The 144,179-nt window shown below is 42.4% G+C and overlaps 1 protein-coding gene across 6 annotated transcripts; it reads right to left on the bottom strand.

Annotated features, from left to right (window-relative positions):
* Positions 1-67,946: 67,946 nt before the first annotated feature.
* Positions 67,947-131,174, bottom strand: MAP7D1 (MAP7 domain containing 1). 6 transcript variants are annotated; one of them, XM_075264506.1, is made up of 19 exons: positions 130,757-131,174; positions 127,025-127,063; positions 93,903-94,313; positions 90,939-91,007; positions 88,912-89,075; positions 87,243-87,357; positions 86,650-86,760; positions 81,093-81,215; positions 80,868-81,007; positions 80,527-80,660; positions 80,141-80,448; positions 79,839-80,061; positions 77,677-77,869; positions 74,308-74,412; positions 72,930-72,974; positions 72,081-72,144; positions 71,425-71,524; positions 69,897-70,114; positions 67,947-68,457 (listed from the first exon to the last, which is right to left on the bottom strand). In XM_075264506.1, the coding sequence occupies exons 1-19, from the start codon at positions 130,785-130,787 to the stop codon at positions 68,447-68,449; spliced, it is 2,604 nt and encodes an 867-aa protein (XP_075120607.1). In that variant the 5' UTR covers positions 130,788-131,174; the 3' UTR covers positions 67,947-68,446. The 6 variants fall into 6 exon arrangements, with proteins under 6 accessions (XP_075120607.1, XP_075120608.1, XP_075120609.1 ...); XM_075264507.1 differs by having other exon boundaries at positions 79,839-80,052; XM_075264508.1 differs by having other exon boundaries at positions 81,111-81,215.
* Between the last annotated feature and the right edge of the window lie 13,005 nt (positions 131,175-144,179).

Raw genomic sequence — 144,179 nt, 5'->3', positions numbered from 1 at the left:
GGACAGGTGAGTATAAGTATTTTTATCCACCTTGCCTGGGCTGGCATTTATAGTGATTGGGGAACCAGGCTTTCCAAGACCACTATCATGGTGGTTGTCTCTCAGAACAGTGATTCCCCCGTTCACTTACAGTAGCAGTCCATCTATGGTATCTAACTTCTTGGCTGAAGTAGAGAACTACCCAGAACTATAAAGGACTGTGTATTGGCACTTAAAGGGATTCTATCACTAAAACACATTTTTTTCTAGTTACCACGTCGGAATAGCCTTTAAAAAGGCTATTCGTCTCTTACCTGTGGAAGTGCTCTCCGCCGCACCGTTCGTTCAAAATACCGGTTTGTACCGGTATGCTAATTAGTTCTCTCACAGCGATGGGGGCGTCCTCATCGCAGGAGCAGTGATGGGGGCGTCCCCATTGCAGCTCGAAAACTGACCGCAGCGCCGCCTCTCTGGTCTTCGGTGTCCTCCCCTTGCTTCTTCAGCGTACTGTCGGACGCCTGCGCAGTATGCTCTGTTCGGCGAAGATTGCCGAACGTACTGCGCATGCGCGAAATTGCGGTCCCAGCCATAGTGCGGGCACCGCACTTTCGCGCATGCGCAGTACGTTCGGCAATCTTCGCCGAACAGAGAGCATACTGCGCAGGCGTCCGACAGACGCTGAAGAGGCAAGGGGAGGATACAGAGGACCAGAGAGGCGGCGCTGTGGTCGGTTTTCGAGCTGCAATGGGGACGCCCCCATCGCTGCTCCTGCGATGGGGACACCCCCATCGCTGCGAGAGAACTAATTAGCATTTGCAAACCGGTATTTTGAACGAACGGCGCGGCGGAGAGCACTTCCACAGGTAAGAGACGAATAGCCTTTTTAAAGGCTATTCCGACGTGGTAACTAGAAAAAAAAAGTGTTTTAGTGGTAGAATCCCTTTAATTCTTTATAATACACTACAATGTCCTAAAAATGGCAATGATCGATTTATTGTTTACAGTCTCATCAATGAAACTCCCTTTGAAGTGTTCTACAATTACATATTACTTAATATATTACACAAACTAAATACTTCCCCTCTTAAGAGTCATTACAAGACTGTCACTAAATAACTGAACAACAGTAGCACACACTTGTAGTGTGGAAGATGTAATAGGAGTCAGAACAAGCAACTAATATAAAGTGATTCATTTTTAACATGTCAAGATGCTGAGTTCTGGGAGAGGCAATACAAGTATTTGTGAGACAGCTGCACTAGTAGGAATAAAAGTAAAATGTGATCTTAAGTAAGGAAATATTGCACCCACCTGCTAGAGTTTAATCACCAATGTTAAAGATCAGTGCGCTTGTCAGTTACCATGGGGTGAGATAACAAACTGAAACATTATTTTCTTGACCTCTTACCAGCAATATATCGTAGAGATGGGTTATCAGCATCAGAAAACGCACTTAAAATAGAGCTGAAAGATGTCATCAAAATATCTGGGCAACGTGACAGCTGGACACTGGTTTGGGCCTGACAGTTGAGACAGGCTTATTGCAGTTCTCCAATGTCTGTGAAGAGAAAATAAGAGTAGTGGCAGTCATATTACTTGGCTATATTCCCTAAAGGTCTGCCGCCATCAGTAGCATGGAGACAGATCCTAAAATAAGATGTGCGGTATATTATTGCCTCAGTCAGGCAAAGGATGTTAAAAATGATCCTATCAGAAAATGATACTTTGACTGAGACATCATGGAAATATCTATCATCACCATTTACTATAAAATCTCAGTAGAGTCTGTAAAATGGTCCAGGTTCAATTTTGCTAACATTTTACACCATTAAGCAACTACTGAGAATAGAGACTGCGAAGGATAGCATCCAACAATGGCACCTTTAATTTAAAAAAAAAAAAAGTGTGTACAATGTAACTGGATAGTTCTGTACGTGTACTGTATACAATTAATGGGTGGATCTGTATCTGTACTGTATACAATTAATGGGTGGATCTGTACCTGTACTGTATACAATTAATGGGTGGATCTGTACCTGTACTGTATACAATTAATGGGTGGATCTGTACCTGTACTGTATACAATTAATGGGTGGATCTGTACCTGTACTGTATACAATTAATGGGTGGATTTGTATCTGTACTGTATACAATTAATGGGTGGATCTTCACTTGTACTGTATAGAATTAATGGGTGGATCTGTATCTGTATTGTGTACAATTAATGGGTGGATCTGTATCTGTACTGTATACAAATAATGGGTGGATCTGTACCTGTATTGTACACAGGGGTGAGCCTGCTCCTTTCGCCGCCCGAGGCTAACTGCAGAAAGCCGCCTCCCCCCCCCCCGCCGGGAGGAGGGGGGGGGGGTCGTGGGCGTGGCCGAGTGAAGGGGCGGGGCTTAGCCCCGTTCGCCTGCAGAGAGTAGGCCCGGAGTCTGCCTGCGTTCACCACGGCGCATGCGCGAAATTGCGGTGCCCGCACTATGGCTGGGACCGCAATTTCGCGCATGCGCAGTACGTTCGGCAATCTTCGCCGAACAGAGCATACTGCGCAGGCGTCCGACAGTACGCTGAAGAAGGAAGGGGAGGACACCGAAGACCAGAGAGGCGGCGCTGCGGTCAGTTTTCGAGCTGCGATGGGGACGCCCCCATCGCTGCAAGAGAACTAATTAGCATACCGGTACAAACCGGTATTTTCAACGAACGGCATGGCGGAGAGCACTTCCACAATTAGGAGACGAATAGCCTTTCTAAAGGCTATTCCGACGTGTTACCTAGAAAAAAATGTGTTTTAATGGTAGAATCCCTTTAATGAGTGGATCTGTATCTGTACTGTATACAGTTAATGGGTGGATCTGTACCTTTATTGTATACAATTAATGAGAGAATCTGTACCTTTACTGTATACAATTAATGGCAATTAATGGTTGGATCTGTACCTGTACTATATACAATTAATGGGTGGATCTGTACCTGTATTGTATACAATTAGTGGGTGGATCTGTACCTGTACTGTATACAACTAGTGGGTGGATCTGTATCTGTACTGTATACAATTAGTGGGTGGATCTATACCTGTACTGTATACAATTAATGGGTGGATCTGTATCTGTACTGTATACAATTAGTGGGTGGATCTATACCTGTACTGTATACAATTAACGGGTGGATCTGGATCTGTACTGTATACAATTAATGGGTGGATCTGTACTTGTACTGTATACAATTAACGGGTGGATCTGTACCTGTACTGTATACAATTAATGGGTGGATCTGTATCTGTACTGTATACAATTAGTGGGTGGATCTATACCTGTACTGTATACAATTAATGGGTGGATCTGGATCTGTACTGTATACAATTAATGGGTGGATCTGTATCTGTACTGTATACAATTAATTAGAGAATCTGTACCTGTACTGTATACAATTAATGAGAGAATCTGTACCTGTACTGTATACAATTAAAAAGGACCTTTCATCAGATTGGGCACATGCAGTTCTATATACTGCTGGAAAGCTGACAGTGCGCTGAATTCAGCGCACTATCGGCTTTCCCGATCTGTGCCCTGGGTAAAGCGCTATCAGTCCCGGTACCGTAGCGCTTTAGTGTCAGATGGGCGTTTATGACAGTTAGCCAGGGACGCCCCTCTGCCCAGCAGCGCCTATCGCGCTGTACTGTGTGAGCGGGGAGGAACGCCCCCTCCCTCTGCTCACACAGCTCGTCCATAGACGAGTATTATCAGGAGCGGGAGGGGGGAGTTCCTCCCCGCTCCACAGTACAGCGCGATAGGCGCTGTATTTGAGGCAAAACAGCCAAAAAAACAGCAGTTCGGCACTTTAGATTTTTTTTTCCCACAACGGCACTCATCATATGCAAAAAAAAAAATTTTTTAATACGTTTGTAGACCCAATGTTTTCAGATACAGATATATCTAATGTCTATGCATTTCAAGTAATTTTATATGTGTTCTAGGGAAAAGGGGGATTTGAATTGTTTATTTTTTATATTGTATTTATTAGACCCCTAGAGTTCTTGAACCACAGGATTGTGGTTTCAATGCATTAAAAAAATATCGGCACTTCTATTACAGGCTACATAGAGCAGCCTGCAATAGAAGCTAATGCCAGACAAGCCTGGAAGCCTTCAATAAGGTGCAGGCGATCCCTGGCAAAATGGCGGTGCCCACCAAAGCTGACTGAGGCGCTAAGGGCCTTAATGCTCGAGATTAGTGTGGGCACTGATCGTGGGCATTAACGCCAGCTCTCTGCTGTATAAATATATGAAATTTACCTTATGAAATTTGCATTTCCTGGAGTCCGGAGGCAGTACACACACATGGGATATTATTCCCCCTAGGTACAATTAGAAAAGACAGGTTAACAAGCAATAGTCATTAATTAACAATTAAGGCCCTCCTATAAGAGGAACTCCGCCCTACTCAGCCTCAGTATGGTACCCAAGCAATAAGCAACAAATAGGGTGGGCGTGCTGTACTGCCTCCGGACTCCAGGAAATGCAAATTTCATAAGGTAAATTTCATATTTCCTGTTCGTCCGTCGGCAGTACACACACATGGGAACTTACAAAGCAATATTCCTTGGGCGGGAAAATTTGTTGCTTCCTTAAATACTACCTGACCGAAGGGGGAACCCCTCAGAGACCTTTATGTCCCATCTGTATGGTTTAGATAGGTGTAGTAATGAATGACTGTCGCTATTTTGCACATTTTGGTACAAGAGCCCACAGACCAACTCTGCCCTGATGTAAAAAAGGCTGGAGTAGAGAGCGCCCCCCACAGATTCCAGTGGAGGTTGTTCTGAGAGGTCATAACAAATCCTAACAGAGCCTTTGATATATCTTGCTTGCATCATCTGCTGGTTCTTCAGCCTTCGAATCTGCCAAAAAAATGGAAAATTAAACGAGACTACGGATTCTGATTCACAACCGTTCAGAAAGAAACCCCTCGTACACTAAGACCGGGTGACTCATAAATTTTTTTTTTTTTTTTCCAGAGGAGACCTGAGCCCCGGTAAGGTTATTTCCTGGTTGTAACCCAACTTCTGGAAATTCTGGTGATGTTCCCATGGCCACAGAGTTATCTGACTAGTAGATCCGGGTCTCTAGCCGAGAAAAAAGTTGACATTCACTAATCCTCTGCTAACCTAGTTATAGCCACCATAAGGATTTTGAGTAGATATCCTTCAAGCTTGCCTGAAGAATGGCTTCCATGGGACACCTTTATGACTTTTAGGACCAATGATCTGCCTCATTCTGGGACTGGAATATCTATTTCCAGCAGTCTATTTATGATTGTGTCTTCAGTCATCTCATGAGACCCTTTAAGGAAGACTATAGATGTGTATTGATGGTTGTGATATGGACCTTGAGTATTATCTTCCAGGTCTTCTTGTAGTAGTTGAGAGAGATGAAATGACTTCTGGACTCGTGTAAATGGAGGAGCACTCAGATTTATTGATACTTACACTTTATCTCATACGGAGACGGTAGAATGTCTTCCTACAAACCTCCAAGTTACTACTACAGTATCCACTTGGCCAATTTTTTTTTTTTTTTTTTTAATTTCCCCTGGCAACCTTCAAACGTAGATTTGTGAACTTGCACGGAAGAGCCTTTCTGGAGAAAAAAATGGGCATTTCAGACTGGACGTTACCAGATCCTTCCCTTTAAAGGATATGTAAAGGATGACCCTACTAGTAAGACCTATTGTGGCAATATTACAGTTTCCTCCGTTTCCTTGCCAAGAACTTTCCTCCGAACCTTTAGGATGGAGATACCACAGACAGATCACTGGACCAGGTTATTACCCGATCAACACTGCCAGGTTTCCTCTCAGACACAGGAACCAAGACCTGTTGGTTTACATTGTGCCCTGGCACCGGTATCTGAGAATGACCCAACTTCTGAGTAGACTCCTTGAAAGGATTTGGATTCTGACCCTCATTCTCCTGGATTTAAGACTTATTACCTTTGACTCCTGTAGACGCTATATAGGTTTGCAATAACCGGAGATTCACTTGCCTGCTTGTGCCAGGCTCTTGTGATTCACCAGGAGTGGTTGAAAGTGATGCAGTAGCATCCTAATGGCTTAAATCCCTTTATATTGTAGAGAGTCTTCCTATCCTATATGGATATCAATATACATATTCTTTAGGATTTCTTTCAGGAAAGAGCTTCATCTTCATGCAGAATGAATTGACCAGAAGCCCCTGCTCCTTCCAACTTTTGGATTCACCCCGAATAAGAGTAACATCCACTTCCCTTCAGGGAGATATAAGGAGCCCATTTACCAGGCATAATATAACTGCGTATCCTTGAAGATGCAGGGCTATTCTAAGACCTATGACAACTTTCTGAAGAGTAGAAGGACTGAGGTGCTCCCAATTTAAAGAAGTCTGAACTGGAAATATATTTCTGTCCCGCTCTGTAAGGTAATTCCCAGAAACTGGAACATGCAGACATACATCTATAGGGTTTCCTGAGGACACCCAGCTCCCCTTTGCATAATGACCACGCCTGAGTCCATGGACTATCATTGTGCTTTCCCTGGTGCTTATGGAGATATCAGATCTACGACTGACCCATGTGTGTCAGCTTTTGAACCAGGACAATTCCGCTATAAAGTCCCTGTTGTGGTTGAGTGCCTGGGACTGGCTGTAGTGCAGCTTCTCAAACCCTCAGTCTGACCAACGGAGGATGGAGGGTTTTTTTTTTTTTGGAGGATTTCCTAATCCTCTGTAATGCTTGGAGCTCCAAAGAGTGACCACTATTTAGCGTGGAAGACATCTCCTCCGAGGAACCTGTAACAATATGGATAAAATAAAAGCTCAGACCCCTCCTTCTGAAGGTGATGGAGATCTGTGCACCATAGCTCAGATTTTGTAGGATTTGCCTACTTCTGGAGTTGACAGGGGCTTTATGGCGTTGCCTACACCTTGTCAGTAAACTTGGTATGTCCACAAACTGTGAAGCAACAGAAATACAGTCCTATGAAAAAGTTTGGGCACCCCTATTAATCTTAATCATTTTTTGTTCTAAATATTTTGGTGTTTGCAACAGCCATTTCAGTTTGATATATCTAATAACTGATGGACACAGTAATATTTCAGGATTGAAATGAGGTTTATTGTACTAACAGAAAATGTGCAATATGCATTAAACCAAAATTTGACCGGTGCGAAAGTATGGGCACCCTTATCATTTTATTGATTTGAATTCCCCTAACTACTTTTTACTGACTTACTGAAGCACAAAATTGGTTTTGTAACCTCAGTGAGCTTTGACCTTCATAACCAGATGTATCCAATCATAAGAAAAGGTATTTAAGGTGGCCAATTGCAAGTTGTTCTCCTATTTGAATCTCCTCTGAAGAGTGGCATCATGGGCTACTCAAAACAACTCTCAAATGATCTGAAAACAAAGATTGTTCAACATAGTTGTTCAGGGGAAGCATACAAAAAGTTGTCTCAGAGATTTAACCTGTCAGTTTCCACTGTGAGGAACATAGTAAGGAAATGGAAGACCACAGGGACAGTTCTTGTTAAGCCCAGAAGTGGCAGGCCAAGAAAAATATCAGAAAGGCAGAGAAGAAGAATGGTGAGAACAGTCAAGGACAATCCACAGACCACCTCCAAAGAGCTGCAGCATCATCTTGCTGCAGATGGTGTCACTGTGCATCGGTCAACTATACAGCGCACTTTGCACAAATAGAAGCTGTATGGGAGAGTGATGAGAAAGAAGCCGTTTCTGCACGTACGCCACAAATAGAGTTGCCTGAGGTATGAAAAAGCACATTTGGACAAGGCAGCTTCATTTTGGAAACAAAAATTGAGTTGTTTGGTTATAAAAAAAAAAGGCGTTATGCATGGCGTCCAAAAAGAAACAGCATTCCAAGAAAAACCCATGCTACCCACTGTAAAATTTGGTGGAGGTTCCATCATGCTTTGGGGCTGTGTGGCCAATGCCGGCATCGGGAATCTTGTTAAAGTTGAGGGTCGCATGGATTCCACTCAGTATCAGCAGATTCTTGAGAATAATGTTCAAGAATCAGTGACGAAGTTGAAGTTACGCCGGGGATGGATATTTCAGCAAGACAATGATCCAAAACACTGCTCCAAATCCTCAGGCATTCATGCAGAGGAACAATTACAATGTTCTGGAATGGCCATCCCAGTCCCCAGACCTGAATATCATTGAACATCTGTGGGATGATTTGAAGCGGGCTGTCCATGCTCGGCGACCATCTAACTTAACTGAACTTGAATTGTTTGTCCAAAATACCTTTATCCAGGATCCAGGAACTGATTAAAATCTACAGGAAGCGACTAGAGGCTGTTATCTTTGCAAAAGGAGGATCTACTAAATATTAATGTCACTTTTCTGTTGAGGTGCCCATACTTTTGCACCGGTCAAATTTTGGTTTAATGCATATTGCACATTTTCTGTAAGTACAATAAACCTCATTTCAATCCTGAAATATTACTGTGTCCATCAGTTATTAGATATATCAAACTGAAATGGCTGTTGCAAATACCAAAATATTTAGAACTAAAAATGATTAAGATTAATAGGGGTGCCCAAACTTTTTCATAGGACTGTATATGCCTGAGAAAAGCAAAGGACAAAAAAATTATTCATCTACAATACTCTGCCTTTACTCGGCCGGGGGAGGGGAGGGGGTGGTCAGGCGGAGGCTTTCCCCCCCAGGCTTTTCGGGGGGTCTGTCGAGCCGCACGCCGCCCTGGAGCTGGGGGTTTAGCGACGGGTGGGCTCTTCTCTTGGCGCGAGGGACTCGACCCGTCGCGCGAGCCTAGCAGTATCCGGGGGTACCCCGCTTATATATAATGTGATCTAAAGCACTCTATTGACACTTCTGAGCACCACTTTTTTTTTTTTTTTGCGGTGCCTGAAATACATTGAATTAGCCAATGTGGAGTTGGCTACTGTACAAGCCAATGCCAGATGTAAAAATATATATATGAATATACACATACATATAGAGACCTGCAACGAAAGGAGAGAAAAATCACTGTAGGAAAATACAGAATACTCTGATAATACAGCAAACCGGAGGCTCATTACAGGAACTGAATACCACTGACTGATAGATTGTGAATCCATAGATTTTAGACCTACTCCTTCCTCAGAATTCAGGGAGGATAAAATGAGAACCTTTTCTCTAGTACTGGACACTGTCCCAGATACAGAATCGGCAGGGTGTATAATAACATACACTGTTGTCAGACGTAACAGATTGTATCCACACCATTATAAGAAGTGGAGGCCTGTGTAAAGACCTATTACACCATTACCAACAGCAGAAGACTGTGGCCGTTACATTATTGCCAGAATACGGGTTCCCACCCACATTATTATATTTTCTCACCAGATATCTGACCTGATATATGTGTAACCTGTAATGAATATTTCTCCTTTACATCCGCTCTCTTAATTGCAGATCTCATGTAATATTTTGACTCATACAAGTAGAGCCCACCTTGGACTTAAACATATTAAATATTCATATATGTTAAATCTCATTTCGAAAAAGTTATACTCGATATATAAAAGCTTATAATATAGCATTCCAAAATGAGCTTTGCTCCAGATATACATACTTCAGTATATCCTTTTCAAAAAATGTAGATATGCATGCTACATATATCAACCAGAGATGAAAATACCCATGCTTTTAGTATATAGGATTTCGCATCAGTTTATCTCAGGTGTGTGTATGCATTTGCATATTAACTGATCAGCGCCAGGCAGTGCTGTCAAACTGACACAGGCAAACGCCTTTAATCCATATTGGCATTTTGCCAATTTTTTAATGTCTGGAAAAACTAACTCATTGCAAACAACAAGCTGCTGAGATGCTGGAACAAACATAGGCAAAGCCTTAATGGCAGCTATTTTCCTGAATACAGGCGGATCACTGACGCCAATACCACGCAGATGAAGTCGCAGGCAGAAGCCAGTATATATATTAAGCATATATCATACAGAAATGATGCCATATCATTTTAGCACTGGTGTAATACATTCATTATATACCATATGTATGCCATATATGTTCATATACACTCTGATGCACCCGTAACAGTAATTGCACTTATAAACTGTAATAATATTGCACTTGATGGGCTTGAAGACATTTAAGGCATCTGTAAAGTGTATAACCACAATATACTTATGGCCTGTAAACAGTAACTGTACATATAAACTGTATAGTAACAGTGTATCTATGGGCTTGAAGACATTAAGACATCTGTAAGTTGTATAACCACAATACTTATGTCCTGAAAACAGCAATTGCACCTGTAAACTGTACAATGACAGTGTATTCATGGGCTTGTCAGGACACTAACACACCCGCAATCTGTACAATCACAGTGACCCCCATGGGTTTGAAAGATATCAATGTGCATGCCCAACTGCACAATAGCGGTGTTCCCATGCCATCTATGGGTTGCAAATGCACATGAACTGTGTAACACTAGGTTGTAAACAGCCAACACACTTTACCCAGTGCATAGCAGCCCTGCACACGATAACTGTGCATGCTCAGTATCCACGCTGCTGCTAGTGGATAAGCATTAAAACAAAGCAAACACTTGCTTTCCCAGTGGAGCAAAGCTCCTACTTACAGTTGGCAGCTCTGAGGGTCTGGCTTGTTTCGGCAAGAGGTGCTTAGACCATGTCCAACACCGGATACTTCTGCTCAGAGTCCATGTTGCCTAGTGGACAAGCATAAAAAGGGTCTCATTGCCTTTACCATAGCAGATCAGCAGGATTGGTCAGGCATCAGCCTTGACATTACTCACTGCACCCCTTGATGATGTGGCTTGTATTGGCATGTGGTTTCATATAGTTGTGCACATGATAACTGTGCATGCCTGCTCAGAGTCCATGTTGCTGCTAAGCATAACTTGAAAAAGCCAAAGTATACACTTGCTTTTTCCCAGTGGAGCAAGGCTCCTACTCACAGTTGGAAGCTCTGAGGGTCCAGATGGTTTCAGCCGGTGGTGATTAGCCAGGCCAAACACATTCTTGCACATGTGCAGAGCGTTACGCCAGAATCCAAGATGGCGCCGCTTCATGTGAGGTAAGCATTGCCAGGTTCCACTGAGCTTCCTCATTGGGCAGTCTCATCCAGCAGAATCAACTACCTAAGCAGGATTCTGTGGGAAAATCCCCCAAGCTGAAGGTGCTACATAGTAAAGCAGCTCTGCCCTCCGCCAGAAGCAACTGTATTACACAGGCTTCCTGGGGATATGCCAGCCATATCCTTGCCAGCTCCCCCTGGCTGGACTTTATCCTCAGAGTGGGGGAGCTTGTGACGATAGATGAAACCTATTGAAAAAACAAACAAAAAGAGAAGGTAAGAAAGAGAGTCCTGCCTCTTCCAAGGTTTTAAGAGAAATAAAAATACTGAGGCTGAGTAGGGCGGAGTTCCTCTTATAGGAGGGCCTTAATTGTTAATTAATGACTATTGCTTGTTAACCTGTCTCTTCTAATTGTACCTAGGGGGAATAATATCCCATGTGTGTGTACTGCCGACGGACGAACAGGAAATTTAAATACCCAACATCTGCAAGTTCGCAAAGTTTTCCTCTGCAGACTTTCTGTTACAATTATATCTAAGGGGAAGCCGCCAGCATTTCCGTACATATAATTGAGATGTTGTGATTTCCAAAACCACGCTGGTTTTGGAAATTGCAGCATGCCCGCCCTGCACTTTTCCCACAAAGTGAGCATGGGATTCACAAGAATCCCCTCCACTTTGCAATTACTGTAAAACATCACGATTTTTCCTGCAGCGTTTCCTCCGCAGGCAAATAGCGGCATTTCTGATTCATGGGGCCCCAGCCTTAAGTAGGCAGCATTGTCAGACTGCCACTTGGTACTGTATGCGAATAGGCACCTTCATGCAGTTATGAATATATATTCAAATATATATTCATTATGGACCATGAATTGCCCCTTGCTCCAGACCAGTGGTTCTCAACTTTTCTAATGCTGTGACCCCGCAATACAGTTCCTCATGTTGCTGTAGCACCCCACAGAGTGGGTCACTACAAATGTCATCTTATGTGATCTACACTGTGTACTGTGAAGGTATAGTGAGATCCAGTCAACCTGTCAGCATACATAAAGCTCCACAGCCATTATCTCTTTAGGAAGAGGGGTGGAGCTACAGACTGGAAGAGGGTCTCTCTTTCAGTTCCAGATCAGAGTGTGCAAGAGAGAGGAGCAGGTGTGTGGAGGTGCAGTGAGTGCTGCAGCCTTATGGTGTGATAGAACAGCACAGGAGGCCGGAGACCTGCAGAGGTGAGATGAGACCTCACAGGCACGGAGCTGCAGTTATAGGACCATCAATTCCTAACTAGTGTGAGAAACACTAAGAACATTGAGAAATTCACTGGACTGAGGCCTAGTGAATGCAAGATTCCTGGAGGCTCAGTAACATACAGAGTTGGGGTGAGTGTCTGCATCCAGCATCCCAAAGAACTCGCGTTACCTGCTGTCCAGAAGGGGGATCTACCCAGTTGTACTTAACCTCTGAACCCCTGGAACCCAGGACCAGAGGAAATCTAATAGAGTTTGAGCAGCAGTGGAAGGCTGAATCATACTGGTGGTAAAAGGGAAGACTGGCATCTCACTATACTGGAGCAAGGTGAATCCTCCTGTAACATCTGTTATCTCCTGCTGACTACAGAAGTAAACTGTGTTTGGTTAACCCCTGTCTGGACTGTGTTCTTTCATCGATCCTCTGTTACTCCTCCTGGAAATCATCACTTCCTCACCTATATCATCTGGCCTTGGGACCTGCCCTGGTTGGGGAGGGTATAACATCTGGCACTGCATCACCACCTATTCCCAGAGGCCCTATCTACAGTGCCCGGCTTCACCTCAAGCCGAAACCCCAACTGGCGTCACGACAAACTTTTATTTTTCTTTATTTTTCTTTCATCCATTTTTGCTTAAAACTCCCCTTTTTCAAGGCGCTGCCGCCCCCGGTGTCGGGCCTGCTCGCACCGTGAATCTACATAGGCCGAGCCGGGGCGACTCATTGCGGTGACCCAATTCAGATTGGAATGTGCATCCATAACCAGTGTTGGACTGGGGTGTCTAGGGCCCACCAGTGGAATTGCTTCTAGGGGCCCACTGCCAGGACCATGCAGATCAGCGGTACCGAGACACGACGGCTAAAGGTAATAACATGTCGGGAGCCATGATGCTCACCCACTATACCATGTGAACTTCTTAAACTTACTTCTACACCTTGAATGGCAAGTGAACAGTGCGGCTCCTAGAAATGTTACCATTAGCTGTACGCTGTCCTGGAAAAGCTGATCTGCAGAGGTCCTGGCTGTCAGATTCCCACAGATGTAATATTGAAGGCCTATCCTAAGGACAGGCCATCAATATTAACCGGTTAAGGACCAGGCCCAAAAGTATGTTAAAGACCAGGCCTCTTTTTTCAAAACTGACATGTGTCACTTTAAATGGCAATAACTTTGAGACGCTTTAACTTACAAAAATGATTTTGAGATTGTTTTTTTCGTAACACATTATACTTCATGTTAGTGGTAAACACTAATCAATATTTTTGCATTTATTTATAAAAAAAACTAGGAAATTTGATGGAAATTTGAAAAAAATTGCAATTTTCAAAATGTGAAATTCTCTACTTTTCAAGCAGATAGTCATACCACCCAAATACATGAATAAATATTATCTCCCATATCTCTGCTTTATATTGGCATCATCTTTTGATGGTCTTTTAATTTATTTTGGACGTCACAAGGCTTAAAATTGTAACAGCGATTTTCCAGATTTACAAGAAAATTCTCCAAACCAATTTTTTAGGGACCACTTCAGTTCTGAAAGTAATTATAAAGGCCTGTATAATAGAAATCCCCATAAATTACCCCATTTTCAAAACTGCACCCCTCAAATTATTCAAAACAGCATTTGGGATGTTTGTTAACCCTTTAAGCATTTCATAAGAATAAAAATAATATGGCAGTGAAATTTAGACATTTCATTTTTTTTCACTAATACATTCATTTAGATCTAAAATTAACACATTCACAAAGGGTTAAAGGAGAAAATGCATCTGATAGTTTATTGTGCAATTTCTCCCGTGCACAGAAATACCCCACATGTGGGTATAAACTGACTTTTGGGCACACGACAGTGCATGGAAGGGAAGGAGCGACACTGGGTGTTTGAACAGCAGATTTTGCTGGAATAATTTTCAGGCGCCATGCCTTATTTGCAGAGACCCTAGAGTACCAAAACAATGGAAACCCCCCAAAAGTGACCCCATTTTAGAATCCACACCCCTCACAGAATTCATCAAGGGGTATAGTCAGCATTTAGACCCTACAGTTGTTTCACAGATTTTACTAACATTGGGATGTGTAAATGAAAAATTACTAAAATGTCACTTTATCTCCAAAGTTTTCATTTTCACAAGGGGTTAAAGGAGTAAAAGCCCCCCACAGTTTGTTAAACAATTTCTCCTGAACACGGCAATACCCCATATGTGGCCATAGTATGCTGTATGGGAACATGGCGGGGCTTGGAATGGAAGGAGCGCTATTTGGCTTTTGGATGGCAGATTTTACTGGAATAATTTTAGGTGCCATGTCTCATTTGCAGAGCCCCTAGAGTACCAATACAGTGGAAACCCCCTAAAAGTGACCCCATTTTGGAAACTACACCCCCCACAGAACATATCAAAGGGTAGAGTGAGCATTTTGACCCTACAGCTGTTTCACAGATTTTATTAACATTGGGCCTTGAAAATGAAAAATTACTTTTTTTCCAACAAACTGTCAATTTAGCCCCAAATTTTTAATTTTCACAAGAGGATAAAGGAGAAAAAGCTCCCTAAAGTTCGTTACACAATTTCTCCTGAACACAGAAATGCCCCATATGTGGCCATAATCTGCTGTATGGGAACATGGCGGGGCTCAGAATGGAAAGAGCTATTTGGCTTTTGAAGGGCAGATTTTGCTGGAATATTTTTCAGATCCCATGTCGCATTTGCAGAGCCCCTAAAGTATCAATACAGTGGAAACCCCCTAAAAGTGACCCCATTTTGGAAACTACACCCCTCATAGAATTTATCTAGGGGTAGAGTGAGTATTTTGGCCTCACAGGTGTTTCACAGATTTTATTAACATTGGGACGTGAAAATGAAATATTACTTTTTTTCCCAATGAATCGTCCATTTAGCGCCATATTTTTAATTTTGCAAATAGTTTAAGAATTAAAATCCCCCCAAAGTTTGTTACACAATTTCTTCTGAACACGGCAATACCCCATATGTGGCCATAATCTGCTGTATGGGTACATGTTGGGGCTCAGAATGGAAAGAGCGCTATTTGGATTTTGGAGGGCAGATGTTGCTGGAATAGTTTTCAGGTGCCATGTCGCATTTGCTGAGCCCCTAAAGTACCAATACAGTGGAAACCCCTCAAAAGTGACCCCATTTTAGAAACTACACCTGTCAAGGAATGTATCAAGGGGTATTATCATTTTGAGCCTAAAATGCTTCCCAAAAATTAATGTACAAAATGAAAATTGAAATTTTTAAAAATATGCCATTTCGGTGCCCAATACGTTGCACCCACTTTGTGTTGTCAGAGACCTACACTCCTAAAACTATTAAGGGGCCATCCCGAGGGGCAAAGAAGGGAAGGACCACTGTGCGTTTTAGCTTTTGGGGTAGAGATTTAGAGGGACCCTCTGGGCACCATGTTGTTTTTGCAGAGCCCTGGAGGTGCCAGTAAACTGGAATTCACCAAGAAGTGACCCCATTTTGTAGGGGCAATTTTAGGGTCTCTGCAAATGTGACATGGTGTCCAAAAACGAAGAATCTAAATCTGCACTCCAAAAGCACATATTGCTCCTTCACATCTGCGCCCTGCTGGGTACCCAAATAGCAGTGTATGCCCACATGTATGACACTGGTGTACCCCGGATAACGTACTTAATGCCATATGTGGGTATAAATGGCTGTTTGGGCACAGCCGGGGACAGAAGGAAAGGAGCGCTATATTGGTTTTTGGAGCACACCATGCCACTTTTGCAAAGCCCCTGAATTGCCAATAAAGTGGAATCTGCAGACATGTCACCCCATCTTGGACACTAGCCCACTGATGGGATTTATCAAGTGGTGTAGCGAGATTTTTTTAACCCTTGAGTGTTGCATTTATTTAGTTTCCAGAAATGAAATCGCAACTGATAGAGAAGTTAAAAATGAAAATTTTACTGATTTGCCATTTCAGTGTGCAACATGTTGTGCCCGACTTATGTCAGCAGAGACACTCCAAAAACTGTTAAGCGGGTATCCTGGGCACAACAGCTTTCAGAGCGTTCATCTCTGATACAAGTCGGGCATAACATATTACGCACTGAAAGGACGTATTCCTGGAAAAATGGTCATTTTCACCTTTCACAATCAGCTTCGTATTCATTTATGGATAATAAGTTATAGCAACACTTGGGGGTTAAAAATGCTCTCTGTACCCCTGGATAAATCCTTCAGGGGTGTAGTTTCCAAAATAACATCTCATATCAGGGGATTCCACGTTACTGGCGTTTCAGCTCTGCAAAAGTGTCATGGCATCCAAAAACCAAACCGTCTGCGCTCCAAAAACCCAATAACCCTTCTTCCCTTCTGTGTCCGGCTGTGCCCCAATATCAGTTTATACCCACATATGACATTACGTACGTTATCCCGGGTACACCAGTGGCATACATGTGGCATAAACTGCAGTTTGGGCGCACAGCAGGGCGCAGAAGGGAAGGAGCGCGATGCGGCTTTTGGAGTACAGATTCAGATGTTTGGTATCTGGACGCCATGTCATGTTTGTAGAGCCTGTAAGGTACCAGAAAAGTGGATTCCCCAAAGGAGTGACCCCATTTTGAAAACTGCACCCCTCAAAGAATGTATCAGGGGGTGTAGTGAGGATTAGTATGCCAGATGTGACTGCACAGCGGATGGCGAAGAGGGAATATATAAGCGGTGCGGAGGACATTGGGGACACCAAATTCTGTACTATGTCCCAGTAGCTCCTATGATTGGGGGAGTCACTCTGGGGGTCACTTTAGGGGTCACTTCTGGTGTCCGTTCCCTCATAAGCTGTAAATCTGGGGTGTCCCCTGATATCCGCTCGCACAGCTTATATATTCCCTTCCTGCCGCAGCCAGTTGTGTTCTAATAATTTGGCGATTTTTGCGGACTTTTGTCTTCACATTATTAGATGCTATATTTTCTTTATTTTTCTGGTGACGCGGCCATATAAGGACTTGTTATTGGCGGGATGAGATGCATTTCGTAATGACACCGTTTTTGGGTGTTTACATCTTATTGAATACATTTTATTAACCCTTTTTTGCTGGATTTAAAAAAAAAAAAATCAATCCTGGCATTGAGTTTTACTTTTTTAATTTTGCGCCATGCAGCGTACAGTATAAGTAACATGTGTCCTTTATTCTGCGGGTCGGTACGGTTACGGCGATACCTCATTTATAGTATTTTTTTATGTGTTACTAGTTCTGCAGAGGAAAAACACATTTGGGGACATAAATCAATGTTTTTTGCATAGCATCTTCTGAGAGGCGTAACATTTTTATTTTTCGGTTGACAGTATTGGTTGAGGGCTTATTTTTTGCGGGACAACCTGTGCTTTTTATTGGTACTGTTATCGTATGCATATGACTTTTTGATCACTTTTTATAGTATATTTTGTAAGGTGAGACGGGGAAAAATCATTACTTCCGGCGAGTTTTTTCCGGGTTTTTTTTCCGGCGTTCGCCGTGTACATTAAATATTATTTCAGTTTTATTGTATAGATTTTTACGGACGCGACAATACCAAATATGCATTGTTTTTATTACTTTTTAGTTCTTTTTTTATATAATTCATTTTCTATAGAGAAAAAGGGATTTTTGGGCTTTATTACTTTATTAATTTTTTTCATACACTTCATTTTATTTTTTTTTTATTTTTTTTTTACTTTTTCATGTGTCCATTTAGGACACTTCAATCAGCAATACTGTGCTGATATAGAATGCCATGTGAGACACAGCCTGCAGGTGTCCCACATGGCATTCCGTAGCAGGATGTCAGGCTGTGTAGACGCACAGCCTGACATCAGAAGGTCCTGGCAGGATCACCAGGTATGTGGGGGCTCCGGGCAGTCTGGGGTCACTGGCCAGACCCCAGACTACCTTTTACTGCTATCGGCACCCTCCGATCTCGCCGCGGGGGGTGCCGATCTGATTCAATTGCTGGCGGATGCCTTTCGATCGCGCCGTGATGTTTCACGGCGCGATCGAAAGGGTTAAAACGTCCAGTCGGACTCAGTTCCGACTGGACGTTATTGAGGAAGGGGTTAGGTGTTAGTAACACCTAACCCCCGTCCTCCCCGCACCCCTCCCCCCGCCAAGAAGGTACCTAAAGACAGGACGTATTTTGACAATAGTCCGGTCTTTAGGTACCTGGACCGCAGGCCGTAAATTTACGTACGGCGGTCCTTAACCGGTTAAAAAGATGGATAAATCCTTTAAAGTGGTTGTCCAGGAATAGGAGCAACTCACTTGGCGGGCGGGAGGTATAAAATAAAAAACAAATAAATAAAAAAGCATACTCATCTGTCCCCGGCGCTCTGTTGTCCACCATCAGTGTCCATTCGGTCTCATGCCGCCGCCGCCTCTTTGCTGGGAGTCCTGCACCTCATGTGATTGCTAAGACCTATTAGGTACAGGATTTCCATAAATGAGCGAATGAGACCAAACAGAAACAGGCAGGGGACAACGTGGTGCGGGGGACATATGAGTAGGCTTTTTTTTAAATGTATTTTTTATTTTATTTTTACACTTCCCTGGTGGCCACTCCAGTTTATAGACAACCTCTTTAAGGCGGGGGCCCCACGTGCCGGAAACGCCGCAATTTGCCCGCAGCGGAGACGCTGCGAGTAAAATTGCGGTGTTATACAGTTTCTGCAAAGTGGATGGGATTCATGCGACTCCCATCCTCACTTTGCGGAGAAGACCGCAGCGCGGACAAGCTGCGATTTGCAAAGCCGTTGCGGCTTTGCAAATCGCAGCATGTCAATTATATCTACGGAAACGCTGGCGGCTTTCCCGTAGATATAATGTTAAGAGAAAGTCCGCGGAGGAAAACTCTGTGAACTTTCTCTTAAAAGCGCTGTGGAAAGAACCGCAATGCGAACACGCAGCGGTTCTTCCCGCAGCGCTTTAGAGCTGCGGATCCGGGCCGTAGCCTTAAGGGGTTTTTGGGCCAAATATTTTATGGCCACTTCACTGGTCCCCCATAATGTATGGGGAATATTGATGAAGTGTACTGATGCATAAAACTTAACATTTATTCATTATTGTTTTAAAAAATTAGTGCTCACAAACGATAACCATAAAAATTTCCCCTATTGGAGATAATACATAAACAAATGCTCATATATACTAATGAGCCCACACTAAATAGAGATTTTTTTTTGGCAATGTCACTTTAGATGATAACCATAAAGTATACTGACCACAAGCTGTTCCTTATAGTCTGCCTGATAAGATGAAAACATAAAAAATGAACGGTCTTACCAGATATCAGGAGTGGGAGTCTCACTCAGAACCAGGCCCATCACAGGAGGACGTTCAATCCCTGTTGTTTACCTGCCGATGCGTTCTAGCCCCCATTGACTCCCGCCGTGACAAGAGCAGTCCCAAACTAGCCCTCAAGCAAGACCCTAGTTGTCCCTACGCGTTTCACAGCGCAGTAACGCACCGCTCATCAGGGGACCTTATTTTAGACTGCTATCTGCAGACTCCTCTCATCTCAAACTCATGCCCACAGTGGTAGGACATCTAAATAGTTCAATCTCCTAGCGCTCGCTAAGTGTAGTGACACTGGCTGCCAGAGTTCTGGATAGCAAATATGTTCGGGGGAAGCTACGGTATCTGGTGGCATGGAAGGGATATGGTCCTGAGGATAATTCTTGGGTTCTGGAGTCGGATATGTCAGCCCCCAGACTCGTGGAGAAATTCCACAAGGAGTTCCCGAAGAAGGATGCTCCTAGAGAATCCGGAGTCTTCTCCTTGAGGGGAGGATCCTGTTAGGAGTATTTTGGTTCATTGCTTTCTATTTTTCTTACCTGGGGAGTTTTTGGCTGCGCAGTGTCTGGGGTGGCATCCTGACGCTGCGGGGTTGTCCTGTCGTGGGTATTGGTGCACACCTTCTGACTTGCACGTGCGCACTGATGGTAGGCAGCTTTATTTCCTAGTTGATTAGTCTGTCCTCCCATTTGCACCTGGGAGGAGTGGTCTCTACTCTGTATTTAAACCCATGCCTCCCATGGTTCTGTGCTGAGTGTCGCTTTTACAGAGCTAGGCCTTAGCAGGAGGAGTAGCTGGTTATCTGGGATAGAGGAAGTTCTGTGGTTGGTTTTTTTTGGAGGTTTGGGTGAACAAGTTGGTTTGTGTGTTTTCCCTTCTGTGTTCACCAATCCTACCTCTGTGTGTTATTGACTGTGTGAGTGAATTGCCTTATCCTTTGATTTCTACTCAGTTTCCCTGTGTTTGTTTCCTAGTGTAAGGTTCCTTCCCATATTGGTTTGGGGGAATCCTTTCCCACATTTTTCCTGTGTGCTGCTTGTGTTGTTAGTCAGCGCACACCCTTGTCAGTCCCTGTCAGTAGCAGCTTCACTTGTTCGTTAGGGGTGACCCCCTTTAGTCTCCAGTCCCTAGAGATCTTATAGGGCATTCCTTCTCCCTCTTCCCTCTAGGCCTACGGTATCAGTGAGAGAGGAGCTGTCGGGGTCAGGCTTAGCCTGAGTACAGCCGACCCACACCCGTGAGGCAGGGACCGGGATAGCTAGTGGGAGTAGTGCAGGGCGAGATTTCCTACTGTTATTCCTTAGCCCCGTTGCAGCTACCAGGACTGACATAACAGTGAGGGCTCGATATTTTGCTGGTTTATTGAATATTGATGGAGCCAATATATTGTGTGGGAGCCGTGCTGGGGCTGACAACCTGTGGGGAAGGGGGACGTTAAAATGTGTGTCAAAAACAGAAAATCTCCACAGCTCAAAAGTATCAAGAACCAGCTTAACCTGAAGTGCACGAAACACCCCCCCCTTCCCCCCGGTAGGGGCCAAAATAATCCAAAATCCAAATGCACAAAGAGGTCTTCAGCACAAAAGGTTTGCTTGCGATAAAACTTAGCTTTTAATGATTAGAAAGCATTAAAAATGACCACCAGATACAGGAATAAAAAGGGAGGTAAGAAGAAAAAAAACTTACAGCATTAATCCTTCAAACGCGTGTACGTGCAGCAAAAAACAAGCCTACGCGTTTCGGGACATCTGTCCCATACTCATGGCAGTATATATAATTTTTTTTCTTCTTACATGCCTTTTTATTCCTGTATCTGGTGGTCATTTTTAATGCTTTCTCATCATTAAAAGCTAAGTTTTATCGTAAGCAAACCTTTTGTGCTGAAGAGCTCTTTGTGCATTTGGATTTTGGGTTAAAATGTGTGGGACATATTAAAGGGGTTGTCCAGGGCTTTTTTATGGCCTATACTCATAGGCCATAAATACCTGAAACCCCACATTGCAGAAACACAACGTCTTCGGCTACTACAGAAAAAAAAATTGTGTTTTACAGAACCAGCAAAATGAATGAAATTTAATCACATTTACCTCATCCACACATTGCAGGAAAAAGATGTGGAACAGCCACAAACTCTAAAATGCGTGCGCTTCTAAAAACATGGCCGGTTACTTTCAGCTGAGAAAGTACAGGGAAAATGCATCAAAAGCTCAATGAAAAACACTGTGGAAAAAATATATTGAGATTCACTGCTATTTTTTCCCACAGTGTTTTTTAGCTGCATCTCACTGTTGGGCCTCATCCTTATCATCTCAATATACTGTATACTACACTGTAAGGATAAGGCCCCATGTAGCAAGCTGCAGCAAAAAGCGCTGCGGGAAAAACCCCAGAGGCAACACATCAGTTTTTCGCACAGCGCTTATTGCAGAAACGCCACAGAAGTTTCCTCTGAGGACTTTCTGCTTCGTTTATACCTATAGGGAAACGGCCGATGTGTCGGTAGGTATAAGTGACATGCTGCGATTTCCAAAACCACAACAGTTTTGGAAATTGCAGTGTGTCTGCAGCGTGTATTTTTCTGCAATGTGTGGATGGGATTGTACACACTATGTACCTACACACTCAGGCCTGGTTCACATCTGCGATCAGTAATCCGAACTACTGAACACATTAGCAAGCGGTGTGCAGTAAAAGCTATAGACTATAATGGGGTCCGTGTGCTTTCCGTGCGGTGTCTGCACAGAACATGTGGACAGAAAAGTACTTCATGATCTACTTTCCTGTCCGCACGACTCATGTGGAGACCGCATGGAAAGCACACGGACCCCATTGTAGTCTATGAGGAGTGTGCTTTCACTGCACAGCGCTTGCCAATGCGTTCGGTAGTTCGGTTTACAGATGTGAACCAGGCCTTATACATATGCCATATATACTAAGGGCCCGTTCACATCTGCGCCCGGGCCTCCGTACTGTAGGTTTCCGTTTCCTGCCTGAAACAGGGCAGAAGACGGAAACCTGCAGGACTCTTTCTCATCCATTCATTTGAATGGGCTTGAAAAGTGTCCGGTTGTGAGCGCCGGTGAGCGTTTTAAGCTCTCCGCCGCGAAACCGCCTTTTTTTTAACCGGACACAGAGTCGGACATGCAGTACTCTGTGTCCGGTTTAAAAAAGCCGGTTTCGCAGCGGAGAGCTTAAATCGCTCACCGCCGCTCACGGCCGGGCTCGGCATGACAGGTTTCCGTCTTCTACCGGCAGAAGACCGAAACCTGAGTACGGAGACCCGAATGCTGGTGTGAGTCCAGCGTCACACATATAGATTATTACAGCATATATACTCACACATATACATTAATATACATTCATATACCATATATAAGTCATATATATACTTATATGAATGTATTAATACTATATATACACACATATATACACACACTCACACATACACATCATTATAGTATACTGTATATACATACCTATATACAAACATACAGTACTCACACAGTATACAACACACATACTTTACACACATATATACAGTCCTATGAAAAAGTTTGGGCACCCCTATTAATCTTAATCATTTTTAGTTCTAAATATTTTGGTGTTTGCGGCAGCCATTTCAGTTTGATATATCTAATAACTGATGGACACAGTAATATTTCAGGATTGAAATGAGGTTTATTGTACTAACAGAAAATGTGCAATATGCATTAAACCAAAATTTGACCGGTGCAAAAGTATGGGCACCTCAACAGAAAAGTGACATTAATATTTAGTAGATCCTCCTTTTGCAAAGATAACAGCCTCTAGTCGCTTCCTGTAGCTTTTAATCAGTTCCTGGATCCTGGATAAAGGTATTTTGGACAAACAATTCAAGTTCAGTTAAGTTAGATGGTCGCCGAGCATGGACAGCCCGCTTCAAATCATCCCACAGATGGTCAATGATATTCAGGTCTGGGGACTGGGATGGCCATTCCAGAACATTTTAATTGTTCCTCTGCATGAATGCCTGAGGATTTGGAGCGGTGTTTTGGATCATTGTCTTGCTGAAATATCCATCCCCGGCGTAACTTCAACTTCGTCACTGATTCTTGAACATTATTCTCAAGAATCTGCTGATACTGAGTGGAATCCATGCGACTCTCAACTTTAACAAGATTCCCAGTGTCGGCATTGGCCACACAGCCCCAAAGCATGATGGAACCTCCACCAAATTTTACAGTGGGTAGCATGTGTTTTTCTTGGAATGCTGTTTCTTTTTGGACGCCATGCATAACGCCTTTTTTTATAACCAAACAACTCAATTTTTGTTTCCAAAATGAAGCTGCCTTGTCCAAATGTGCTTTTTCATACCTCAGGCAACTCTATTTGTGGCGTACGTGCAGAAACAGCTTCTTTCTCATCACTCTCCCATACAGCTTCTATTTGTGCAAAGTGCGCTGTATAGTTGACCGATGCACAGTGACACCATCTGCAGCAAGATGATGCTGCAGCTCTTTGGAGGTGGTCTGTGGATTGTCCTTGACTGTTCTCACCATTCTTCTTCTCTGCCTTTCTGATATTTTTCTTGGCCTGCCACTTCTGGGCTTAACAAGAACTGTCCCTGTGGTCTTCCATTTCCTTACTATGTTCCTCACAGTGGAAACTGACAGGTTAAATCTCTGAGACAACTTTTTGTATCCTTCCCCTGAACAACTATGTTGAACAATCTTTGTTTTCAGATCATTTGAGAGTTGTTTTGAGTAGCCCATGATGCCACTCTTCAGAGGAGATTCAAATAGGAGATCAACTTGCAATTGGCCACCTTAAATACCTTTTCTTATGATTGGATACATCTGGCTATGAAGTTCAAAGCTCACTGAGGTTACAAAACCAATTTTGTGCTTCAGTAAGTCAGTAAAAAGTAGTTAGGGGAATTCAAATCAATAAAATGATAAGGGTGCCCATACTTTTGCACCGGTCAAATTTTGGTTTAATGCATATTGCACATTTTCTGTTAGTACAATAAACCTCATTTCAATCCTGAAATATTACTGTGTCCATCAGTTATTAGATATATCAAACTGAAATGGCTGTTGCAAACACCAAAATATTTAGAACAAAAAATGATTAAGATTAATAGGGGTGCCCAAACTTTTTCATAGGACTGTACATATTAAACATACAGATTTTACCAAAAGAGTATACTCACATTTGCCAGCAGTCACCATCACAGCAGATGTCTTCCTGGCTTCCCCACACGCTACGAGAGACAACTCAATGTGAGGGGGAGGGAGGAAGTCGGGCAGCAGGGACAAGACGTCATAGGAAAACAGCCAGAGCTGCTGCAGGTCAGTAAGAAGATTGCAAGCGGCCGTTAGCTGAAGCTGCACACAGTGTCCTCCGGTATGTACTTTCCCTATATATCAGGAGGACAACGTGTACAGCTCCAGCTAATGGGAGCCCATGTGTGTGGAGGCAAATGCATTGGCCAGGGGCCCGGTTGGGGGCCCCTGGCCATCCCGATCGGGCCCCGACCAATGCATTTGCATTAGTAAAATGAGAACTTTCAGTCAGGGGGCGGGGCCCACCGGGGGATTCACCGGTACATCGGTGGGCCAGTCCGACCCTGTCCATAACGGCGTGTGTTCCAGCGGAAATATGTATTTTCTGATGGCTTTAGGCATACCTCCCAACTTTTGAAGATTAGAAAGAGGGCCAAAATATGCGGCGCGTGCATTTAGCTCCGCCCACTTTTATGTTGACTCCGCCCATTCTCATTCATTTTTCATGTGCTCCCACACAGTATATTCCTCCTACAGTCACCCGTACATTATATGTCCCCTTGCCATCTCTCCCCAGTTTCATATAACCCCTTCATCTGCCCCCAGTTTCATGTCCCCCCCTCCATCTCTGCCCCCAGTTTCATGTCCCTCCATCTCTGCCCCCAGTTTCATGTCCCCCCATCTCTGGCCCCAGTGTCATGCCGTACCCCCCCCCCCCTTCATCTGCTCACAGTTTCATGTCCCCCCATCTCTTCCCCCAGTTTCATGTTCCCCCATCTCTGCCCAGAGCTTCATGTCCCTCCATCTCTGCCCCCAGTGTCATGCTGTCCCCCCTTCATCTGCCCAGAGTTTTATGTCCCTCCATCTCTGCCCCCAGTTTCATGTCCCTCCATCTCTGCCCCCAGTTTCATGTCCCCCCATCTCTGGCCCCAGTGTCATGCCGTACCCCCCCCCCCTTCATCTGCTCACAGTTTCATGTCTCCCCATCTCTTCCCCCAGTTTCATTTTCCCCCTCTTTGCCCAGAGCTTCATGTCCCTCCATCTCTGCCCCCAGTGTCATGCCATCTGCCCCTTCATCTTCCCCTTCATTATGTTCCACCTTAATGTTTAAAACAAAAAAACCTCTTTTACTCACCTTCCAACGCTCCCCCAACGCTCTCTCCGCAGTCTCGCTCACTCATATAGTTTTAGGCGCAAAGCCGCAGCGCAGCGTTAAAGCAGGAGCTGGATGTGACAGCTCCTGCTTTAATCGCCTGTGTGTTCAACTCATTGGCGTCCTCTGGGCGCCGATAAGTTGAAACCAGGACATACCTCCCACCGACCGGGACGGTTGGGAGGTATGCTTTAGGCGACCACTGTGTTTTGGTCATTCGACCCCCGCCGGGGTCGCGACCCACAGGTTGAGAACCGCTGCTCCAGACGAATATAGGGAGGAAGGAATTAAAAAATATCCAGAATTTGTCTTTGTACCTTTTATTTACTAGAGAGGAACTAAGGATTTTATTACTTGAGTCATATTTTGAAGCTCCTGGGTCTCAATGTAAAAGATCTGGCAAGGCTTCCAGCTACCATGGAGCCATTTGTAATACAGACGTCTTATATAGCAGGGAGACATTTAAGTCCCCTCAGGTACAAGAGTCTGTATACAATTCTCATCTAGAGCAGAGAGCAAAAAAAACCCTTCAAACATTAAGTTTACCGTACTGACCTTTGTCTAATTTTATACAACTCCCCCTCTGCACATGTTGTGGTCCATCTGGCTGACCATTGTTTAATATTGCTTAGTTCCTCCTTGTAATCCATCTGTTGTCTATTTCTGGTCAGAGTGTAATATGAACCAAAGTTCTTTTGTCTGGGTAAGGTTATTCCATACATAAGCACAATATGTTTAATGTATGCATATATCATATTGTATCACAATTCAAATTGGAAACAATACCTTTTGAAGCATCATTCCCATTGGGTGGAACCTTGTTGTACATTTTAATGCCTGCTACTATAAAATAAATTAATAATTAGAGATGAGCGAACAGTGTTCTATCGAACTCATGTTCGATCGGATATTAGGCTGTTCGGCATGTTCGAATCGAATCGAACACCGCGTGGTAAAGTGCGCCATTACTCGATTCCCCTCCCACCTTCCCTGGCGCCTTTTTTGCTCCAATAACAGCGCAGGGTAGGTGGGACAGGAACTACGACACCGGTGACGTTGAAAAAAGTAGGCAAAACCCATTGGCTGCCGAAAACATGTGACCTCTAATTTAAAAGAACAGCGCCGCCCAGCTTCGCGTCATTCTGAGCTTGCAATTCACCGGGGACGGAGGTTTCCGTCCAGTTAGCTAGGGCTTAGATTCTGGGTAGGCAGGGACAGGCTAGGATAGGAAGGAGAAGACAACCACAACAGCTCTTGTAAGAGCTAAATTCCAGGGAGAAGCTTGTCAGTGTAACGTGGCACTGACGGGCTCAATCACCGCAACCCAGCTTTCCCAGGATCCTGAATGGAATACACTGTCAGTGTATTCCCGTATACCCGATATATACCCCCGATACCCGTTCCAACGGTGTGCCCCCCCACCTTCACCTCAGAAATACCCTGCAAGTCCCCTAGCAATAGAATTGGGGCTATATACACCCACAATTTTTGCTACTGGTATATAGTGCCATTGTCTGACTGGGAATTCAAAGAATATATTGGGGTGACGTGCACCCACAATTTTTGCTACTGCTATACAGTGCCATTGTCTGACTGGGAATTCAAAGAATATATTGGGGTTATGTGCACCCACAATTTTTACTACTGGTATACAGTGCCATTGTCTGACTGGGAATTCAAAGAATATATGGGGGTTATGTGCACCCACAATTTTTGCTACTGCTATACAGTTCCATTGTCTCACTGGGAATTCAAAGAATATATGGGGGTTATGTGCACCCACAATTTTTAATACTGGTATACAGTGCCATTGTCTGACTGGGAATTCAAAGAATATATGGGGGTTATGTGCACCCACAATTTTTACTACTGGTATATAGTGCCATTGTCTGACTGGGAATTCAAAGAATATATGGGGGTTACGTGCACCCACAATTTTTGCTACTGCTATACAGTGCCATTGTCTCACTGGGAATTCAAAGAATATATTGGGGTTATGTGCACCCACAATTTTTACTACTGGTATACAGTGCCATTGTCTCACTGGGAATTCAAAGAATATATGGGGGTTATGTGCACCCACAATTTTTAATACTGGTATACAGTGCCATTGTCTGACTGGGAATTCAAAGAATATATGGGGGTTATGTGCACCCACAATTTTTGCTACTGCTATACAGTTCCATTGTCTCACTGGGAATTCAAAGAATATATGGGGGTTATGTGCACCCACAATTTTTAATACTGGTATACAGTGCCATTGTCTGACTGGGAATTCAAAGAATATATGGGGGTTATGTGCACCCACAATTTTTACTACTGGTATATAGTGCCATTGTCTGACTGGGAATTCAAAGAATATATGGGGGTTACGTGCACCCACAATTTTTGCTACTGCTATACAGTGCCATTGTCTCACTGGGAATTCAAAGAATATATTGGGGTTATGTGCACCCACAATTTTTACTACTGGTATACAGTGCCATTGTCTCACTGGGAATTCAAAGAATATATGGGGGTTATGTGCACCCACAATTTTTAATACTGGTATACAGTGCCATTGTCTGACTGGGAATTCAAAGAATATATGGGGGTTATGTGCACCCACAATTTTTACTACTGGTATATAGTGCCATTGTCTGACTGGGAATTCAAAGAATATATGGGGGTTATGTGCACCCACAATTTTTAATACTGGTATACAGTGCCATTGTCTGACTGGGAATTCAAAGAATATATTGGGGTTATGTGCACCCACAATTTTTACTACTGGTATACAGTGCCATTGTCTGACTGGGAATTCAAAGAATATATGGGGGTTACGTGCACCCACAATTTTTGCTACTGCTATACAGTTCCATTGTCTCACTGGGAATTCAAAGAATATATGGGGGTTATGTGCACCCACAATTTTTAATACTGGTATACAGTGCCATTGTCTGACTGGGAATTCAAAGAATATATTGGGGTTATGTGCACCCACAATTTTTACTACTGGTATACAGTGCCATTGTCTGACTGGGAATTCAAAGAATATATGGGGGTTACGTGCACCCACAATTTTTGCTACTGCTATACAGTTCCATTGTCTCACTGGGAATTCAAAGAATATATGGGGGTTATGTGCACCCACAATTTTTAATACTGGTATACAGTGCCATTGTCTGACTGGGAATTCAAAGAATATATGGGGGTTATGTGCACCCACAATTTTTACTACTGGTATATAGTGCCATTGTCTGACTGGGAATTCAAAGAATATATGGGGGTTATGTGCACCCACAATTTTTAATACTGGTATACAGTGCCATTGTCTGACTGGGAATTCAAAGAATATATTGGGGTTATGTGCACCCACAATTTTTACTACTGGTATACAGTGCCATTGTCTGACTGGGAATTCAAAGAATATATGGGGGTTATGTGCACCCACAATTTTTAATACTGGTATACAGTGCCATTGTCTCACTGGGAATTCAAAGAATATATTGGGGTTATGTGCACCCACAATTTTTACTACTGGTATACAGTGCCATTGTCTGACTGGGAATTCAAAGAATATATGGGGGTTATGTGCACCCACAATTTTTAATACTGGTATACAGTGCCATTGTCTCACTGGGAATTCAAAGAATATATTGGGGTTATGTGCACCCACAATTTTTACTACTGGTATACAGTGCCATTGTCTGACTGGGAATTCAAAGAATATATGGGGGTTATGTGCACCCACAATTTTTAATACTGGTATACAGTGCCATTGTCTCACTGGGAATTCAAAGAATATATTGGGGTTATGTGCACCCACAATTTTTACTACTGGTATACAGTGCCATTGTCTGACTGGGAATTCAAAGAATATATGGGGGTTATGTGCACCCACAATTTTTAATACTGGTATACAGTGCCATTGTCTGACTGGGAATTCAAAGAATATATTGGGGTTATGTGCACCCACAATTTTTACTACTGGTATACAGTGCCATTGTCTGACTGGGAATTCAAAGAATATATGGGGGTTATGTGCATCCACAATTTTTAATACTGGTATGCAGTGCCATTGTCTGACTGGAAATTCAAAGAATATATTGGGGTTATGTGCACCCACAATTTTTACTACTGGTATACAGTGCCATTGTCTGACTGGGAATTCAAAGAATATATGGGGGTTACGTGCACCCACAATTTTTGCTACTGCTATACAGTTCCATTGTCTCACTGGGAATTCAAAGAATATATGGGGGTTATGTGCACCCACAATTTTTAATACTGGTATACAGTGCCATTGTCTGACTGGGAATTCAAAGAATATATGGGAGTTATGTGCACCCACAATTTTTACTACTGGTATATAGTGCCATTGTCTGACTGGGAATTCAAAGAATATATGGGGGTTATGTGCACCCACAATTTTTAATACTGGTATACAGTGCCATTGTCTGACTGGGAATTCAAAGAATATATTGGGGTTATGTGCACCCACAATTTTTACTACTGGTATACAGTGCCATTGTCTGACTGGGAATTCAAAGAATATATGGGGGTTATGTGCACCCACAATTTTTAATACTGGTATACAGTGCCATTGTCTCACTGGGAATTCAAAGAATATATTGGGGTTATGTGCACCCACAATTTTTACTACTGGTATACAGTGCCATTGTCTGACTGGGAATTCAAAGAATATATGGGGGTTATGTGCACCCACAATTTTTAATACTGGTATACAGTGCCATTGTCCGACTGGGAATTCAAAGAATATATTGGGGTTATGTGCACCCACAATTTTTACTACTGGTATACAGTGCCATTGTCTGACTGGGAATTCAAAGAATATATGGGGGTTACGTGCACCCACAATTTTTGCTACTGCTATACAGTTCCATTGTCTCACTGGGGATTCAAAGAATATATGGGGGTTATGTGCACCCACAATTTTTAATACTGGTATACAGTGCCATTGTCTGACTGGGAATTCAAAGAATATATGGGGGTTATGTGCACCCACAATTTTTACTACTGGTATATAGTGCCATTGTCTGACTGGGAATTCAAAGAATATATTGGGGTTATGTGCACCCACAATTTTTACTACTGGTATACAGTGCCATTGTCTGACTGGGAATTCAAAGAATATATGGGGGTTATGTGCACCCACAATTTTTAATACTGGTATACAGTGCCATTGTCTGACTGGGAATTCAAAGAATATATGGGGGTTATGTGCACCCACAATTTTTACTACTGGTATATAGTGCCATTGTCTGACTGGGAATTCAAAGAATATATGGGGGTTATGTGCACCCACAATTTTTAATAGTGGTATACAGTGCCATTGTCTGACTGGGAATTCAAAGAATATATGGGGGTTATGTGCACCCACAATTTTTAATACTGGTATACAGTGCCATTGCCTGACTGGGAATTCAAAGAATATATGGGGGTTATGTGCACCCACAATTTTTACTACTGGTATACAGTGCCATTGTCTGACTGGGAATTCAAAGAATATATGGGGGTTATGTGCACCCACAATTTTTAATACTGGTATACAGTGCCATTGTCTCACTGGGAATTCAAAGAATATATTGGGGTTATGTGCACCCACAATTTTTACTACTGGTATACAGTGCCATTGTCTGACTGGGAATTCAAAGAATATATGGGGGTTATGTGCACCCACAATTTTTACTACTGGTATACAGTGCCATTGTCTGACTGGGAATTTAAAGAATATATGGGGGTTACGTGCACCCACAATTTTTGCTACTTGCTATACAGTGCCATTGTCTGACTGGGAATTCAAAGAATATATGGGGGTTACGTGCACCCACAATTTTTACTACTGGTATACAGTGCCATTGTCTGACTGGGAATTCAAAGAATATATTGGGGTTATAAATACCCTCATTTCTTGCTACTGCCATATAGTGCCAGTTTCTGACTGGTAATTCAAAGAATATATTGGGGTTACGTGCACCCACAATTTTTACTACTGGTATACAGTGCCATTGTCTGACTGGGAATTCAAAGAATATATGGGGGTTATGTGCACCCACAATTTTTAATACTGGTATACAGTGCCATTGTCTCACTGGGAATTCAAAGAATATATTGGGGTTATGTGCACCCACAATTTTTACTACTGGTATACAGTGCCATTGTCTGACTGGGAATTCAAAGAATATATGGGGGTTATGTGCACCCACAATTTTTAATACTGGTATACAGTGCCATTGTCTCACTGGGAATTCAAAGAATATATTGGGGTTATGTGCACCCACAATTTTTACTACTGGTATACAGTGCCATTGTCTGACTGGGAATTCAAAGAATATATGGGGGTTATGTGCACCCACAATTTTTAATACTGGTATACAGTGCCATTGTCTCACTGGGAATTCAAAGAATATATTGGGGTTATGTGCACCCACAATTTTTACTACTGGTATACAGTGCCATTGTCTGACTGGGAATTCAAAGAATATATGGGGGTTATGTGCACCCACAATTTTTAATACTGGTATACAGTGCCATTGTCTGACTGGGAATTCAAAGAATATATTGGGGTTATGTGCACCCACAATTTTTACTACTGGTATACAGTGCCATTGTCTGACTGGGAATTCAAAGAATATATGGGGGTTATGTGCACCCACAATTTTTAATACTGGTATACAGTGCCATTGTCTGACTGGAAATTCAAAGAATATATTGGGGTTATGTGCACCCACAATTTTTACTACTGGTATACAGTGCCATTGTCTGACTGGGAATTCAAAGAATATATGGGGGTTACGTGCACCCACAATTTTTGCTACTGCTATACAGTTCCATTGTCTCACTGGGAATTCAAAGAATATATGGGGGTTATGTGCACCCACAATTTTTAATACTGGTATACAGTGCCATTGTCTGACTGGGAATTCAAAGAATATATGGGAGTTATGTGCACCCACAATTTTTACTACTGGTATATAGTGCCATTGTCTGACTGGGAATTCAAAGAATATATGGGGGTTATGTGCACCCACAATTTTTAATACTGGTATACAGTGCCATTGTCTGACTGGGAATTCAAAGAATATATTGGGGTTATGTGCACCCACAATTTTTACTACTGGTATACAGTGCCATTGTCTGACTGGGAATTCAAAGAATATATGGGGGTTATGTGCACCCACAATTTTTAATACTGGTATACAGTGCCATTGTCTCACTGGGAATTCAAAGAATATATTGGGGTTATGTGCACCCACAATTTTTACTACTGGTATACAGTGCCATTGTCTGACTGGGAATTCAAAGAATATATGGGGGTTATGTGCACCCACAATTTTTAATACTGGTATACAGTGCCATTGTCCGACTGGGAATTCAAAGAATATATTGGGGTTATGTGCACCCACAATTTTTACTACTGGTATACAGTGCCATTGTCTGACTGGGAATTCAAAGAATATATGGGGGTTACGTGCACCCACAATTTTTGCTACTGCTATACAGTTCCATTGTCTCACTGGGAATTCAAAGAATATATGGGGGTTATGTGCACCCACAATTTTTAATACTGGTATACAGTGCCATTGTCTGACTGGGAATTCAAAGAATATATGGGGGTTATGTGCACCCACAATTTTTACTACTGGTATATAGTGCCATTGTCTGACTGGGAATTCAAAGAATATATTGGGGTTATGTGCACCCACAATTTTTACTACTGGTATACAGTGCCATTGTCTGACTGGGAATTCAAAGAATATATGGGGGTTATGTGCACCCACAATTTTTAATACTGGTATACAGTGCCATTGTCTGACTGGGAATTCAAAGAATATATGGGGGTTATGTGCACCCACAATTTTTACTACTGGTATATAGTGCCATTGTCTGACTGGGAATTCAAAGAATATATGGGGGTTATGTGCACCCACAATTTTTAATACTGGTATACAGTGCCATTGTCTGACTGGGAATTCAAAGAATATATGGGGGTTATGTGCACCCACAATTTTTAATACTGGTATACAGTGCCATTGTCTGACTGGGAATTCAAAGAATATATGGGGGTTATGTGCACCCACAATTTTTACTACTGGTATACAGTGCCATTGTCTGACTGGGAATTCAAAGAATATATGGGGGTTATGTGCACCCACAATTTTTAATACTGGTATACAGTGCCATTGTCTCACTGGGAATTCAAAGAATATATTGGGGTTATGTGCACCCACAATTTTTACTACTGGTATACAGTGCCATTGTCTGACTGGGAATTCAAAGAATATATGGGGGTTATGTGCACCCACAATTTTTACTACTGGTATACAGTGCCATTGTCTGACTGGGAATTTAAAGAATATATGGGGGTTACGTGCACCCACAATTTTTGCTACTTGCTATACAGTGCCATTGTCTGACTGGGAATTCAAAGAATATATGGGGGTTATGTGCACCCACAATTTTTAATACTGGTATACAGTGCCATTGTCTCACTGGGAATTCAAAGAATATATTGGGGTTATGTGCACCCACAATTTTTACTACTGGTATACAGTGCCATTGTCTGACTGGGAATTCAAAGAATATATGGGGGTTATGTGCACCCACAATTTTTAATACTGGTATACAGTGCCATTGTCTGACTGGGAATTCAAAGAATATATTGGGGTTATGTGCACCCACAATTTTTACTACTGGTATACAGTGCCATTGTCTGACTGGGAATTCAAAGAATATATGGGGGTTATGTGCACCCACAATTTTTAATACTGGTATACAGTGCCATTGTCTGACTGGGAATTCAAAGAATATATTGGGGTTATGTGCACCCACAATTTTTACTACTGGTATACAGTGCCATTGTCTGACTGGGAATTCAAAGAATATATGGGGGTTACGTGCACCCACAATTTTTGCTACTGCTATACAGTTCCATTGTCTCACTGGGAATTCAAAGAATATATGGGGGTTATGTGCACCCACAATTTTTAATACTGGTATACAGTGCCATTGTCTGACTGGGAATTCAAAGAATATATGGGGGTTATGTGCACCCACAATTTTTACTACTGGTATATAGTGCCATTGTCTGACTGGGAATTCAAAGAATATATGGGGGTTATGTGCACCCACAATTTTTAATACTGGTATACAGTGCCATTGTCTGACTGGGAATTCAAAGAATATATGGGGGTTATGTGCACCCACAATTTTTACTACTGGTATATAGTGCCATTGTCTGACTGGGAATTCAAAGAATATATGGGGGTTATGTGCACCCACAATTTTTAATACTGGTATACAGTGCCATTGTCTGACTGGGAATTCAAAGAATATATGGGGGTTATGTGCACCCACAATTTTTAATACTGGTATACAGTGCCATTGCCTGACTGGGAATTCAAAGAATATATGGGGGTTATGTGCACCCACAATTTTTACTACTGGTATACAGTGCCATTGTCTGACTGGGAATTCAAAGAATATATGGGGGTTATGTGCACCCACAATTTTTAATACTGGTATACAGTGCCATTGTCTCACTGGGAATTCAAAGAATATATTGGGGTTATGTGCACCCACAATTTTTACTACTGGTATACAGTGCCATTGTCTGACTGGGAATTCAAAGAATATATGGGGGTTATGTGCACCCACAATTTTTACTACTGGTATACAGTGCCATTGTCTGACTGGGAATTTAAAGAATATATGGGGGTTACGTGCACCCACAATTTTTGCTACTTGCTATACAGTGCCATTGTCTGACTGGGAATTCAAAGAATATATGGGGGTTACGTGCACCCACAATTTTTACTACTGGTATACAGTGCCATTGTCTGACTGGGAATTCAAAGAATATATTGGGGTTATAAATACCCTCATTTCTTGCTACTGCCATATAGTGCCAGTTTCTGACTGGTAATTCAAAGAATATATTGGGGTTACGTGCACCCACAATTTTTACTACTGGTATACAGTGCCATTGTCTGACTGGGAATTCAAAGAATATATGGGGGTTATGTGCACCCACAATTTTTAATACTGGTATACAGTGCCATTGTCTCACTGGGAATTCAAAGAATATATTGGGGTTATGTGCACCCACAATTTTTACTACTGGTATACAGTGCCATTGTCTGACTGGGAATTCAAAGAATATATGGGGGTTATGTGCACCCACAATTTTTAATACTGGTATACAGTGCCATTGTCTCACTGGGAATTCAAAGAATATATTGGGGTTATGTGCACCCACAATTTTTACTACTGGTATACAGTGCCATTGTCTGACTGGGAATTCAAAGAATATATGGGGGTTATGTGCACCCACAATTTTTAATACTGGTATACAGTGCCATTGTCTCACTGGGAATTCAAAGAATATATTGGGGTTATGTGCACCCACAATTTTTACTACTGGTATACAGTGCCATTGTCTGACTGGGAATTCAAAGAATATATGGGGGTTATGTGCACCCACAATTTTTAATACTGGTATACAGTGCCATTGTCTGACTGGGAATTCAAAGAATATATTGGGGTTATGTGCACCCACAATTTTTACTACTGGTATACAGTGCCATTGTCTGACTGGGAATTCAAAGAATATATGGGGGTTATGTGCACCCACAATTTTTAATACTGGTATACAGTGCCATTGTCTGACTGGAAATTCAAAGAATATATTGGGGTTATGTGCACCCACAATTTTTACTACTGGTATACAGTGCCATTGTCTGACTGGGAATTCAAAGAATATATGGGGGTTACGTGCACCCACAATTTTTGCTACTGCTATACAGTTCCATTGTCTCACTGGGAATTCAAAGAATATATGGGGGTTATGTGCACCCACAATTTTTAATACTGGTATACAGTGCCATTGTCTGACTGGGAATTCAAAGAATATATGGGAGTTATGTGCACCCACAATTTTTACTACTGGTATATAGTGCCATTGTCTGACTGGGAATTCAAAGAATATATGGGGGTTATGTGCACCCACAATTTTTAATACTGGTATACAGTGCCATTGTCTGACTGGGAATTCAAAGAATATATTGGGGTTATGTGCACCCACAATTTTTACTACTGGTATACAGTGCCATTGTCTGACTGGGAATTCAAAGAATATATGGGGGTTATGTGCACCCACAATTTTTAATACTGGTATACAGTGCCATTGTCTCACTGGGAATTCAAAGAATATATTGGGGTTATGTGCACCCACAATTTTTACTACTGGTATACAGTGCCATTGTCTGACTGGGAATTCAAAGAATATATGGGGGTTATGTGCACCCACAATTTTTAATACTGGTATACAGTGCCATTGTCCGACTGGGAATTCAAAGAATATATTGGGGTTATGTGCACCCACAATTTTTACTACTGGTATACAGTGCCATTGTCTGACTGGGAATTCAAAGAATATATGGGGGTTACGTGCACCCACAATTTTTGCTACTGCTATACAGTTCCATTGTCTCACTGGGAATTCAAAGAATATATGGGGGTTATGTGCACCCACAATTTTTAATACTGGTATACAGTGCCATTGTCTGACTGGGAATTCAAAGAATATATGGGGGTTATGTGCACCCACAATTTTTACTACTGGTATATAGTGCCATTGTCTGACTGGGAATTCAAAGAATATATTGGGGTTATGTGCACCCACAATTTTTACTACTGGTATACAGTGCCATTGTCTGACTGGGAATTCAAAGAATATATGGGGGTTATGTGCACCCACAATTTTTAATACTGGTATACAGTGCCATTGTCTGACTGGGAATTCAAAGAATATATGGGGGTTATGTGCACCCACAATTTTTACTACTGGTATATAGTGCCATTGTCTGACTGGGAATTCAAAGAATATATGGGGGTTATGTGCACCCACAATTTTTAATACTGGTATACAGTGCCATTGTCTGACTGGGAATTCAAAGAATATATGGGGGTTATGTGCACCCACAATTTTTAATACTGGTATACAGTGCCATTGTCTGACTGGGAATTCAAAGAATATATGGGGGTTATGTGCACCCACAATTTTTACTACTGGTATACAGTGCCATTGTCTGACTGGGAATTCAAAGAATATATGGGGGTTATGTGCACCCACAATTTTTAATACTGGTATACAGTGCCATTGTCTCACTGGGAATTCAAAGAATATATTGGGGTTATGTGCACCCACAATTTTTACTACTGGTATACAGTGCCATTGTCTGACTGGGAATTCAAAGAATATATGGGGGTTATGTGCACCCACAATTTTTACTACTGGTATACAGTGCCATTGTCTGACTGGGAATTTAAAGAATATATGGGGGTTACGTGCACCCACAATTTTTGCTACTTGCTATACAGTGCCATTGTCTGACTGGGAATTCAAAGAATATATGGGGGTTATGTGCACCCACAATTTTTAATACTGGTATACAGTGCCATTGTCTCACTGGGAATTCAAAGAATATATTGGGGTTATGTGCACCCACAATTTTTACTACTGGTATACAGTGCCATTGTCTGACTGGGAATTCAAAGAATATATGGGGGTTATGTGCACCCACAATTTTTAATACTGGTATACAGTGCCATTGTCTGACTGGGAATTCAAAGAATATATTGGGGTTATGTGCACCCACAATTTTTACTACTGGTATACAGTGCCATTGTCTGACTGGGAATTCAAAGAATATATGGGGGTTATGTGCACCCACAATTTTTAATACTGGTATACAGTGCCATTGTCTGACTGGGAATTCAAAGAATATATTGGGGTTATGTGCACCCACAATTTTTACTACTGGTATACAGTGCCATTGTCTGACTGGGAATTCAAAGAATATATGGGGGTTACGTGCACCCACAATTTTTGCTACTGCTATACAGTTCCATTGTCTCACTGGGAATTCAAAGAATATATGGGGGTTATGTGCACCCACAATTTTTAATACTGGTATACAGTGCCATTGTCTGACTGGGAATTCAAAGAATATATGGGGGTTATGTGCACCCACAATTTTTACTACTGGTATATAGTGCCATTGTCTGACTGGGAATTCAAAGAATATATGGGGGTTATGTGCACCCACAATTTTTAATACTGGTATACAGTGCCATTGTCTGACTGGGAATTCAAAGAATATATTGGGGTTATGTGCACCCACAATTTTTACTACTGGTATACAGTGCCATTGTCTGACTGGGAATTCAAAGAATATATGGGGGTTATGTGCACCCACAATTTTTAATACTGGTATACAGTGCCATTGTCTCACTGGGAATTCAAAGAATATATTGGGGTTATGTGCACCCACAATTTTTACTACTGGTATACAGTGCCATTGTCTGACTGGGAATTCAAAGAATATATGGGGGTTATGTGCACCCACAATTTTTAATACTGGTATACAGTGCCATTGTCTGACTGGGAATTCAAAGAATATATTGGGGTTATGTGCACCCACAATTTTTACTACTGGTATACAGTGCCATTGTCTGACTGGGAATTCAAAGAATATATGGGGGTTACGTGCACCCACAATTTTTGCTACTGCTATACAGTTCTATTGTCTCACTGGGAATTCAAAGAATATATGGGGGTTATGTGCACCCACAATTTTTAATACTGGTATACAGTGCCATTGTCTGACTGGGAATTCAAAGAATATATGGGGGTTATGTGCACCCACAATTTTTACTACTGGTATATAGTGCCATTGTCTGACTGGGAATTCAAAGAATATATTGGGGTTATGTGCACCCACAATTTTTACTACTGCTATACAGTTCCATTGTCTCACTGGGAATTCAAAGAATATATGGGGGTTATGTGCACCCACAATTTTTAATACTGGTATATAGTGCCATTGTCTGACTGGGAATTCAAAGAATATATTGGGGTTATGTGCACCCACAATTTTTACTACTGGTATACAGTGCCATTGTCTGACTGGGAATTCAAAGAATATATGGGGGTTATGTGCACCCACAATTTTTAATACTGGTATACAGTGCCATTGTCTGACTGGGAATTCAAAGAATATATGGGGGTTATGTGCACCCACAATTTTTACTACTGGTATACAGTGCCATTGTCTGACTGGGAATTCAAAGAATATATGGGGGTTATGTGCACCCACAATTTTTAATACTGGTATACAGTGCCATTGTCTGACTGGGAATTCAAAGAATATATGGGGGTTATGTGCACCCACAATTTTTACTACTGGTATACAGTGCCATTGTCTGACTGGGAATTCAAAGAATATATGGGGGTTATGTGCACCCACAATTTTTAATACTGGTATACAGTGCCATTGTCTGACTGGGAATTCAAAGAATATATGGGGGTTATGTGCACCCACAATTTTTACTACTGGTATACAGTGCCATTGTCTGACTGGGAATTCAAAGAATATATGGGGGTTATGTGCACCCACAATTTTTAATACTGGTATACAGTGCCATTGTCTGACTGGGAATTCAAAGAATATATTGGGGTTATGTGCACCCACAATTTTTACTACTGGTATACAGTGCCATTGTCTGACTGGGAATTCAAAGAATATATGGGGGTTATGTGCACCCACAATTTTTAATACTGGTATACAGTGCCATTGTCTGACTGGGAATTCAAAGAATATATGGGGGTTATGTGCACCCACAATTTTTACTACTGGTATATAGTGCCATTGTCTGACTGGGAATTCAAAGAATATATGGGGGTTATGTGCACCCACAATTTTTAATACTGGTATACAGTGCCATTGTCTCACTGGGAATTCAAAGAATATATTGGGGTTATGTGCACCCACAATTTTTACTACTGGTATACAGTGCCATTGTCTGACTGGGAATTCAAAGAATATATGGGGGTTATGTGCACCCACAATTTTTAATACTGGTATACAGTGCCATTGTCTCACTGGGAATTCCACAAATAATTTGGGGATTCATTCACCCTACATCTCAGGCTCTTGCCATATTCACCCAGGTTGTCAGTGCTGCACCAGCTCGTTCCCAGACAGCTCGTCCCGAAAAACACGTTACCTATATAGAGGATTTGGACAATGAAGACAACATGTTCTAAATCTAATGTCTGCACCTTCTCCAGAATTAAAATAAAGGCAGCGTTTAACTTTCAAATAGCACTGCACAAAGGAAGAGCTTATCAGCTTGTCTCATGACATGCTACTGAAAAGTTTCATTTGTGTATCCTAATGTAAATATAGTTGTATAAGCTTTTTGGGTTTTAGGCACTGCCAAGTTATTTATTACCACCCGCTCCCTTATAATGATGATGACGCCAAAGTCACTGTGGGTGTTCAGAGCTCACAGCTTTGGGTGACATTTGTCTTGCTCTCTGTCGGTACCAGCTGTCTTTTTGGATACCGTAAAGTTATGTTGACTTTATTAACAGCTATAGAAGCTTTAGCCAGGTTGTGACGGTGTGTAACCCTAACAACACTAAGTGGGATACACATTAATAGTCAGTCTATGTACGCTAAACGTATCACTGAAGTAATTTTTTTTCCCTCTCCCCTAATATAAGAAAGGAACAGACATTAGACCTAGACCGGGGTTCGAGGCTTGAAAAAATCCAGTATTATTTGTTCTTCATGATGTGAAATATGTGTTGAAAAGCAACCCAAGATGAAGTCAGCCATGTGTGCCAGTGTGTTACTTGGCATGCCTTTGCTGGCCCCAACTGTAAGGGTCACTCTCCATTTCCTCCATTTTCCACTCCCCTTCACACCATTTGTGGTGAAGCAATGGGATGCACTGAAGTGCACCCTCTAGCCTCGTGTGGGATAGGGACATCAGATGCCACTCCAACCCCCTCGTCTTCCTCCGCCAGCCAACGGTGCAAAGATGAGAGGAGTGTGCTCTGAATGTTTTCTGCCTAGCAGAGGCTAGTTCTCACTTACGAAAATGGCCCCACTTTGACCTGTATATCAGGCACAATGGTGTAGGTTTCAAAGAAACATGGCACCAACAAGTTGGAAAACGTGGGCCATGCGTGGACCGTGTTTGAGTCTGGCAAGCTCCAGATCTGCTACCAGGTTCCAGCCATTATCACAGGCGCAAAAATGCCAGGCCCCAGGTGTAGCAGGGAAAAAAAAATGCCATCTCAGCCAGGATGGCATCCCTGACCTCGGAGGCACTGTGCTGTCTGTCCCCCAAGCTGATCAGTTTCAGCACGGCCTGCTGACATCTCCCCATGCCAGTGTTACAGTGTTTTCCGCTAGTAGCTGGGGTGGAGGTTGCAGCTTCGTAGGGTTTCAGTCTACTCCTGCCATGAATTTTGGCCTGGGAGAGGAGATAGGCCACCCCAGTTTGCACCCGGGGAACAGACTCCACCACATTCACCCTGCCTGTCATTAAAGATAAGCACTGCAGCATCCCTGACCACAGGCGCTTGTCCATGTGTCGGTGGTCAAGTGGACCTTGCAGCAAAGCGCAGAGCTCTGGGCCCGACTGATGTTATGGGACACATGCAGGCGCAAGGCAGAGACAGCACACCAAGAGAAGTAGTAACGGCTAGGCCCAGCATAGGGAGGTGCCCCAGCTGCCATCTGCTGACGGAAGGCCTGGGTCTCCAGAAGCATAAACAAACACCAACATCTCCAGGGCCAGCAGTTTATCGATGAGGCTGTTACAGGCTTGGGCATGGGGGTGGGTTGTATTGTACTTCTGCCTGCAATGAAAAGCTTGGGAAATGTGGAGTGGCTGGGAAGAGGCGCATGATGGTGCAGGCCAAAAGGGTGCATGAGGGTGAACTCCCCAATGTGTCAGAGATAGGTGTGTAGGTGTCCTTGCATCATATACTTGCACCATATTTGGCTTTGGAAGTTAATTTTGTGCCAAAAAGTGGTTAAGACAGCGATCCCTCAGCTACTCCCGTTACACTGTCTATTGAAGTTACCATCTGTGGAAGTGGACCACCATTTCTAAGATCCCAAAGGAAGCAGGCAAGAGATGTGCAGTTCAGAAAAAAAGATGAGAAAATAAGTTTAGGCTGTAGAGCACAGAGGGATCGGAGAGGACAGAGCTGGTGTCGGCCAGGTATTCCCACAACATGCGCCTATACTTGTCCCTCCTGGTGACACTAGGCCCCTGAGTTGCAGTAATTTGTCCAGGGGGGCCATTAACGTGTTCCAGACCTAGGAATAAGTCTTCCAACAGGGTAGAGTTTTGCATGCCTTTGCTTCTACCCACTGTTTTTGCTGCTTAGCTTCCCTCCACATCTACTCTGCTTTCACCCCTAAACATCACCCCAGTTTATGCCTTTGCTTCTACCCAGGTTTTTTGTTGATTTAGCTTCCCTCTACATCTACACTGCTTTACCCCTAGACATCACCCCTGTCCATGTGGGGTCGGTGGCCTCGTCATCCACCAACTCCTCTTCCAATTGCGCACTGCCCCCTTACTGCAAACCGCACATGACCACAGCTTGCCTTGATGGCAACTGTGTCTCATGATCCCCACTTAGGTCCAGACAAGTCGGTGGCGGGTCCAAAACCCCAAAATTGGAAGGAAATGGCAGATGCTGCAGTATTTCTAACACCTGTTCCTGGTGCTCGGGCCTGGTCTGTGTTGTACCCTGCACCCTGCTTAACGCATCTGCCATATCCGAAGTTGTGCTGAGCGCATGCTAATGTTTCGTGTCCAGTGCAATGGATGGGATGGGATTTCACATAAGTCTGCCACCCATGGCCACTCATGGTTGAGCAACTGAGGGAGTTGACTTTGACGAACCCGAGGGTTTTGGAGTTGGAACTACATCAAAGGTCTGTGCTGCTCACACACTCTGCTCAACACATGATATGTTTAGTGCCAGCAGTGTGGAGACGTCGCACAACAGCCGTTGTTCCAGCAGGTACAGGCGTTGTAGGAGTGCATAGAGGCTAGCAGCAGCAACTATACACTTTAAAAACTATCCGCACAAGCGCCACACTTTCACCAGTAGCTCAGGAACATTGAGGTACCTTTTTCAAAAGATTAGCAGCAATGAGTTAAAAACGTGGCCCAGGCATGGAATATGTTGCAGGCTGCCAAGCTACAGAGCCAATCCCAGGTTACGGCCATTATCACACATGACAACATGCCTGGGCCCAGGTGCAGTGGCAAAAACCACATTGCCATCTCATCGAGGATGGCATGACTCACTTTGTAGGCAGTGTGCTGTCTGGCCCCCAAGCTGATGAGCTTCAGCACGGCCCGCTGACGTCTCCCCACACCAGTGTTGCAGCGTTTCCAGCTCGTAGCTGGGGTCAATTTAACAGCGGAGGAGGGTGGTGTTTCAGCCCTCCTCCCAGGAATGTTGTGTGGGGAGACAAGTCAGGCCACCACATTTTGCGACCCGGTCCACGCCTCAACTACATTCAACCACTGTGCCCAAATTGAAAGGTAGCGTCCCTGTCCGCATGCACTTGTCCATTCGTAACTGGTCACATGGAACTTTAGGGCTAAGCGCTGAATTTAGGGACCGCCTCATGTTTGGGGGAAAGTGCTGGTGTGGACGGCACAGTGCGGTGGCGCAGTAGACACTCTGCCCAAAAAGGGCAGAGTGTCCCCCAGCCGGGATTCCAACATCTCCTGGGCCAGATTTCTTGAGATGAGGCCGTTGAAGCCTTGGACATGTGGGTGGGTTGCGCTGTACTTTAGCATGAAATGAAAGGCTTGGGAGATGGGGAGTTGCTGGGAAGAGGCGCATGATGGCGCGGGCAAAAGGAGAAATGGCAGGAAAAGGTGAGGATAAGGGTGAACTCCCCAAAGTGTCAGAGGCAGATGTGGAGGTGTCCTGGCTCCTGGTCTGGACTGCAGCGCCAGCCCTGTCAACAGTGGAAGAGGCAGTGGCCGCCAGGCCAAACGACGATTATCCTGCGCTTGCTCTCACCCACTGAGCCCAGGGCTTGCCTTCCAAATGATGGCACCCGCAAGAGGTGGTGAGATTCCTCTCCGCAGATCTCCAAACCATCTTGGACTTGCAAATTGCACTAAATTTGTCATGTAACTGACATGTATATGATGAGTCTATCCATTGTCTGTTCATTTTGGTGAAAGTCAGCCTGTCAGCTGACAGACAGCTGTGCTTGTCAGTGATGATGTCACCGGCTGCTTGTACCCCCAGTTTTTGCTGCTTAGCTTGCCTCCACATCCACACTGCTTTTGCCCCTACACATCACCCCTATCCATGCCTGTGCCTCTAGCCATAAGTCTGCCACCCATGGAAACTCATGGTGCAGAAAGTGAGGGAGCTGACTCTGAGGAACCCTTGGGTTTTGTAGCTGGTACTCCATCAAAGGTCTCTGCTGCTCACACACCCTGCTGAACATACGGTATCTAGGGTTAGAGCGTGTGGTGACCTCGCACAACAGTAGGTGCTTCAGGCAGATGTAGGCCTTGCTGGAGTGTATTGCGGCTAGCTCCAGGTACTGTAGACTTGGGAAAGTGGGTGTCCAAGTGCCGCACTTTCACCCTTAGCTCAGCTAATTTGGGGTATGTTTTTAAAAATCATTGCACCACTACATTGAACATGTGGGCCAGGCATGGAACGTGTTGGAGGCTGGCAAGCTCCAGAGCCCTCCAACAAGCTAAAAAACCTGGCCCCAGGGGCAGCGGGGATAAACAAATTGCCATCTCATCCAGGATGGCATCCCTGACCTCAGAGGCAGTGTGCTGTCCGTCTCCCAAGCTGATGAGCTTCAGCCCAGCCTGCTGACGTCTCCTCACACCAGTGTTGCAGCGTTTTCAGCTCGTAGCTGGGGTCAATCTAACAGCGGAGGAGGAGGAGGGTGGTGTTTCAGCCCTCCTCCCAGGAATGTTTTGTGGGGAAACAAGTCAGGAAAATTCTTGAAACAGGAGAGTTTTGCATCTTTGCCCTTGCTGCCTATGGACATCCCTTTGCCTCTAGCCACCATTTTCCCTGCTTTGCTTGCCTCCACATCCACACTGCTTTTGCCCCTAGACATCACCCCAGTCCATGCCTTAGCTTGTACCCCCAGTTTTTCCTGCTTAGCTTGCCTCCACATCCACACTGCTTTTGCCCCTAGACATCACCCCAGTCCATGCCTTAGCTTGTACCCCCAGTTTTTCCTGCTTAGCTTGCCTCCACATCCACACTGCTTTTGCCCCTAGACATCACCCCAGTCCATGCCTTAGCTTGTACCCCCAGTTTTTCCTGCTTAGCTTGCCTCCACATCCACACTGCTTTTGCCCCTAGACATCATCCCTATCCATGCCTCTTCCCCTAGCCATAACTCTGCCACCCCTGGAAACTCATGGTGCAGAAACTTTGGTTGCTGACTTTGAGGAACCCTTGGGTTTTGTAGATGGAACTCCATCAAAGGTCTGTGCAGCTCACACACCCTGCTCAAGATATGGTATTGTAGGGTTTCAGCGTGTGTGAATGACGGACAACAGCCTGTGTTTGGACAGATGTAGGCCTTGCTAGAGTGTTTTTAGGCTAGCAGCGACTCCTGTGCACTTGCAAAAGTGGGCGCACAAGCGCCGCATTTTCAACAGTAGCTTCGGTACATTTGGGTATGTTTTTAAAAAACTTTGCACCACTAGGTTAGACGTGGGCCAAACATGGAACGTGTTGGAGGCTGGCAAGCTCCAGAGCCGCTACCAGGTTCCAGCCATTATCACAGGCGTAAAAATGCCAGGCCCCAGGTGTAGCAGGGAAAAAAAAATGCCATCTCAGCCAGGATGGCATCCCTGACCTCGGAGGCACTGTGCTGTCTGTCCCCCAAGCTGATGAGCTTCAGCACCGCCTGCTGACGTCTCCCCACACCAGTGTTTTAGCGTTTGCCGCTAGTAGCTGTGGTGGAGGTTGCAGCGTCGTAGGGTTTCAGTCTACTCCTGCCATGAATTTTGGCCTGGGAGAGGAGATAGGCCACCCCAGTTTGCACCCGGGGAACAGACTCCACCACATTCACCCTGCCTGTCATTAAAGATAAGCACTGCAGCATCCCTGACCACAGGCGCTTGTCCAAGTGTCGGTGGTCAAGTGGACCTTGCAGCAAAGCGCGGAACTAAGGGCCCACCTGATGTTGAGTGACACGTGCTGGTGCAAGGCGGGGACGCCACACCGGGAGAAGTTGAGACGGCTAGGGACGGCATAGTGAGGTGCCACAGTTGCCATCAGGTCCGGGAAGGCGGGAGTTTCAACAAGCCGGAACGCCAACCTCTCCTGGGCCAGCAGTTTAGCGATGTTGGCGTTCTAGGCTTGCGTGGGTGGGTGGTTAGCGGTGTATTTCTGCCGGCGCTCCAATGTCTGAGAGATGGTGGGTTGTTGTAAAGAAGCGCCTGATGGTGCCTTTGATGGTGCAGGAGAAGGAGATAAGACAGAAACAGGGGAGGATGAGGGAGAAGTCAACAAAGTGGCGGAGGCAGATGAAGTGATGTCCTGGCTCGTCCTCTGGAGTGCATCGCCAGCACTGTGAGCAGAGGCAGTGGCATGAACGGCGGGCGACGTTTGTCCTGCCGTTGCTGCCTGCCACTGATTCCATTGCTTGGATTCCAAATGACGGTGCATTGAAGTGGTGGACAGGTTGCTCTTCTCAGGGCCCCTACTCGATTTCGAGAGGCAAATTGTGTAGACGACACTATATCTGTCCTCGGCGCATTCCTTGAAAAAACTCTACACCTTCAAGAAACGTGCCCTCGATGGGGGAGTTTTTCTGGGCTGGGTACAAAAGGGAACATCTTCGGACATTCCGGGTCTGGCCTGGCTTCGGCAAAGCAGCTGACCTCTGCCTCTGGACATGTCTCTGCCTCTAGCTACCCTTTTTGGTGCTGCACCTGCCTCAACATCCACACTACTTTCCCAGCTTGACATCTGCCTTGTCCAGATGGGGTCGGTGTCCTCGTCGTCCACCACCTCCTCTTCCAACTCCTGTCTCGCCTCCTCCTCCTGCACAATGCGCATGTCAACTGGCTGCCCTGACAGCAACTGCGTCTCATCGTCGTCGATGAGGGTGGGTTGCTGGTCATCCGCCACCAAATCGACCGGAGATGGAATGGAGGAGACTCTAGTGTTTGAGCATCTGGACACAGATACTCGTCTGTTAGGTCCGTGGAATCGCGAAATGGAGGGGCAGGTTGCGGTACAGTCAAAGGAAGGGAGAACAGCTCTGGGGAGCAGGGACAGTTGGGGTTATTGTTCTGGGAAGATTGGGAATTTTGGGTGGAAGGAGGACAAGACTGTTGGGTAAGAGGAGGTAGAGGCTGCCTGGCTGGTGGACAATGTGCTTTAAGCGTTATCCGACAGCCATTGCAAGACCTGTTCCTGGTTCTCGGGCCTACTAATCTTTGTACCATTCAGCCTAGTTAATGTGGAACTTTTGTGCAAAGCGCAGAACTTAGGGCCCGCCTGATGTTAAGGGACACACGCTGGTACAAGGCTCAACTCACCCTAAGTGCCAAAAACACTGCTGGTGCAAGGCTCTACTCATGCCAAGGGCCTCAATCTCTGCTGGTAGCTCAGCTTAAGGTCATGTAACTTTGTTTGGAAGGGCTCATGTTAAGGGCTAGAAAAGTGAATTTTGGAAGGTCTTACCACATCACACACACACACACACTCAAAATGACAGTTAAGGGTGAGGGCTTTTGGAATTCCCATTGCCTATTCCATTTGTGGTTGTCATGGGGAACGTGATTTAAAGGGGTGGTTGTTACTGTTTGTTGAGCTTAAATTGGGGTTTGTGTCCATCCATTTGGGGAGTAAAGAAGGTTTCCAGGTATTTTCCCACTTTGATAGAGGTTTTTTTGAATGTGGAAAGTGTGTAGTTGTTAGGCAGTGATGTTGGGGTAATAGAGGGTCTTTGGTGTGTTAGATGCCCCCAGACATGCTTCCCCTGCTGTCCCAGTGTCATTCCAGAGGTGTTGGCATCATTTCCTGGGGTGTCATAGTGGACTTGGTGACCCTCCAGACACGGATTTGGGTTTCCCCCTTAACGAGTATCTGTTCCCCATAGACTATAATGGGGTTCGAAACCCATTCGAACACACGAACATTGAGCGGCTGTTCGAATCGAATTTCGAACCTCGAACATTTTAGTGTTCGCTCATCTCTATTAATAATGTGACTTGTAAAATCTTCACACATGCCATAAAGCTTTGTGTAAACTGCCTCCTCTTCTGTTGAAATCACTCATCATTCCTGCCTCCACATGATACTAAGGTTTGGAGATCATAACAAAACTTTACCATAAAAATATGATGAATTATTCTTGCTTTTGTGCTAGTACTTCTACTACTAACAGTAAGGATATGAGTGGCTAGACCAGCACTCCTTTTGGTTTTGGTGGCACCGCTAGTTGCCAGAGGTTTATGGTACTTCCTGAGAATCTTAATGAAGTTTTAGATTATTTAGTTGGTTTATCCCAGACATAGGGGAATAGCTGTGATCTTTAGTCAGGGTTCTGTGTGTTCCTCCTTCTCCTTTTCCTATATAAGGCATAATGTACCGTGGGGCCTGTGGCTGTGTCCAGAGCGTCTCCTTCACATTCTTCACTAACATAGATCCCTGGTAGTGTGGCAGCTGTAGAGCAATCTATTTCTCCTAGTCAGTCTTCCTCATCTTTTTGATGATCTGGATGAGAACAGTCAGCACTATGTGCAAGCAGAGGAGGAAGACGTGATGACTGTTCGTGGTGGCAGGATGTGTGGTGGTGGTACTACTACTACTACTGTCATTCTGGTAGGGAAGCTTGGAAAATATCTGCAGATGGAAATTCTGAGGGTGTGCATGGCCATGAAGATGTGTTAAAAAAAAGTGGGGAAGATGATATTGTTGGTGATTATTCTCTTGCAGATAGAACCTGACAATTGGGTCATGGTGACATAAGAGGGTGGTGGCAGTACTGATAATAGTTACAGTCATTGCGTAGGCCCAACGTCAAAAAAGCCTGCCCGGGAAAGACCTATGGAAACCTCTTAAGAGTGGGAGCTGACAGAATTTCCACTGCTACTGGCAGCAGAAACTGCACACGGTATAAGTTTGGGAATTTTTTTTTTTTTTTGCACATTGCCAAACGATAAATCCATGATAATGTGCAAGATAAGAAACTTAGCCATGGCCATGTAGGAACAAATGTAGGAACGACATCTCTACATACTCACATACTGCATACTCAGGAAGGCCACATCTACACGTAGCACTACCACATGGACATTGTTATTGACATTATCACCAACTGTTTCTCCTCCCCTCCTTCCATGCTGGACGTTTTGCAACTTAACTTGTACCTGGCAAAGCTGCTGGTGGAGCAGTTGTTGCCGTACCACTTAGTGGATTCCAGTGTGTTTTGACAACTGATGGCATTCGCTCAACCTCGATGGAGAATACCTAGCTGTCATTATTTCTTTGGGAAAGCTGTCCCTATTTTAAATCACTATGTGTCCAAGAACATGGACCTTTCTTTGGATACGTCAGTCTTGGGAACGGTGCACACCACTGTCGATATGTGGAGCAGCAATTATGGACAAGGACAATACATGGCTTTCACAGTCCACTGGTTCAATGATTAGAGTGGCAGCAGCCACAATCTAAAAACACAGCAAGGTCACGTGCTAATTCCACCCCAATCATGCAGGCCCAGTTCTGACACCATGCATGGTCATCCACCTCCTCTGGATCCTCTTCTCTGGACATTCTCCCTCAACCAACTTCACCAGAGAATTCCCCAAACTTTATTACCTGGACTTGCCTAAGATTGTCTGAAGTAGACTTTTTTTGGTCATAAAGCAGAATAACAAGAGTAAGCCATCATTTTAGTAAGTTATAGTCTACACTCACCGGCCACTTTATTAGGTACACCATGCTAGAAACGGGTTGGACCCCCTTTTGCCTTCAGAACTGCCTCAATTCTTCGTGGCATAGATTCAACAAGGTGCTGGAAGCATTCCTCAGAGATTTTGGTCCATATTGACATGATGGCATCACACAGTTGCCGCAGATTTGTCGGCTGCACATCCATGATGCGAATCTCCCGTTCCACCACATCCCAAAGATGCTTTATTGGATTGAGATCTGGTGACTGTGGAGGCCATTGGAGTACAGTGAACTCATTGTCATGTTCAAGAAACCAATTCTGAGATGATTCCAGCTTTATGACATGGCGCATTATCCTGCTGAAAGTAGCCATCAGATGTTGGGTACATTGTGGTCATAAAGGGATGGACATGGTCAGCAACAATACTCAGGTAGGCTTTGGCGTTGCAACGATGCTCAATTGATACCAAGGGGCCCAAAGAGTGCCAAGAAAATATTCCCCACACCATGACACCACCACCACCAGCCTGAACCGTTGATACAAGGCAGGATGGATCCATGCTTTCATGTTGTTGACGCCAAATTCTGACCCTACCAACCGAATGTCGCAGCAGAAATCGAGACTCATCAGACCAGGCAACGTTTTTCCAATCTTCAATTGTCCAATTTCGATGAGCTTGTGCAAATTGTAGCCTCAGTTTCCTGTTCTTAGCTGAAAGGAGTGGCACCCGGTGTGGTCTTCTGCTGCTGTAGCCCATCTGCCTCAAAGTTCGACGTACTTTGCATTCAGAGATGCTCTTCTGGCTACCTTGGTTGTAACGGGTGGCTATTTGAGTCACTGTTGCCTTTCTATTAGCTCGAACCAGTCTGGCCATTCTCCTCTGACCTCTGGCATCAACAACGCATTTCCGCCCACAGAACTGCCGCTCACTGGATGTTTTTTCTTTTTCGGACCATTCTCTGTAAACCCTAGAGATGGTTGTGCGTGAAAATCCCAGTAGATCAGCAGTTTCTGAAATACTCAGACCAGCCCTTCTGGCACCAACAACCATGCCACGTTCAAAGGCACTCAAATCACCTTTCTTCCCCATACTGATGCTCGGTTTGAACTGCAGGAGATTGTCTTGACCATGTCTACATGCCTAAATGCACTGAGTTGCCGCCATGTGATTGGCTGATTAGAAATTAAGTGTTAACGAGCAGTTGGACAGGTGTACCTAATAAAGTGGCCGGTGAGTGTATATTAAGCATTGATATATGAGCCATAGACCTGCGGATCCTTGTCAGTTTTGAGAAGGAGAATAATGGTAGCGTCATAGAAGGATGCCGGGAGACTGCGGACCAGAGAGGCAGCCCTATAAACAATTTAACAACACAGGAAGGAGGTGGTCTTGGTGTATGGTGTAAACTTCTACTGGTATGCCATCTGGGTCAGGCGACTTTCCCTTCACCGTGTCCGCCAATGCTACTGACAGTTCTAAAAAGTACACTGTTCTTCAGTTAGACTAGGAAAGCGAATGGGTCTGGATTGGAAATAAGTTCTAGTTCCGAGACTCTGAATTTGAAAAGATATAAATCACAAAACCTTTCTTGGATTGCTGAACTATCGGACAAAGTTTTCGCCTGTTGCAGATTGCACACATAATATAGTAGGAGGCTGAGTTTTGATGTATTAGGGTATGTTCACACGGCGGAAACCAACTTCCGTACAGCTAGCCGAGATGGAATACCGATGCAGTGTATCGTAATTCCGTCGTGGCATCCCGTTCCTTATTAGGCCTATGAATGAATGGAACTAGGAACGTGTCTTGAGGCGCGGACACTGCTGCTGACTCAGCCGTGGAATCCATGGCAAGATAGGTCCTCTCACTGCTTCACCATGCGCCCCTGCCTCTGCTCGGGGAGTAGTAGGCGCAATGTAGTGTTGTCACTTACATTGTGCCTGTAAATCCTTGATGGCTTTGGATCAGAGACTGTAGACAGAACAGCATGGGAATGGGGCAAGGTGATTATTTGGTTATGTTCTTATGTTTGGTTCTTAGCAGGAGGAGGACATTCAATTGTGTAGGAAAGCTGGAGGGGGACGTTAAATTGTGAGAGTAGATGGAGGGGGACTTTAAATTGTAGGGGGACATTAAATTGTGGGGGTGGATTATACTATGGTTGTACCAGGAGAGGGACTTTATACTATGATGTCAATTGGAGAAGGACATTATATTGTGAGGAAGATAGTAGAGAAATTGTAATGTGTGGATCATGTAAAGTTACTGTAGGGTCATTACTGTGTGGGTGCACAAAGAGAAACGGATGGGAATGGGTGGAGTCAAAGTAGAAGTGGGTGGGGCTAAATCCACGATGGAGCAGATTGCGCTGCATGTTCTGTCCCTCTTTCTGTCCTTGGAAAGTTGGGAGGGATGGGTTTATATCTGCTGAACACTGCAAGTCATTGCAGAATATCTCAGGAACTATAAAAGATTTTTCATACATTAGCCTCCTGTAAGGATCACAACGTTTAGTTTTCCACTGATATTGTACAGACCTCTTGCCAATTAGGTTGTCTTACTTTATACACTGGATAATCAAAATGTTCAGCTTTCTTACCTGCAATTAACCTCTAGATCAGGGCTAGGGAACCTTTGGCTCTCCAGCTGCTGTGAAACTACAACTCCCAACATGCTCCATTCACTTCCATGGGAGTTCCCAGAACAGCAGAGCAAGTATACATGCTGGGAGTTGTAGTTTTGCAACAGCTGGAGAGCCGTACGTTCCCTACCCCTGCTCTAGATGGCAGAATTATCCAGGAAAAGTCTTCCTACATACGGTATGCTCTAGCTACATACATTGTAATAAGGTGTATGTTTGACAAGTGCTTTATTTCAGATAAAGTACTTGTTACAGCTATTAGTTATATAGACACAAGAAATAAAACGTTGAGTATGAAAAGCATATCCCCTTCCCACATCACCTGAGTATTAAGAGAGAATATGATATAATAGCAGGACCAGGGAAGGTATTTTGATATCATGCATTAACTCAGAAAATGAATTCATAGGAGATGCTGACAGTGTTTTACATATCTTAGACCACCGCAGCATCATACACTGAATGGGTAGATGACAGATATGAATGTGTGTACAAGGTACCGTAGGAAAGGGCAATACAGTGGTCACTGGGATTGTGGAGAGCTTGAGGTTCACCAATATAAGTCACTCTAGTAGCTGATTCAACAGTATTTATTTATTTTATTATGCTTACTTATATAGCGCCATCATATTCCTCAGCGCTTTACAGATATTGTCAGTCACTGTCCCATATTGGGATCACAATCATAAGGCCTCTATGCCTCTTTTGGCAAACTCCAGCCTGGCTTTTTTATGTCTCTGGGTAAGAAGTGGGGTCTTCCTGGGTATCCTACCATACAGTCCCTTTTCATTCAGACGCCGACGAATAGTACGGGTTGACACTGTTGTACCCTCGGACTGCAGGGCAGCTTGAACTTGTTTGGATGTTAATCGAGGTTCTTTATCCACCATCTGCACAATCTTGTGTTGAAATCTCTTGTCAATTTTTCTTCTCCGTTCACATCTAGGGAGGTTAGCCACAGTGCCATGGGCTTTAAACTTCTTGATGACACTGTGGACGGTAGACACAGGAACATTCAGGTCTTTGGAGATGGACTTGTAGCCTTGAGATTGCTCATGCTTCCTCACAATTTTGCTTCTCAAGTCCTCAGACAGTTCTTTGGTCTTCTTTCTTTTCTCCATGCTCAATGTGGTACACACAAGGACACAGGACAGAGGTTGAGTCCACTTTAATCCATTTCAATTGGCTGAAAATGTGATTTAGTTATTGCCACCACCTGTTAGGTGACGCAGGCAAGTAACAGGTGCTGTTAATTACACAAATTAGAGAAGCATCACATGATTTTTCAAACAGTGCCAATACTTTTGTCCACCCCCTTTTTTATGTTTGGTGTGGAATTATATCCAATTTGGCTTTTTGACAATTCTTTTTGTGGTTTTCCATTGAAGACAAATTAAATGAAGATAATGCCAAAGAATTTGTGATTGCAATCATTTTCTGGAAGAAAATGAGTATTATCTGACAGAATTGCAGGGGTGCCAATACTTTTGGCCAACACTGTATATATATATATAGCACCATTAATTCCATGGTGCTTTACATTTGGGGGTTTACATACAATACACAGAATATACAGGTAGATATAATACTAAGAATGACCAACTGGCACAGTGGGGTAGAGGGCCCTGCCCGCGAGGGCTTACAATCTATGAGGGAAGGGGGGTAGAGACAGAAGGAGAGGGGGAGACTGTACAGATGGCAGTGTGGTGATAGTGTTCTTGAAGCCTGTGACTGTGGGGGTTAGTCTTATGTGTCTTGGGGGATGCACAAGAGAAATCTTGGAGATGGTTGTGTGAGGAGAGCAGAGCGGAGTAGGAGGTCATTGGAGGATCTGAGGTTACATGTGGGCAGGTAGCGGGAGATTAGGTCAGAGAAATATGGAGGGGACAGGTTTTAGATCGCTTTGTATGTTAATGTTAGTAGCTTGAACTCAATTCGCTGGGCTGGCAGAGGAGAGCAGCCGATGAAGATCGGGGGGTGAGGTGAATTAAGCGAGCAGTGCAGGGGGCGTGGTTTGGCCATGGAGGAGTGAGGTTGTGTGCTGCCTCTGCTCCGTCCCTGGCTCCGGGTAAAGACACCTTTTGCTGCTGACCGAAGTTGAACTTACCTGCTCTGTGATGAGGAAGAACCGCAGGCCCTCTCAACGGTCCTCTTCAACCCCTCCGGGGACTTCTGGCTCCTCTTCTATCTCCCGCTTCCTCCGGGTGCCGCGCTGTGGGGACTCCTCTGCTCCGGCCGGATCCAAGATGGCGCCTGCTCCTGTAGCCGCTCCATGCGGCCGGCTTCCTGCAGGCTCTGTGCACTCTCCGGCTGCCTCCGGCGCTGTTCTATCTTCTGCCTTCAGCGATGAAGTGGACTCTGGGGACATGCGGCCGTGCTCCTCTGCCTCCGGCGGTCCGGATGATCTACATGCCGGGGATGTCTGTCCGCCGACGCACACCTCCGGCGGCCTTTCTCCTCTCTCCTCCGGCCTGAAGGATGATGGACAGGTAGGCCGTGGCTCTGCCTCACCTTCTCTACTGCCTGCTCCCGGGTTGGACAGTGACTGGCCGTCCCTGCCGCCTTCTCCTGCTGCCCCACTGCTGTCCCCCTCCCTGGAGCCTATGACTGCCTCCTCAGGGTCTCTTGCTTGGGGAGAGGGCAGGTCTGACTGGCTCCCCTCTGAGTCCTCCCTCCCTAGGATGGCCCCAACATGTGCGTGCCTCCAAGCCCCCTGGCTTCTGACTACACCGACCATGAGGCCCATGGACTTCCTTCCTCACCAGCTGCTCCCCCCCCGGGGACTGACCCCCCTTCTGCCGCTCCCTCCCAGCCTCCCCAAGGTCGTCAGGCTGCTGTTGTTTTCCCGCCAGTCCCCCCTGCCTCACCTACTGCTGCCGCGGTTAGTGGGCCACGTCTCTGTATTGCTAATGACCCTGCTGGAGCTGACGTTTCTTCTGCTTCTGTTTCTGATACCCTGGTTGAACTACGTCGCCTTAGCGCTCACCTGGCGGCGGTCCCTACTAAGTCTGATATGGAGGAATATGTGGTTCGTCTTGAGCAGTCTTACAAATCGGAGCTATCCGCTGTCCGTTCCTCTGTACAACAACTGGAGACCAGAGTGGATTCCCTCGAAGCGTCCTCTGCCTCCCATGATTCCCAGCTCTCTACCCAGGAAGCGACCATTGCCTCTCACACTCGACAGTTGCGGTTCTTGTCTGACATGCTGGATGACTTGGAGAATCGCAATCGACGTAATAACATAAGGGTGAGAGGACTGCCTGAATCTGTTGAGTCTCAGCATCTGGATGCTACCTTGCGCACCATCTTCAATTCAATCTTGGGGGTCCCCTTGGACTCGCCCATTGAGCTTGACCGTGCGCACCGCTCTTTTGGTGCGCGCCCTCCTGATGACAATAGGCCCCGAGATGTTATTTGCAGGGTGCATAGATACCAGTTGAAGGAAGCGATTATGCGCAAAGTTTGGGAAGTGCCGAAGATATTGTTTCAGGACTCTGAGCTCCAACTACTTCCGGATCTGTCACGCCTCACCCTTGCTAAACGGAGAGCGTTGAAGCCTCTTCTGGATGTGCTCACCCAACATCAAGTGCCGTATACTTGGGGCTTTCCTTTCCGCCTTCAGGTCCGTCATGGCGGCCGTGTTGTTTCCATGTCCCATCCGGATGAACTTTTCAATTTTGCCTCTGCCCTGGGCCTCCCATCTGTTCCTGCCCTCTCATGGCCTCCGTTTCCTGGTGATCTCCTGTCGGCCCCTCCTGCCCGTCCTCAGAGGCGTTCCGGGAGGCGCCGCAAGACCAGCTCCTCGGTGGAGACGAGTCAGTCTCAGGCTGCTCCTGGCGCTTCTACTTGATTGCTCTGCTGTTTGTGACGGGCTTCTTTAGTTTGGACTGGTCTCCCTTTATGTTCCTGGGATATGCGTGGGGGTGATAGGGATGTGTGATGCTTATTTTTATATGCGGTGTTCCTGTCCTCTCCACCAGATGGCTCCCTTGTGGGGTTTGTTTCCTCTGATTATTGTGTTCCTGTTCTTATTGTTCTATTTTTTCGGTCAGCATTTTATTCTTTACTAGATGATTTACTGTTTCGGTGTTTTTGCCTGGGGGCCTGGGATGGGGTACCGGCTGCCATATTTGGAAAAGCCCGTTTCCCACCGGGGTCTCCACGCTTTCTGTTTGCGTGGTCTTTGGCAATCTTTTTCTTTGCCGCTTCCCCACCTCTTTGTGTGGAGTTCTTCTCTCCACCCCACTTAGTTGGTTTTGTTTCTTTTGTCCTCCTGTCCTTTGTGTTTCATTCCTGGTTGTTTCCTTCTATTTCCTTTTCTCTCTCTTACTCGTTTTTCTTAATCGTTTTCTGGTTGTCTTCCGGTTGTTTCGTCCCTTTCCCCTCTCTTTCCTCTCCCCTCGGCCATGTCCTCTGTTAACTTTTGCACCCTCAAAGCTCGGGGCCTTAATGTCCCTCAAAAACGTAATCAGATTCTGTATCAGTTGCATAAACAGCGCTCACATGTCCTTGTTTTGCAGGAAACCCATTTTAAGAAGGACCACGTCCCGGACATCCGCAGTCGTTACTTCCCTAAGTGGTTCCACAGCGTCAACCCTGTTGCTAAGTCCAAGGGAGTCTCAATTGCTATCCACCGTTCCTTGCAGCATGAGGTTCTGGACACCTGTATCGACCCTGAGGGTAGGTTCCTCTTCTTGAAATTGCGCACGGGAGGCACGGTTCTTACCGTGGCTGGCTGCTACCTTCCGAATCAGGGTCAGTTGGCGTACTGTAGGTCCCTTATCCGCAGATTGGCAGACTTTAGTGAGGGGGTTGTAGTTTTGGGTGGTGATTTCAATTTTGTGCTGGACCCCCATGTTGACTCCTCTCCCCCGCGTCCCCCCCACGCTCCCTCGCAATTGCGCCGTTTGTAGTCGGCCCTTCATAACTCCCAATTGGTAGACGTCTGGCGTATCCTACACCCTCTGGATAGGAATTATACTTATTACTCCCCGGCTCATAACTCTTATAGTCGCATTGACTTCTTCCTGACCAGCCATCATGTCCTGTCCTGGTCCCCGGTAGTCCGTATCGACTCGGCCCTTTGGTCAGACCATGCCCCTGTTCATTTGTCCTTGGACATCCCTGGTTTGTCGCGTCGTCCATTTAACTGGCGCTTAAACGAAGGCCTATTGAAGGACATCTCCTGTAGGGAGGCTGTCGGGGAGGCTATCCGGAACTTCTGGCTTGATCATTCCCTTGACTCTACTTCCCTCCCTATGCAATGGGAGGCTATGAAGTGTGTAGTGAGGGGGGTCCTTATTCAGCATGGCGCTCGTCTTAACAGGGAGAGAGCCGTTGGGGTTGCTGCCCTTTTGGGGCGGATCCACGATCTGGAGGTGTCCCATAAGCAGACCGGCTCCCGTACAACCTTCACTGAGCTTCTTAATGTTCGGGAGGAACTCCGTGCCCTTCTGGACGGGAAATATCTGCGCTTCAGGGATCGCGTTAGAAAACATTATTATGAGTTTGCTAATAAATGTGGTCGTTCGCTGGCTCGGCGTCTCCATCCACGTGACTCCCCCGCGTATGTTCCGCGCTTGCGTACGGGATCGGGTGGTTTAGTACATAATCCTTCTGACATCGCTGTGGAATTCCGCTCGTTTTATTCCAACTTGTATGATATTCGCGGTCATTATGCAGACCTAGATCCATCGGCGCTCCGGGATAAGATCCGTCGTTATGTTACGGAGACTGCTCTCCCCTCCCTTTCTAGTGACGATGCGGAAGCCCTTGAGACACCATTCTCGTCGGAAGAAGTCGCCGCGGCGATTCAGGAGACGCCTGCGGGTAAGGCGCTGGGCCCGGACGGGTTCACTGCTCGTTTTTGTAAATGCTTCGGTTCTCTGCTCTCCCCGGACCTCGCACGGGTGTTTAATAGTGTGGGGGAGTCGTCGCCGTTTTCTGCGCAATCCTTGTCGGCTCTGATCACTGTGATTCCTAAGCCTGGTAAGGATCCTGTGTGCCCTGCGAGTTACCGGCCTATCTCCTTAATCAATATAGACGTGAAATTGTATGCGAAACTGTTGGCAAATCGTCTTTCTCCTTTCATGCCTGCTTTGGTTCATAGTGATCAGGTCGGCTTTATTCCGGGTCAGGAGGCACGTGATAATGTCTGTAAAACTGTTCTGGCCATCTCTGTAGCCCGCTCCACTAGAGTCCCTCTTTGCTTGCTTTCAATTGACGCCGAAAAGGCGTTTGATCGCATCCATTGGGGGTTTCTTCGGGAAACCCTTGTGCAGATCGGTATTGGTTCCGGATTTTTGGGCAAGATCTTGGCTCTCTACGGGAATGCGTCGGCGCGTGTCTGTGCGAACGGAGTAATTTCGAATCCCTTTTCAGTCCGTAACGGTACCCGCCAGGGTTGCCCCCTCTCGCCGTTGCTTTTTGCTTTGGTGATGGAGCACCTGGCGGTGGCGTTGCGCCATTGCCCAGATGTTCACGGTATACCTCTGGGGTCTTGTGTGGTCAAAGCGGCGTTATACGCGGATGATCTTCTGCTTTATGTCTCCGATCCGCGGGTGTCGTTCCCGGCCATTCTGCGCGAATTTTCTCGTTTTGGTGCCCTTAGTAACTTTAAGGTTAATTTATCTAAGAGTGAGGCCCTTAATGTCTCACTTCCACCCTCTGAGGCTGAATTTCTGGCGTGGACTTTCCCTTTTAGGTGGCAGCCTTCCTCCTTCAAGTACTTAGGGATCCGTATCTCCCCTGATCCTGCTTCTCTATTCCAACTTAATTATCTCCCACCTTTGGATGCCATTACTACGGACTTACGCTCTTATGGCGCTCGTCTTCCCTCTTGGTTCAGTCGAATTCATGCCCTTAAAATGGATATCCTCCCCCGGTTTTTGTATTTATTTCAGGCCCTTCCTATCCCTCTCCCTCGCACTTTTTTGGCCAAGGTACAATCCTTGTTTGGGAGGTTTGTTTGGGGCTCCTCTCGGAGCAGACTTGGGTTCCGTACTCTCGTCAGGCGTAAGTCCAGGGGAGGCGTTGGCCTTCCGGATGTGCGCCTGTATTATCGCGCCTCGGTTTTGCTTTGTTTGACTGGCAATTCTGTCACCATGACAAGAAGTGGGTGTCCATCGAATTTGATCTGTTATCATCCTCGCTCTCTTCTTGGCCGTGGATTCCACCGCATTTTCGTCCCAAACCCCCTGGCCTTTACGTTCTCCCTTCGCACTTCTTGAAGGTGTGGGATTTGGTCTGCTCTTCTGGTCGCTTGGCCCGTGTTCCAGGCCCCTTGACTCCTCTCTTCGGGAATCCTATGTTCCCCCCTGGGTGCTCAGTGGATCGGTTCCTCTGTTGGGAGAGAGAGAATTGCACTCGTCTTCAGGAGGTGGCGGGCGACTCCCCGCTCCCTCCTTTTGCCCAGTTATGTAGTTCTCACCCTGACTTACACCTCTCGTGGTTGGAATACGCCCAACTCCAGTCCTTTTTGAAGCGGTTCTCGCTTACTTCTCACCTCTCCCCTCCGGCCTTAGCCTTAGAATCCTTAGTTGGGCGACGGACCTCCCCGCCTCGCGCTCTTTCACTGTTGTATGACGTTCTCCTTTCGGATGTCACTGCAGGACTCCCCTCTTATGTTACTGCCTGGAATTCCGATCTTCCTGTGAGTCTGTCTTCTGCGGATTGGGACAGGTCCTTCTTGCTTTCTCATAAGTTGGCCCTGCCGTGTAGCGCTCAGGAGAAAAATTTTAAGATTCTGTCCCGGTGGTACAGGTGTCCGGTGCTTCTTCATAGGATTTTTCCTGCTGTTTCGGATTTATGTTGGCGCTGTGGCTCCGCTAGGGGTACTATGCTACACATTTGGTGGGATTGTGACGTTCTGCGGCCTTTCTGGGATGCGGTGTTCTCATTGTATTCCACGGTCAGTGGGCGCTCTGTGACTGTTTCTCCTCAGCTGGCGCTTCTGTCGGTCATCCCTGGCAAGCTGTCGGCGATTAAGGAGGACCTCCTGAGACATTTTCTTACGGCCGCCAGGGCTGTTATTCCAAGACACTGGCGCAGCTCCACCCCACCCTCCCTGCTTGAGTTCCTCCAGGAGTTTCTGCTTATACAGAGGATGGAGACCCTGGTAGTGGAGGATTCTCCCGCTTATTCCAAGTTTGAACTTCGATGGCGCCCTTGGATTCTGTTTCAGGAGTCCTCTGCTTTTTCTACTGCCTTCGCCTGAGTGTGACATGGCCGTCTGCTTTCCTCCCTCTTTTTCTTTCTTACCTTCCCTTTCCTCCTCTTCCCGTTCTAGTTCTGTTTGTGGTCTCACTGTCTTTGTCCTGTGTTTGTTTGTTCGTTCCCTGTCTCCTCCTTATTCCCTTTTCGTCTCCTCATTGAGCTATTTTTGATCAATGTGGTGAGAGGTCTTCTTTGGCCTTCTCGCCTACTGCTATATGTGCCTTTTTTTTTTATTGATGCTCAACTTATCTTTGTTTATTTGTGTTGTATTTTTATTGAAAAATCCTTAATAAAACCCGTTTAAGCATAAGCGAGCAGTGCAGTTTAAGGTGGACTGGAGGGGGGACGAAGGTGTTTGCTGGGAGTTCATGTAGAAGGGTGTTGCAGTAATCTAGGCGGGTGATTAAGAGGGCCTGGACGAGCGTTTTAGTAGTTTCAGGGGTGAGGAAGGAGCGGATTTGGTGGATGTTCTTGAGTTGGAGGCGGCAGGAAGTGTTGAGGGTTTGAACATGTGACTTGAAGGATAGGTCGGGATACAGGGTTGCCCCAAGGCATCGGGCCCGTGGGACAGGGGTAAGTGTGGTTCAGTTGACTTTGATAGATGGGTCAGGTGGAGGGGCCATACGGGGTGGGGCAAAGATGATGAACTCCGTTTTCTCCATATTGAGTTGGTTACGGCGGTTTCAGTGGAGAGATGGGATCTGAAGTCTAGCTGTAACCAGTCAAAGAATAAAGTTGATGAGAGATAGGAGGATAGGTTTGTTTTTTTTTAAGGAGTTTTGAGGCATACTGGATCTGTCAGGTGGAAATATAGTTGGCTGGAGATGAAAGGTCAAGAGATGGTTTCTTAAGAATGGGTATGACAAGTAGTATGTTCAAAGGCAGAAAGGAAATTGCCACAGGTTATAGAGGTGGGTTAGTGCAGGAGTAAAGACTTTAGTGATGATGGAGATGAAGATGTGATTGGTTAGGGTCGAGTGCAAAGGTGGTGAGGTGCAATTTGAAAATAAGGTGGGAGAGCTTCTTATTTGTGATGGTGGAGAGCAGGTTATGGTGGGATAGCACACACAATGATGGTGATGGTGTCAATTTTGTTTTTGAAATAAGAGGCAAAGTCTTCAGCTAGGATAAGTGATGTTGGAGGGACCCCCGGAGGACAGAGAGGGAATTAAAGGTATTAAATAACTTGTTCAAAAGTTCAGTTTCAGTTTAAACACCGAAACTACAGTGCAGTACCAAGTCAGCCACAATGCTTGACACAGTGCCACATCAGCTGTCATCCCAGTGCCAATCCACAGTAACCGCCTTTATGTGTAATCCACAGCCCAGCACCTCTCTCTCATTCTCCTGCATTTCCTTTTTGTCCTGTCATCTCCTCCGACATTAACCAACATTCACTGTGTTGTGCTGGGGAAGTGGGTGCATTGATGCGTGTCATTTAAAATTGGAGCCCCATGCTAGCTGATGACCATGTACAGGGCCGGCTCCAGGTTTGTGTCGGCCCTTGGGCAACAGAGACCCAGTGAGCCCCTTTTGAAGTAACTCATGCACCCCACAGCAAAAAAATGATACAACCGGTTCAGACATCGGAAAGTAAAGAGGAATTTGAGGAAGACATCTGCCTTGTATTCTTCTTTAATAACACTACACAAAAAAAACCCAAAAAACTTTCTGTGGATATCTTGCTATACAATAAATTGATAGTTAATTTGAACATGCTGATTTCAAATATGCAAACCGTTTTTCTCTATCACCCTCCATTCTTGAAATATCCACGATCTTAAATTTTATATTTAAATTAATTACTTCAAAACATAAGAAATGTAATTTTTGCACAAAAACTTTGTTACGTGAATTTTAAACATAAACATGGCTATAGCTACTGAAATTATATATAACATATATATAATTATATGATAAACAAAGATTCAGTTTGAAGTCTAATACCTTTAAAATATGAGCAAAAATTCGTTAAACATGTTCATGGTTTAAATTTCTCGTCAGTGGACTTCTGCTTATACTGAGTTGACAAATCAAGTCCAACAATAGTCTGCCAACATCGCTGCACTCCACCAACCCTGTTAGCGTGACTCCAGCACCGAAATGACCTGGTGGAAGCGCTTGCTATGTTTTGCCATACAAAAATGACAATCTGTTGAGTGATTGCTTTGCTCACGCCATAACATAGGAACTCCGAATGCCATGTGATTGTTTTTCTTTGCCTTCCTGTTCCAATCATGCAAACTGCATGAGCATGGCAAACATATGAACTTTGGGCCCACGACTTACCACAATCCACCTTCAATTCAAAGTGTAGTTCGTATGCTTTCTTTACTAATGGCATGAAAGTCTTCCGATGTGACTTGTCTGTTACAAAGCCACACACATAGCAAAAATGATCAGGTGAATTTACGCATCCTCTGGTCGCCATATTTTTAACAAATCACCACATTAAAGGCGCCTTATCATTGGGAAAAGTCCTTTTTAGCTAATCACATCCTTGCATAACCTACCTTTTGTATGTAAATTGCCTCACTAGATTTTGAATGTCTGTTTTTATTCATATACTAATGAGCCTTCTCCGTGCACTCGGAAGTCTCACTACGCATGGTCTCCTGTGTATATAGAACAGGCTCCTGCTGCTTACTCCTCCTCCCTACTCTCATACATAGTACACAGCAGGGAGAGGAGAGCTGGCTGACAACTTCCTGTGCACCGAGAAGCTAATTAGCATATGGATAAAAAACGGACTACTGAGGCAATCTACATACTAAAGGTAGGTGTGGATTATCCTTTCTAAAGGCTATGCAAGTATGTGATTAGTTATAAATGACTTTTGCCAATGATAGAGCCCCTTTAATAAATAATTATAATGCAATATTCATATATATATATATATATATATTTATATATCTTTGAGAATATATAATATATATATATAATATAATTTTGTATACTGTCAGAAGCTTGTAGTCCTATTTAAGCAAAATAAAAACATTTGACAATATCTTAACAATTTGACCTGATAGAGCAAAATGGTTTTCAGATTTGAAATCAGCATAAAAACTGCTTTATAAACAGTTAATGACATTTAAGATATCCACAGCGTGTTTTCAAGTGTTATTCACGGTGCGGAACATCAGCATTCTGTTGCAGTTTTCCAGCACTGATTAGGCTGAAATGAATGAGTCTTAGCAATCAAGTCACGGCCTCCAAATCAACAACAGGATTTGCTGCAAAATCCAGCAATCCTCCAATTAGTTTCAATAGGAGACAGAATGAGCGAGAAATCTGCTGTTGATTTAGGTGCAAAATCCGCATCAAAATCAGTGCCAGATTCCACCAAGTGAACAGGGCCTGATAGTGTTCACAGTGGCCCCAAACAGTATCATATGCTCCGCAGTGATCCCCACACACAATATTATATGCTCCGCAGTGGCCCACACACAGAATTATATGCTCTGCAGTGGCCCCCACACAGCGTCATATGCTCTGCATTGACCACCATGCAGTATTATAGGTTATGTAGTAGACCCCACACAGTATTATAGTCTCTGTAGTTGCCCCCACAAAGTATTATATGCCCATCAGTGTCCCTCAGGTAGTATTATATGCCCAGCAGTGGCCCCCACATAGTATTAACTAAGTACCAACTAAGAAGAAGACGAGACTCCACGGACTGCTATACCCCAAATCAGCCACCCCCCCCCCCATACTCTCCCCCTCGACTCCAACCCCCCCCCCATACTCTCCCCTTCGACTCCAAATCCCCTCCCACCACCACTTTACTAGCTTTGGCAATGCCAAATATCCATTCGGACCTGCCAATAAAACCTATTAGATTTGTATTATATGCTGCAAAATGGCCCCCACACAGTATTATATGCTCCTAAGAGACCCCCCCCCCCTTCCCAGAACTGGTGCTATTATTATACTTTGGGGTCACCTCAGAGCCCACAGTATAATAATCAAATGTCCAGGGCAAGTGATTAACATAAGACTTATACTCAACTTACCTCATCTCTCCTGGGCATCCTTGCTCCTTTCTCGCTCCTCTTTTTCCTTGCGACTGAGGTCCTGCAACCCAGACGTCACTGCTGGGGCCTGTGATTGTGCCTAAGCGGTCATGTGGGGTGCAATGACGTAATTACACTGGTGTGCCCCACCATAACAGTGAGGCAGGAGGAGCAGGATCAGAGCTCCAGAGTGGATGCTGGGCACAGGACAGGTGAGTATAAGTATTTTTTGGTGACGTGTTACATTCTATATCTCGCATGTGTGGTTATAATGAAGATATATGAAAGTGATTACAATATTAAAGCAAACTGATAAGCGCACTGGGGAAAACACTACAAACAAAAGGAGGCTCTAGGACTGTGGTGGCGAACCTATAGCATGCGTGCCAAAGTGGGCACTCAGAGCTGTCTTCGTGGACACGTGCCCAGCCAGGCTACTCTATCACTTTATTCATATGCTAATTAGCCTCCAGCGTACACCCAGGAAGTCTCAGCGAGCACACACTCTGCTGTGTGTACAGCACAGGCTGCTGCTGACTCCTCCTCCCTGCTCTCACACACAGCATAGAGAGGAGTGCTCACTGAGAACTTCCTGTGCTCACTGGAGCCTAATTAGCATATGAATAAAAATGGGCTCATTCAAAAACTACTGAGGTGATTTACATACAAAAGGTAGGTGTGAAATAGCCTTTCTAAAGGCTATGCAAGGATGTGCTTAGTTAAAAATGATTTTTCCCAATGATAGAGCCCATTTAAGGTAAAAATTGGTTTATTTATATCTACAAATGCAAGCAACAGTGGTTGGCTGTCAATGCCAGGATGCATAATGGGTGCTGTGGCACCAAATTTCCTTCTGCTATGTGCTTGGATGGTCGATAGAATGATCGGATGGTGGACAAGGAAACTGAAAGCTGCACATGCTTGTTGGCAGATCAAACAATACTCTCTACTAATGGCCTGGTTGAGCTGGCCGGAGCCCATTTCCACCGTGAGGTCTTATATAGACAGGTGTGAGCCTTTTCTAATCAAGTCCAATCAGTTTAATTAATGGAGTAGTAGAACCATCTCAAGGAGGATCATAAGGAAATGGACAGCATGAGTGTTAAATAAGAGTGTCATAGCAAAGGATCTGAATACTTATGACCATGTGATATTTCAGTTTTTCAATAAATTTGCAAAAATATCTACATTTCTGTTTTTTATCTGTGAAGATGGGTGCTGAGTGTACATTAATGAGAAATAAAGTGAACTTTCTTGATTTTAGTAAATGGCTGCAATGAAACAGAGTGAAAATTTAAAGAAGTCTCAATATTTTCCATACCCACTGTACATGAGTTTGGTTGGCACAGGACACAACCACATGGTAACTAAATAGGACTAATGAAGGAAACCGATCTTTATTATTACTTTAATGATGATGGAGAAATTATTCTGTATTAATACTGCATATACACTAGCACATATGATGACAAGATAATGCTGTAGTATACACTGAGACATGGTGATGAGATAATACTACAGTAATACTGTATATACACTGCCAGACATGGTGGCATAGTAATACTGTATATCTTCTGCTCCTGTTATATACCTGGACAGTTAAATGAGTGTCAAAGGTCACTTCAAAACCGGACACACAAATACACTCTGCAAGTCATATATAGATAATGTGAAGGGGCAATGCACGGACATGGACCATAATTTCTTAACATACATTTGACTCCCCTAGTCCATTCCAAAAATATAGTGGCTGTCAAAGTGGTAGACCTAATTATACAGTCCCATATTTTAGGCATTGTATATAACCTAGTTTAGCACTTTATATAAAATTAGCTATTAGTAATAATAGCTAATAAGGGTTGTCTGACCCGTCTTGCAGCTGCAATGAGTGGCGGGGTGGCCTTGCATGGACAGCTCTCCATTCACTTTTATAAGACTTCTGAAAATAGCCAAGTCTTCCTGTTCTGTTACTTTCAAGACTCCCATAGAGGTAAATGGAGAGAGGAGCTTATGCTTGGCGACCTCATAATTCATTGAATCTGTGAGATGGGGATCGGGAATCCTCGTATTCAAGATAAATGTAGGTCTCATGTTTCTGACATATATGCCGTATTCTGTGGAAAACTGTCGCAGTTGGGCACATCCATTTATATCCGTTTCAGTATCAAAGAGACAAAGAATAATTCTACTATCGATGTAACACTGTGAGGTTTTATTTACAGAATTCACATACATCATTGTACCCAGCAGTCTCTTCTAATTAAATAGCTACATATTTAGGAACATCAGCAAGCTCATCCACGCATTTTCAACCATGGCTGGGATATTCCTTTTTTTTCTTTTTTTTTTTTTTTGTGTTTTTAAGTTGCTTGTCTTGTGAACTAAACCTTGTCAGTCTTGTTTTAATATAAGGTGCATGTTAAAAAGAAAAAAAAAAAAAAAAAAAACCAACACAAAAATTATATCACTAAGAAGTGTCCAGTATTTGTCAATGGTAGATAGATTGTGGCACTGCTACTCTCTTCTAGTTGTAACCACCAATGTTTTGGTTAACATTCCCTTCATGGAGCCAGTAATGGTGAAATCCATTTTGCTTTCAAGCAAACAGCAGAAAGATTAAAATATAATGACATCTGTCCTACAATTTCTGCCGTCTTCTGAAGGTCCAGGAACTCAGATATATATTGTTTTAAAATGTTATAGGACTTCTGCAATGGAAAAGAAAGAGGAAATGGGGAAGAATTAATATAATGCAAATCATCCAATGTCATGCAAAAGTCATATTCTGGGCCGGCTGTGAATGTGATCCATGTTCCACCCGTGCACCAGTGTCTCCTTTCATTCAATGAATAGGAGCCACAGAAGCACAACAGGAAAATCAGACAGGAATAGGACCTGTTCTTTATTTTGTGGCCCAGACGGTCGGCCCGCACACGGGACATTATAATTCATGGCCATGTCTACGGGCCCCTAGAAATTATTCAGGAAAAACCCGGATAGCACACTGACCTTTCATACACTCATCTGCAAGGGGTTTAAGGCTCCTTCTACACCACTTTTATTGGGTACATTAAGGGATAGGTTTGTCTGTCACACTGTTTGATCAATATGATGAAAATGAAGCTTGTAGCCTTAGTTCCACGTAATTATTTTGTACTTCTATATTGGCACCTGTGTTTTCAACCAGCTATTGGTCTTGGCTTACTTACACTGATGCAAAATACTGTCACGTGAATAAGGCCTAAATGAGCAGAGGCAAGGATTACATTATGAGCCAAGCCATCATCTGAGCGCTCTGACAGATTTTGTGCTGTAATATTCACAGCAGCCTGTGATGTATGATAACACAAGCAGGCTGCCACAGACAATAGATAAGACTGTTTATTAAATACTGATTGGACTTTTTTTTTTTTTTTTTATTTACACCAAAAATAAATATAATGCAAAAAAAATGCATTCCAAAAGTGTCTCTATCCTTAAAGGGATTCTACCATTTAAAACTTTTTTTTCTAGTTGACACGTCAGAATAGCCTTAAGAAAGGCTATACTTCTCTTACCTTTAGATGTCCTCTTCGCCCCGCCGTTCGGTTAAAAATCTGTTTTTCATCGGTATGCAAATGAGTTCTCTCACAGCACTGGGGGCGGGCCCCAGCTCTCAATGCTGCGAGAGAACTCTCTCCAGCACCCCTTCTTCTTCTGGAACGTCCTCTTCATCTTCTTCTTCCGGCGCTGGGGTCACACTAGTTCTATGGAGTACAGAGCATATAAGTGTAACCCCAGTGCCAGAAGAAGAAGATGAAGAGGCCATTTCTGACGAAGATGGAGGCACCACTGGAGAGAGTTCTCTTGCAGCATTGGGGACGTCCCCAGTGCTGTTTGAGTGCTGGGGCCCGCCCGCAGTGCTGTGAGCGAACTCATTTATATACTGACAAAAAAATGGATTTTTTACCGAATGACAGGACAAAGAAGACATCTATAGGTAGGAAAAGAATAGCCTTTCTTAAGGCTATTCCAACGTGTCAATGAGAATTAAAAAAAAGTTTTAAATGGTAGAATTTCTTTAAAAATACATTACACTTTATGGCTAAAATTTAATGTCAATATAGTCTTAGAATTTGCAGGATTACATAAGCGTTGACTTCCTTACCTGTTATTTGAGGTGCCTGGACAGTTGAATTTTTTATGAAACTATCTTTGCTTCCAAAAGCAATAATGGGTTCTGCGGGAGGAATAACTTTATCTCCATTAGAACTGCTAATTTCAGATAATGTTATCACCTCCTCAAATGCAGGGGATGAATCTTTTGAGGAGAATCCATTTTCCTGTTTAGTGGGTTGCACCCCATTCACTATGTGTCCAGGTTGCCTAGGTAAAATAAAATACATTAGCCTGCATGCTATGGTTGTACAAAAACAGATAAACGCATAAATACATATGTTAAAGGGATCATCAATGGAGCTAGGCTGGTCCCCTAGAGTGATGAGGAGTATATTTGCAGAGCAAAGTAGTATACCAGAAGTCACTGAGCTGCTGCTGCTGCTGCACTGGCTCTCTGACTCCACTCTCTATATGTCCATAGAGTACAGTGGAGTTGATAATTTGACCAAGAGTTGCTGCATCAGCAGAGGTACAAGACTTCAAGCTACCTGTGCTGTGCTCTGCAAAGTTATTAATTGGGGCTCCAAGTCTGGTGCAGGGAATATGCACTGGTAAAACTCATTTCTCCCTGCATAGGAAACCCATCCCAAGAAAAATGCTGTCCAGCTTGCAAGCAGCATGCTATAGAGCAAAAAGGAGCGGAGCATATTGATGACGAAGCAGGGTACAAAACACATGTGGGGGCTCTGGGTGGAGGTCGCAGTGGTAAGCATACTCCACAAGGAGTTAATTTAAATTTGGTTATGCTATGTAGTCAGGCTTTGATGTGTTTTACTCTTTGTACAACAGTTATATGTACTCCTTCTCCCATATGATATCATCTATATGTGATTGATACTTACTTCACTATACTTTATCATATTTGATTTTGCTTTAGTTGGGTGACCCCATATACTTATGATTATTTTCATCACCCACACCATATGGGCATGAAATAGATGCACATCTATTTAATTAATGGGCATAATACAGAAACAGTACTGCCTCCTATATGTTGTCTATTGTGATTTACATGTGACCCTGCGACCTCCACTGGCATTTTCGATGCAATTCTTTTTAATTGCTTTTAACCATTTTGTCTTTTCTTTTTTTCTTGATATGTGTAATATTAATAAAATTATTTTATTAAGAACCTTTTTGTTTTTTTTATTTATGTTGTTATTTCTATACAGATACCATATAGGTTTACATATTGATGTATAAGTTTGTGGGAAAAGATTCAGTATAAACTAATTTATCCAAACAAGTCTCTTGCCCTTTGTTGAGACATCAAGGAGACATTTCTACAAAGAGCTGAATGACTCATTCATATATGAATGTGTGTGTACAGTATATGTTCTATTGAATCTTTTCATCAATCTTGTACATGTTCTGCTTCACTTGTCCAAAATCTGTTGCAGTGGAAAGCATCTGCTACATCTGACCAAGGAGAGAGTTTGGTTAGTTACTATTTTGTAGTGTAAGTAAGGGATTAGTTACTGGTCTTAAACAAGTAACCAATTACTGCGTGCACTTACCCCTGAGGTAAGTCAGGTGCTGTCATTTTGTCCTGTATTCTTACAACTTTCTTCTCTGGCAGCTCGATCTTCATGATTACCTTTGATGATTCTGCTTCTTCTGCAAACACCATAGGAAGAGATGAATAGATTACATTTAATGTGAAGTGGCCCTGTAGCTTCATTGACTTTCCAGGATAAGCTGCCAGGTGTATACATAAAGAGTTACACTTTCTTGTCAGCAATTGGCTTATATAAAGTGGTTTGTAGCAGTCTGTCCCCTTGCATGTTATGTTTGGTGAGAGGAGACTAGCTTTCACTGCACACATTAGGTAGGGCTATCTGAGTGAGGACCATGCAGGACATATAAATAGAAGTACTGATATGAATGAATATCAATCAAATGCTTTTATTGCACTAGAAGGTTCCTATTCAGCTCTAGCATCAGCCTAAGCCTGCACTTTCTGCTTACTCCTCCCCTTCATTCTCTATAGGCTTCTATAGACATGGATCATCTGAGTAATGTGACCTGCAGTCCCACTGGAAACCGATAATGCAGGATTTTCACAGAGAAAGGTAATTTAGCATAGATAGGGGAGCATGAAGACTTTGATAAGATATATTAGTTTCTTATAATCAAAAGTGTGGTTATTTAATGTTAGCTATTTATCAATTACCTTTGCTGGGAGTAGAATCTTGTTTGGTCTCCTTTCCATTCACTGTTTGTTTGTCTTCTTTTTTCTGTAAAGATTCAAAACTTCACATTACATATCGTTTTTGTTTGTATATTGAACAGTCCTACAGTTTTCCAATGTACTTTTCGCCTCCTCACAGTTTTCTAGATCTTCGCTTGCCGTCATTCATTTTGCTTACTTCCAGTCCATGGTCATGTGATGGACACAGAGGTGCACAGCTTGTTATGGTCACAGCACAATAACCAGCTGTGCACCTGTGTCAGTCCATGGTCATGTGATGGACACCTTTATCCATTGTATAAAAAAAACCTGACAGCAAGCAGAGATGTAGAAAACTGTGAGAAGTATATTGGAAAACTGTAGAAATTTTCATTATGCAAACAATAACATTGGTCTCTCAATATCTGTCTAAAACTGGACAATCCCTTTAAGGCCCCATTTCAAGGGCCTAGTACTGTGCCAATTATTGGCAACAGCAGCTCATAGAACTGGTTGTTCTCAATAAGTGGCTCGTGTAAATATGCAAAATCATATAGGGAAAAATCACATTTGCTCATTTGTTGGGTGACTGCATTTTTAATGCTAAAGTCAAGACGCTACATTGTTGGCAGCATGTCACCCTGTGTAAGCAAGATATTGTGCTGCCAACAAATGCAACCTCCAGACAATAATCAATTCACTATTTCCCATACAGTGCTATGTAGTAATAGTTATAATCTACTGCTATTAAATGCAGCAAAGGAGCAATGGGCAGTGATCATGGTCTGCAAATGTAAAAGGGCCTGTTCATTGTAAACAATTGTGTCTTGTGGAATTACTTGCTCTACTTACCTGAGCGTCTGATTTCCGTGTCCTTTTCATTATCTCTTCAAGCCGCTAAAATAAGCAAAGACCAAGTAGTGAGTGAATATTCGGAATAAGAGCAGTACTCATTTAGCTGTATACAAGAACCAAAAATTCCAGCATTACAATTATACTGAAGGTGACTTTACAGAAGACCTGGAATTTACTAACATTCATCATAAACCTCTGTGCTATGTGCAGACAGAATTTGTTTTATGTATGATTAACAGTGAATTTGTCACATCTTTTAGAGTAGTATTTTTAAACCTTTTTCAAGTACCCCTTAGTGGGAAAAAGTCCCAACTGAGTATACGAAAAGCAGTGATCACTTAAATGTGGAGTGGAATAAACAAACCGTAATATTCACCTCCCTTGGGCTTCAGTAAGGGTCTCCATCTTCTTCGGGACTTGTCCAATCACAGGCCTCAGTGGTACCCAATGTCATTCAGGAGGCTGGAATTAGGATGGGGACTTGTGCTGAAGCCCAGGGAAGGTGAGTAACACTGTTTTATTAACCTTTATTGGTCCTCCACAAGTGATATTCTGGGGTCTGGAGAGACCCCCAGAGTGAACCCCATGAACTACCATTATATTGGGGAGGGGGTGGAAGGATCTCACTGCAGTGTGTACCCTCATGGGTATGTGTACCGCAGGTTGAGAATCACTTCTTTATAGAGGACAGTTGGCAGGATCTGTATGAAGTATTTAGGGCAGTCACCTATCTATAACATATGGCCAGATTTTACACACTGTAATATTCATAATTTTATTAACATTTTGGTTCTAATATCTAAGGATCAAATTAAAACAGACCAATTGCAATGTGGAAATAAAGTATTTTACCGAATATTAGCATGCAGGAGTAAGTAGTGCAAGAGCCTTATATATCCCATTCATATGAAATTTCTTTCAAAGGGGCTCTATCAGCAAAATTTTGTTGTATGAGCCCCACATATGCGTGAATAGCCTTTAAAAAGGAAGATCACGTCGGATCGTGCACGACCGCTCAGCGTGCACTTTCAGGTATCATTTACATATATGTTTTTATAGTTTTATTTTAAAACGGGAGCGGGGTTTAAAATAAGATTACCTGTGCCTGAATAGCCGTTTTAAAGGCTATTCACACATATGTGGGGCTCATACAGCAAAATTTTGCTGATAGAGCCCCTTTAAATATGACACTACTTTATTACCTATCCATAATCTACACTGTTGTTCTTTACCTAACAAAGGTTTCCCTTGTAAATGAAGGAAGGATCAAAATAAAAAAATGTAGCAAAATTTCCTGGAAATCCAAAGTCAAGCTGTCAAATCTCCCCTGTATGAAAAAAAGAGAATTCACCAAGCCAGAAGATTTAGTTAGTACCTTCTTCCGCTCCAAACGCTCCTGCTCTTCTCTCTGGAAGTGTTGTTCCCTCTCCAGTCTCTGCTTTTCTGCTTCTTCACGAGCTTTGGCTTCTGCTTCTTCTTTCTGAAGAAATAAATGTTTGGAAGGTAAATACACTTCAAGAACATTCTGTAAAACAGTCTGAAATGGCAAAGAGATCTAAAACTATGATCATACAAAAGAACTCTTTAAATATAGCATTGAGTGACATTTTTAAATAGCTTGGATAAGCTGGTTGCACATAGTCCTGGATGAATGGTTTTTAACTGCGGTAATATCTAGCACATGGTACTATGCATCTCACCGCTAGGTCACCAGCCATTCAACTTATAACCTCTGGATTACTGGAATACTAGACATGTATTCTCATAACTGTAATTAAAAATTACTAATTTCACTAATCGATACAAAAATACTTTTCCACAAGTCTGGAATATAATGGTACAGTAAATTGCATTAGAGGGATTGTCTGGGATACATATTTTTACAATAAGCCCAACATGCCCTTCCAACTTTCTAAATAACATTTATCTTTTTTTTTTTAAAGTTTTTTTAGTTTTACCGTAACATCTGTAGGTCAGGTCACAAAGAGTCATGTAGCGCCGCATAATATGGACTGAGAATACGCAATCCATATCATAATGTGAAGGGGCCAATGTGGAAGATTATAATATGCAGGGGCCACTATGGATCATATTTACTGTGCAGGGGCCACTGTGGGGCATTATACTGTGTAGGGGCCACTATGGAGCATTATACTGTGCAGGGGCCACTGTGGAGCATATTTTACTATGCAGGGGCCATGGTAGAGAATATATTACTGTGCAGAAGCCACTGTGGGGCATATTATACTGTGCAGGGGCCACTGTGGAGCATATTATACTGTGCAGGTACCACTGTGTAGCATATTTTACTGTGTGAGGGCTATTGCGGATTATTATATACTGTGCATGGGCCACTGTGGAGCATTATACTGTGCAGTGGCCACTGTGGAGCATATTTTATTGCACAGGGGCCACTGTTCAGCATAATACGGTTTATGTATGAATGTATGTATGTGTACATATCTATATGAGATAGATAGATTTTTTTTTTTACCAAATGCCAAAAAAAGCATGAAGTATTCATTGTTTTCCTGAAGCTTTCTCTGTGTGACTAATGATGAGATACGTAGGTGATTACAATGTTACAGCCAATGGAGAAGGTTATTGAGTGAGAACTAGGAGTCTAAAGGATGGCTGCTGAGGTTGTAGTGGGCAGGCTAGCTAGGGAAAATATAGAACAGGAAGATGCAGATGTAAACAAATTCAGAGGATGCCAGGAGCTCCCAGAGAACCCCAGAAATCACTCAAAACACTGCTAAAGGTATTTGGGTACCCTTATTATCCTAATATTAACACTAACAGATCTTTATTTAAAAATCATTTTCTGCCTGGAAAACCCCTTTAAACATATACCAGTGCACAATGGGTGTACTACATGATCAAAAATTGTACCAAAAAATAAATGCAATCTCTTAGATACAATTATTTACTGTGTGTTTCACATGCAGTATGCAGTTTAACATAACTGCAATTGTGTTTATTGCAGTAAAAGGCATACAATATGGACTTTTCTCTCCGCAATTTTTAGGCGGAAACCCAACAGACCCCATTCTAGTCTATGGGGTCTGCAGGGTACCGCTTTTTAAGCAGATCGGTTTCCGTTTTTCTGGTCCCCAAGCGAAGCCGGAGAATGGAAACCCAAACGCGGGTGTTAACAATACACCAAGATAAAAATACAAATAAAATAATTTACTAAAGCAGCAACTGGTATCACCAAGTACCAATTTTTCCATAAATTACAAAAAAATAAATATATCAACGAGGGTTGGTAAACAATGAGATAATAGACATATGGTATGCACACTAAAAACAACAGGGGGCAGCAAAGGCTCATCCTTTTTGCAGTCCTACACATAAAATATATTTGCAAAGACTAGTGCTGCATATGTTTTGCATGATCTGTTATGGATCAGTCATATGACCAACAAACAGGACATCCACGTCAATAACTACATTACAAAACGGACTTGTCACGTGGTTTTTCCAGCCTAAACTGATTCAGCATCATGATGTCCTTCAATAGGCTTTCTGTTGCTGACATGTTATCAGTCATTAAAACCTTAGAATGTCTTATACAAAGTTTACCTTAAAGTGGTCCTCATCAATGTGCAGTTTTATAGGCCGCTAGAAAGCAGACAGTGAACTGAATTCAGCGCTCTGTCGGCTTCTTATGGTATGTGCCCTGCTGCTGGAGATATCGGTGCTGTTAATTTCGACACAGGTATATCCCCACTGTCAGCAGGCCAAGCCTTACAGCCTAGAGTCATCACCCCTCCCTCCCCACTGTACTCTACCATAGTCTGACAGTGGGGAGATATCGGTGTCAAAATTAACGGCACTGGTATCTCCAGCATTGGGGCACATACTGGGATAATCAACAGTGTGCTAAATTCAGCGTACTGTCAGCTTTCTAGCGGTATATAAAATGCACATTGATGAGGACATGAAAGTTGCTCTTTAACTAGCCATAGGGGTGGGACAGCTTTATCCCCTTCCCTCATAGATTGTAAGCCCTCGCGGGCAGGGCCCTCTACCCCACTGTGCCAGCCGATCACTGTTAGTATGATATGTACCTGTATATTTTGTGTATTGTATGTAACCCCCAAATGTAAAGCACCATGGGATTAATGGTGCTATATAAATAAACAATAATAATATCTATTCATGCACTCATTTCGTTAATTCATACACTGGCCATAGGATATTAGCCTGAGGCCTGAAAGGTGAGAGATAAGTCAGATTTAGTTTGCATGACTAGATGAAACTGCTCCCAACCCCGTGACAAGTTAATATAAATTTGCATATGAAAATATAAGGTTTTAAAAACTTAGAACTTGGCTTTTTAGAAAAAGGAGCTTAGGGAGCGGTACTATAGGAATGGTCATTACTTGAAGCTGAACATGCTTGGGTCAATTTTGGGTGGAAAAAACACCTGACAGGTTCCCTTTAACCCTTTCCCAACATACACTATACTATTGTGGCAGATTTCAGGCCATAGTCACTGGGTCAGAATTAAAAAAAAAAAAAAAGTTACACATATAAAAGTTCAAATGACCCTACGGTATTTCTCTAGATCAGAGATAAAAATAAATAGTAAAACACATACACATTAGACAATGAATAAAATGATTCTTTACATGAAAATGGGGCTCCAAAAATAAGTGTCAGTAAAACTAACACAAAATTCAAAAAAAGTGTTTAAAGATCTGGCACATGACTATACAATGTTGTACTGTTATCTCACTTGTTTCTGTAGTCTCTCCATCTCCTCTTGCTCAGCCCTGGCTTTTTCCTCTGCAGCCTTCCGCTGTTCTTCCTCTTCCTGTTGACGTCTCTCCTCCTCTGCTTGCCTTCTCTGCTCCTCCAGACGACGGGCTTCAGCCTCTCTCTGGAGTCTTTCCTCAGCCTCTCGTAGTGCTCGCTCTTCTCTTTCTCGTCTAAAGTTGGCAAAAATTTCTGATGAGTAAACATCTATTCAACTACAGTACAAAAATATTTTAAAAAAATACTGATGGGCAATATATAAGAACCAGTAGCAGGTCGCAGATTACTGGATAAGATGCTTTGGCTCAATGACACTAGAAAGATTTACCAGGTACAATAAATACAAAACAAAGGGGTTGGCCAGTTTCACCCAAAATTAAGAGACAAATATTATGGTTTGTATAATGAAAAATTGTACAATTTTCCAATCTACTTTCTGTATCAATTACTTGATGATTTTGGTCAGAAAGACTGTTGCCATAAAAAATAAAACTAGTATTTTGCAACTTTCAGATGTAATAGTGGGTATTTTTTTGCACTTGTGAGTACAGTCCCTACAGAGTTCTGACAATAACTGCAGTATTGTGAACTGAAGGATCTTCACAGGTTGTGTTCATAATACATTAGCAATAAAGCACCAATATTAGGCCAATCTAAGAGGCCCTAGTTATTCCACAAGTTAGTGTTAGGCCCAATTCACATATGCATTCAGATCTCTGTTTGGGAGTCCACTTGGGGACCCCCTGAATGGAAACCTATACACATTAAAAAGCATTTACCTGGAAAACCCGCAGACCCCTTAGACTATAATGGAGTCTGTGTGGTTTCTGCTCAATTTCCGCACGAAACGACGGAGAGAAAAGTCCTGCAAGGAGCACTTTTCTCTCTCTGCATGATTCGTGTGGAAATCACACGGATCCCATTATAGTCTATGGAATAGTCCTTAGGTAACTGCTTTTTAATGTGTAGAAATTTCTGTTCGGGGTGTCCCCAAGCGGATTCCCGGAATGCAGATGTGAACCGGCCTTATATTCTGCAAATACAATTTAACCACTAATTTAATCTACATGCAGATATTGTTTGGACACATATATGCGCTTTTGGTGTGTAAAACATGCACCTGTAAATGTAAATGTAGGGCGGTATTAATAAACTCCTTGTGTATTACACTTTTTGGAAAGTATTTTCAAGAGCCATCCATGTGTCATCCGCTCTGTTTTTCACCGACCTGTACACGACACACATGCTGTGCATGTAGCCCAAGTAGTTTCCCCCCCCCCCACTAACAACACTTTATGCTCTTATACAGAGAGCATAAGAATGGGAGTTTCCTATCTTAAAGGATCAGTTAAGGCCCACAAGTCAAATACTCCCTGATCATGAAGTGGTGGCATACAGACAAGCCATCTCCCCATGAGATGAGAATACCTCCTTAAAGGGAATCTATCATTGGCAATAGGCATTTTTAACTAAACATATCTTTGCATTGCCTTTAGAAAGGTTATTCCAGGGATACATTTTATTCTCTCATCGGCGCTGGTGTTTTGGAATGAGCCCAGTTTTATTGATATGCAAATTAGCCAGCACGGAGCACCAGAAGTCTTCTAACTGTTGCTTGAGCACTGCAGAGAAAGGGAAGGCTGATTATGATGATGATGATGATGATGCGGTCCTCAAGGAATAGTTAGAAGGCTTCTAGTGCTCCGTGCTGGCTAATTTGCATATCACTAAAATTGGGCTCATTCCAATAAAAGAATAAAATTTATCCCTGGAATAACCTTTCTAAAGGCCATGCAAAGATATGTTTAGTTAAAAATGCTTATTGAAAATGATAGATTCCCTTTAAGTAAAGAGGCCTATCTATATGTAGTAATGTAATATAATTTTCACACTTGGACATGATGGATATGCCACCATATCCACAATGCAAGTGTGGATATAAAAATCCCTGTATTGTATGCGCTTCCAATACATTTCTGGCAGGCAGAAAAAGTTCCATTAGTCAGAAAAGACATTTTTGTCCATCACAGGACTGGCAGTTGTTCTTCTCCATATAGCAAACCACAGCACAACTATATGAATGTATACGAGATAATGGAGCCGGTGGTTGCATCCCACCCTCAGAAAGTTAATTATGTCTACCTTTGTTGTTCTTCTCGCTCCCTCTTTTCCTGTTCCTCTCGCTCTCTCTGCTCCCTGGCCTGTCGTCTCTTCTCTGCCAGTAGGCGAGCAGCTTCCTCCTTATCAGTTGTGCCAGCCATTGGCTTGCTTGGAGAGGGAGCTGAAGAGGGAGTGTTCACCGCAGCTGAAACAGGCATAAGGACTTGAGCAGGAGAACTGACACTTGATACTGCACCTGAAGAGTCTGGAATATGAAAAGGACAATATCAACAGAATATCACACATTTAAGATGAATTTAGAGTTCTAGCTATGGTGTACAAACCTGCATTTGGTGCTGTACTAGAACAGGCACTTTCTTGTGTCTCCTGTGCCTTCGTTGTTTCCTCTAGCTGAGGCGCAGGAGATGGTTGTCTCTCTTTGTCAACCTTATATTCTGCTTTCTTCTCTCTGACCTTGCCAGGGGTCTTTTCTTCCTTCAATTTCTCAGTCTTGGTTTTTGACTTGGGTGTCACCTGGGCACCCTTTGGAGAAGACTGTTTTGGTGTTAATTGCGCTGTTTGACTTGGAAAGGGTGAAACTGGGCGTTTGGTAGGGGTAGACGGAGAGGATGGGCGATTTTTAGACTTCAAGCTGTGAGAAGGAGAAACACTATTACAAACATATTCCAAGTGGACAAAAGTGTGGATTCTCCCTCAGCTTTAAACCCACCTTTTGTCTGATGTGGTTGATACACGACTCATAGTTGCTGGAAGGGATTGGCGTTTCTTAAGTATACGCTCCCTACTTAGAGCACTCCTTTCACGTTCATTTTCTCTGTCTTTCTCCTTCTTCTCTTTCTTTTTCTAAGTATCAGAAACTATCAATTAAGCCTTGAATATTTCAGGAAACACATATTAAATATCCTTCAGTTCTACAGGCTGTAACATGGTAAGGGCAAATGATTTTGAAGTACCTTAAAGGGATCACATATGGCCTGAAACAAAATGTAATTGTATTGCCTTCCTGTGTTCTAACTAGAACGAAGCCTCCGACAGGAGGATGCTACTTACCGGGGAGGAATCACTCCTTTTCCTGGGTGTTATGTCAGGACTGCCAGCTGTGGTTTTACGGCGTTCAGAGCAGCGATGCTTGTGATTATTACATGGTGTGAGAGGACTTGCTGAGGCGGAACGGGGACATACAAGGGAACCTATTAAACATATGAGAAATGCAAGAATCAAGAAAAATGTCTGATCACTCTGTAGCTGCAGAAACACAACCACTCCAACTCTTACTCAAGTCTCTGCTGTTACCAGGGAGCGTTGCTGCACTGCGGCTCCGTGCTAAGAAGGACAAGGTGGGTGTCATCAGACGATCAACAATACTGCTCTCCCATGGGCTCAGCTGCAAACTCCTGTCTGCCAAGAGATAAGCAGGTCAACATAGCATATAAATGGAAGGAATGGCAACAGTGAATAGTAAAAGCAATATTGACTGGTAATACCAAGAAAAATGCTCTGTGTGAAATGTTTTACCACTACTTTTTTGTATTTAAATGATAGCAGGGTTTAACAAAAAACAAAACCCACAAGAATGTATATATGACATATATCATGCAGATTAGCTTCACTGATTAGTATTGTTTATTAAAGTGTAGCCATTTCTTTATTTTTGGCAATATTAGAGTAAAAACATGCCGACTGTACAGACACTACAGCAGGGAGTATGTGCATAGCAGTAAATTAAATAAATGGACATTAAACTTCAGAGAAATGCCAAATACTATTTGCTTCCATGATGTAGTGTAGTACAGCCCCCTTTTCCAGAGAGTGATAGGGAAGATACATAAGGAGCACTGTCTGAATGCTTAGTGTGGCTATCCTCCATTATCTAGGCATCCAGCAGTAAAACCACTCCGCCTTCTCTTGACAAAAATATAATGCTGTGCATTCTGTCCCAGCCTAAACAGAACAGCTGGCAAGCAAGCAATGTTAACCTTCTGGTGGCCAGTATGAAAATCTATATTATTTAAACATATATATTGTTGTAGATATTAACAAAAAAAATTAAAAAAAAAAAAAAAAAAAAAAAAAAAACTTTTAAAATAAGTTTTAAATTGGCACAAGTGGACCCTAATAATGGTCGTCACTGGAAATCAATACATCCCATTATACATAAAACAAAACAAACTTTAAGAACGTCCGTTAACGAGTACAAAATGCTCAATTGCATACACCATTTGATTCTCACGGTTCCCCTGATCTATTTGGTGGTGTTCTTTTTAAAATGTACACCCATTCAAAAGATATGGCCCCTGGACGATTATATGAAGAGCTCAACGGAAAAATGGCCTAAGTCCACATTTTGTCATATTTCAAATTATTACCTAGAAAGCTTCTTTGTACCTCGTTCTATGCATTGGGTTTACAAGGTACCTAGGATTAATTACCTAAGTCCATATATTTCAATGCAAAAGAATTTACATTCAATGGAATAATGGCCTAAGTCCAATACAAACTTACTTCACTCTCGTTGGTCATTTTTTCATTGAAATCGTGACTTCCGGTCTGTTGTTTATATTAGTGTAAAAACTTTGTCTTATTGTTTAAAAGGCTCTAAATCGACTTTTGCACATATTTAGCGCCGAAAAGGGAGGCAGGTAATTATTCTTCTTCATCGTTTAATAATAGTAGTAATTAATTAATAATATTAAATAAATAATATTTATACATGAAGCTGCAATTTTTTTAATAAATAATACAATTTATGATTAGGATTAACGGTGTTCATTAGCTGATTACATTGGATAGATATATTCCACAATAATGCCCGTTTGCTTTAGGCTAAAACTTTAAATTTCCTTTTTCTCACAATATTGATTTTTGGACTTAGGCCATTTTTCCGTTGAGCTCTTCATATGTAAACTAGCACGGATTCTCCAATTGGGCAGGAATATTTTCTCATAGAAAAACATAAGGTTACTGCCCACTTAGAGAATAAGAGCTAGTTTGCATGTACGGTAATCTTCCAGGGGCCATATCTTTTAAAAGGGTGGATAGATTTTAAAAGGAAGATCAGGCGAACATGGAGAATCAAACAACGGAGACAGATCCTCTTTAAAGTATACAATAAATAGTTTCCAGTAAAGCTAAAATACTCAGAAAACCATAAATGATCTTTTAACTCAAGTTGGGATCCAAGGTTCAAGGCTCATCCCTCTGCTCAAAATAATTCTTCAAATCACAAAGAACAAACCACATAGGCTGCCTTTTTCTGTGTGATATCCCTGACTCAGAGAACATCTGATGTATCTGAATAAATTATTCTAGACAAAAAGTGAAAGGATGGCCATTGACACCTGATCACTACTTGAACTAGTACTCTTAACTGGACTTAAAGTTTAACTTAACTTGTGTACAACTTTTAATTTTCTGGTAGATCATTACATTCTTTTAAAATACTTTTAAGCAAATTTTGCCTTCCTTCTGTGAAATCCGGCAATTTTTTCACTCTCTCTTGCATATGTATTGAGAGCTGTTTCTGCCTCTTACTGAATGTTACTGTGTATGGAATATAGACTGTGTAATATGTAGAAAAAAATGAGGGTAGGGAGGGTCGCTTCAAATAGTTATCTCTCAGACATTATAAAACATTCAAACTTGCTTTTTGTGTCATATGAAAGAAAAGATTCCAGAGATGATATGGGTTGAAAACGCAGTGGGAATTGGGATTTTTATATCATATAAAGTCATGGCCAAAAGTTTTGAGAATGATACAAATAGTAATTTTTACAAAGTCTACTGCTTCAGTTTTCCTAATGGCAATTTGCATACTCCAGAATGTTATAAAGAGTGATCAGCTTAACAGCAATTACTTGCAAAGTCAATATTTGCCTAGAAAATGAACTTTATCCCCCAAAACACATTTCAAAATCATTGCAGCCCTGCCATAAAAGGACCAGCTAACATCGTTTCAGTGCTTGCTCCATTAACACAGGTGTGGGTGTTGATGAGGACAGGGCTGGAGATCAATCTGTCATGATTAACTAAGAATGACACCACTGGACACTTTAAAAGGAGGCTGGTGCTTGGCATCATTGTTTCTCTTCTGTTAACCATGGTTATCTCTAAAGAAACACGTGCAGTCATCATTGCACTGCACAAAAATGGCCTAACAGGGAAGAGTATCACAGCTAGAAAGATTGCACCTCAGTCAACAATCTATCGCATCATCAAGAACTTCAAGGAGAGAGGTTCCATTGTTGGCAAAAAGGCTCCAGGGCACCCAAGAAAGACCAGCAAGCGCCAGGACCATCTCTTAAAAGTGTTTCAGCTGCGGGATCGGGCTACCAGCAGTGCAGAGCTTGCTCAGGAATGGCAGCAGGCAGGTGTGAGTGCATCTGCACGCACTGTGAGGCGGAGACTCTTGGAGCAAGGCCTGGTCTCAAGGAGGGCAGCAAAGAAGCCACTTCTCTCCAGAAAAAACATCAGGGACAGACTGATATTCTGCAAAAGGTACAGGGAGTGGACTGCTGAGGACTGGGGTAAAGTCATTTTCTCTGATGAATCCCCTTTTCGATTGTTTGGGACATCTGGAAAACAGCTTATTCGGAGAAGACGAGGTGAGCGCTACCACCAGTCTTGTCTCATGCCAACTGTAAAGCATCCTGAAACCATTCATGTGTGGGGTTGCTTCTCAGCCAAGGGAATCGGCTCTCTCACAGTCTTGCCTAAAAACACAGCCATGAATAAAGAATGGTACCAGAATTTTCTCCAAGATCAACTTCTCCCAACCGTCCAAGAGCAGTTTGGCGATCAACAATGCCTTTTCCAGCATGATGGAGCACCTTGCCATAAAGCAAAGGTGATAACTAAATGGCTCAGGGAACAAAACATAGAGATTTTGGGTCCATGGCCTGGAAACTCCCCAGATCTTAATCCCATTGAGAACTTGTAGTCAATCATCAAAAGACGGGTGGACAAACAAAAACCTACAAATTCTGACAAAATGCAAGCATTGATTGTGCAAGAATGGACTGCTATCAGTCAGGATTTGGTCCAGAAGTTGATTGAGAGCATGGCAGGGAGAATTGCAGAGGTCCTGAAGAAGAAGGGTCAACACTGCAAATATTGGCTTGCTGCATTAACTCATTCTAACTGTCAATATAAGCTTTTGTTACTCATAATACGATTGTAATTCTATTTCTGTATGTGATAAAAACATCTGACAAACGAACATAAAAACCAGAGGGCAGCAGATCATGTGAGAATAGAAGATTTGTGTCATTCTCAAAACTTTTGGCCATGACTGTATATTATAGAGCTGCAGATAAATATTCTAATGCTGACTGTATTTTCAGCCAGTGATATCTCTGAAAATAATTCAGATGGCACTGCAGAGAATCTCATCTTTCATATGACATAAAAAGCAAGTTTGTTCATTTTATAATGTCAGAGATATGACTATTTGAAGTGATCCTCCCCCTTATTTTCTCTATGCTTTGCTCCCATACACAGTAACATTTAACCCTTAAGTACTATCATCGTGTCTATCATAATAATATGTGTATGATATTGGTGTATGATAGACACTATGATAGTACGTAAGGGTTAAGAGGACTTTTCAGGTCCTTGGGCACATGCAATATTATACACCGCTAGAAAGCAGACAGTGCGCTGAATTAGGCTTTCCCATTATGTGCCCCTGGTGAAGAGCTATCGGTGCCGTTTCTGACAGTAGAGTCCAAAGTGCTGTACAGTCAAAGGGGGCGTTCCTTACCGCCCACCCATGACGCTGAGCAGCACCCTACCCCTTCCCGGAAATACATGTCCACAGACTAGTACTGGGGTGTGCTCCTCACCACACAGCGTCATGAGTGAGCAGTAAGGAACGCCCCCTCTGACTGTACAGCACTAGAGGCAGGAAAAATATAGAAGCAAGAGAAAGGGAGAAAACAATGCAGAATTTCACAGAAAGGATCCAAAATTTGTTAAAGTATTTTACATAACTTATTAATGACACTAATACTGCCATAAATCAAAAGTTGTCCAAAAGTTTAGTTATGCTTTAAACTCTGTTAGAAAAACCTTTTTAATGTATGCTTAATAAAGAGGTGCATTCCCAGTATCAATAAATATGTTTAGAATGAAAACCTGATACTTAGTACCTAATGACCAGCTCCCTTCAGCCTAAGGTTTGTTGTATGAGAAATGTATACATTTTGTAAACGACAAAACTTGTTCCTAAAATACTTGTTCCAAAAATTAGCCCAACCCTGCCTTGCCCGGCATAACAGTCTATAGTCATTGTGAAAACATGACCTAGGCTTGAAGTGTATTTTATAAATGTATCACCAACACTACAGAAGTTTTTTCATTTCAAAACAATGTCTTCAGATCAGAGGTTAGTACAGCCATATGTTTACAAAAGAAAGGACAGGCCAGAAACTTCATGGTTCCGCAATGATCAGACTTCCTCCTCTGCTATCCGCCCTGGAAATATTTGGAAGGCCAGATCTGGTAACTAGCTACATTCCAGAGAAACAGAAAGCAATCCAGAGTCTCAAGGGTCTTTGAGCAGCAGCTTATATACAGTCTTTTTCATTTGTGTACACGAGCAGGCCATTAAGAAACTTCTCCCAAAAACGTCTGCCCAATCTAAAGCAGATGTCCTGCTGTAATACCTCAACTTCTTTGTGATCTTCAAGAAAGAAACCTCTAATTTAAACCGCACTGTAAATTCCAAGGCATGCTGATGTATAAGATGTCAGAATTATGCAAGGTCTGCTGTTCCGCTACACAGATGAGGATGAGCCGACACGGGATATAATTAGAAAACTTCCACAACACTTACTTCTGTTTGGTGAGTTCCACAAGGTGGCAGAAGATTTAGATAATCGCTTGTTGATTATTGAGTCTACATGCCTGGGAAGGTTTACTGCAGACACTGAGCATCTATTTACAGCTAAAGTTTAGGAGAAACAAGAAAAACACAGCACAGTACAATAAGTATCTGATAAGTAAATAAATGTATAGCCCCAGGATCGACATGCACATCACAACAGGAGTGTAGCTGTCTGCTGACATTACAAAGCAATCAGCCAAACGGCCATTCATCGAATAGCTCTAAATTCAGGCTCCCTCATTAACATGCACGTATGGCTCATCTCAATGCAAATGTTATGTTTTAATAAAGCAGAGGATATGCAGCTTCCACCTGTCGCTGGCCAAATTATCTCCAGGAAAAACAATAAAATCCAACCTGTCCAATTCTTTTGTTTCCCTAACATCAGACTTTGGGAGAAGGGAAGACAGCCCATAAAGACATGAGATTGTTGTTGAAACCCAGAAGAATGATGGGATCTGCTAAAAAGTCTAATCTCTATGTCAGAGATATAGATATAAATATCTAAAATACAAAAAAAACACATTAAAGTTATTATTTACCTCCTTTATGTCCTGGAGAATTCTGGTTCAAAGCACCCGCCCATGACCATCGCTGTTGGCGTATCTCTGCCCAGGTCTTTTTTGTGGCACGGTTGACTGCTGCCTCATATTTCTCCTAAGAAGTGACAATGTAATATGGTCAGAAACACACATAGAGATGGAGTACATTTCAGATAATTTTTTAAATATTGGGATTACAGTTTCTAATGACAATATTGTTCATATTATTATGGGCAGCACGGTGGCTCAGTGGTTAGCACTGCAGCCTTGCAGCGCTGGAGTCCTGGGTTCAAATACTGCCAAGGGCAACTTCTGCAAGGAGTTTGTATGTTCTCCCCATGTTTGAATGGGTTTCCTCCGGGTACTCTGGTTTCTTCCCACACACCAAAGACATACTGATATGGAATGTATGTATACTGATATGGGACAGTGACTGACAATATCTGTAAAGCGCTGCGGAATATGATGGCGCTATATAAGTAAGCATAATAAATAATATAATATTATTATGGCGGATGTCGGGAAGGGGTTGGCCACTTTCAGACCAATATTGAAAAGACAAATCTTATTGTTGGTATAATAAAAATTTGTACAGTTTTCCAATATACTTTCTGTATCAATTCTTCACAGGTTTCCAAATCTCTGCTTGCTGTCAGTAGATAAAAATCAGTCCATGGTCATGTGATGGACACTCAGTGTACAGTTATAGTCACAGAACAGTAATTAGTCATCTGCCTGGTAACGTGCTGTGTACCTGTGTGTCCATAACATGACCATGGACTGATTTTTATCTACTGACAGCAAGCAGAGATCTTGAAAACCGTGAGGAATTGATGCAGAAAGTAAATTGGAAAATTGGATATCTTTTTATTACACAAACAATAACCTCTGTCTCTTAATATTGGTCTTAAAGCGGACAACATCTTTAATAGACTTAGGAACAGTTAAAATGATTTGGATAAACACAACAGATTAATGCTCAGGGTGACATCAGATAAGGCAAGTCATTGGACTTTTGAGTCTTGGTGACAGGTTCTCTTTAACCCCTTCCCACGCCATGACATAATATTATACATTGGATTATACACATACAAATAATGTTTGGAGATTCCAAAATGTCTCACTTCTTAGTGCTCCCCACCACACTGGCACCTTAGGGCCTCTGCAAATGCCTCATGGCACTTGAAAATGATTCGAGCAACGAGAACAGGCAAGTATGCTTTTTATTTTTTTTACTGCCCCAGTTAATTTAAATTTTAAAAGGGTTGACCATTTTTGCCTGGACAACCCCTTAAATGGAACGTTTATACAAATACTCATATAAATCATCCGATAAAAAATGGACAATTTTTTTTTTTTTATGTCTGTACACTCCATATGTCTGCTGACAAGTCTGTGTATAGTGCAGTATGCAGTTTTTTCCACACAGATTTTGGAAAGACAGTTGTGTGAACTGCTCCATACACAATTATTGATCCATTTGTAATCTGTTGTACACATTCATCAAAAATACAACTGTATATAAAAATAAGGTCTGGGTGTTCTCGTGTTGGTTATTGATACTTAATCTGGTACTTGAAGTAAAAATGTATTCGGTAACTTAAAGGATGTACAAGTAGGGCTGAAATACAATGGAAAAGAAGCCAGCTCCATGCTTACATAGACATACCTTATTTTTCTCATACTTTAACCTTTGTCTTTCTTCCAGTATGACCCGTTTCCTCTCTGCCTTGAGCCTCTGTTCTTCCAGCTTCTTTCTCCGGTCTTGTATTTGTTTCTCCCTAAGCTGTTTTGCCTTTTCCTCTTTCTCCAGCCACACATTCTTCTTGGCAGCTGGAGACAAGTAGAGAGTTGGGTTAGTACTATACTAGTGGCTGCAGGTTAATATGATCAGCACTATGGCTAGGCTGAATGCAATTTGCTAGAAATATATTCAATATACTGTTTTTGTATCCAGCTAAATTTCAAATTGGGAATTTACATTTTCTGTCATTTTATTGCAAATCCTCCAGCAGAATGATGGATATCATTTATTTTCTATGGCTGAAGCTGATGTTCTGTCACAGAATCTGTAGACCATTGAAATAAAAATAGTAATTACAGTTAATTCTTGGTATAAGTGGGTAAGTAACCATTTTGTACTATGGGGAGGTCAACTTTTTTCATGTATTTTTCTTTACGTGTAACTGGAATAAGTCACAACAGCAGGTCATTCACCCTGACGCAAAACAAAGCCCCACACCAAGCAGAAAGCATCATTCATTCTGCATTGTATAGTGCAGAGATGTCTATACAAAGAGCCTCTTCTATTCCTTCATCCTCTGGCATCTGCAGGGTGACATTGGGGACTGCAGAGATGCGCGGGGCACCGCCTTAAACTTCTGCAGTAGGTTTAGATCAATGCTTATGGCCTGACATAAAAACAATATAAAGAATCTGATCAATATCTGTAATCCGGCAATCTCACAAGCTTTGGCAGTATTCCAGAGAGTTAGACTATCCACCCTTCACTGAAACACTGGCGTGCCCACTGCTTGGTATTAGAAACAAGCAAACCAGTATATCTGATCTCACTACTTAACAACCACATGCTGTGCCATGTAACAAAGCTGACACAAGGAAAACAGGTTTTTGCCATAGATATTTTAGTAAAGACTGTTTGATGATGAATAAAATAAACTTGTGAGTCAGACTAGTAAATCTAAAATCATATTACCCTAAGTATCAACTTCCTTGCACCAGCAAAAGATTACAGTGCAATGCATTGAGATATATCAAGTTGCTATATCTTTCTGACCCAGCTCAGCACCTTAAAATTCAGAACACGAGTTATTAGTTATTAGTCATCCTCCATCAGAGAATAACCAGGAGTGACATCCTCACACTGTATGGGAAATATTCACTCTGGGCACTGGCATACTTCCATAAAAAATTTTTTTGCTATAGCAGATTTCTTATATAAAGCTATATGAATTCACAAGCCTGGAGCTTATCTTAACAAGTACCACAATATTTTTTTGCAATGTTCTACTTTTTAGGGAATTTCCATTTTTGTTTCTCATCTACTTACATAACGGGCAGTTCACATCACATTTTCATCATCAATTTTTCAGATACAAAAAACTGATCATCCATCAATCTGAAAACTGATCAACTGACCATCCATTAAAAACAAAACAGTTTCTGTAGAAAAGAAAAGTAGGACATACCACAAAAAAAGTCCCACAAAATAAACCAGACAGATACTGATAGTCATCAGTTTCCATTCATTTTTAGCATCTTTTTTTTTTTTGAACGTGTAAAACGGATTAGTAATATTGATGATGAAATCTTAATGTGAAGAGCGCCCAAATCTGTCATTTTGGATTAAGTACAAATAAGAAGCCATATGCAGTCACTATAAATAACAGTTGACTGAAGAGAAAACTGCAAAAATGCAAAATGAGTCCAGATTGAAAACCCAAGATCTCTGCTTCTTGATTTGTTTGAGAGAAGTGAAATATTTATGCTGTTTAGCCTCCTCTACGAATGAAATATTCATGTGTCTGACTTGTGAGCTTTTCCGGCAAGGGCAAATTTCAAGAGTTCTGATGGGTGAGACGAAGCCTCTAGCATGACACAGGGATAATAACAAACACTGTGCTGTTTACACTCCACAAATAAAAGATCTACTGCAATTCTCCCAAAAAACCTCACCCAGATACTTGGCCCTTTCTTCTCTCCTTTCCTTAGCTTGCTTCTGCCGTTGCTCTGCTTTCTGGGTATCTGTGAGGGAATTCAAACATAGGTTCCAGTATATTTAGATAGTCTGTGAAAGCTTATTGTACCATAGAAAAGGGCAAATAATGCTTAAAACACTAGCAAGGAGAATAACAAATAATTATAATCAAAAATAATACAGTATAGGTACAGAATAGTCAGAACAGGTTACATAGTGGCATGCATTGAAGATATGGGTCAACAGAAAGTACCTGAGACAGTATACATTGAAATTGCAATGTGAATAGGCTGACAAGCTTATGACCCTAAAAATGAGGTCAAGGACCAATGTATATAGCCTGCTATCTTCATATCATTCAATGGTTAAAAGTGCAGGTTTAAGATGAGACTACATTAATATGTTAATGATGTATGCATGGAATATATTGAATTGCTGCAATTACATCTGCTGGAAGAAAAACATTGAACATTATTGATCTGTAAACAAGGTCTTCAAAGAAGCAGAATTCTGATTAACATTAGAATTAGGAAACTAATGTTGGCCTTCTGATATATTCCATGCAGGCCGTCTCCTCCTGTGAACAGTTTCTTCACTGTAGTCAATAACTGGGTGGTAGGATGAGAAGTCTGCAGCAATTTTTTGTTGTTTCATAAAGTGTAAAATAGAGCTTAAAAGATCATTAAATGGTACTGCGATAACTCACCAGCATGGATTACACAGGGCAATGTGCCTCCTATTAGCTGCATCTTTTATGCTACACAAAACCTGCAATCTGCCAATTTATGGTCACTTTATACAGTGTATACACTTTTTTACCTAGCTAATATCGATCCTAATATTCTGCTTAGGGTAGGTTATCCAGATCTGATTGGGGTGGGTCGAGTATCTGGACCCTCACAGATTAGTGTCTGAAAGTAGCGGTGGTGCTGGGTGAGAGCCTTTTCTACTTCACAGGCTAGTGACCTTAAAAGGGGTTGTCAAATTATGACAATTTTTCCCCGTCCTCTGGATAGGAGATAAGTGTCCAATCACTGGGGGCCCAATTGCCGGGGGGGGGGGGGGGGGGACACACCAAAAGGTCTGCATGTAAATGTCATGGAATGGAATGGAATGTCAGTGTGCTTGCATGACTGGCAAACCATTCACTTCTATGGAGTGCCTTGTAACCCAGGCACACTGGTCCTCCATTCACAGGAGGATTTAGAGGGATTTACAGTCTCTTGTCCTCTGGATCACTGAGGGACCTGGAAATCAGGCCCCCAGCGATTGGACACTTATCCCATTTTGTGGATATGGAATAAGTGTCCATAACAGGACCACCCCTTTAAGCTCATTCATCATGAACGTAATGGGGCTGAGCTTCAATACTAAGCACAGTAACTTTGCTAACAGCTTGAAATGATTTCCTAATGTATGGGCATTTTATCTTTTATGAGGAAAATCAGTTTAAATTGATTTAATAATAACCTACAATGCAGCAAGCACCCCCAAAAAAGTTTCAAGCTGAAAATTTTACTATATCTATGTATCTCAAGATAGACTGAAAATTACATGTCTACAGAAGTCTATGATGAGAGCAGAGAGAATAGTAAGCAGGAAGTGCAATAGACAAGAGAAGGAGAACAGATTTAGTGTTCGTAATACTTCTCTTTATATGTCCTGTATGAACCTGTGGCTGTTCCTGAGTTAGAGACAGACAGTTATGCAGTAGATTCCTCCTCTACCTATTGTGTGGACTGTATGGCAGCTAGCCCCCACCCACAAGTTGGAGACTATAAAAATATAGCATGCACAGGGGTGAAAACACAATAGAAGTCATATAATGACCAGAAATAGTGTTACTCCTCACGTACACACACATGGAATTTTCCCTTATGTCATTGAGTCAATCTTCAGCTGAAGACTTCAGTAGTCTAAGAAAGACTTACACAAATGCAAAGCATTGCAAGCCATTAGAAAGACTGATTGTTAATGGGATTTTCAGGAATTGGAGAGCAACCTGCACGCAGACTGGGAGAGGTAGAAAATAAAAAGGGAAAAAAACAAATACAAAACACACACTCACCTGTCCCTGGTGCTCTGTTGCCCCCTGCTACTGTCCGTTCATCTTAGCATGGCATTGATGCCAGAAGTCCTCAGCCTTAGGTGATCATAGAGACCAGTCAGCAACCTAAGTGGTCTCTGACAATGAACCAGTGACTTAGATGTCTTTGAGGACTTAAATTACATCATTGGTCCCTCTCAAGCAACCCCTGAGGCTGCTGGCCCCAAATGTCATGTGAGACTGTGGACTTCTGTCATTGACACACCTGAACAAGACTGAAAGAACGCCGGTGCCGGCAGACAACAGAGCACCAGGAACAGGTGAGTATATTTCATCATTTTACACATGCCCTGGCCTCAGCGTGGGTTGCTTCAATTCCTGGACAATACCTTATGCAGCATATCAGCGGTAACTAGACTGTCAGACGTGATTTAGCTCAGAGCTAAATAAGCACTGTGCTGACAGCAGAGAAGCAGAAAAAGCATGTTAGCAGCAGCCAAACCAAGTCATCCACGTTCATGTAGAACACAGAGCGTAAAGGGCCAGTTGTATTGCCCTTATTACTTCTACCAGGGTTACAAATGTTTTGTGCAACCCAAAATCTGATACATTTAGTTACCTCTGTTTGATCTTTATACATTTTGGCTATATGTGAGCTGAAGATCTGCAATGTATACTGTATCACTGTGAAATGATGGATTCAGCAATATCACATACAGCATTAAGAAAGCAGGTAGTGAGAAACAGAGCCTGCTGTAACACTGATACATCAGAAGAGGCAAACAACAACAAACAGGGACATCAATTTCTAATTGTTCCAGTAAAAATATGTTAGCTCTAAAAAAAAATCACTTATGTGCCAACCAATGGGTACTAAAGAAGGTTTGAGGCGCACCTAGTTTTTGTTTGGGTGTAACGGCCGGAGGAGGAGATTGGGCAGCAGAGGGAGAAGTCCCATCACATCTTACTATCTGCTGTTCTTTTGGAGAACTGAGACTTTCATGTACTTGTGATGTGCTTGGTCTTTCAGTGTGTGGTAAAGAAGTGTGATCATCACTGGCTAATCTTGGTCCCTCCTCAGCGGAAACACAAGAGTCATCTTTTTGTGAAGATGTAGACGGCCCTTCTGCGGATTGTACTGTATCAAGTCCACAAGTTTGTTGCAAGAGTTGACCATTAGTTAAAGAAGATCTGGCAGTTTCTGCTTGTGTCTTTGTTTTCGGCTGTTCACTTGCTAACCCAGAGTTGAAGCTATGTGTGGGCTCTGTTGGTGGCTGTACACCGTCTTCTGTTGTTGATTCAACACCTATAAAATATACAAAAGCCTATATTAAATATCTGTGTCAAAAATCAATGAAAGCATATCATTTCTCTTTTTTAGGTTGGGGAACATTTTTTGTAATATACCTCTAACCATAGTGCTCAGTACGGACGGCTCCTACACTACCCCTCACTACACTTTTTGCTAGTGGGGATGCAGTGTGGAGAGATAGTGTAGGAGCCGCAAGTGCTAAATACCACAGTGCTATGGTGCTCAGTAGTTAGAGGTACAGTGCAGACAGGGATGGTAAAATAAACTTTAGTTTGATGTATATTATCACAGTAGAGCAGTCTTTAGAAAACCAGTTTTGTCCTACAAGGAAATTAAATAAACAAATAAAGTATATTACAAAAAGTGTTCATCAAATAGCCCCCCAAAACAATGAAAAAAATACACACACAAAAAAAACCCAACACTACAGTTGTGCTTAAATACAATACTGAGTCAATGCCTAGTTGTACACAAGAACACAATACATAAGACATTGAAATGTACTCCACATTCCGCTATAAAGTCACCTCCCCCCTCCCTCTGCCTGCATACTCAGTTATGTACATGGGGCCTAAAAGCTAGGTCTTCTAAGATATTAAAGGATTTGGCCACTTTCACACCAATATTGAGATTCCAATGTTATGGTTTGTATAATAAAAGACATACAATTTTCCAATATACTTTCTGTATCAATTCCTCACAGTTTTCTAGATCTCTGCTTCCTGTCATTCACTCTGCTTGATGTCAGTGGATAAAAATTAGTCTATGATCATGTGATGAACACAGGTGGACAACTCGTTATGGTCACAACACAACAATCAGACAACAGCTTGGTAACGAGCTGTGTACCTGTGTGCTCATCACATGACCATGGACTGATTTTTATCCACTGGGAGTAAGCAGGATGAATGACAGAGCAGAAATCTAGAAAACAGAGGAATTGATAAAAAAAAATATATATATATATATATATATATATATATTGGAAAATTGTAAAACTTTTTATTATACAAACAATAATATTGAACTCTCAATATTGGTCTGAAAGTAGTCAACCCCTTTAAGTGGAATATGCATGAATATGTCATCATTAATGTAACATATAGGAAATGCATGTTCATTTGTATTATACGTGTCTTTTTCGGAACATTGTGATGACATGCATTTCTATGATTACAGTCAGTAAGGTCTTTTTAAACCTTATCAGAGAAAAATTATTTTTCTCCACTTATCAGACCCCAGCCCTAACCTATAGGCTGCTCAGTTTACTGTTAAAATCCCGTTTTAGTGAAGACAGTTTGTAGAAGTCTATGGAGAGGGAAGACAGGCAGAGGAACCAAGTAAGAGAGAGAGACGCATACAAAGTTGCTGCTGCACCTAATAGAAAATTTTTGAGGGTGGATTTGAGCAATTTGGAGCAGGGGGAGGAAAAAAGCGTGATAAGTGGAGAAAGAAAACAGCCTCTCGTAAGATATTAGAAGGTTTCATATATTTGTTTTTCATTTATGAAAAATTAAACTAGTCATACTTTAAATAGAAAGACATTTGCTTTCCTATGAAATGGTATTATGCTGGCAATATTTCAAAGTTTGTCTTTTGTGTCTCTCCCAAACTGCAGCCAACATTTCACATTAGAGTTAATAAGCTATTTATGGCACTTAATATTTTACTACAATTAAAAATATATGCATAGATATTAATAATTTATAACTAATTTCTGAGTTGGGCAGCTTCAAAACTGTGTGGATAAACAAGACAGTGTTTAAATCCATCATTTCACCACAAGAGTTAGAAGATCTCTTATTCATTCTCAGCTTGGACGTTATAGCGCCCTCTCTTCTACTTGTGGACATTATGTACATGTTTTCAGTTCATACATGTAGAAGACACTATCTCCATCAATTGCACTTATTAGCATCTGTTAACAGGCAGCGCTCCTCTAATTTCAGTGCATTTGGAGTTTTCGCAGCAAGTGAAGTTATTTTTGGTGCCTAAAGTAATATTAAAGCTATGTAAATAGCATATGAGGTACCAAAACTAACAGCATTTATTGCTTGGGAACAGTGGGGGCTAGAGAAAAAAATCCATCTGTGCCGGATTAGTGGAGCAGTGCCTATTAGATAATGTAAAGAAAGACCCAGACTTATTGGAGGTAGTGGGTTTCCTATGAAAGGAACATGGTCCATAGACACAATGGACTGGTGCAGACCCTACTAATGCTGAGTTCACACCAGCGTTCAGCACTCCGTATTAGGTTTCCGTCTTCTGCCGGCAGAAGACGGAAACTTGTCATGCAGAGTCCATCCGTGAGCGCCGGTGAGCGTTTAAAGCTCTCTGTGGCAAAACCGTTTTTTTTTTTTTTTTTTAAACCGGACACAGAGTACTGCATGTCCAACTCTGTGTCCGGTTAAAAAACAAAAACAAAACGGTTTCGCCGCAGAGAGCATAAAACGCTCACTGGTGCTCACGGCCGGACACTTTTCAAACCCATTCAAATGAGGAGGAAACGGAAACCTGAATAACGGAGTCCAGGGCGCAGATGTGAACGAGCCCTGACTTATATAGGAGAGTTTTCTAGGCATGCTCTATGACCTGGGCAGAGTTCATTGCACAGAGGGTGTAAGGTGTAAGATTACCTATTGTGGCTGTGGATTCTTATCTACATATACTGTACATGATAGCTGTGATTTTCAGTTGCTGATAAGCAAAGTGGCTGCTACAAAGAATTCTCCTGTAGAAAACAGGAAGCCACAGCAAATTATATTGCCTAGTGGACAAAGTCAGAATTGCAGGATTCTTAGGAATTTATTAATATACATAACATGGAAAAATGTTAAAAACCTCAGCAAAATAATAGGACAACACACTGCCTTGAACCTATTCATAATCACTGCAAAAATATAACTATGGTCTAGTTTGAGTAGTGGATGAGGAGGGCAATTTATTAAGATTATTATTGTAGGTACATCTTTTAATATTTTGTTTTATTTCTTTTATTCTCTGAGAATTGAAAAGAAAAAAAACAAACAAAATAAACATTAGCATTGTCTAGTGATATAGAGCAAGTCACAATTCAACACTTAAATATAACACTAAGAGCCGATTCACGATTAGTTCTGCAATACTGAGACTGGTTGGCTACAAAACAGAGACAGCATTCAAAGCATAGGAAATGTAACAAGTACTAGAAGTTGCAACATGTTGATAGTTACCAACTTGTTGCCATTCCTTATACTGTACTGTATGTATTATTTAATATTAGCTTCATTTAATTGGACAGTACTTTTAAAAGGTGATATCTAGCGATACCACTGAATACTAGTTATACAGATAAGACTACATTTACATCTGCGTCGGAGTCTCCTTTGGAGGACTTTTTTTTCTCAGAGGAAGAGCAAGGACTAATGTGAACTGAGCGCAAGAAAAACATGCATGCCAAAATAAGGTCTCAATCACAAAATTCAATTTAACACCTGTATCAGTTATATATTTGAAGCCGTTTGTGGAGTAGTGTTACCTATTGTTGCTATTGCTATTGCCATTGCTACTTCTGATGTCCATATTTTTTCTATATGACGAATAGATTTAAAAACCATAACACCCCCCCCCCAAAAAAAAATAAAAAAAATAAAAAAAATAAAAAATTAAAAAAAATAAAACAAAACTAACACTGAGGTTAGCGGCTAGGCAATTGACGGAAATACTATGAGAAGACAGATGGTCTGACCATTCTTCTATCCTTAAATTGCCATAAGTTTGTGAAATTTGACACCAAGTTCCTAAACTTAGAAAAAAAAAATTGACCCATTAGAAAGTTCAAAAGTTGCTTCTTGTTGAGGACACAGTATATCTCAACTACTCACAGTATTGGGGGAGGGAAGATATCACCCTCACAAAGAACTCCTGAACTAGACATCTGCCAAAGATGAGTTATGAGTTTTGAAATGCATTAGATATATTCATCTTTCACTTTTATTTAGAGCTTAGAATTATCTGCTTGTCCTGTCTGTAGTATCTCTCAAAATGTAAAAACCTTTTTGGCTGGGAGATATTGGTTTAGCTGGGCTTGGAAAAGTTTGCTATTAGCAACATGTGCATAGGTCATATCTGGTGGCAAACGTCCATCTGAACTCTAGAGCCAGCTTCACCAATGATGTACAGTTAGGACCAGGAATGTTTGGACAGTAACGCAATCTTCATGATTCGGGCTCTGCGGCCACCACATTGGATTTGCATTGAAACAAATCAGTGGCGTAACTACCGTGGTAGCAGCAGTAGCAGCTGCCACAGGGCCCGGGACATTGGGGGCCCGGTGGCAGCCGCTACCGCTGCGTTTTTTTTTTTTTTTTTTTTTAATAGGCCGTTACTGGCTGGAGTTACTCCAGCCGCTAACGGGCCCTATATACTTACCGATCCTGGCAGGGGCCGGGATCGGTAAGTGACACTGCGGGCCCCACAAGCACTATTATGCTCGGGGGTCTTTTCGGACCCCCGAGTATAATGATCGGAAGTGCAGGAGAGGTAACTGAACATAAAAAACTGTGTTACTTACCTCTCCAGGCTCCGCGCAGGCTTTGGCCTACTTGTGTGACGTCTCAGACGTCACATGATCGGGGCCTGCGTCCTTATGCGTCACGACGCAGGCTCCCGGTCACATGACGTCCCTGACGTCATTGAAGATGGCCGCCAGCGGGGAGTCGGGAGACAGGTAAGTTACAGTGTTTTTTTTTTTGTTTTTTTTTATGTTGTTCTTCCCCTGGGTCTCCGATTATTATACTCTGGGGTCTGAAAAGACCCCAGAGTATAATAATTGTTAATGGGTGTCCACAATGGGGCATAATAGTGGGTGAAGGGGCCACAATGGGGGATAATACTGTGTGTAGGGGCCACAATGGGGCATAATACTGTGTGCAGGGGCCACTATGGGACATAATAATGTGTGCAGGGGCCACTATGGGATATAATAATGTGTGCAGGGGCCACTGTGGGATATAATAATGTGTGCAGGGGCCACTATGGGATATAATAATGTGTGCAGGGGCCACTATGGGGTATAATAATGTGTGCAGGGGCCACTATGGGACATAATAATGTGTGCAGGGCCACTATGGGGGATAATACTGTGTGCAGGGGCCACTATGGTGCATAATAGTGTGTGCAGGGGCCACTATGGTGCATAATAGTGTGTGCAGGGGCCACTATGGTGCATAATAGTGTGTGCAGGGGCCACTATGGGATATAATAATGTGTGCAGGGGCCACTATGGGATATAATAATGTGTGCAGGGGCCACTATGGGGTATAATAATGTGTGCAGGGGCCACTATGGGGTATAATACTGTGTGCAGGGCCACTATGGGGGATAATACTGTGTGCAGGGGCCACTATGGGGTATAATAATGTGTGCAGGGGCCACTATGGGGTATAATAATGTGTGCAGGGGCCACTATGGGGTATAATAATGTGTGCAGGGGCCACTATGGAGCGTAATAGTGTGCGTAAGAATGCGGGGGGTGGGGTCGTGCGGGGTTTTCAGCGTCGGGGGGGGCCCATGTCAAAGGTTCGCCACGGGGCCCCGCTATTCCTAGTTACGCCACAAACAAATAATATACAATTGAAGTCTGTAAAAATATCCTGTGAAATGTTCAAGAATTGGACATATTTTTCTACAAAGCCTTCTCATTTCAGCAGCTCAAAAGTAATTGGACAAATTAGCATCACCACAAATAAAATGTTCATTTTCAGTACTTGTTAGAGAATCCTTTGCAGGCAATGACTGTCTGAAGTCTGGAACACATGGATGTGAGTAAATGCTGGGTTTCCTCCTTTGTGATGCTTTGCCAGGCCCTTACTGCAGCTGCCTCAGTTGTTGCTTGTTTGTGGGTCTTTCTGACGTAAGTTTTGTCCTCAGCAAGTGATAGGCAAGCTCAATCTGGATGAGATCTGGAGATTGACTGGGCCATTACAGAATATTTCACTTCTTTCCCTCAAATTCTTGGGTTGCTTTTGCAGTATGTTTTTTGTGGTCATTGTCTATCTGTACTGTGAAGTGGCATCTGATCAATCTTGCTGCATTTGGTTGAATGTGAGCATAAAGTATATCTTGAAGCAAATACAAGGGTGTAGAGAAACTTGTCAATGTCAACACACGAACAGTCCCTAATTGAACAAGCAATATTTAAAATATATCTTTTATTAAGTAAGACTAGTTAAAAGCGTCCCTAATCAATCCCCACCAAAATCCCAGTCCCACCCTCTAAGTGACTCCCAGAGGGATACGATGTCTAAGGTGTGGTTACTTAGTTTGTTCAGAAAGTATATGGTTTGCAGTTCTGGTTACAATGTATCCTGCAGCCTTCTCTATCCCGTTTTCCTTCTCTCTTCACCACACTCTATAAAATATCAATAGCTGGTTTACTGCTAATGTCAGGTCCCGGTCAATCTATTGTACCAGCGTTACCCGGTCAATCAATACACCGGCTGACCTGCACCTAATGAATCTCACCCCCAATAGCTAGTTCTCACCCTACATAAAACTGCTAAGATTTTCACCCGACGTGTTTCCCTAAATCAATAGTTCATCAGTGGGGTGGTTTAGCAGTTAATGCCCTGCAGATGAAGTGCGGTAAAAACCACAGTTTGTGGGACCATAGTGGTTGGCCCCACTACTTAGAGACTGACCTGACCTGTTTTGCTGTCTGCTTGAAAAATCGGACATCTTAGTGAACGGACACTTAAAGACAGACACGGACTGTAAAAGAAAGCACCCGATGTCCCATTAAATCAATGCAAAATGTACGGACACTAGCTGTCGGACACAGACGGTAGTGTGAACGCCCCCTAACAGCTCAGTTGGAGAGTTGCTAAGGAGAATGCTACAGCCTGAATCATAATAAAAAGAAAGTTAGATTGGTTACAGAATAAATAAAGTATATTACAAAATGGTCTACAAACACCCCAAACTCGATAGCCAAAAAAAAGGGGTGAGAGTTACACATGAAGCCCATATTGATTGAAGTTCATTTTGATAAACAGCTAATATGTCAAAACTTGTGTCACCGTCCAAATATTTTTGTACCTAACTGTATCTGTGTCACCAATCTATGACAAACACCTAGAATTGTGCTCTTATGGCAGATACCACAACCAAATACCTACAAGTTACAGTGCTGCATTACAAGAGCCAGGAAAGACAACAAACCACTGCGGGGGTTAATTTTCTATGGAAATAGTTGTGCAGATAGCAGCCTTTAGCGTTCTTGTGTCCTGTTCATTAGTGAGCTCCCATCCCAACAGGAATGATCAGGCTGCAGAATATTTTTAGTTCTTGTAGAGCAGGAAAAGAACAAATGTGTTATAACCAAAGTCCTAACCTCAGTGCAAGAAATCATAGTGAGCTATGTTCTTATCGTCAGTCACATGAGACTGTAGTGAAGGAATGACTCAAAAATTTCCATACAGAAATTAAAGTATAACTTGGTATATAGAGGATGTCTTCTCTCATTTCTGTCCAATACTTCCGTATTAACTGACTATATATTTCCCCCGTGAGCCTGTAGCTGCTTTCCATTCTAAATGGCAGACATTTTAGGAAGCAGCTAAGGGTTGATGTGAAGGAGGGGTAAGTGAACAGGCAAATAAAGGCAATTGTAAGGGGAGTCTACCACCACAAAAACCTATTGTAAACCACATTAGGCTGCATTCACACAGAGTTTTTTTTGTCAGGAAAGTGACTCCGATTCCTCCTCCATAAAATGCTTCACCATACAGTCCTATGTTGAGGCGTTTTTAGGAGGAGGAATTTGATTCAATTTCCTGACCATAGTGAACATAGATTTTTTGTGTGTCAGTGCAACCTTGCTGTATCCAAACATGACAGTATATAGTACAGGCATCGGAAGTGGCCCAAACAGATGACCCGTATAGTAGCCACTAGTTGGCCACCATTGATCAGATATTTATGGCCTATTGTAAGGTTAGGTTGTATAAATAAAAGAAACAAAAATCCTAGACAACCCTTTAGTTGACAATAACTAGTGCCCTATTGGATGGAATAATGACTTCAAGTATAAAGGTGTTGTATCCCATCTCTGCTTATTTACCAAGACATGTATACCCCCTCCCCCAACTGTCTTGGTAGGCAGCCCCTTCTATTGTGGGAAGGGTCCGTGATCACCACAGCTGCCCTCTGTGCATTCTCCCCTACAGCTGCTCACTCCAGAACTGCCAGTAATGCTGCACCTGTTAACTGAAAGACTGTCTGGGGCTCAGCCCTGACACACAGTTTTTGGCAGCTGTCGGACTATAGGGACTCGCCCTTATCACTATAAAAAGTTGCAGACTCAATATCTATTTTATATATGAAACAATTAAGGCATAGATCATTTTCAGTCTGTCTGTCAAGAACAAATAAACTAGACCTGGTATATCTGAGGTTCCGATGACACCTTTTATTTAAGACGTAACGCTAAAACCGGGAAATGTTCCAAAGTAGAAAGCCTTCAGTTATTATTACTCCTCCCTTTAGCTCTTGGTTTATAATGATAGGATTAATATTTTGTGCATCAAAACAACTCTGGTCCTTTAGGTGTGTTATACACAAGGAACTGAAGGTGTCTTGGGTATCTGGCATCAAGGATGTTTGCGGCAGATCTTGTAAAGTAGCACTCTGGTGATTGTGTTTCTTTCATCATCTACGTATTCCCTCAATATAGCTAATTCAGTCAGTATTAGTTATTAGCCTTCTCTTCAATAAAGGCATGTGACTCACTCTGACCAGCTATTTTCTACATGGAATACTACACAGGTGGATAGTACCACACAAGCTCTCCAGATGGGAGACAGAAACCTCCGTCACTAACTACTGATGAGGGGATATCGTCACTCCATAGGGAGAGAACCACCATTTAGGTGTGAGTCTTATTAAGCCATGAGCGCTCCACTGTGCAAAGGAACATGGAAAGAATATGCAAATCGCCCTCTAGTGGTGTGCATACTTAAGGCACTGGCATCCTAATTACATCATGGAAGTCAGATTTGCATATTCTTCCCATGTAACTACTGATGAGCAGACAGTTCCTGGAACACAAGTATAACTGAAGGAGTATATAGCTCAGCCTCTCTAAGGGCATGCCCACATGAATGACAACAATGGACCCATTGATTATAATCGGGACCATTGGCTGCCTGTTATTCTTGAACTGACAATGTCAGATGAAAAGTTCGTTTTGCAGGACTTTTTCATCTGGGATGATTTCTAATGGATTCTGTGCACATGTGAATGTAGCCCAAGGTGCAAGCACTGTGGTTAAATACAGTGTTGTAGGAACATGCATGTGTAAACAAGCACACGTCTCCATAAAGTTGTGGCCCAAACATTGCATCTCAGTGGCTAAATGTTAAAATTGCTAAAACATTACAATCTACCTACAGTTCGAGCTTAAAACATACTACAATGATTTCTCAATATGTTTCATTGTGAAAGCTGCTCAGTGAAAATTTAGGCTAGGTTCATATCTGTGTTGGAGTCCACATATGAGACTGTTGCAGATTTCTCTAAAATTGGAGGAGAGAAAAGTCCTGCAAGGAGGAGTTTTCTCCCCGCCAGTTTCAGAATAAAATCAGTAGGCCCTATTATAGTGTATAGGGTACACAGGTAACTGCTTTTTTAGTAGGTGGGCTCCCCATGTAGACTCGAATGACCAAGAGACGAATACTAGTGTGAACTAGTGTAACGGGTTAAAATTTATTTTACTTGTTTTAGGGGAAGACAACTAGTCAACAAAAACAGACTGCAGCTTACAGCAGATAATACAAAGTTCATTTTGCAGAAACAATTAGAATGTTTGTAGTTTTTTACTTTTTTCTGTGATTACTTTTATACAGTATGCACGTTTACACACACATACATATATCTTAGACTGTACCCGCTATCTAGCCTCCATGGTGCTTGGATTCAGATGACATTAAAACCCAAGCAGTCTGACCTTGCAAAGCTTCCAGCTGCCAGAAGCCATCAAAAGACAGGGAAGGTTCCAAACAGCCAACCCCTTCCATTTACCACATAACTATGATAACCACGTGGCTGCCAGCTCAGGACCTAGGGAGGGTGACTGGTGCTGCATACATGAGCACTATGAAGAAAACCCTCCAGAGTGACTAAAAGTAACAGATCACTAGAACCTGTATATGAAAACAAGCTGCTGAAATGTTATTGCTAAGATAGGAAAGGCTTCATGCCAAACCCATTTAACATATTCTGTAGGGGGAACTTAATTGTAAACTGCTTTAAATCAATAAAGCATAATTGGTTTTAGAAATGGAACGCTGGAACGAATAGACATTAGAACATGTCCATCAGCAGCTATAGGAATTACCGTGATGAGAAAAGTTTCAGGGGTTATGCCACAAACATTATTTAGGGTCTAACTAGTGAGACCCCCATTAATCCTGAGAACAGGGAGTGTTTTACTCCCGTTGAGTGTGTAGCAGCGGATACAAGTGGGTCTCCGTTCCCTTCATTTCAATGAGTGTGTCAAAGAAAGAAGCATGCTGTACTTTGACTATTACTAACACTCCCATTAAAAATTAATTCATTAGGGTGTCTTTCTCACTGGGAGTAATATACTCTCCATTCTCAGGATTGATGGAGGTCTCAGCGGTCAGGACCTGACTGATCAGGATTTGAGATCCGGCTTGCTTCATATTAATGCATCTGAAAATTTTATATGATTAATTCTATCCAATATATCCCACATTTAGAGATTTCACTCAATAATGAAAAAGCCTTAGATACCATTATTTGGCCTAATAGTAGCTAAGTTTCCAAGGAGTAGCTTTGGCTTCCCTGCTCCTTTTCTCTCATCCCTCATGTTACCATATAACCACCCCACTACACAACACAAGCTTTCAAACTATATCAATCCTTCACCCATCCATATTGCCAGGCTCACTTGTCAGGGGTACCTTCTTTTAATGGCGCTTTTAGCTTTGGCAATGGAGCCCATGGGAGAAGCTATTATTGCCCACCAGGACAATAAACGGTTTTATGGCCATTTCTTAGGGGTTGTTCACACAGGAGTACATTTTCCTAGCTAAAAATTCAGCTTCAGGGATATAAAGCTAAATCTTTCCACTCTTCCAAATTCTGCAGATGTGGTATTTTCTGGCTCTCATTAATTTCAATGGGATTTCTTAGGAGGAATCTGCCTGAAGATTGAGAAGGATACTTATTTTTATTCTAGCTGAAAAAAATATCAACTAGAGGAAAAATCAGCATCTGACTCTTCTTGAAATAAAGGGATGCTGGCTTCAGGTGGAATTTGGGGCTGATTTTTAGGCAGAATCCATTTCAAATTCAGTGCCCAATTCCTCCTTGTGAACATGCCCTTACTCTTGCAATTTGCTTATTTGCAGACAATCTTCTCCATTTCACACCCCCATATTATGCTGCCCAACTGGTCTTCCCTTCTTCAGAAGTTCAAACAAGACTTCAGTTGTACAAGAGACACTAAACTCTGAAAATGAACAAAAAAATAAAACTATGCATCATATAGCAAAGGGGTTATCCATCTTTCAATCCATATTAATGTATGGTCTATCTTTAAGACAGGCTATCAATATTAGGCTAATTGAAGTCGATAGAACAGAACTGCAGTACTCAAAGTCACCACTATACTTTACATGGCAGGAGATTATTACTAGGAGTTGCACTGTACAGCCCATCTGCGGGGTCCTGGATATTTGACCCCCACTATCTAACAATCAAAGTCTATGCTAAACAATGGATGGAAAACGTTTTGTCCTTTTGTTTTACTATTAAACTTTTGTAAATATCCCCTGCATGGGGATCTGTCAATCTTGGATACGTCATGGTACGATTCTCTTTTAAACTTTAAAGGGAGCCTACCATGTTCCCAAGCACATTCAACTGCCACCACAACATTAGAGTGATAAGTAGCCTACCTGTATTGTATAGGTCACTTTTGTGGGAAAACTATTTTGAAGTCTTATGCAAATGAGGCAGTTGGTGGACTGTGGGTGGGGCTTTAGCTTCGGGAGCACTGCTCTTGGTAGGATGATGTCATAGCAGTGGGAAAATCTCCCACATCAATGGGTGGTGCAGGAAGGATGTGGTAAGGGTGTAAGTGGCAGAAGCAGTTCCCCAGTGAGGTAAAGGCCGGTCTCCAGGGCACCAATGAGTAAGACTTCAAAGTGGCATCCATAAGAAAGGTATATTATTTATCACTGTAATGTGCTCGGTAATGCTGTGGTGACAGCTGAATATGCTTGGAGGTGATGGATTCTCTTTCACAAAATCATTATGAAGCTATAAAAGGGTACGGTTAGATAGATGCATGTAAGATCACATACCTGTCAGATAAATACCATTTCTTTAAGCTAAAATAGAGATACATAAATGAAAGACTAAATTTCACATACAAAACAACTTCATAGCATCTGCCACAATGTGTGTTTGACATTTTAAGGATCCAAATGTAGAGATAGATACTGAAATGTAAAGCAAATGTGACCTCTTCTCTGTTTGGCATGTCACAGAACTGCATGGATGCGGATGCCAAGATTACTTAACTAAATTGGAAAAGTCTGGGTAGAACCAGCACAGTACAAAGACTAAGGCTGAGTTCACACAGGGTTTTTTGGTCAGGATTTTGAGGCCGAATTCGCCTCAATGGGAGCTGTCGGTTCTTTTTTCCGAAAGCCATTTGTTCTGGCTCCCAGAAAAAAGAACGGACATGCTCAATCTTCAAGCGGATTAGCCTCGCTAATCCACCTGAAGACACTCCCTCCTCCCATTCATTTGGGCTTAATCTGGAGCGGAGTGCGCGACTGGATGCCGGTGCACTGCACCAGCATCCAGTCACGGCTACCCGTATTTTGGATCGGAACCTGTGGCAGCTTCTGCCTCAGATTCCGGTCCAAAATACCCCGTGTGCACTCAGCCTTAGGAAGCTTAGTTGATAATATACTTAAAGGGAGTCACCACCACAAAATCCACTTATATGATGTTGGCCGGATACCTTTTTGTGTCAAAAGTGCACTTTTGCTACAGAGAAATTCAAGTTTCATTCCATATGAGCAGTTTGGTGCACTTGGGGCACATAGATGGCAACTAGCATCCTACTAACATGCAGAGTAAGTTAAAACACATGTATACCAGTACAGCCTTATAGTCCTATGTTTGTATTGTAATTATCAATTCCACTTTCTAGCGCTCGCTCACTCACATGGAACACCTTTGCTATGGGGCCCTTTGTATCACATTTATATCACAGGACACGTTTCAAAAGCTTGTATTTAATCCAGTGTAGTTAGACCTCCACCAATGATTGGAATGAAGGGCCTTGATGCTTTTTTGAGTGCTTGGAAATATCACCAATCTCATATTGACTTTCATGCGATGAAATGGTACTGTGAAACACAAAGGGGTATGGCAGTCTCGGAAGTGTCTGAGGCGCTGTCATTCTTGGCATATTGACACAGATTAGAGTACTTTTATACTGCAGAAGTGGTCATGTTTATATACTGTACTGTGGTATAAAATAGTGGACCTGTCCTACAGGAAAAACAGACTCAGAACTGACATATACTGTGATGAGAAGGTCTGAAACTGAAATAAAACAGAACTATCATTGCTTTTGGTTTGATTTTAGCAATAGGCATTATTAAGACCTATCATATGAGGCTGGAATCAGTTTTTGCTGATACAATATTTTTATTCATTCATTCATTGCAGCAGATTTATGAAGACAATGCCAGTCCTCAGTAAACTGGTGGCAGCCCTCCCTGTGCCTCCTTGTTGGAAATGGTGAGGGTGGTACAAAACAAATAAGTAAATCACAATTTGTTGCGCAACCACCAGAATTTTACGCTTTTTTATGCCTTAATGTACCCCAGTGTCTGGAAATTTAGATATTCCTTTATATAAAGCCTAAACAAGCATAATAAATCGGAAACACTAAAGAGATTTTTTGTTTTTTTAAATACACTAATTTTAATGAAAATATTTGCAGGAGAACAAAAATAAATAAAAGAAGAACAAAGCAGGAAGAGATTTGTGGCACTGAATAAATGCTGGACTACACAGTTAAGGAATCTGATAGTCCTGATGCCTTTGGAGCGGGTGCTAGAAGCCTATTCTTCTCACACAGAGATAGGAGCAGAGCTAGGAGAATCTAAGCAAGAGAATGATAAACAGCGACAGGAAGATTAATAGAGACCATCCCTGGAAGTCTCATTCACACACAGGCAGTCATGTGACCACGAGGACAGCCATGTAACATCTCTGTGCCCACACTTGCTGCTGCTTTAAATACTGACCTTAGCTAATGCGGTAAGAATGCAGTCACTCTTTCGGAGAAAGAACATGCCCATGCAGCAACCATTTTACCGTGAAAGATAACATGGAGCACATTTCTTACAGTCCTTGTGTGCAAACATGTGGTTTTACAGAGAACTAGAACTGAGACACATTTAGAATTCCTTGAATCAATACTCAGTTCCCATACCTCCCAAGTGTCCCTTTTCTGACCCTCCTTTTGACCCTCTTTGATTCTTAGTTGTCCCTCATTTGTTATTAGAGATAGATGTACATTAATCTAGCTGTATATTCAGATATGTTAATATTTAACTAAAACCTATTCAAAACAGTAAACCTCAAGCGCCCCTCAGTAACAAACAAAAAAAAGTTGGGAGGTAATGTCATGGATACTTTATTGAAAGAGGTTAGTAGAGGAAAGTCCATTGGGGGATTCACTCAAAGAAAAGAGCTTCAGCACTATGTCATGTGTCTAAAGCACAGAATAGATGAAGCAAGCGGCATTCATAGAATAAGACCTTCCATTGCTTCTATCTAGATTACTGCTGTGCAGGGCTAGGAAGTTGAGACTAATTTTGTGTGGCATCAAAGGAAAGTCAGCAACTCTGGCTTCAGAGTAAGAATTTATTATTTTTAATCATACAATACAATAATATTGTATAATTCTATACATTATTACATAGAATTTCAGTTACTAGCTTTTGACTGAATTAGAGGATTTTTAGAGCTTCTGACAGACCATGGCTGTCGCCCATCAGGGAAGGTGTGTGAGAAGGAGCAGGAGTCGGGTTTGGCCTACCAACACCACAGCCCTACTATTGTATAAACCTACACGGCTGCAGTCATCCACTAGTGACCTCTACTATATTCTATCACACGCCATCAACAGTTGTTTCATTTATATGCACTTAGTAAATCAGTCAGCACATAAGAAAGGGCACAAAACCCCCCAATAATGACTATATCGTCAATTCATTGACTCAGGACATCAGTGCTTTGTGGCAGTGCTATTCATTAAAACTACAATGATCTTTTTTGTGTATTATGAGCCAATGTTCTGCAGAACACTTTATCCAGTTAAAATACGCAGGACATAATAAAAATGTCTAAACCCACATCTGAAATGTAGCATGGCACAAATAGTGCACTAACCTCTAATTCACATTGTGCTAACATTCTCTGAAACAGAACTGATCTTCGCAAATGTGGATACAAGGGGACATCATTTACTTACACATGGCTTGTCCAAGAGCGTACATCTATAAGGGGCATAATATAATCTGGGCTCCAGCTGCAGCTATTCACTTAGTAAGTTCAGGTAAAGGACATGGGGCTGATCTGAAGATCTGGTTCACACATGGGAGGCTATAGTGTGGTGAAGAACAGCACTACTAGGTCACAAAATAAAAAGCTACAACTACAACATCATATTTACATTCACTTATTTTTTTATTGTGTCTAGCCTACAGGTTTAATAATGTTGTTGATTAATACATTGGGTTGTGATGGATATGACCATATCAAATATTTGTAGGTTTTAATTTAGCTTCATTTTCTAGGATACAAAACACTTTTTCATGAAAAAAAGTGTTTTTTTGTTTTGGCAAATTTTTTTTAAACTGCATTTTCAAACATTTATTTATTTTAACATTTTCTCTAGTCCACAACGAAATAGTACACTACACTACATATGTAATACACTGCTAAGCAACTTATCAGGCACTGCCCCTGGCAAGGGTTCACAGGTGCCCCAAAATGGCAGATATAGGGGCCTATTGTTAGACCCTCATAACAACCCATTGGGGCTTGTAATCGTATCAAAAGAGGGTGGGGGGTGATGGTAGGGAGGAGGATAAAGCTACAAATCAATACAAAATGTGTTATCACTGTCTATGGCCACCGCAGCAGGTGCCCGGTTGACAGAGTAAGCCATCCCCTGCGATCGTGCTGGCACATCCAGCTGTGCCAGCACGAGCAGAATGATGTACATGTAAGACATTCTGCCCTAACTTCCCTTCGCAGACAATATACACGCAAGTCATTCAGTGAGATCAGTCAGGGTATGACTGCTCATGCAGATGTTCACTTCTATTGTTGTCAGCAGATCATCCAGGTTACACAAGTAGATGCCGAACAAAGATCATTTCTAATGTCACAGAAAAGCCGTGATCTGATGACTAACAAGAGCTTTCTCATACACCGCTCATTTCATACAGGCCAATGATCGAGAATGAACGTTCCTACAAAAATTCTGAAAAAGTTCCTTGTTCTCCAGACCAGTGAGTGTGTGAGCGGGCGGACCCCCACTGATCTGCAGGTTATCTTCTACCCTATGGATAGGGAAGAACTTTCTTTCATAAAACTCACTGCCCCATCCCCTTTCTAACCTACTAAATCTCCGCAGCAGCTCACATTTCAGGCAATTATAATTTCATTTCATTTTGGCAGCTTTAGTACTGGAAAGCATGAACTGGAAATGACACACTGCCTTTAGGGGGATTTTAGGTTACCTGCTATCAAGTCTTCATGTTGTGTCCAACTTCCTTACCTGTGCATGACTCACTATCTGTAGTCATTTCCTGCCCCTCCCCAAAATACCAGAGTAATGCTCAGATTCCTACAGATTGTTCTGTAATGTTTGGGACACAGAAAAGGAAATAGTGATTATATTGATGAGACAAAAAACACAACACACACCTCTTATCTGTGACCAACCCAGGATGGATATGATGCATGTGACCTGGTATTGAACAGTCACAGAGTCATACCCTAAGTGCCTATTACTTTCCTTCAACTTTTCCATACACTAGACATCTGGGGTTAGAAGAGATTTATTTTACATAGCCTATAAAGTGTGAAGAATCTCTGCATCAAAAAGTTGCTATTGAGAATATAAACAAGACACCGAAAACATATTGATGGCTTAAAGGATTTGTGCCACAAAGACAATTATCTCATATCCATATTAGCACTTCGGTCACATACAGCATCCTGAGGAATTTTTGGTCCCTCTCTAGACAGGCTCCAAAGTGATCTTACACTTATCCCCAATTCTATGGAGGGGGAAAGGAGTCTTTGGTGGCACGACCCATTCAACTGCCTTCCTATTCCTAGAACATTGGTGTATAGTGCATGTATGTGTGTTTTAAATATGAGGAACTTAAGATTGTGAAGTAATTTATCTGTAAAATGTTAAACTAGATGGTGGTAAAAATCCCCAAAACTGGAGCTGTGCAAATGGTAGGCTCTTTACACAGCTGGAATTGCTGCTTGGTCAACATGGCTCAGCTAAATTCATTACTAGTTCCTTCACCTCATGCCAGGTATAGGTTACACATATATTTCATAGCATTTCCACAGTTTTGGGGCTTTTTTTTCCTGTTGAAGTCTTTTATTTTTATATAGGGTCCAAGGATTTACAGACACTTGTCCAAGATGAAGGCCAGAGTGGCCATATGTTTTGGCATTTGGTGGTAGTCAGGAGCCCCCTGTATATAACAAATAACTGTGCATTGAGTGCATTTATTATTTAGGTAATATAAATGGTAGAAAGAAATGCAAAATGCTGTTTGAGAAGCCTTTTATCTGACAGGTTCTCTGCATGAACACAACAACAAAACAAAATGTGCAGTAGTTAATGGATGTAAAATGTATGTTATTCAGTTCTCTCCTATTCCTATACTGACACTGATGGCACCATCTTTGTGACAATTTTAATATCTTGCAACCCTCTCGATAAAAAGGTTACTTTTTTTTTCCTTTGGAAACTTGAGCAACCATAGAGATAAATAATCTGAGCAGTAACTGTGATTTCACCCAGCTCCTACGTGCCCCCTCTTCCAAGATCTGCACCTCTGCCATATAATGGTGGTCTTTGTGACCATCTTCTTCACTAGTGGAAACAACCTTTCCCAGGAGCACCTACTAACTACCATACAGACATTCATGCACTGCTCATTCTCACTTTCATGCTTATGTAGAACTCGTCTGGTAAACAAGTATATGAAGAAAAACAAACTAATTATGGCTTGACCTGGATGAAGATGGACTACAGTACATATCTAGTGGCATCAGAGCTCAAACAGCGGTGGGGACAGAGGGATGCCATGGGGCTTTTTCTAGTGACATACAAATTAGCTAATTACCTTTAATGGATATTTTCTAAAATACTTTTATATGAAATATGATTGTTGTTGTGGGAATATCCCTTTGCAATGTATAACAGTTAACTAAACAAGATTACACCCCACAAATGCCCCTGAGCAAAATATTATGTACAGTGAAATCCTTATGTTACAATATGTTAATACAAACCGTTGCTCAATCACAAAAAAACAATGTCAATACTACAATTTGTCCAATGATGTTACCATACAATGTGTAAGGTAACTACGTCCAATCCCCAAATTGTTATGCTATGCTGACATCTCATCAGTTGGACAAAATGCCATACAGTGATCTGATGGCATAGAATACTAAAATAAATATAAACATACAATACAGTATTACATTATACTAACAGGTCAGAGCTTAGTTTCTGGTTTCTCACATTGGGCATCACAAACTGGTTATTTAATGGGATTTCCAGGCTAAAAAAGTTCTCTAATTTTCTACACTTCCCAAAAAAAAAAAAAAAATCCTTTGTACCACTGCCGCATGTTTGGGCCCACAGGATCTTCAATTGGTTACCTCTTCTAAGGCTAGATCATGAATTAATAAGTCTTGGACCTTTAAATCCTGCAATGAGGCCCTTACATGATGAAGGACCCAGGGTTTGTGTTCTCCCTATAAATCAGCTCTGCCAGTTACATAAAAAATAAATAGATAAATAAATGCCTTATTATCACATTTTACCATTTTAGAAAGAGTTTGCTGCATTTCTACCAATACATGAAAAAACAGCCTACCCTAGAGCACATAAGCCATCTCTTGACACAGACTGTCTCCTCCAACTCAGAATTTCTCATGGCTGAGATCATACCCTGTCTTTTCCTCTTGTGTCATGACAACCAGTTTAAAGAACCGATTATTCCCACAGCTCTTTATATACTCTTCTATTCCAACATCTAAACCAGACTGGGTGTAATACTAATGTGTAGATGTTCTCAGAGTTTAGGAAGAGGTTAAGTGAAACATGTTCTGCATATAAACGCTAAGCTGTCACCTTTTCCAAAGGGGGAAACAAAATAAGAACAATGCTACAATGTTGTTGTTTTTTTGCTATTTTTCCACCCATGGGAAACTTCAAAAGTTATAAAGTCTTTATTATTTAACAACATATTACTGTAGATCTGGCTGCTCATCTCAGGCCTAAAAAGCTTATGATGAAAAATAAGACTCACCAAAACAGATAACAATTCTTAAAATGTATAGTGCAAACTGTGGATCATACAAGAAATGGAATCACAATTTTTTCTATACAACCCAGATTATTTCTCAAATCCCTTTTGTACATTTTGACTTTCCAGAACTGAAAATGTAATCATAGCAGAGGGCTTGGTAGGTATCCTTGTGTGAGGATAGGAGGTAGAATCTCTTATCTGTATCCTCTAACATTACATAGCAATACAAGATGTCCAAATGCCAAAGCAGGCCACATTCTCTCTACAATCCAGCAAAGTTGGACATGGATGACCTATCCACAGGAGAGGTCATCAGTGTCAGACTGATCGGGGCATGACAATCGGACCCCAAGCCGATCAGCTATTTCGGCCACCAGAAGCCATATATGAAGTCTACAGCCAAATGCAGCTGTCTACCCCTATTCAGGTGAAATGGAGCAGAGCTGACGTTCCCGATGCCACCACTACAGTGTATAGATTTACACACACAATTCTATACTGTAAGTTTTAGACCTAAAACAGGACAACAGCAATAAATACACATGATGTCCACACTGTTTCATAAAACTAGTATATAATTTCTTTCATATTAATTCGCTGGCTCAGCTCCTCCCAGGGCATTGGAATCTGCAAGTCAAACTGCCAATAAATATTTACCAACTGCCTGACTCCTTTATAAATGCTGATGTGCATGGTCAACAGAAGTAAAGCTCTTCTAATTCAGGGGGGGGGGGGGGGGAGACAGTGACTAAATTTCTATACAAGTAAATTTACAATAAGCACTGCATCTAATGAATCATACAATATCAATAATTGTACAATATAATAAATAAAAATTAGTTTATTTTGAAGGAGTCGGACACCACAGCAGTGGCTTCTGCTCAAGACTTCACCATATAGGAGCTTCTAAAATATGACTACAACAAGCGTAATGTAATGGAACCATCCGGCCGTCAGGACAGTTGTGCAGTCATTTTTACAAGGTTGTGTAGACAATCAAAATCATCTAATAATGTCTGAAAATTGCTTATTGACCTTCCAACAACAACATCATTGTCTGTACCAGCACTAGTGTCAGGGGGATTACAGGAGAGGCAGGATCTCAGGCATTGAGGCGGAAAAGTGATATATTGTGGGAAATGAATCAGGCCACAGAGTAAACTGAACGAAGGCTGGGACATTGCAGGACAAAGCAGGGTTTCCGGAAAGAGCAAAACAGAAGCTGATTACAGCTTTCCCAAAATATACCCTCACATCTCTACTGTCACAGTCTTCACTGGGCAAGATACTGAAACAGAAGCTGACACACAATATAATATACAGTATATGTATATACACACGCTTATCTATGTATATATACACACATAGATTCACAATATTGTCCTCCCTTTCATTAAAATCACTTCAGTCTGTTTCTGTTTCTTCTTTTTGATAATTAAACAGAAGATTCAGTAACTGCATAATATGTCACAACACTGTTGAATGGAATCTGATAAATGCTAGTTACTTACATGTATGTGCATATGTATAGTTACAATGCTACAGATATACAGTACTTTCATTAAATCTAAGGCTTGAGATTTATAAATGGGTCTGCGGCTAATAAAACTGCTGTAGAAAAGGGTCATAATGATGATACAAATTGTGTGATATATATGTAATTTTTTTTTTTTTTTTTTTTTTTTTTTAGACACACACATAGTCTTATACAAGAATGTCAGCAAACACACAGTACAATTTTTATGCTATAGTATATTACACAGTACCATCTATCACATTGATGTATCACCCCCTAGGAATGCCCATATTAGTCTGGTTATACATAAACCTCATCCCATTTTGTAACGCAGTTCCCAAGAGTGTCCTGGCAAAATTGAGACTTTAGGCATTTATGCTGTGCAACAGAGCTGCATACTGCATTGACTATGTCATGACCTCTCTGCTCCATTACACGTTTGGTCTTTTCAAAGGGGTTCCCACTGAAAAATTTGCTTAAAAAAGTGGCAATAGGTTGAATAAAGGTGTGGTCTAATAAACAGCTTCCATACAGTATATGGGAGGAAAATCGGTAACTGAAAAAAAAAAATGATATGTAAGATGGGGGTCTTCTAAATAGCTGTGGTTTACGGGAGAGGTTTCACTATATATCTCATACTTCACTGAGCCAATCGCCTCTCCTGTCCCAATGCTTTACGAGTCCGCCACCAGCATCCATTTACTGGTTCATCTCAACACACAAGGAGATCGATGTAGTATCAAGGAAACTCTGCACTTACATGCAAATTAATACAATTTTTTAATTCAATACATAGAATAATCCAGCAGGATACAGTGAGTTGAGGAATTAAGTTTTTCAAATTTTTTTTTTACACTAATCTGATCCTTTTACTGGCTAAAAAACCTACTTAAATGAACAAAATCCCGTAACTTTACGAGTCTATTTTAGTAATTGCTTATATTCTTCATGAACCAATAATCTGGAGTATCTCCTTTAAACTGTGCACTGTGCCATTCCTCTGTTAATAATAAAGATATCAAAAAAGGTTTAAAGTAAAAACCTAAACCCAACTATGAAAAACTCACTGACAAAATAATCATAAAATCTATTTTATTTTATTAATACATATAGTAATAGGATAGACCCCAATAATACAGGAGAGAGGTACAGAGTACAATTATGATAAGAAAAACATCCACAGAATGGCAAGCAGCTATGTTAAGGATGAAGGGAGATGCCTATAAGGAAACAGACACAAAAATATACGTTTCAAGTGCATACAGATGCTAGAGTAGAAACCTGACCGTAAAAAACTGCACTTGCAGTGCAACAAGAATTTGCCCTCTTATAGATGTTCCTTATTCGAGAGCCGATTGGCTTAGCAGAAGACCAGAGTGGCCATCAGAATTATTTCCTTTGATGGGCCCTAGGTATTTCAGTCCAACCCTGCCAGTATTATTTGTTGAACTAAGTTGTTCCTGATCTTGAGGTATGACAAAAGAGCAGCACGATCATGAGCTACTTAGTCAGCATAGGAAATATCTCACTGTATAACCAAGCAGCAGAGACATGAATATGTAGACATTCAGCAGGCTACAGGACAGACAATAAAACTTATGTACAATGGGGGACACCACTGTTGGAACTCCTACAATCATTAGACCAGGGGTCTCCAATTCCTCCAACGCTTGACCATGTTGAAGAGGAGTTTGAATGATGTAGCAAGAAGTAGAAAAGTCTTAGAACATACTTTATCTTTATAGGCTTGAGTCAGGTACATCACATATACTAGAGAGTCAGAATCTTCACTCTTCTTTTGGAGGGAATTTTACTAAACAAGAGAGCAGCTTATTGGATTCATGCCCTCTCCTAAGCCCAAAAGTGCATAGCATTGCTTTTTTACACTCTGAATTACTTGAACTGCGCTTGTTTTGGGTTTTTGTTTCCTCGTGTTAAAGGGGTATTCCCATAACTCTTGCTCACCAACCTGCAGGCTGTGTGCTCTCTTCACTTCCTGGTTTTCTCGCAACATTGGTGGGCGGGGTTTCACTTGCTCTGCTATCTGCTATGTTTGCAGTCAGTAATGAGGGATTGGTTGTAAATGAATTACCACAGTATGAAGCTGATGTAGAAGCTGATGTAGCAGAGCTGGATTTGAGTCAGTTTGTAATACATACAGAGGTCCGGGACTCCTTATCTCAGCTCTCATCAGCCAAATTCAATTAAACCGACTGATAAGTAGAAGAGCAAGAGATAAGAACTCAGAAATCCCAGAGCTCTCACCTCCCCCCTCCCCTATCTGAGGAGCTCAGTTGCTTTTCTGTGGCAGAGACATACACAGCTCAGAGCTGCTCTCAGCACTCAGCCACTCCCTCCCCCATGAGAGCAGGCAGCTAGTCACTTGGGGACTGAGCAGATAAGCTTAGAACAGCCTCCGTGGCCATAGAAACGCAATATAAACAATGAAGTGAATAAATTAAGATAGCGGCCAAACAAAGCAGTTCTGATAAAGCAAAGTATTTAGAAAAAGTCTTAGATCCACATAAACTAGCAGTATAGATAGGTTCCTTTTTATGGGACAACCCCTTTAATATTTATTTTGGGTCCTTCCACAGACATGATCCTCTTCTGGAACCCCTTGCTATTTGGATCTGACTTGACAAAGTGGACAACAACAGATAACATACTGATGAACTTTCCCGTGGAAAGTTGGGGCTGTAAAACCTTTTTAATGAGATATGATATACCTTTAAATCATTTTGGCATTATGCAAGTACAGGACAGTAGAACCAGGGCAGTCCAGGAGCTCCCAGCATCATAAATCAGTAGTATGATGCCTTCAGCTCAAGCCATGGTCAGGCCAAGAAATACGGCCAACATATGGATCATATAGCTCAGCCTAAGTGTATTCATGTTGAAAAGGCTGTTAGAGGTGTTTTGTGACCTTTATGATGCTATACATTTTACAGTTTTGGCAACTGGGCAAATGGAATATTACAAAGTATTCTCCATTTGTAGATAATGTTGGTTCAGTTGAGGCCAAAGTAAGTTTTGTATTGACTTTTCTGACACAGATACTCATTAACATATTTATTTTCAGGATTTACAAAAGAATCTGTAGTTAGTGATCACATTGTAAATGCAATTTATCATAAATCCAACTGCAGTTTTCTGGGCTAAATGTGTGATAATGTGGCACAAGACCATTTCTTGTGCCAAAGATGCGCCACATCCCCCATTCTGCGCCTCTTTCATCACATTCAGCAAATGTGGGTGCAGCCTGGCCGACCAGGGCATGCACATCTTGGCTTTATATAATTATTATAATTCACACCAGTTTTCTGGCATGAGTTATATAGAAATTCTACGATAGTTCCTACCTTCCATTTTAGCACATTTGAGAGGCCAAAATCTCTTGACAAGTCACGTGTGCCTTGTGGCGGACTGCACCTTTTTTTAAGATTGACGTACAAAGCACCACTCTTAATAAATGTGTTCCATTGAGCTAAGATTTGGGAGGGAGCTGAGTTCCTGTTTTTGCTATCTCATGTTTCTACTGTGTATTTAGGGATCATTCACTGAGCCAAAGTCTTATTTTCCTTCTATTACTACCTTTCAGTAACTGCTGCTGTGGTAAGAACAAAAGCTCCATCAGTCACAAGTCCCTAAGAAATACAATTTGCATGACAATGAGCGAGCCAATTCTTAGTCGTTAACATGATTACATTGATTTAGGAAGCTAATTACACAGTTATATTTATTTACAATACACTATTTCTGGGACGGTTACATTGTCAGATTCCTGAGCAGGGCGATGGGAATTTTCTTCCAGCGACAGGATACAAATAGTACACGAAGAATAGAGGTGATGGATTCAATAAAAGACATCTTTTATTGAATCCATCACCTCTAGCAAATCTGAACTGTAGTTCTGCTTCCATTCAAGTTCTGCAGAGTGACTATATAGCGAACAGAGCCTCTCGTTCCTGACTCCATCCTCTGCATAGGTTCCAATGCCAGAGGTTGACTATAACGGCTGGCTTGTGCAGGGTCCGGCAGTCAAACCCCTATTAATTGGATACGGATAATATATCATGAAGATAGGTCATCCAGTATCAAAAATGTCCTCCAGCCTGGAAAAGCCTGCTGAATTTAACCTTTGAAAAGTAGTTATAGCTACTATTACATCTGTAAGCATGAGTCCCATTGTAGGTGGTGTAATGGTCTGAAAGCTTCACCCTTGACAGCAACCAAGAGCGGGTAGCCAAAATTTAGAGGATAGAGCACAAAATTTTAACACTGGCATACAACGCCATTCAACCTTTCCTCTCCATACATCTCTGTCCTAATCTCTCACTACCTGCCCACTCCATTCTGCTCTTATCTGACGTTCACACAACCATCTCCAAGACTTTTCCTGTGCATCCCCCATACTCTGGAACTCATTCCTAAGACACATACGAATGACCCCCGGAATCACAGGCTTCAAGAAGGCTCTGAAGACTCACCTATTTAAAATAGCCTACAACCTTCAATAACATCGGTGCAACCATCTGAACAGCTTCTACCCTCACCTGTTTCCTGTCCCTCCTTCTTCATAGACTGTAAGCCCTTGTGGGCAGGGCCCTCAACCCCTACGGTCCTACATTTATGTCCCCTGACATCTGCAGTCAGGAGGACCCCATACACATTGGATGATTGGCCAGATATATTGAAATTGATAGGTTCAGTGTGTAAACATGTAATGTTCTATGTTTTTATTGAATAAAGGTAACAAAACACTTTAGCCCCTAATTTATCTCCTGTCAGAACAAAGCACGGGACATAGTGTTCTCACAGAGGATGCATGAGAGAGATGGAGACAGCGATGCTCTTCTGTATCTGTTATACAGTAAATGAATGTTTGCCCTTTGTTGGGGCAAAATATTGCTGTATAAAAATAAAAATGGTTCAACATGCCTAGCGAGTTGTCCCAAACGTCCAGGTCATTTTACTAAATAGACACAATTTCTTCCACTTCCACAAATCTTCTAACACTGTACATACATAATGTATTGTGCAACACTAAACTCACATGGCTAGGACCATAACTTTCCTTTACATTGCACAAAAGGTAACTAGGGTTTAGGGGCAAGACGGTGGCTCAGTGGTTAGCACTGTTGCCTTGCAGCGCTGTAGTCCTGGGTTCGAAACCGTCCAGGAACAACATCTGCAAGGAGTTTGGTGGATTTCCTCCCCTTCTACAAAGACACACTGATAGGAAAAAAAAAAAAAAGAAAAAGGTAACAGTTTTATTCTCTGGCAGTAAAGAGATAACTATGATCTGGTTCTTTCATAGCACTGCGCAGCTTCCTGTTACCTGTAACTCAATAAGAGATGTGTTATGCTATCACTGCCATAAGAACATTATACTAGAACCAACAAAATTATCAACTGTTGTGTGGTGTTATGGACAGCAAGGTGTTCCAGGGATATAATGGTTAATCCAGTATACTCAGGCAGCAATGATTATTTCATAGTGCGTGGATGCTGGAATATGCCTGTGAGGCCACCGCACCTGTACAAGCTGTGAGTCAGTGCAGCATCCACAAAGCACCACACCGGCTGATGATGGATAAACCCATGCTGTGACAGAGTGAAAGCTGGGGTGTGTACTCCTCATTTACAGTCCAGAGTATTGTGTAATACTCAGACATTAGCATTACTACACCTCTTCCCATCATTAAATAGCTAGAAACATTTTTCACAAGACTAAAAAAGTATTTAGTATTCAAATTTTTGTAATACAGAATCGAATTTTACAAATTGATGGCTTACCCTTAGTATAGATCAATTTGTGATCGCTGGGAGTCCCTGACTGTCCAGACCCATGCAAGATCTGCCGTTTACTGGGGCAGTTACAGCCATTGTTTACATCCTGAAAACTGCACTCCTAGTAGCTGTGCAGTGTCCCAATCACCACTGTATTAGATATCCAACAAAAACCGCAGCTTCTAAACTATGCTGAGTGAGCAGTGCGGCTCCCAATGTGGAGCTGTGATCCAAATAAACAGCTGATTTGTGGGTGTCCTGACAATCAGACTCCATCCACTCTAAAACTGATGCCTTATCCAGGTCCCAGCCGAGCTAAGGATAGATTCATGCAACATATTTGTTTATTTTTCTAATGGAAGATAAAGTTGTGCATATAGGACTTTTTCTTGTGTTACAAAAGTCAACAAATACGATGGAAGACCACGTCTGTTATGTTGTTTACATTGGTGCCAATGGAAATGAACATAGACTCTGTGTCCATTACTCTGCCACAGTTTATGTCTGTTGCAGTCATCCTATGATGGATGACAGCAAAGGACATTAACAACAGTAGTGTGAACCCAGCCTAAAATTGCTGGTTATCAATCATTTATACGAGGATAGCATTGTGTGCCTCTGGCCACCCCCATTGCACTTAATCCTCATTTGCATATTTCTATCAATAACTTTTTCACAGCAACTATTTCTACTAGACTATCTAAAGTTATGATGGTACTCATCAGAATATCCCCTAAAATGCTCTGTGGCTGGTTTGATATTAAGTTTCCTGGCGATAGACTTCCATAAGCTTATTTTTCCTTTGTATCTGCCCAGCAACCAAAGTTCTAGAGATCTTTCTAAACCTACTAAAAATAAGGAGATTGCATCCTTTTCTAGTTAATTATTTTGCAACACGATTTTCTTCTAGGGCACTGTACATCTGAAATACTGTTAATAGATAATTCCCATCTTGGCATTAATGGTTGTATCCAGAAGATAAGTGATGGGACCTACATTTGTCTTGAGGACTGGGCCCCATTTGCCACTGCAAGTAAAAGGGAGGGTAGTAAATGTGCAAATCCCAAAAATGAATGAGGAGCGAATATAAAACTTTGTACATATAGATGGAAAGATGCAAGCATTAGCAACGCTATCTCCTTTTGTTGTAGCCACATACATTCTTGAGAAAGATACAGGAGATGTAGAAGTGGGACCAGAATCTACGGCATTCATGACATATCCTCTGGATATAGCTATAAATGCCAAAGTGGAGACAGTCCTTTAAATACAGATGTAGAAAAGTTAATCTAAATTTCTGCAATTAGTTAAACTGCTGCAACATGATATCTTATCACCAGTCCATATCTGGCATTGCAGGTCAGCTCAATGGAGGTCACCCCTTTAGTTGATCTCACCTCTTAATCATTCAGATGCTGTGATCACTATTGATCACAGCAACTGAGTGGTCAAGCAGGAAAATACTTCCGACTCCAGCAGTCCTGGATGTGTAATACCACTGTGGCCCAGAAGTCATGCGGCGAGCACAGTTGTGTTTTACATCTCCAGTTGTTTCTTATTGATAAACCCATTATAACAATAAATAATACTATATTTATCAAGACCAAGCATCTGATCAAACCTATCTCTATCTGTAGAATGGCTGAGCTCCTTGCCCAGCGTAGGCTGGTACTTTATCTACTTCAAAAGGTCTGTGCCAGCTGGTCATGTCTACAGTAGGCCTAACTGTCTGATGATAAAAGATTCTGCAGTGGTAGACAAGAGCAACAGAGCATTCATCCTCAACACAGCTTTCAAGAAGAAGTGAGATGGGGAACTATTGATTGTACGGTTATTATTATACAGTACATTAAGGCATATTGGTACCCCGCCAATGCATAAAGATAGAAAGAAAGACAGAACACTTATTATGGCAACCTGTCTTCAGCTTTCTACAGAAAAGTGTCAAAACACATGTAGAATAGTTTAAGTATTACATATGCTTATGTCTTCTAGTCGGCACCTGCAAGCAGCGTTACTCTATATTTTATAGTAACCCCTTCCTATCCAGATGTCCTCCATTTATTTCTAAGCAGTGCTGCATGTACTGAAGAGGTCCCAGGATTTTCTGTCTGCTATACAAGACATCTCCATTCTTAACAGACTTGTTTTAGGCTTCTTCCACTCCTCAGGCAACAGAAAGCATACAAAACTAACTCAAAGAACCTTGTAATATCAGACTAAAACACAAATGGGGAGAGCACCAGGGTTTATTTTGCTTACCGTAAGAATACTGCTGAATGCTTTGCTATTCATCTGGCTATGAAAGTCACACACTGTCATATGTGATACAATGGATCCCTCAAAACATCATGGCGTCTGTTATAAGCAAACGCAGTGTTTCTCAAACTTTTTAAGCTAAGCAAATGAGTAGCCCCAATGGACACTGTGGTGTCTGTCATTTGACAGATCCTGTTAGTGATCTCAAGTGGGGAAGAAAAACTGGTGTGAATAGTGTTCCAAGTAAACCTCTAATCCGAGGCAAACAGTGTCAGAGCTCAGAATCACACCCCTTGTCTGCTCCTGTCTGACACCGCCATAGTCCAGAGCCTAAATAGCATATCAGATATCAAAACTAACAGCATCGATTGCTCGAGAATGATGGAAAAAAAATTCTAGTTGTGCCGGAATCAGTGGAGCATCACCTATTAAATAATGCAAAGAGCTGGACTTGTTAGAGGTGGTGAAAGGTCTTCTTCTTTCTCGTCTTCCTCACTGAAATATGCCAGGCGTTATGAGAATGTCCTGCTAAGAAGAATTATTCATCACTGTTACATGTCCTTACAACTAGTTTAGAAATGGATTTCAGCCCTAATTTTACGTATTACTCCAATGAATATCTAAGATGCAGAGAATATTTTGTTATTCTGCACGTTTTTGCCTACGTTCAAATTTCAGAGAGTATTTTGCAAAAAAAAAAAAAAAAAAAAAAGATTTTTTTCTTTGCTAACTCTAGCAAAAACCAGATCAGGAAAGTACACTTAAGTGTCGCCGCCAACTTCTCCCTACCACGCTACTTCCTTTATGCACTATAAGCATATACTTCAACTGTGGGGTGGGAGTTGAAGGCAGACCTCTCATCTACATGAAACTAAAAGGTGGAAGTTAGATTTGTTTCTAAACGCTCTTCCATGGTGGAAAGATTTATCTACCGCTTTACTTTCCATGATCTGAAATAACAGAGCACTAATAAACTACAAAATTTGGCTCATAAATTGCTATGTAGTGCTGACAATACACATTAGATTGCAATCGGTTGCACAAACATTTAACCAGCAACTATCATTACATTTGCCTTGTAAATATGAAATTGTAGTCAAGCAAGCATGTGTACTGATATATGGAGAGTTAAATAAGTGGTTTAAAGGAACACTAAACCCTGAAAATGGAATAAGAGCAAAAAAAACTGTAGGATATAGTTCATCTCTAGTTATGTCTACAAGATTAACTGGAGTTCTGAGCAGTTTGGCAGAAATCTTGCAGACATAGATTGGTCAGGTAGTGCTTCCTGGCTCTGTGCAGTGCCATTACTGGGTGGAGACTCACTACAAACACCAGCATAACATCACTGGAACTTGGGAGGGAAGGTGCTTAGCTCTCTTTCACTCTCTCTTTCATGCTCTTTCACTATGCAGCTCTAGAGCATGAGTTACACTGGGGAGAGAAGAGGATTACATGTGATTTTTTTTTTTCTTTTTAAAAGGAATCTTATCTTTCAAACACATTTTTTTCTGATTAACACGTCGGAATAGCCTTAAGAAAGGCTATTCTTCTCCTACCTTTGGTTGTCTTCTCCGCGCCGCTGTTCCATAGGAATCCCAGTTTTGTCGGTAAGCAAATGAGTTCTCTCACAGCACTAGGGACAGGCCCCAGCACTCAAACAGCACTGGGGGTGCCCCCAATGCTGCGAGAGAACTCTCTCCAGTGCCACCTCTATCTTCGTCAGCAATGTCCTCTTCATCCAGTGCAGGTTTCAGTCTTCTAGGCCTCGGGCAGAGCAGACTGCGCATGCCCACAAGAAAATGGGCGCTTACACAATATTGTAAGCAGCCATTTTCTCGTGGCCTGTGGGCATGCACAGTCTGCTCTGCCCGAGGCCTAAAAGTCGGAAACCTGCACCGGAAGAAGAGGATGAAGAGGCCGTTGCTGACAAAGATGGAGGCGGCACTGGAGAGAGTTTTCTCGCAGCATTGGGGACGCCCCCAGTGCTGCAAGAGAACTCATTTGCATACCGACAAAAAACAGGATTCCTACGGAACAGCAATGAGAAGACAACGAAAGGTAGGAGAAGAATAGCCTTTCTTAAGGCTATTCCGATGTGTTACTCAGAAAAAAATGTGCTTGCAAGATAGGATCCCTTTAAATCTACACTGTGCACATCACCCATCTTTCACAGATTCTTGCTGCCTACATAAGGCAAACTTACGTAGGCAGCAGTCTTTTATATCTGTATTACAGCACTGACTAGTACGTTACCCAGTTTTCTTGAAATCCTGAAAGATACATCTGTCAAGTTAGGAAATAAATACGGAGCAAGAAGGAGGGTTTGCATAGTACTCAGCAGTCTCTAATACAGTATTACCTGATAAGCTTCCCATCTTCCTGAAAAATTGCACAATTACATGACAGGGAGTGAATATTTAGCTGAATGTATCAATATTCTCTATCACAGCCACAAATGCTATGCTACCCAGCTTTCCCGGAACCCCGAAATGTAAACAATGAAAACATTGGTATGATGTGAGAGCAATCATAAGGATTTATTTAGGTATATTTTAGTATTTAGCAGTTATTACTGCATTTCCTGGTATGTTATATCTGTGATATATTCATTACCTGGTTAACAGTGCTTTTAAGATAATGCATATCATATACAGATAGTACAGGTGTCACAGAGTTACTTCTCCGTAACTATAACAATAATAAATAATAATAATAATAATAATAATAATAATAATAATAAATGGTCAGGTGATGAACACACAAATGCACAGTTTGTTACAGACACAACACTGTAATCAGACAGACAGTAATAGGCTGTGCACCTGTGTGTACATCACATGACCATGGACCGTATATCACATGACCATGGACCATATATCACATGACCATGGACCGTATATCACATGACCATGGACCGTATATCACATGACCATGGACCGTATATCACATGACCATGGACCGTATATCACATGACCATGGACCGTATATCACATGACCATGGACAGATTTTTACCCTCTATGAGTAAGCAGAATGCATGAATGAAAGTAAGCAGAGATCTAGCAAACCATGAGAAATTGACATAGAAAGTATATTGGAAAACCTTACAACTTTTTATCATACAAACAACAACATTGGTTTCTCAATATTGGTCTGAAAGTGGACAACCCCTTTAAGTAAATAAAACAACCCTAACCTAAGATGGCTGTTGTGGAAGACCTAATAAAGCATTGGTCTATTATATTGCAACTGTTTCTTTATCACTGCTGTAGTCAGATCCTACAGATTACACCGCTTTCTGTAAGGAGCAATGAAAAGGTGTGATATCACTGTTTTCCGCAAGTCAGTGAGGCAATGTTCATTTTTCTGGGGAGGAACAAAGTAAGGCTATGTGCTGGGTGTCTGCCCATTGTGAATCTGTCTAAAGAAACAATGGAAACGGTTACACAATGCATACCGTAATCCTTCATTTTTGGCGGATCCGTCCATAGGTTATCTGACAAAAAAAAAAAAAAAAAAAAAAAGTGTCAGTTTTTGGCTGATCGTTCCCCTTTTCATTCTTCATTCTGAGCATGTGCAGAGAAGAATAAAGAGGGGCAAACTGCAAAACTGACACAAACTGATTACTATCTGCTGATCAACTGTGTCTGCCTTCCATAGACTTCAATGTTAAAAAAGATGGATACATTGCTTTCCATCGTGAATCTTTTTGGGATGGACCAAAAGTGCTTCAGGTCCAACAAAAGTGGGAATATTCCAAACGCACACCAGTGGATTGTTTATAAATCCCATTGAAATAAATGGGACCCTTTCAAATCACTTTTTATGATCCTTGGCAGATGTGAACCCAGCCTTAACCTGCAGCTTCAAAGTACCTGATAGTCGGTATTATAGACACAAAAATATGTCATGAATTTTAGACTGTCAAATCACGTCTTACTAAAGTGTCTGCAGAAGGGCCACAAACAGCAAAAGTATAGGCTTAGAACAGAAACCGTCCATTTTTGAGCAAATGGCAGAACGTCAATGATTATGTAATGTGACGTTCCCAGTTTCTTAACTCATCAGTAACAAGGAAACAGTATTTTTAGTGCCATGGAAAAGTCAAATGTGCCAGAAGTGTAAGTAATGTGCATAACAAGGCACAACATTTGTTTCAGCAACCCAGAGGAAACTGAAAAGAGTAAGAAGTAATAAAGGTATTTGTCATTCATTAGGACGGCTTCATATGCACATATATACTACCTTTATATATAGCTTTCTTCCCTCCACAAAGTCACACACCATCACATACATATAGTCACATACACTGATTTGTTTTCTAGCTGTAGATAAGACATAGCTTTGCAGCGCTCTTTCAATGTTGTGTGCTGTCGCATACCATACATAGTATCCAAGGGCAACAGACATAAACAAGTTTCCAGGAAGACATACAAGGGTAGGACAGAGAAAACCACAAAGAAGCCAGAGGCTACATTTTCTATTCAGTAATGGTTGAACTAACACTAGTCAGTCATGACATTGGAGTAAAACTTGATATCTGACCTCCTCTTACTCAGGCCAATGGTGTGGTCTATAGCATAAAAATATAGCCTCTAATGTTTTATACCCATTTTTCCCTTCCTCTACACTGGGGAATTCTAGTGTCACCATCTATTTCCTAAATCAGTTTGGGATCACTCACATTTTTAGCTCCAATTTTTACACATACTGACCATGACCCCTTGTCCTGTCACATGACCACATGTGAACAAGGCAGATAAGGCCTAGCTTTCATTATCTCCTACATTGTCCATTAGCTCAGATTTCTCTGCAGAACATGAAGTAGACAAAACATGGGTGAAACCATAAACACAGGCACCAGTGACAAGATCTGACCACTTCTACATAATCCTCTCCTATCTGTTTTAAAACTTGCCCACACATGATACAAGTAGTATCCAGTTTTACAGTTTTAGCCCTGGCTGGAAACCAATAAGATAGAGCCAGTAACCTTTCAAGAGCTGGAGCTAATATGTGACAGAAGTCTAGACGTGCATTGGCTACTTGGCATCTGTCAAGTCTTCAAGTAAGACAATCAAAACTTACTGGGGGAAACCTAGCAAAATGCACCAGAATTCTAGAGAAATTTGCACCAAAAATCTGCCTAACATGCCTTACAACACATTTATCAAGTGGTATAGACACATTTACAGCTCATAAAAAAGGGGAGTGGCTAATCAGAAAGCTGGCATGACCTAAGTTGTGATCCCAAAACAAATGTGTCAAAATTTTGGGGAGATAATTAGGACACTATTACCTAAGAGTATTACAAATATGTTCCCATAAGCCTTATGGTTGTAAACGTATCTAAGCCTAACTGTCATAGTTACATTTATACAGTCGCAGAATTACGAACAGCCCTTTGAAGAAAAGCCTAAGGTAGATGTGGCCTTCCGCGAAAAAGAGTTTGACATTAAACATATTCACAATTCATCAAACAGAACTAGACATTTTGATAATAGTGTAGATTAACCCCTTCCCACCATCTGCCATGATAGTTTGTAGGTTTTGGGCCTTTACCATAAGGTCTCCACTAAATAGAACCAAATTTAATGTCCACATTAACCTTTGAAGATCGTTCCCCTAACATTTAAAAAAAAGAAAAAACCCTGCCTCCAAATGGCGAAATCATGGGAGATGTCCAGTATCAATTGTCCAGTAATGTCTATCGAAGCAAAGTAGCTCCTGATCTCAACTACAAATAAACCAAATCATCAAGTAATTTAGGCATCCCTGCATGCGATACTGCCCCAACTACAAATGTAATGTATAAAAGTATTTTTTCACATATGGTGAACAAAACATTAAACATGCCCTAAAATATAGTGTAAAAAAAAAGCACATCTGGCCCCATGTAAAAGACGCTATGGAGTCCCGTATACAGAAGTATAAAAAAGTTACAAGCCAGAATATGGCGACTCCAAGACATTTTTTTCACAGTTTATTTTTAAGGTATTTCGTTGGTTATCATCATAATTGAATTTTTTTTCCAAGTTCCCATTATATCGGATGCAATAATGAATGGTACCATTATGGAGTGCAATTTGTCTCACAAAAATTAAGACCTATATAGTTCTGTTAATGAAAAAAAAGAAAAAAAAAAGTGATGGTTTTTAGAAGGTGGGGAGTAAACAACGAAAATTGAAAAATGGCTGTGGCAGGAGAGGGTTAAGTCTGTCTTGTCTAGGTTTCCACTGATCTGACCACTATATGCTGTAGTCATAATCCAACCAAACTGGCAGAACTTCACATCTATTCATGGCACTGACCAAATTTGACAAAATATAGTCTTCCTGATCTTCACATTTTCAGTGCCAGATAAAAATATATTCTCCCTGCACGATATTTAACAGTATAATATGTATCTGTATGATATCGTTATACATTTGATGGGTCAGGTTATGACCAATCTGTGCCATAAAGTGAAACAAGATGGATTTCCTTATTGTTGTACCAAAGATTCTATACAAAGGTTGGAATGGGTGGGGAGGGGGCCTACCCAGTATCCCGTCAAATATCCAGCAGGGAGAACCATATATTACACAGTCGCCCATGGAGTTCAATGGAGAAATGTGTAAGCATCCCCTGGGGTTCTAGCAGCGGCCCAGATATCAGCTCACAGGAAGAGGAAGGGGATTGTTATGAGTGGAAACCTAGATTGAAGCTTCATGTATGACCCAGGGGGCTGACACTACAAAACTTCTGGCAGGGTTAGAACTCCATGAAGAATAGCTAGTGCACACTGGAGGGCTGGGTCAGGAAACTTTACAGAATCTTCCTTTAGTCTTGTGTCTACAAACTTCTAGACAGAAGAGTCTATTATCATATGTAACCCCCTGAAACCAGTCAGGAAGACGAACTGAGGCTTACTTAGGGCTCGCTACACTATAGAAGTATATTAGATGTCTTTCTAAGATACTGCCTGTTGGCCTGAAGGGGCCTGTGCCCCCTCCTCCTGAATCCGTCTATTGTGTGCTGTTCCTCCATGATGACTATCTGCAGGCAGCAGCATTGTGTGGCACATGAAGAGGACACGGATGTAGTGGCCGGTGCAGGAATCTGCAGTGTCATGTACAAGTGACCTCACCCACAGTGCCCGGCTGAGGACTGGCATATGCCCACTGATGCCCCCATGTCTGCCGCATACCTTGTGTGGTGTCCTGATTCCTCTTGTCCATGTCCTCAGGGGGTGCAATGAGCAGGTCCAGGGATGGTATTCGGATGTGCTGCCAGTCCGGGGCGCTCTGCAGTGATGTCCAATATCAGGGGCTACTTCTGCTTCCCTGCACCAGTCTCATTCCTAAGGGCAACAGGATCCGTCTAACAGTTGGATACAAATCCCCTTCATCACCAGGGAGGGCAGGGTAGTATTGTCCAGCCCCCTCCCCGCTCACACACTACACTCGGCTCTGCTGTGCACTGATTCTCTTGGGGTGAATGGGGCTCTAGCGCTTCTGCTTCTCTACCGGAATCTTCCAGCCGCTCGCAGAAACCTAAGAAGAGAGAAGCACTTGGTGGAAATCTAGAGGAGCAGCTGATGGAAAGGCTATTGTAACAGACACTGTGCAACCTCTAACACAGGACCGTACCAAGTGCAGGCACGGGGGTGGCTTCGCTTCCTCCCCCTATTACATTATTTGTCAGGCGTGGAATGAAAGAGCTTCTGCCGAGCTTCTGACTTGGGAGAGTTTAGTCAGTGCTGTACCTATAGCTGCTTTATAGTAGAAACTAAGAAGTAAGGAGGCAACCCCCCCTTTTGGGTGGTGTGGTTGAGTCCTGCAGCGTGTTGAGACTATCTAAGGAGAGTTGCATTCTTTTAGGATTGGGAAGCACAGATGGTGACTCATGAGGCGGCCTCAGACACCCAGCCCCGAGCTGAGGATGCGGCCGGCGGCTGCTGGAGAGGGTTCATGGAAAGCGGTGACGTCACGGGATGGCTTTCATCATTGCAGGCTGCACAGGACGCTTCTGGGGATTTCTGGCGTAAATCAATGAGAAGAGAAAATACTGCAGAGACTGGATTACAAGAAGTGCATTGGAACTCCTATAATGCAATGAGTAGCACAGTTATAAATAGGTTCATTACAAGCACTACAAAAAATATAACGCACTGTATAGTGTATGGTAAAATAGGGTCAGTGCACGCTGGATCCGCCTCCTCAAAATCAGCTTCCAAAAAAAAGCCTCCCAATAGAACTCTATTCGGATGCGGTTTCAGCATCAAAATCAGCGCCTAAAGCTCAGTGTGCACTGATCCTTATTGTCATCAGGTGTGGATTAGGACTAGCCTGGGCTGGATGAAGATTGTATCCCCACTAAACTAAAGTTTTCAGGGCCTTTAACCCCTTAATAACAGACAAAAAACACCTAAGCTATTGTGGAAAACACTTTTTTTTTTTTTGCTGTTATTGAAGATTTTACTGGCTTTTTTTGAGCCGAACGTAGGAAATTCTAAGGGTATGTTCACACAGAGTTTTTTGCAGGCAGATTTTGGCGCGGAATCTGCCTGCAAAAAACGGATCCCATTGACTTCAATGGGAGCTTCTCGCTTTTTTTTTTTCCCGCTAGCTAGTAGCAGAAATAAGAAGTGACATGCCCTATCTTGCCGCAGATTCCATGGCTGAATCATCTGCAGCGTCCGTGGCTTGAGACACGCTCCTGATTAGGCCCAGTCATTCCGTCACACCTAGCCGTGTGGAAGTTTGCATGGCGGAAACCATCGTCTGCCGTGTGAAAATATGCTTATATTTCTACCTACTACTCAATCCATATCTGGCTTTGGCTCATAAAAACACAGCAAAATCTGCAACAACAAAAAACTGCGTTTCTGCAAAGTGGAGCCTTAGCCTTAAAGAGGTTGTCTAGGCAAATTGTTTATATTTTATATAGGCCAGGGGGAGGTGAAAAAAATCAAAATAAATTCATACTCACCTGTCCACTATGCTTCGGTATCCTTCCAGCGCATTCCGGTCCTTCTGCTCAACGAATCTCTTCTGCAGCTCCACGGAAGCCAGTGATAGGCCTCAGCAGTCACATGGTTACTGAGGCCAATCGGCAAAGGGTCACTGATTGGAAAGCAAAATAGTCGTAAAAAACAACAAAATCTCAATGCATCTTGCGCTAGGAGGGAAATTGATTAAAAAGTACAAAACCCAAAGTCAATAAATTCCTACTACCCTATGTCTTCAGCCTGAGGGGGCATTCACACGGAGGAAGTTGGCACCGATTCTGGCACCATAACTCGCGGCAGTATCAGCGCTGAAAAAAAGACTCCCATTGCCTTCAATGGGTTCATTTTCCGCTTGGAACCCATGAAATCAATGGGAAGCTTTTTGTCCCATTGATTTCAATGGATTCCACATGGAAAACATAACCCATGGAAGTCAATGGGAGTCTTTTTTTTCAGCACTAATTCTGCCGCGAGTTATCATGCCAGAATCAGCGCCAACTTCCTCTGTGTGAATGCCCCCTTAGATAGTTTTGGTAAATCTGCCACCTTGTGATTAACCCTACAAAGACGTTTAGCATGATTTGGAATGACAGCTGACTGGTACAACTATATTAGCTGTTTTCTACATGCAAACGTAGTTATACAAATCATTCAGACTAAACAGTGAGCATTGTGACTTTTATTGCCAGTGTGCAACAGTCTGACCTTTACACAAAGGATTGTTATCACATTGAACTGTCTGATCACTAGTGAAGTAATACAAAGTAAACATAGCATGATGCCACTTGTTCAGCTACATAAAATATAAGGGTCAGTTCACACGTGAACCGACCGCGAGGGTTGTGACACAGAGAGAGACGCGGCGAGCCACGTCTCTCTCTGGTCAAAACCCGCCTGCCGCGACCATCGCAGTCGCGGCTTTCCCCTCCTATGTCGGCTCAAATGAATGAGCTGACATAGGAGGGTGCTGCCACTAGGCGGAAGCTGCGGCCCAGCGCGCCGCGGCTTCCACCTGAAGATAGGACATGTCACTTCTTTTCTCCGCTAGCAGCAGCCCGCCGCTAGCGGAGAAAAGAAGCCCGGCGGTCTGCATAGACCACCATTGTAAAGGGATGGATTTTGAAGCGAAATCCGCTGTCAAAATCCGCCCCTTTGCCACCGTGTGAACGAGCCCTAAGTGCTACAACAATTCCATTAAAACTTTTTTTTCTAGATTTACTACCGTATTTTGTTTGTAGAAAACAACATAGTTTAGTCATGGAAAACCTTGTGATTAACCCTACAAAGAGTAGCATGTAGAGTTTAGCATGCAGAGTTTATGAGATCTTGGTTCCCTTAACAATTTAACCCTTTGAGGGTATGTTCGCATGGAGGAAAAGGTCATGGAAACTTTTCCCGCTGTGTGAACATTCCGCGGGGCTCACCACAACTGAATGCCGATGCAGCATCAGCATCCTGTCGCGGTATTCCGCTCCTGTGTAGGCCCGAATGAATGGGCCTACACTGAGTCAGCCGCGGAATCTGCAGCAAGAAGGGTCATCTTGCTTCTTTTTTCCTCTACTAGCTAGCAGAAAAAAAGAAGCGAGCAAAGTCAATGGGAGCCGTTTTTGGCAGCTGATTTTGAGGCAGATTCCGCCTCAAAATCCGCTGCCAAAAAACTCCATGTGAACAGTCGCTCAGGGACTTTTTTTCATATTTTCCCTCTGAATTTTTCAAAATTCATAACTTTTTTATTTTATGTCACTATAGCTAAGTGAGGGCGTATTCTTTCTGTGAAGAATTGTACTTTCATTTCTTACCATTTTGGGGTACATGTGAATTAACACACAATTCTATCATAATTTTTTGAATTTTGTTTTTATGGCGTTTAGGGGGCATTCACACGGAGTAACGCCGGGCATGTATCACAGCCGTACACGCCGGCGTTACGGCAGACTGCCGAACACTTCCCATTCACTTCAATGGGAGCACTCGTAACAGCGGCGTTTACGAGCGCTCCCATTGAAGTGAATGGGAAGTGTTCAGCAGTCTGCCGTAACGCCAGCGTGTACGGCTGTGATACACGCCCGGCGTTACTCCATGTGAATGCCCCCTTACTCTGCATTAAAAATGATATGGCAGCTTTTTCCGATGGGTTATTAGGATTACGGTGATACCATATCCATATTGGTTTTTATTAAGTTCTACAGCTTTTACAAATAAAATGTAACTTTCTGAAAATGAATGATTTTCCTGGGGTCACCGTATTCTGAGGCCCAGTTCACATCTGTGTTCGGGATTCCGTTTGGAGAGTCCGCACTTTTCTCTCTGTGTGTTTTGTGCGGAAACCAAACAGAAACCATACAGACTCCATTATAGTCTATGGAAACCGAGTGTTTTCCCAGGTAACCGCTTTTCTATATGTATAGCTTTCCGTTCAGGGGGTCTCCAAGCGGACTCCCTGAACAGAATCCCGAATGCAGATGTGAACCAGGCCTTAGATAAAAAAAAAAAAAAATGAGTGACTGTATTGCTCTAAAAATCTGCAAGCCTATTACCTAAAATTAAATATTGATTTTACTTTACAGATACGTAAACATTACAAGCTGCCGTAGGATATTATGTCTCAAGCCTATAAAGCTCTAGAATTGTTGATCCTGTACTTTTTCTGCTGTAAGATTCCTACATTGTTCAGAACCTCCTACTTCTATATTGTCTGGAATAAAATGAAATATTCTCAATAGCTGAAAGTGCAGTTGCTTACAACACTTCATCATGAGTCAAGAGTATTTCACCCATTTTAGTTATCTGTTCTTGCTCTAACATGTCCTTGTCACTGTGTTTTCACCAAGAATCAGATCATCTGTATACTAAGAAAACAGCAGTGAGGACTTTGACCAGTGACATCACCTCCATGCCTTTTGTTTGTTATATTTGTGTAGCGTCTGCACTTCATTGATATGTGAAATAAGTGTGTGGCCTCGTGAGAAGCTGTAAGAAGCGCAAACTTGCCCAGAGCTAAAAAATATTCAATTACATAAACAGAATCTTAGCTTGAAAATCTAGTTGGTTGGCAGCTGCAATAAGTGACATATTTTATAATACATGAGAGGCATTAGTAATGTCCTAGGCTGTTGTTTCAGTCCCATTGAAATAATAAATGCTGGCATTACTAGATGGGCACTTGCAATGCTGTTCATTTGAATAACAGATATGGTCTAATACTACAAGAAATTATATCAAGAACATCACTGGAAATGTAGGCACAGATTTTCAGACCCAGCTGATATCACTTTGTCATACTGATTATATTATAAGGGCAGAGGAGTTGCTTAACCAATTAGCAGCACAGGACGTAATAGTACATCCAGGCCGTCAATGTCTTAACAACCGCGGATGTACTTTTACAACCTGTGCCGCTTGCTCGCTCACTATGAGCTCCAATTGGAGATTTTAACCACTTAGATTCTGCGTTCAAACATGACCATGGCATCAAATGGGGTTTTGCTATCATAATTCTCCCTGCCAGGTGTGCTGATACATATTTTCAGAGTCCACATACCTGGTTGATCCTGCTGTGATAGTAGGAAGTCGGCCTATGTGCCATGTACCCATACAGCAGATTCCGACCACTTATGTGGTATTGCCATGTTAATAATCAATTGCTTAAAAAACTGTGAAGTGCTTTTTATCCTTTAACCCCTTATGAAAACTTCGGCAATAAAGTCAGGTTTTAGTAATTTTTCATTTACACATCCCACTGTTAATAAAACCTGTGAAACAGCTGTGGGGTCAAAATGCTCAATATACCCCTTGATAAATTCTGTCAGGTGTGTAGTTGGCTAACTGAAATCACTCCGGACATGCATGCCTCCTTGGTGGGCTTCAAACTTATTCATGCGGACAGGACGCTGGAGAACGGTAAGCGCAAGGGAAGAGGGCTTGCAATATTTGTGAATGAGAGATGGTGTAACCCAGGACATATTGTAGTTAAGAAACAATCATGTGAAAAGGATATTGAACTACTAGCCATGAGCATGAGACCTTATTACCTGCCAAGGGGACTTTCACATGTTATCGTGCTAGCTGCATATGTCCCCCCTCTGCTAAAGCTGACTCTGCCTGTAAAGTCCTACATGCTGCTGTGAGTGAGCTGCAATAATCTCATCCCAATGCCCTCCTCCTGGTGTCTGGAGACTTCAACCATGTCTCTCAATCATCATCCACTCTTTGCCAATGTAAGGGATGCATATAACTCATCTGCCCTACCGCCCCTAGGCAGATCGGATCACAACCTGGTATATATGCGACCCACTTACACTCCACTGGTGCGCAGAGATCCGGCAGTTACCTGTACAGTGAAAATTTGGTCAGAGGAAGGTGTCGAGTCTCTAAGGGACTGTATTAATATAACATTATGGGAAGTGTTTCAAGACTCACACACTGCATAACGGACTACATTAATTTCTGTGTGGACAGCACAGTATCAACTAGAAAGGTGAAGTGTTTCTCCAATAACAAACCATGGATCAACTCTGAGATTAAAGCACTTCTCAAGCAGAAAAAGAGAATCTTTAGGTCTGAGAACAAAAATGGCCTGGGGGAGGTGCAAAAACAGTTGAGACAACTGATCAGAGAGGGGAAAGCCAACTACAGGCGGAAGATGGAAGTACAGATGGCGGAAGGTAGGGTCTCGAAGGTGTGGGATAGCCTGAAGGTAATATCCGGACATAAACAAAAGGCTGGTCCTCAGATAGAAGGTGACAGGAAGTGGTTTAACGAGCTTAATCTATTCTTCAATAGATTTGACTCCAAACCAACTTTCCCTTCACCAGCATGTTAGTCAACCCCCCCTCCCCTCACACAACAAGACCCAACCCCCACCAACTGGCAGTAAATTGCAATCTGGCTATCTGATCCTCATGGAGTCTCAAGTGTGTAGGGAAATCAAAAGGATTAAAGTAGACAAGACAGGAGGACCCGATGGGATAAGCGCAAGAGTTCTTAAAATGTGCGGAGACCAGCTGTGCGGTGTTATTACGCACATGTACAATATGAGTCTAAAGCTGCGATTGGTACCTCAACTGTGGAAAACATCTTGCGTGGTACCAGTACCAAAGAAACCCAAACCGATGGACTACAATGACTACCGACCTGTAGCACTGTCATCACACCTGATGAAGGTCCTAGAGAGACTGATCCTGACACACCTACGCCCTCTAGTGAGTGCCGCTCTGGACCCCCTCCAGTTTGCCTATCGACCGGGCATTGGGGTAGATGACGCCATCATCCACCTTCTTCACAGAGCTCTCTCTCACCTGGAGAAACCCAGAAACACTGTGAGAATAATGTTCTTTGATTTCTCCAGTGTGTTCAACACCATTCAGCAAGGGCTATTGAAGGAGAAGCTGAACCTTGGTTGTGTGGACCATCACCTGTCCAACTGGATCCTAGACTACCTCACAAACCGGCCTCAGTATGTGAGAACCCGGGACTGTGTGTCTGACACTGTAATCTGTAGTACAGGGGCACCAAAATTTACATTTCTTGCCCCATTTCTCTTCACACTGTACACTGCTGACTTTAGGCACAACTCATCCAGCTGTTACTTACAGAAGTACTCCGATGACTCTGCTATAGTAGTTATCTCTGATGGTGATGATAGGGAATACAGAAACCTAAACCGGGATTTTGTTGAATGGTACCAGCTGAACCACCTCAGGATTAATTCTGGGAAGACCAAGGAGATGGTGGTGGACTTTAGTAAACGAAGAAGTGCTCCGACCCCGGTGGAGATCCAAGGGCCATGCATTGAGATAGTCAGGACCTATAAGTACCTGGGTGTGCTCCTCAATAATAAATTAGACTGGGCTGATCTGACCTGGAGGCACTGCACAGAAAGGGCCACAGCAGACTCTACCTGCTCAGGAGGCTGAGGGCCTTCGGAGTCCAGGGGCCACTTCTTAGGGCCTTTTTCAAATCTGTCGTTGCTTCAGCCATCTTTTTCGGTGTAACCTGCTAGGGTAGCAGTATATCAACCAGGGACAGAAATAGGCTTGACAGACTGATTAGAAGGGCCAGCTCTGTCTTGGGGAGCCCCCTGGACCCAGTACAGGTGGTGGGTGACAGAAGGACACTGTCCATTGTGAGCTCCATGCGGGAAACAAATCCCACCCCATGTATGAGACCTTGATGGCACTTGGCAGCACTGTAAGTGACCGACTGCTCCACCCCAAGTGTGAGAAGGAGCGCTATCGCAAGTCCTTCCTTCCAACAGGATGCCGCTGCAGTGTACTGGCATTATGTCGTGTCTTTCCGCTCCGGATTAGGCCCAAATGAATGGGCCTAGTCGGGAGGTGTTACAAGGTGGACGTCTGCAGCTGAATCAGCTGCGGAATCTGTCTGAAGAAAGGACAGCCCGCTTTTTTTTTTTTTGCTAGCGGGAACAAACTGTTAGCGGAAAAAAGAACACTAGCGGTCTACATAGACCTCTATTGTGAGGGGGTGGATTTTGAGGCGGATTCCGCGTCAAAATCCACCGCCTCTTGCCCTGTGTGAACTAGTGTAATTTGGGTAACAGAGGGTTAAAGGGGTTGTCCAGGATAAACTAATAATTAAATGGGTCGTCCCATCTCAAGGATCCTGGTATATACTGGTAGCTTATGTAAATTGAAACCTTTTCCTAAATATATTAATTTAGTAATTCTGCTTTGTTCCCCGGCTATGTAACCTTATTGCTCCTATTGTTTACACAGCGTTGCTATAACCATGGACCTATAGGACAAATGATGTCACTAATTCACTGCTCTTGCCGACAGGACAATCGTTCAGCTAATTGCAGTTTGCTGATAAAGTCAAGTCTGTTATCTCTCTATGTAAACACCCAGATAACACTGAGCCTGTTCTGTACAAGCATCTGAATATTTTCTGATCTGCATAAGTGTTGTGTGTCCCGTTCAGTAAGAGGGAGGAGGGAGAGAAATACAGGAATTGAGCAGAAGACACTGCAGGCAGACTGCTGAAACATTGAGATGGTAAAACCCTTTTAAGCTTTAAACTAAAGCCCTTCCCCCGTCCAACTTCTAATTTACTTCAGTTAAAAAATAATGTATAATTACCCATATCCCTGGAGTGGTCATGTGACTTCTCCAAGGACACTTTCTGATAATCCTCCTCCTTGTCTTTCTGTAGTGAGAATAGCTTAGCTGGTGGGAGACTGGTGGGAGGGGCTAGTGATTGGCGGGATCGCTATTCTAAAGAAAGACAGGGGAGGGTGGGAGGGGCTAATAACGGGAGGGAAAGATATTCTAGACAGAGACAGGGAGGGGGAGTGCAGCAGTGAGAAAGGAGGGGGGGGGGGCTGAGTGAGAGGGAACTAGTGTAGCAGATACGCTGGAAGCTGCATGGCAGAAAGATAACACCGGATAAACAAACACAGAGGATGCAGCAGCAACCAGAGACACCTACAAGTTAAGAAGGACATTCATATACCTTTAGCAGGGTTTCTGAGTGTACTTCTTAACTCATTACTAGCACTAACAGACCTTTATAAAAAAAAAATAAAAAAAAATCTGCCCGGAAAACCCCTTTAAGGAATACTTAGTCTGCGCTGGAGCCAGTTCCAGGCTGGCTTACTTTACACCAATGTTTGTGCCTAAAATATAGCATACTGCAGTAATAAACCTGGCTCATTTTATGAATTCCCCCTTTTCTAGACACTTTGCAAAAGCATCTAAAACTATAAATCTGGCACACTGAACTAGAATTCCAGCACATGTGGATCAGTAAAGTTCCACCACTGTGTATATGCTTAGGGCTGAGAGGATGGTTCAAGACTTGTTATTGGAGTTCTGTGAATCCTTTGGGTTATGCATTTGGAGTGTTCCTTTGGAGGTGCTGTCCAGACCATACTGTATATGCCATCCTGATATTGGGTGTGAAGCGATACAATTGCAAGCTTACTGCTATGCTGCTCAGTGCATATTGTGCTTTTATAACTAATGGTACCATTCTAACTTATGGTTAGGCATCAAACAATTACCTTGGAAACTATACCACCCAGCAGCAGGTTGGCCAGGAGAGTATTTCATGGCAGCCGCTCTAAGGCTAGGGCTTGGTCAGAACAGCTGACACATGGCTAAAGATAAGTGGATGGGGCCAATGAGTAACCATTTCCTCTACAAATGACAGTCGCAGTCATAGAATCCTCTGAGTCACCCCATACACTTATATCATGCTACAAGGAGACATGGCAATATTTTGATGCATTATGGATGTCATGGCAAAAGTCTCCCTGTAACACTAGGCTAAACTACAAAAGAAATGTCAGATTTGACCAAACTCAGTCTGGCAACCATAATTTATTTCTTTATGTTAACATCACTGTTCCAGCCATGTTTATTGTAGGAGTAATAGAGATGGCTTTTTGCGACACGTGTGCTTCTACCATTTCCCACTAAGAAGTAGCTTGAGGTAGCAACCTAATTTTGCACGTACCTGTAAATACATGCAGGGCTGTAACTAGTCCACCTATAAGCAAAGTAGTAGCATAATACTGGCACCCCCCGATCAAAAAAATCCCCTTTGCTAACCCCCATACAGTGTAATGCAATAAATGAATTGACATTCATGTCCCCCATCTCTGCCCCCAGATTCATGTCTCCCCCCTTCATCTGCCCTAGTGTCATGCCGTTCTCCCCCCCTTCATCTGCCCCAGTGTCATGCCATTCTCCCCCCCTTCATCTGCCCCAGTGTCATGCCGACCCCCCCCCCCCATATGCACCAAGTTTCATAGGCCCCCTACATTACATTCCCCTCAATGTTTAACACAAACAAATACTTATACTCACCTTCCAACGCTCCCCCGCCGCTCTCTCACTCCACTCACATAGTTGTAGGCCCGATGTGACGTCATCACATCGCGCCTACACACGCCGAAGCCGGAGCAGAAAGGTAGGAGCAGGGGTGAACCTACCACTTTTGCCACCCGAGGCGAACTACAGAAATCCCCCCCCCCAGGAGGGGACGAAGCGAAGGGGCGTGGTTGAGCAAAGGGGGCGGGGCTTAGCGCCGTTCGCAGGCAGAGAGCAGGCACGGAGATGACCTGCTCTCTGCCTGAGCGTGAGGGGAGGCCGCTGGGGCAGCGCTGCTCCAGTGGCCTCCCCAAACCACCGCTCGGTGCTCGGTCCTGGACTGGCTTAGGTAATCAAAAATGCCGCCCTTCCTGGGGTCCTGACATAGCGCCGCCTGAAGCGCTCGCTTCAGGTCGCCTCATGGGAGGTGCGGCGCTGGGTAGGAGCTGAGCTGTGACCGCTCCTGCTTTACTCGATTATATGTTCAACTCAGAGTTGAAATCGGGACATACCTCCCGCCGAACGGGCCCGCGGGACAGGACACCAAATTTGTGAATGTCCCGCGGAAATCAGGACGGTTGGGAGGTATGCATTTGGTAAATGGGTGATTTTTAGCATAATAGGGAGCAAGCTGAAAAGGTTATTTTATATCCTGACAGTGCTGAGAGTTTAGTGGTGAAAATCCTGGTTACATGTTCTCTTTAATATACAGTATAATCACAGTACATTGTACATTGTACTTTTGGGGCTGATGTACAGGTTAATGATGATGGTCTTGGTCAGTAAAGAGTAACTATAATTTACCTAAATGGGGTTAGATTTCTTTGTGATACATGACTTCTTTTTATGTATTACATTATTATAAGAATGTTTCAGCCTGTAATTGCAGCCTGAGGGAACTCATCGCCCCCTAGTGGCAACAGAAAGAATTGTAGTCTTTCACTCTGGTTTTCTCTTGAATTGTTCAAAGGATGCTTCTAGGGCATAAGGAAATATTTCCAAAGTGCACCCTACCAATGCACCCTATCATTGGATCAATCCCTAAAATAATAGCATGTTCTATTGCATAAATACTATTCCAATTGATATAGATAAATAAAGTAAAAGTAAAAAAGTTCATGAAAAAAGGTTTATTGGGCCAGGTTCATAATGGGCAATTTTAGCGTGAGTCAGACCTATTATATTACAAATTAGCAAATGTAAGCAAGTAGGTTAGATGAGATGTCAAAGGGTGTTTAGTGGTCACTCTCAGCACGGGTGGGAGAATATCCAGAAAGGATTGAGAGGATGACATGATATCAGGAGGTTAGAAGTGGAAAATACCCTTTGTAGTTCACCACTTAAAGAGGACCTTTCACTTTCTCTTTCAGTTCCAATTCTTAGCACCTGTTAATAGGCATTGCTGCAATGATTCCAGATTAGGAACATGCAGGAAGGAAAAGCACTAGAAGGCCATACTGGAGAGAAGGCTAGATGAGCTACTTGGTAATCACAAGAGTATTAACAACAGGGGGAAGAAGACCCTAAATTTCAAGTATCCACTGTAAAACAGGATTGGCTTAATAATAGAAAATACAAAACTGAAGAAGAACACACAGAACTTACCAAGTAGTAAGTAAGGAGGCAGCAGCTGAGACACTATGGTGTGCATGCCTCTTTATATATACCAAAAGCAGCACGGGTATCACACAGAATCGAGAGGAGGGGGCCGTGAGTGTCTCCTCTGGAGAAACTGGAAGTGAAAATTGGTTGTTGTGATGGCGAGAACACGTTGGAAATGTTTAGAGGGTCAGGCATATGTCACATAGGGTTTGTGACCAGGTGAGTGGTTAACAAGGGAGGAACTCTTTACTCAGACCCTGTGGATGTAGAGTATTGAGTTTGAGAATCCACTTCATTTCACTTTTTTTTTTTAAAAAAAAGGGCTTTGCAGTCACCACTTCATCTAGGACATGGTTCATTGTCCATAACCTGAAAACGCAAGTGTTGAGGAGTATGGCTGTGCGTGATAAAATGGTCTGGGATGGCAGAATCAGTCTTCTTATTATGTATTGACAATTTGTGTTTAGGAATTATTTCCTTTTATCTTTTAAGTAGCTTCACCCACACAACCAAGCTCGCAGGGGCATTTGATAAAATATATGACATAATCTGAGTCTCATGTAAAATAGGGAAATGTTTACTATATAAGGTCGGTAGAGGATGACCCATTGGTGACATTGCCGCATTGCACAGCCAATATACTGGTCAAGGTTCTTTGCATAGCACCCAGTGTTGGGCCAATATTGGCTTTCACCAGTTGGTCCCTAAAATTAGGAGACCTATGGTAAGACATTAGAGGACATGTGTTAAAGATCTGTGGGTGGTTTATCTGTAAAATAAAGCAATGTTTATTGATAATCTTTTTAATTGTGACTATTTCCGTCAATATGTGGTTACACATACCGGACGTTTGCCATGGAGTTTCGGGAGGTTCTAGGTCTGAGTAATACTTACTCTATCTGTAGGTTCACGTTGTCAAGGTGTTTTTGTATTAGGGAATCTGGATAACACCTGGATTTGAATTTGTGTGTGATCTGAGTAAGTCTTTCTTGGGCAAAAGTCTCACCTGAGACAATACATTTCACTCTTAACAGTTGGGATTTAGGTAGTGATTGGATAAGACCAGGGTTATGGAAATTGTTGTACCTTAGTAGACTTTTCCTGTTGGTGGGTTTGGAAAAGAGGTCAAAAGATAGATGGTCATTTCTCCACTCATGTTGAGAAACAAGATACTGCTGGTGATATGA

This window comes from Leptodactylus fuscus, chromosome 2 (assembly GCF_031893055.1).
Source record: "Leptodactylus fuscus isolate aLepFus1 chromosome 2, aLepFus1.hap2, whole genome shotgun sequence".
NCBI classification, from domain to species: domain Eukaryota; kingdom Metazoa; phylum Chordata; class Amphibia; order Anura; family Leptodactylidae; genus Leptodactylus; species Leptodactylus fuscus.
The sequence above is the reverse complement of the archived record's forward strand: the minus strand, read 5'-3'. Positions and strand labels throughout refer to the sequence as shown.

Excerpts from the sequence above, each read along its gene's own strand:
- MAP7D1 (XM_075264506.1), bottom strand. The coding sequence starts at position 130,787 with ATGGACAAGAGGAATCAGGACACCACACAAG. Across the intron at positions 87,358-88,911 it reads TAAAGTATGAGAAAAATAAG|GAGAAATATGAGGCAGCAGT; the intron begins GTATGTCTATGT and ends GTCACTTCTTAG. Across the intron at positions 72,145-72,929 it reads CACGGAAATCAGACGCTCAG|AAAAAAGAAGACAAACAAAC; the intron begins GTAAGTAGAGCA and ends GAATCTTTACAG.